At 41.9% G+C, this 144179-nt stretch overlaps 2 protein-coding genes and 1 long non-coding RNA gene across 3 annotated transcripts in view; 1 reads left to right on the top strand and 2 right to left on the bottom strand.

The window, feature by feature from the left end:
* Nucleotides 1-14109, bottom strand: part of IL12RB2 (interleukin 12 receptor subunit beta 2) — a 109271-nt gene extending 95162 nt beyond the window's left edge. The window contains exon 1 of the mRNA XM_060205098.1: nucleotides 13692-14109. The gene's annotated coding sequence lies outside the window, so the exon portion shown is untranslated. The remainder of the gene's footprint in view (nucleotides 1-13691) is intronic.
* A 31486-nt stretch (nucleotides 14110-45595) lies between these two features.
* On the bottom strand, nucleotides 45596-123543 carry IL23R (interleukin 23 receptor). The gene is made up of 10 exons (XM_007538154.2): nucleotides 123474-123543; nucleotides 121403-121699; nucleotides 108358-108481; nucleotides 87476-87636; nucleotides 83115-83260; nucleotides 78898-79054; nucleotides 57957-58046; nucleotides 53702-53804; nucleotides 48941-49031; nucleotides 45596-46371 (listed from the first exon to the last, which is right to left on the bottom strand). The coding sequence occupies exons 1-10, from the start codon at nucleotides 123541-123543 to the stop codon at nucleotides 45718-45720; spliced, it is 1893 nt and encodes a 630-aa protein (XP_007538216.1). The 3' UTR covers nucleotides 45596-45717.
* LOC132542964 (uncharacterized) lies at nucleotides 70132-137475 on the top strand. The gene is made up of 3 exons (XR_009553933.1): nucleotides 70132-70327; nucleotides 71329-71387; nucleotides 137303-137475. It is a non-coding gene; the product is annotated as an uncharacterized LOC132542964 (long non-coding RNA).
* Nucleotides 137476-144179: the final 6704 nt, after the last annotated feature.

Raw genomic sequence — 144179 nt, 5'->3', positions numbered from 1 at the left:
GTTTTCTTTTTTTTTCTTTTAAACAGGGAGATATCATTAGTTAAATATAGTCATGTTAAAATCCCAAAATCAATGAGAATCTCTGATCTAACCATTTGCTTCTGGAAGTAACAGGAGATTAACCCACCTAGAACTTTAAAAAAAAATTAATTTCTTTGGTGGTAAAGAAAGGAGATCCAGGGCCGGGGAGGCAGTACATAGGATGTGTATGAGTGGTCTGTTGGTTTGTTCCTGTGCACCTTTTGTGTGGACAGACAAAATGGAAGCCATCAACAGGGCTTCACTGCTCTGGAATGACTGTTTTAGAGAGAGGGGGAGAAGGAGAGAGAGGGGGAGAGGGAGAGAGAGGGGGAGAGGGAGAGGGAGAGGATGAAAGAGACCATCATCGCATTGAAGCTTCCTCCAGTTTGGTGAGGGCTGGGGTAGAATCTGGGTCATATACATGACAAAGCAACGTGCTATCTGAGTAAACCATTCTGCCTGCCCTGATGGCCACCTTTCATGTGTCAGGCTTTACATTAGATGCGGGAGATAAAACAGTCTTGTCCTAGCCTGTTATGTTTTAGGAAGGTACCCATTTGTCCCTTTGATAGTTCTAACCCAGTCATCACCCAAGGAAACCTCAAGTAATACTAGTATCTCTCCTCAATAGCCTATGCCAAGATGTTCTTCCCCTTTCTCAATGGACAGATGGCAATATCTTTTCTCTCTATTTCTTCTTTCTCTTGGAGTAGCTCATCTTGTTAGCTAGCTCCAGGTTTCGTTTGTATGCTAAGGATTCTCAGAGATATGTCATGAGCTCAGACATCTCTCCAAGCTTCAGTTTCATACATGTGTTTCCTTAGTGTCCTGTCTTAGACATCGAATGGACTGCTCAATGTTAATATGTTCAGTAAGAATTCGTGGTCTCTCTCTCTTATCTAAACTGGCTCTTCCTGCAGTCTTTTCTATTTCTGTGAATAGCCTTCTTACCCCCAAGTGGCTCAATAATCCAGAAGTCAGACTTGGTTTAATTCTCTTCCCGAAACCCCTCCCATTCTCTTTTCCATACTATTTCTGGTGTCCATATCACCAAGTCCTATTAGTTCTGCCTTTGAAATGTGCCACAGATCAATTTCCTTCTCTCTATTTCTACTGTCTTCACTGTAGACTGCTGTCATCTCTTTCCTAGAAGACCTAAGGCATGCCCTGGAGTGTCTCCAACTCCTAGTCTTTTTGTCAATCATTTTCACATAGCCGACAATCTTTAAAAAGCACTGAACATGGAGCCGGGGAAAGAGCATCATGGTTATGCAGAAACGCTTTCATGCTTGAGGCTCTGAGGTCCTAGGTTCAATCCCAGCACCACAATAAGCCAGTGCTATGGCCTATCATCTATCTACCTACCCATTCATCTTTCCTTCATTAAAGTAAGTAATATAAATAAATCAGTAAGACACCAATCAGATCATGTTACTTACTTCACCCCACCACTCTTTGATATTCTTGTATTGCAATAAAACCCATAGTGCTTACACAACACGAACGTTTAGCCACTGTCTGGTCCTGTTTGCTCTACTTGTTTGCTTTAAGCATTCTATTCCATCCACACTGGCCTTCAGGCAGTCCCCTTGAATGAGAATCACACCTTCCTGCCTGGAAGACTCTGCACTTTCTATTTCCTTTGCTAGACTCTCCTCTTCTTTGATTCTCACTGGCAGATTCACATCTTTGAGATCTCTTATCATGTGTCACTTCCGCAGAGAGGCCCTCCCTGGCTCCCTAGGCAAAGTGGTCTTGTTTCGCTTATTGTTATTTGTCACTTTATTTGCTGCATTTATGGCACAATCTGTACCTAGCTTGTTCGTGCACTTGCCTACTTCTGTCAACGATCTTCGTATGAGATTTTAAACTACCGTGAAGGCAGAAACACTATTAGACTAACTCAGTACTGGGTACCATCACCTAGCATTGGAAAAGAGTAATACTTAATAAGTGTTTATTGAAAGAAGGGAGAGAGGGAAGGTGGGAATGGAGTGAGAATGTAAATGCTGTATAAAACATTCCCATGGTAGACAAAATAATGGCCCACCAAAGATGCCCAGGCCCCAATTCCCAGAACCTATGAATATGTTTCCTGACATCATGGGACATTTTTTGGAGATGTGATTAATGTTAAGAATCTGGAGATGAGATTATATGGAATTACACGTTACTACAATGTAATAATGACTCCTTACAAGTCGGAGAGGGAAACAGGAGAGTAGGTCAGAGAACTGTGATGAGAGAAAGACTTGACTGTTGCCTTTGAAAATGGTGGAGGGTTTCCACCAGCCAAATATGCAGGTGCCACCAAGTTCAAGCTGCCGGTTCCCCACCTGCGGGGATGTTGCCTCACAAGCAGTGAAGCAGGTCTGCAGGTGTCTCTTTCTCTCTCCCTCTCTATCTCCTCTTCCCCTCTCAATTTCTCTCTGTCCTACCCAATGGGGGTAAAAATGGCCATAGGAGCAGTGAACTCACATTGATAACCAGTGATAACCTTGGAAGCAAAAAAAAAACCAAAAAAACTACAGATGGAGCCCAGTTGTGGTTCTTGCTCGAGAATGAGTCACAACTAAACTTTTTAATTTTATTTGTTTTGATAGGACAGAGAGAAATTGAATGGAGAGGGGATACCCAGGAAGAAACGCCTGTGACTTGTGAAGTTGGCCCCCCCTACAGGTGGGGACCAGGGGCTCGAACCTGGGTCCTTGCACACTATAATATGTGCTCTCAATCAGGTGCACCACCGCCCAGGCCCGTGACAACTAAAGGTAAGTCTCAGTGATAAAGTCCAAGGTCAGGGCATGCAGTGGTCTCTGAGTTTATTCCTATCTCTGTCACCAGTCACACCCACAACCTGTCTCAGCTGACCTCACTTCTTTTTTTTATATTTATTTATTTTTCCCTTTTGTTGCCCTTGTTTTTTTATTGTTGTTTTTGTTGTTATTATTGTTGTTATTGATGTCGTTGTTGTTGGATAGGACAGAGTGAAATGGAGAGAGGAGGGGAAGACAGAGAGGGGGAAAGAAAGACAGACACCTGCAGACCTGCTTCACCGCCTGTGAAACGACTCCCCTGCAGGTGGGGAGCCGGGGGCTCGAACCGGCATCCTTACTCAGGTCCTTGCGCTTTGCGCCACGTGTGCGTAGCCCGCTGCGCTACTGCCGGACTCCCCTGACCTCACTTCTAGTAATGCTGAACGGTGATCGCCTCTCCGCACTTCTCTGTGGATTCATGCTACTATGCCTTTGTTTGAGCTGTTCCCTTTGCCTCCTCATTCTTCTTAGACTGGCTAAGTTTTATTTATCTATCCCAACTTGGTTCAGATATCTTGCATTTAGTCACGTACTCGGTGAATATATCCTAAACAGTTGCTATGTGGGGTCAGGTGGGTAGTTTAGCACTAAAGCAGAAGCCCTGAAAATGTGAGGCTTGGATTCCTGGCACTGCATAAAAATGCAAGGTGTCATGGTCTGGGTGGTGCAGTAGATAAAGCTTTGGGGCCTTCAGGCATGAAGTCCTGAGTTCCAAGACAGAACGTCGTAAATGACAGAGCGCAGCTTTGGTTTTTAAAATTTTTTCTTCTTCTTCTTTTTTAACCTCATTAAAAATGTAAGCGGGGAGTTGGGCGGTAGTGCAGCAGGTTAAGCACACATGGCGCAAAGCGCAAGGACCAGTGTAAGGATCCTGGTTCGAGCCCCCGGCTCCCCACCTGCAGGGGAGTCGTTTCACAGGCGGTGAAGCAGGTCTGCAGGTGTCTTTCTCTCCCCCTCTCTGTCTTCCCCTCCTCTCTCCATTTCTCTCTGTCCTATCCAACAACAACGACATCAACAACAATAATAACTACAACAACAATGGAAACAAGGGCAACAAAGAGGAAATAAATAAATAAATACTTTTTAAAAAAATGTAAGCAGTTGTTACAGCGGAGAGTGAAAAAGAAGTTCAGCTCTCTTGGAAGCAACATTCTGGAGTGAGGAGACAGGAAATACAATCAGTAACAAAGAAATTCAGACGATAATTACAAAAAGAAGAACACTGAAGAGGCTATGTATGGGTAGAGGGAACAGGAGATAGAGACAAGGTCCAATGAGGCACTTCTGGGAGGTGAAGCTTGTACTGATCTCAGCTGGTGCTGGCTCCGGTGAAGACTCAGGCAGAATTGTCCTGAAAACAGTGATCACAGAGCCTGAAGGCAGAGGGACACCGTGTGTGGGTGAGGCACAGAAACAAGGTCACAGACCTGAAGAAGGTGACTGAGGGGTGGATGGCACGAGATGGCACTGGGGGGGAAAGGCAGGACTCAGGTTTAACTGTGCTCGTTTGCTGTGGGAAACCAGTGTGGGTTTTACCTTACTCTGTGGAAAACTACCAGTGTTTAAATAGAGGTTTATGTAAAATGTATTTAACTGGGTTTTGTTTGGGGGCGGGTATCACAATATATAAACTACATGAAACATATAGAAGCAAAAACAAAAACAAGAAAACTACTAGGGGTCCAAGTATGGAGGTCCAATTGTCAACAAGGAGACATGACTGTAGAGGTTCAGGTAAGAGGTGGGCCGAGGAGACAGCATAATGGTTATACAAAAGACTTTCATGCTTGACGCTCTTGAGATTGGGGTTTAATCCCCAGCACCGCTATAAACCAGAGCTGAGCAGTGCTTTGGCCTCTCTTTTATTAGAGTAAATAAAATATTAAGAAAAGAAAGAAATGATGGTGATTTGGACCAGAGTTCTCTAGTGGTAGAGAGAGAAGGAAGTCTTCCCTAAATCTACAGGTCTGACTGAAGTCTCTATACCTATCTTCCTCACACCCTGAGATTCTCCTATACCTTAACACCTGCCGTATTAAGGAAAGCAAATTCATTTTCTGACGAGATCGGACATGTTCACAGTGGTATGGCTGTAGACACAAATTCACTTTCATATCTGTCAGTCTCCATGTGCCTGTAAGCTCCTCATAAGACAGGAGCACAATCAGTGGTACCTGGTAGGCATGTGTTGGCAGAAGGACACTTAGGTGATCTTTCTTCATTCCTCCATTTTACCACGAGTTCACTTCACATGGTTAAGTTGTGGTTACCGTCACTAAGCTTTTGTTTCTTGAAACTACCTTCGCTAACTCAGTAAAATTTGAAGTATTCTGCCACATAGGAAATTATGACTTAAACTGGAAGATAATTGAATAAACAGATATTGTTGGGCTGTGCCGCGGAGGAGAGAGAGGAGATTGGAGAGAGAGGAGATCGGAGAGGAGTGGGAACACAAATCTTTATTCACGCGGACACCTCAGAGTTGGGTGAGAGCCCAGCGGTTCGGGCCACGTGGAGCTAGCAAAATGGCCGCCTCCCACTACACACAGCAACCTTTCTCTGTGTCCGGTCTCCGAGGTGAAAAGGGGCAAAGAGATTGGGCCCGCAGCAGCAGTGGGCTTTATAGGATAAAAACCAGAAGTGGAAGTCGGGACAGGATTGACAGGGAAAGGCACTCCAGGAAAGTGTTTCAACTCTCGCGGGAATTGACAATATCCTGAGGGGACAACATGGTGGAGCAAGGCACTCCCGGGAATATAATTTCAACCCTCCCGGGAATTGACAATATCCTGAGAGGACAACATGGCGGAGCAAGGCACTCCCGGGAATATAATTTCAACTCTCGCGAGAATTGACAATATCCTGAGGGGACAACATGGTGGATGTGACCGCATCTGCACAATTTCCCAACAAGATAAATGGTTATTAGACAGATCTCAGACTTCTAACTCCAGAGGTTATCCGTAGAATATTTTCCTCCTCCTCTCTCTCTCTCTCTCTCTCTACCCCTCTATCCCTTCCTTCCTTTCCTGTCAGGACCTTGTGCCTGTGTGATTTCACCACTCCTGGGCTGACTTTTTTCATTCATAGTGCAGATTACTAACTATAATATATGAGCACAGCAGATGTTTTCATTTAGATAGACACAGAGAGAGGGAGAGACATCAGAGTGCTGCAGCTCCCTCAGTGCTGGTGCTGAGGCACTTTCGTGTGGTGTCAGGCATACCGGGGCCATGCAAAGCAGTGTGTACATGCTACCTAGTGATCTAGCTGGGGAGTTTTTCAACTTGCATCGAAATAGATGAAGTTGTAACAGCCTCTAAATAGTTAATAGAAAAAGATTCAGCTGGCCATTATAGGACTTTAAGAAATGCATATATATATATATATACATATACGCATATATAGAATATTCATGTATGTGAAAACACACCTATGTTGTAGATGGCATAGAGAAAATAGAAGATAAATTTAAGTCTATATAATGTATTTCTCCAAACACAAAAATGCTGACTTTCATACAGTACCAAGTAAATCAGCTACTCCATTTATAAGAAGTTCAGAACCCCAAGGCCCTTCAAGTAAATGAGGCATCTTCCCATAAAATGAAACCTCCTATCAACTGTAAACATCCTTCCTACAGCTTCCATGAAGGGTCGATATTAAAACTACAACTCGGTGTTGAATCACAAAATCAAAGAGCATTTCTATGTCACTGACTCATCACTCAGGTTGGGACAGTTTCCAGACTGTGAAAACAAAGTCTCAGTGAGGGCTAAGTAGGGAGGTGGGATGGGACCCACTAGAAATACCTCTCCTGGCATGAGGCCAGAGACAGCAAGTAGCCTTCGGTGAGTGTCTTTCCCCACTGCTCCAGGAAGAAGACAAAGTATACAGTGACTTGAAAGCCCTGTGTTACCAGGCTAGGAAATACCCTCACCACACGTGACTACTTCACCATGGCAGGGGCACCTTCTACTTCCACATTACTTCTCTTCTATAGTATTGTATCAAGTTCAGGAGGCAGCATTGTGGAAAAGAAAAAAAAAAAAAAAAAGGCTTAGTTCTACCAGGGCCCTGTTTGCTCATTCACACAACAGGTCTTGCAATACTTACCTAGCCAGAGTGATCAGGAAAATTAATATGATCTTGTCATGGCCACATGAGAATACCTCACACAGAATAAGCACTCTACGAAGGCTAGTTTCCATTTTTTCTTTTACCAGGTCTTGTGTGTGTGTGTGTGTGTTTCTTTTCTAAATCATTTATGACTTTTGAGATATTGGTATTACATTGGTATTACTTATTAGAGTAGGCTCAAAAAAAAAAAGCAGATTTTAAGTGATCTTTATTCTTAACCCTGGCTATCAAAGAACATAAAATGTTAGAAGGTGGGAGTCGGGTGGTAGTGCAGCGGGTTAACCGCACGTGGTGCAAAGTGCAAGGACCGGTGTAAGGATCCCAGTTCGAGCCCCGGCTCCCCACCTGCAGGGGAGTCGCTTCACAGGCGGTGAAGCAGGTCTGCAGGTGTCTATCTTTCTCTCCTCCTCTCTGTCTCCCCCTCCTCTCTCCATTTCTCTGTCCTATCCAACAATGACGACGACAACAATAATAACTACAACAATAAAACAAGGGCAATGAAAGGGAATAAATAAATAAATGTAAAAAAATTGTTTAAAAAAATGTTAGAAGGTGAGGGATGGGCGGAGGGTAGATAGCATAATGGTTATGCAAACAGACTCTCATGCCTGAGGCTCCAAAGTCCCAGGTTCAATCCCCCACACCACCATAAACCACAGCTGAACAGTGCTCTGGTTAAGAAATTAAAAAATTAAAAAAAAAAAAAAAAAAAGGTGAGTGATGCAGGTGGTGGCACATTTGGGTGAGCCACTGAAATCATCCCAAGCATCCATTACCACGCTCAAGGACCTGAGTTCAATCCCACTACACACCTGCAGGGAGGGGCGGGGAAGCTTCATGAGCAGTGAAGCAGGTCTGCAGGTGTCTTTCTCTCACCCTCTCCACCCACCCCTCTCAGTTTGTCTCTGTCCTGTCAAATAAAATAGAAAAAAAGGGGGAGGGGATGGACGCAGGGAGTGGTGGATTTGTTTCATCGTGCAGTTAACGAGCACCAGAAACAATCCTGGTGGAAAAAAAAAGAGTGAGCTGCTATCTACCGCACCTCTGTGGTCGCCTTCCCTTCCAAGAGGTTGGCATCTGAGTCTGAATCCTCACAAAACATCCAAGGGGCTCTTCTCTGTGGCCCTCAGGCTTGGTTGTCTTACATATGTTTGCTGCTGACTATCTTGCTGACAAGAAAGCAAATACAACTCTTCCCTTTTGTTGGCACGTCGATATAAAGACTATACTTTGGAGGTCATCTGTTCTACCTTTGTATTTTAGGCAAGAGAAAAGAGAGTGTGTGTGTCGACAGTACAATCAAGATCAGTTCCCTAGGTCTCCTGGTTTCTGATCACGCATGATCACCTCTACTATATGACATTGCTTCTGAGCAGCTACGAGAGGAGCAGACTAAAGTATTATTGGAGTTCACGCTTCAGCTAATAGTCAAGCTACAACAATTTGTTATTCTACTACACACCCCAGACATGATGCACATTACAATTAATTAATTAACTTATTTTACCAGGGTTGCGATTTTTGGGTGGTCTCCTAGAATTGAACCTGGGCAGGCCTCTAAGCCTCAGGTATAGAAGTCTTTTTGCATAACCATTATATTCTCTCCCTTTGTGATGCCTATTACATACAACCTTTACAATGCCCATAGAATAAAGTACTTCTAAAAACCTAGTGCCTTGATTGTCACCCTTTGGCAGTATTTCTTTAAAAGAAACACTGTATACAATTAGCCAAGAGATGTACTGGCAATATATATCAAGTAAAGGATAATTAAGTAAATAAATATATTTATTAGGTAAATAAACTAGTACTATTGGACATTTTTTTTAAAAAAAAATTTTAGTATCTTTATTTATTTATTGGATAAAGACAGCCAGAAATTGAGAGAAGAAGGAAAGCTAGAGAGGAGGAGAGACAGAGAGACACCTGCAGCCCTGCTTCACCACTTGTAAAACTTCCTCTGCAGATGGGGAGGGGGGGCGGGGCTTGAACCCAGGTCCTTGTGCGTTGTAACATGTGCGCTTAACCAGGTGCGCCACCACCTGGCCCAAACTATTGGACATTTTCAGAGTCATTCATCCCAAGAAAATAGAATACACATTCTATTCAAGTCTACATGGGCCATTGTCAAGGATGGGCCACAAAGACAGTGTCAACAAATTCAAGAGCATTGAAATCATCCTAGCATTTCTCAGACCACAGTGGAATTAAATTAACATTTAACAACAAACAAACAAAAAAACTAGTACAAGTCCCAAAATATGGAAACTCAACAGTATACTACTTAACAACTGCTGGGTCAAAGAGGAAATAAGGTCGATTATTGATACCTTTATTAGAATCATCAAACAAGGAAATGCAAAAAAATAAATTAATGAATAAAACTTGAGATTATCTTAGAGCCCACTAAAATCCTAGATCTATTTCCTAACTTGAGGCCAAACTTGGTGAAATTAATACTACTGGCTTGTCACATTAATGACCTTCGCTGCTTTAACAAATGCGAGAAAGCCAAAGGGGAAGAGACTGGCTCATTTCATGATGGCTACTTTGGCCAATGCCAGGCCCATTCATTACCTGGGGTCCTAGTCAGGGTATCCTTGGATTCTCCCATAGACACAATGGTTCTAGATCACTACTAGACCCCTCTCTCCACCATCACATGTCCCCTCCATCAGGAACGTCATCATAAGTCCTCTTGTGGCCTCTCCAGGCCCTTGCCCTCACTGTAGAGCAGCAATGGCAGGGACTGTCCCACTCTCTGAAGGGAGGCTGGGTCAGCCTACTCTGCCACTCGAGGAAGACGGGTCCTGAAGTGAGTGCAGCCTACGATGTTCCCAGCTGTGACCATGGACAGTGAGCTCAGACTGACAGGGACTCAGAAGTTACACAGGCTCCTGTGCTATATATGAATAGACATGGACCCTGGGTCAGAGTGATGTGAAAAACAATTCATTGCATTTATATAATTTCTACAAGTTTGGGAGGTGCTCTCTGCCCTAATCCTGCTTCCTTGTTCTATTCTCAACTCTGACACCCCCTTCCCAGACAATATTTCTAGTCCACCTGCATATTAGTTATCAAGCTCAAGCAAAGATTACTAAAGTCATGAGATGAGTCCCTAGGAACATACCTAAAATAGACGTACTAGCTTCTTTCAACCCTCAAATACCTACTCTTCTCTTCTCTAGTCTTACTTTATGGTTCCTGTTTAGTACACATTTTGTTCTGCTTTATATCTCACTGCCTCTCATCCACCAATATGCTACTATGATTCCATCCTAACCTTCCTGGAAGATGACTTCACCAATGTGTCTTGGAACCCCACCTCTTCAGAGCTCTGCCCCACTAGGGAAAGCCAGAAACAGGCCGGGGGTGTGGAGCCACCTGCCAACACCCATGCCCAGCAGAGAACCAATATGGAAGGAGGCAGGAACTCCCACCTTCTGCACAGCAAAAAGAATTTTGGATGGTAGCAGTGCTCACCACTATACCACCAATGCACATAGCAAAAAGAATTTTTGGTTCCTAGTCCCAGAGGGATAAATTATAGGGAAAAATAACCAGAGGTCTCTGAACCATAATTCCACCAGGACTTGAGGCATTTGTTACCAGGAATCTTGTTTTTTATACCGTCACTGAAAGAGAAGCGAATCTGGAAAATGCCAGAGGAATTCAAGCTCTGTTTCTCTTATTTGAGAGAGGAGAACAAAAAAATAAAGGACAGTCAGAAGTACTAACAGGTGTAGGTATAACTTAGCAAGGAATTGAAGGCAGAACCATAGAAAAAAATGGGACAAAAATAAATAGATATAAATATAGATACAGATAATTTTAGATATAAAGCCAGCCTATACCTGTGACCTCAGGAGAATGACTGCAGTTTCCATTGGATGGGATGGGGATGCAAACCTCTGGTGGTGGGTAAAATTAGACCAACAATAAAAAATTACAGCAACAATAAAAAATCAAGGGCAACAAAAAGGGAATAAATAAATATTTTTTTAAAATTATACCCTTTTAACTTATAATTTTGTAAATCAGTATTGAACACCTAATAAAAAATAAAAAGTAAACTAAAAAAAAAAAACAAAAAAACCCTAATGTTTTAACTTTTGGAAAGTTAAATTATAATATCTGATATAGACACTCCTATACTCCTCTCCCTTCTTTCCCATTTTTCTGGACTCTACTTTCTGTAAAGAGTTTGCATTTTTTTTCCATTCCTGATATTTCACATTGGTTATAGTAAAAAGGTGCCTGAGATGCCATGTGTAAAAAAAAGAAAAGAAAAGAAAGAAAGAAAGAAAGAAAGAAAGAAAGAAAGAAAGAAAGAAAAGTACATTTAAGATACATTTGTAGGGAGCTGGGTGGTAGGGCAATGGGTTAAGCGCAGGTGGCACAAAGTGCAAGGACCAGCGTAAGAATCCCAGTTCAAGCCCCCGGCTCCACACCTGCTGGGGAGTCGCTTCACAAGCGGTGAAGCAGGTCCGCAGGTGTCTGTCTTTCTCTCCCCCTCTCTGTCTTCCCCTCCTCTCTCCATTTCTCTCTGTCCTATCTAACAACGACAACATCAATAACAATAATAACTACAACAACAGTAGAAAACACAAGGGCAACAAAAGGGAAAATTAAAAAAAAAATTTTAAGATACATTTGTGGGGGGATAAAAAAAAAAAAAAGAAAGAAAAAGAAGGCCAATAGATGGCCCATTACAGTGCACAAGGACCTGGGTTCATGCCCCTGGTCCCACCTGCAGGTAGAAAGTTTAGCGAGTGGTGAAATAGAGTTGCAGGTTTCTTTGTCTTTTTCCCTCTCTCCATGACCCTCCCCTCTCAATTTCTCTCTGTCTGTATCCAACAGTAAATACATGAATAAAATTAAAAAAAAAAATACATTAAGGAGTGTCAGAGACACAACTTTGCCATGCACACTGGTCAGGTTTGAGCTGAGCTGTGACAGGGAGGCTAGACATGATGGCAGAGGAGGACCTAGTGGGGGTTGAACTGTTATGTGGAAAACTGGGAGATGTTATGTATGTACAAACTTTAGTATTTTACTGTCGACTGTAAACCATGAATCCCCCAATAAAGAAATTAAAAAAAAAAAAAAGACAAGTTAGGCAGACCTATCCTGTAATAACACTGAATCATTTATGCAAAAAACTGCCTTATAGCTTGAACAAGCATTCCAAAAATGGAGCAATAACATGGGAAGAAAAAAAGAAAAAGAAGCAGCAGCAAGACATGGAGGGACATTTCAGGAAACAAGGCATTTCCACTCCTAGAGGTATTGTTTGCCATGATTTCCTATTTTCTTATTTTCTGCCTTGGACTCCCTCCCCCCCCCCCCCCCAGCTTACAAATTTCATGACACCTGTTGAATTAAGTCCTTAAAGATACATTTTTAAAAAATTTATCTAGAGGGGAATCGGGCGGTAGCGCAGTGGGTTAAGCGCCGGTGGCGCAAAGCTCAGGGACCAGCGTAAGGATCCAGGTTGGAGCCCCCGGCTCCCCACCTGCAGGGGAGTCACTTCACAGGCGGTGAAACAGGTCTGCAGGTGTCTATCTTTCTCTCCTCCTCTCTGTCTTCCCCTCCTCTCTCCATTTCTCTCTGTCCTATCTAACAACAACATCATCAACAACAATAATAACTACAACAATAAAAAACTACAACAAGGTCAACAAAAGGGAACGAATAAATAAATATTTTAAAAAATTATCCATAGAACACAGTTTTTCACTCCGGAAGGATAGCGGACTGGACAGAGCACGTTTGTTTGCCCTTCCCCCCCCCCCCCCGAAAGTGCGTGAAATGTTTTCACTTCGTGAGAAATTTGATCGTGAGAATTTTGATCGCCACTTTGTTGAGGTTTTGAACAAGTACACAGGGTGTCAGAAGACACCACGATCAGTGGCATAGCAGACTTTCACGCCCAAGGATCCAGAGGTCCCAGGTTCAATGCTCAGAACCCCTGTAAGCCGGAGCTAAGCAGAGTTCTGTTTTAATTTTTTTTCATAAGTTTATATTGAATAACTATGTCTACCCAAGGGTCAGGAACATAGTAAGTGCTCAATAGAAATTTTTATCGACATGGTATATATACCATTAACTCCAGACCCCATCCATCTGACCCAGGGCCCATGTCTGTTCATATTTAGCATCTCCTTGACTTCGGCATCCCTGTCAGTCTGGGCTCGCAGTCCATGGTCACAGCTGGGAACATTCTAGGCGTCACCCATTTCAGGACCAGTTTTCTGTGACTAAGTCCACACCCCTGAGTAGCAGTTTGTCTGCTACAGACTGGCTGGGCAGGGTCTCTAGGTCTGGGGTTTGAAATCACAAGAAAGTGCTGCCAGGAAAGGGTTCGCCCTCTCTCAGATCAAAGACTCAGAAGACCCCTCCCTATCTTACCCACAGAAGGTGGCGCTGGCGACCCGCACCCAGACTGGCCTCTCCCTGAGGGGCTCCTGGCCACATGCCAAGTCACCCTTGTCATTTTTTTTCCATTTCTCCCAAGGATCCCGAGGGGCTTCCTCCCCTACGTCTAAGGGAATCCCACCCCCAACAGGTACAAACCCGAGGGTTTGCAAAAAGGGGAGACTCAGCCCGACTTCCCTCCCCACCCCATCGCCCCAGGAGTAGCCATGGGGGGGGGGAGCAGGAACTCAGTCCCTCTGCCCCGGGTCCCCCAAGTCGCCGCTGGTCACTCACTGCGCTTGTCCTGCCCTCAAGCCGGTCTCCGGGGGGCTCCGGGGGGCTCCAGGAGGCTCCGAAAAGTCGCTGTGGCTCCCTCTGCTAGTCCCCGTGGCCCTTGTCCCAGCGATTCTCTCTGTCCCTTCTCAGACAGCAAAGGCGCAATGAGTCATCTGGTCCCCGGGTTTCTGCAAGCAAACTGGGGATCCCCCCGGCCCACCCCGACTGCCGGGACTGTGTCTGTGTCGCTTGCAGCAAGGTAATGAAGCCTCCAGCGCTGGGTTTCTTCTGTCTGAAACGTGGAGAGTCTAAACCCATCTCACCACATCCAGGGTGGACTCGGGGTGCGGCCACTTGAGCACCAGGGGCTGAGAGGTACCTCAAGTCCTTAACCTGGGCTTTCACAGCCACAGAGAAGCGACACTTGGGTGACACTCACTAGAGACCTTTCCGCTGCAGTTCTTCCTCCGCTGCTCTGCAGACCACCCGCTGTCCCGCCGCCTCCGCCCCCTGCTGTCCTGGTCCCCAGGGTGCTAACAAGTGTGTGTGACTATCCAGTGGGGGGATGGGGGTGGGGAAAACAAGATTCTTATGTGCATGAAAATGAAAATGAAAAATGACATTAATATTTAATGGATAATATATATATATATATATATATATATGGAGTTTACATTTATTTATTTATTTGGGGGAGTTTATATTTCAAGATGACAAAAGCAGTGTAGGAAAAGAGTTGAGCCATTCCCATCATGACCAGTGGTGATCATGACCAGTTATTACTTTATGTATTTCTTTTCCGTTTTTTTAATTTTTATTTATAAAAAGGAAACACTGACATAGGATAAGAGGGGTACAACTCCACACACTTCCCACCACCAGAATTCCATATCCCATCCCCTCCCCTCATAGCTTTCCTATTCTTTATCCCAAGGTCATTGTGGGGATGCAGAAGCTGGAAGGTCTGGCTTCTGTAATAGCTTCCCCGCTGAACATGGGCATTGGCAGGTCGATCCATACTCCCAGCCTGCCTCTCTCTTTCCCTAGTGGGGCAGGGCTCTGGGGAAGCAGGCCTCCAGGACACATTGATGGGGTTGTCTGTCCAGGGAGGTCCGGTTGGCATCATGTTAGCATCTAGAACCTGGTGGCTGAAAAAAGAGTTAACATATATAGAGTAAAACAAATTATTATTTTTTTAATTTATTTTATTTTTTTTTCTCACTGTTCAGCCCTGGCTTATGGTGGTACAAGGGATTAAACTTGGAACTTTGGAGTCAGGCATAACAATCTCTTAGCGTAACCATTATGCTGTCTACCTCTGCCCTGTTTCTTTCTACCTCTGCCCTGTTTCTTTCTTTCTTTTTTTAAGATTTATTTATTTATTTATTATCTGATAGAGACAGAGAGAAACTGAGAGGAGAGGGGGAGATAGAGAGAGAGAGAGAAACAGAGACGCCCGCAGCCCTGTTTCAGCACTCTGAAGCTTTCCCTCTGCAGGTATCAAGGGCTCAAACCTGGGTCCTTGTACAGTGTAATATGAGAGCTTATCTTTTAAGTAGGGGTTTGAGGGAAGCGGGAGAACTGCACACAGTACCGATGAGTTGATGATAGTATTTCCTTAAATCTAGGAGTTCACCAACTCTGGGGCACAGATACTGCTGTTCATGCACCAGTGAGAGATATTTTGAATATTTCTGAATATGTGAATGATCATTTTACATACTGAAAGATCTCTTGTAGATATTTTAGATAGGTTTTAACTATCTTGTGCTTTCAAAAATTAAAAGGGAAAATGTAAACCAAGTTAAGTTTTTTGTTGTTGTTAGAAATGAGGTAAAATTATCATCTACAAAATAATGCTTTTAAAAACCTGGCAGCCGGGGCTGGGTGGTGGTACAACCTTCTCTGTGTCCTATCTAATTAAAAATAAAGTTAGAAAGGAAAAAATGAAAAGAAAAAGGAAAAAGAAAGAGAGTGAGGGACTTGTAGTGCCGGCACCATTTCCAGCAATAACCTTAGTGGCAAACAAACAAACAAACAAAAATTTGGCAGCAACTTACTATTTTGTTCCAGACTTCTGCTGAGCATGTGAGTATATTTTTAATCTATTTGTTAAAAAATATGAACATTGGTAGTGCAGCGGGTTAAGGGCTCATCGTGACGTAAAGCGCAAGGACCAGTGTAAGGATCCCGGTTGGAGCCCCCGGCTCCCCACCTGCAGGGGAGTCACTTCACAAGCGATGAAGCAGGTCTGCAGGTGTCTGTCTTTCTCTCCCCCTCTCTGTCTTCCCCTCCTCTCTCTATTTCTCTCTGTCCTATCCAACAATGATGACATCAATAAAAACAATAATAAGTACAACAACAATAAAAAAGACAACAAGGACAGCAAAAGGGAAAATAAATAAAATTTAAAAAAACTTAAAAAAATATGAACATGCAGAAACTTCTTGATTAATTCAAGAGAACAACCGATAAATATTAAGGATAATACAATTAGGACTTCCGGAGGCGGAGCTATGAGCAGCCAATTATTGCAGCCAAATGTTAGTAATAACCTTGTATACTCATGGGTCAACTTATTTTCCAGTAAATTTAATGCATTTTCCTTTTTATCCTATTTTAAAATTGAGTTAATTTTGTGTATGTTCTATACTCTATACTGTAGCTATTTTTGTTACATAAGATTATATAGAAAAGCTATGCATAAATAAAAAACAACTGAACATAAATGGGGAATATATTCTTAATTTTTTTTTTCTAAAAGAGTTCACAAGTGTTAATCTTTTGGTCTTATTTTTAATTTTTCAGACAGAGACAGAAAGTTGGAAATGCAGAGGGGGAGGAGAGAGAGAAAGAGAGAGAGAGAGTGTCAAAGAGGTTACAGCACCAAAGCTGCTTCTTTCAGAGCGGTGGCAACCAGGCTTGAACCCCAGATGGTGTACATGGCAAAGCAGCACATTGTTCAAATGAGTTCTTTTGCCAGCCCCACCAGTGTAAATGACTTAGTTGTAAAGACTATTAAGTTCTGATTGCAACATCTCGCAAACTTTTCAAGCTAGACAGAAGATGATGTTCAAATGCATCTGATTTTTATTTATTTGTTTTTAACCAGACAGATGAGAGGTGTTGATGGAAAGACCTGAGTCTTAACTGTCAAGCAAGCAGAGAGTATTTTGAGAATGCAGTAAGATTCAGGCACCAGAGACAGCCCTCATTATTTTTCTTTCTCCTAGTTACAAATAAATGATCAACTTTACATAAAGATTATTAGAGAAATGATCTTCTAAGTCCCTGATTACATCATTCAACTATGGTTTAAATGTAGAGAAAATACTTATGCTAACTGTTATTGATGCAATAACAATTCTTCCTTTCATCTTCCCTGTATTTTTCCTACATTATAAACTTCACAAGTACAAAGACCACATCTGGCTTGTTCCTTCTCTGTCTCCCATACTTGGCACTGTCAGTGGCACAGAACAGATACTCGACAAATACACATGGAGTTAAACTGACAATCTAGAGAGAGCTCACACTCTGTGGACAGTAGGCAGTGTTGAATCTTAGAAACTTTCAATAGCTGAAAAAACATTTTTGTCCCCCACCTGCAGAGGAGTCGCTTCACAGGCAGTGAAGCAGGTCTGCAGTTGTCTGTCTTTCTCTCCCCCTCTCTGTCTTCCCCTCCTCTCTCCATTTCTCGCTGTCCTGTCCAACAGTGACGACATCAAAAACAACAACAATAATAACTACAACAATAAAACAACAAGGGCGACAACAGAGAATGAATAAATAAATAAATATTTTTGTCAAGTACTTTTACCTCTGCTGAGTATATATATGAATCTAATCTAGAGATCTTTTAATTTCCCTTCATTTCTCTTCTACTATGTCTCTCTCCTCTACATAACTAGGAAGTTTCCCTAGTATATCCCCAAACCAATTTATTTGACTTTGTGGGTTTGAGATGACATTCTGCATCGTTACAGTATTGTACGATTGTATTTTCAAGTCACTCGCTTAGTTAAGCGAATAACCACAGTGACAGGGACAAAGACTTTTTCTAGGAAATACCAGCTCAGTTTCCATTTCTGCTACCTTTCCTTTAAATGTCTATTCTGGGTCCTTGTTCTTATGCAAAGTGCTTAAAATATACACACTGTGCTATGAACAAGTGAACGTCATTTGTCTGAATAAATACTAAGGCACAGTTGCCAACACAGTGACTTATGAGTGATATGAGTCATAGTGATATGAGTTCAGCTTGGTCAGAGTGCCTTCCTGGAGGCTGGGTGGCAGTGCACCTTGTTACTCACATATATTTCCAGGCAGAAAGACCCAAGTTTGAGTCTCCCTCCCCACTCGCAGGGGGAACGTTTGAGCAGTGGTGAAGCAGGTCTGCAGGCGTCTCTTTCTCTTTCCCTCTCTGTCTCCCCCTTCCTCTCAATTTCTCTCTATCCTATCAAATAAAATAGAAAAAGAAAAGAGAATTTTTTCATATACATTTCATCCATTTACTTATAAAATGGGTCGAGAGTATAAGATCAATCAACCACACTGTTTTATTTGGCAGAAGTTTTATTTCTAGTTTTTCACTGTTAAAATTAGGAAATGTGCCCAAAGTGTTAACATTTCTAGGCCATGTATGTCACCTAAGTGTACTTGTAGTTCCATATTTCTGACAGCTTATACAAAATACTTTAGTGCAAGCTTAGTAGGTGATCTGCAAAGACTGCGAAGATTTTGAAAACTGTGCAACTTTTCCACACTGACATTTAGCAAGAACATCTGCTGTTTATAAATGAATAGACCACATGGAAAATGTCATGTTTGGGTTAAAAACAGTGCATCCATCTTTCTTTCCCTCTTTCTTCTTTTATTCCTTTCTCTCTCTCTCTCTCTCTTCCTCTCTCTTTCTCTTTGCTTTTTCCTCTATCCCCTCTACTCCCCTTCTTACTTTCTCCCTCCCTCCCTCCCTCCCTTCCTTCCTTCCTTACCCTCTCTCTCTCTCTCTCTGTTTCTTTCTTTCTTCATTTGTTGTTTTCAGGATGACTTTTTCAGATATAAATAGAGAGGCAGAGAAAGAGAGGGCAAAAATACCACAGCACCAAAACCTCATTCAATGTGTTGAGGGCTGGGCTCAAAATGGGGTCACACCTTAGGGCAACGTGGCACACTACAAAATAGTGCACTATTTTGCTGGCCCAAGAGCCATTCATTTACAAGATACCTTTAGGTTTCCAGAGACAATAACGGGTTTTTTAAAAAAAAAGATATAGGAGGAACAATCAAGACACTGAGATGTACAGGGTTCTGTGTACTCCACAGTACTGCTCTTGGTTTCAACAGCTCAATCGTAAAGACACGTGAGTCAAAGGATTTCTGTTTCTGTAATATACTGGCATCTTACCTGGTTGTCTGAGACAGAACTTTTGGAGACCCAAAAGGAGGTGTTTTGCAGGTATTTTTAAATAATGACTCACATAAAAAAAAAACAAATTTCTTGGGGCTCCCTGAGGTGTGTTTGGTCCAAGTTTGAGCTCTGACACCACATAGGAGAACCATGACAGGGAGAAATACTTCAGTGATTCTCTCTCTCTCCTCTCTTTCTCTCTCTCTCTCTCTCACCCCCCTCCCTCCCTCCCTCTCTTTCTGAAACAGAAAGAATGAAAAGTCAGCCTAGAAGCAGTAGAAAATCAGGGAGGTGAGGTGCTGGCATTGCAACACACAAATCAGCCCGCAGACTCCTCACAAACATTCTCACTGATACATACCCGACTCAGTATCTACTTAGGAAGTTTTCTCTCCTCCTTCTATTCTTCCTCTGCCTGTCTCTTTTCCTCTTCCTATTTCCTTTTTTGTTGTTGTTGTTGCCCTGAGCCAACATTCCTACAGTCTCTTCCCTGAGGCTGCATTCCTACACAGTTTCACAATTCCTGGTTGGCTTTTATTTATGTATTTGTTTTAATTTTTTAAAGATTATTTATTCATGAGAAAGATAGATGGAGAAAGAGAGAGAGAGAGAACTAGAACCTCACTCTGGTGCATGTGCCGCCAGAGATTGAACTCAGGACCTCATACTTGAGAGTCCAGTGCTTTATCCATGGCACCAACTCCCAGGCCACCGTATTTATTTTTTGATAGAAGGTGAGAGAAGGAGAGAGATGGGCATGATAGATCACAGCACTGCTCCACCACCCAAGAAACTTGCCCTTTGCGGGGGTGGGGGGGGGTGGGGGGGGCTGATTCGAGTCCTCGTGCCTGGTGAAGTGGGTGCTCTGTCAGGGGAGCTATCTCCTGGCCCCTATTTGTGAAGTTCTTCAGTGAGGGTTCACGAAGAATAAATACTCTGGAACGAACAAGGGGATTTGATGAGCATCAGCGTTCTTTTCTTGTATTTCAGTCTTGTAGCCCACAAGTATTCTCTATTCCTTGCTTAGCACAGGTGGACAGTATTCTGATTTACCAAGCGAGATAGCACCAACATCATGTCTTGTCCGGGACCGATTCAAGCTCTGTGGGCAGCAAACAGTTGTTGCTGTCTGATGGGATGTGTATGACTTTGACTATGAATCCCTTTTCATTTCTGATAGCTTGAGAAATAGATCTTACTAGCCTATTTCCATTTACCTGCAGGTAGCACTGTGTGATTCATGCTCGATGCGTTTCTTTCTTTTCTTTTTTTTAAAGAGATACTCTTTTATTTTTATTTTTTTGATTATCTTTATTTATTGGATAGAGACAGACAGAAATCAAGAGGGAAGGGGGTGATAGGGAGAGAAACAGAGAGACACCTGCAGCATTGCTTCACCATTTTCTTTTTTTTTTTTAATTTTTTTAAATATTTATTTTATTTATTTATTCCCTTTTTGTTGCCCTTGTTGTTTTATTGTTGTAGTTATTATTGTTGTTGTCGTTGTTGGATAGGACAGAGAGAAATGGAGAGAGGGAGGGAAGACAGAGAGGAGGAGAGAAAGACAGACACCTGCAGACCTGCTTCACCGCCTGTGAAGCGACTCCCCTGCAGGTGGGGAGCCGGGGTTCGAACAGGGATCCTTATGCTGGTCCTTGTGCTTTGCGCCACCTGCGCTTAGCCCGCTGCGCTACCGCCCGACTCCCGCTTCACCATTTTCAAAGCTTTCCCCTTGCAGGTGGGGACCGGTGCTCGAACCCTAGTCCTCGTGCATTGTAATAATGAGCTCAACCAGGTGTGCCACCACCCAGCCCCACTCGATACGTTTCTATCTTCATTTCTTTTGTGTTATTCCATTGTACATTGTACATTCATACACAGAAAAGATGGACCCGTTTAAATTTTGGATATATAGAGAGTTTGAGGAGGAAAGGAGGGGAGTGAGAAAGGGATGTAGCATGTTTCATGAACAGTAATGTGTGCACTCAACCTGGTAAGCCACAACATGGCCCCTGGAACAAACATTTTTTAAAAATACTATTATTATTTTGTAAAATGTTTAATTATATTTATGTATTTATAGGATAGAACAGCCAGAAATTTAGAGATATGGGGAGCTCGAGTGGGAGAGAGAGAGAGAGAGAGACCTCTGCAGCACTGCTTCACCACTTGTGAAGTTTTTTCCCCCTGCAAGAGGGGACCGGGGGCTTGAACCAAGGTCCTTGCACACTGTAACATGTGCACCCAACCAGGTACACTATCATCTGGCCCCCACCCACAAAACAAACATTTTATATGTATTTATGATTGCTAGCAATCCACATTTCTTTGAAAGAATTAGGTTTCCCTGGATATCATTTCACTTTCTCCTAAAGAAACTGTTAGCGTACTCTATATGCAGGACTGCCAGTGACAAATTTTCTCATCTTTTATTTGTCTATAAATACCTTAATTTTGTCTCTATTTTTGAGCAATTTTTAACATTTTTTTGCCTCTAGGGTTTTTGCTGGGGCTCAGTGCCAGCACTACGAATCCACTGCTCCTGGTGACCATTTTTTCCATTTTACCGAACAGGACAGAGAAATTAAAAGAGGAGGAAGAGAGACAGAGAGACACCTGCAGACCTGCTGTACCATTTGTGAAACTTGTGAAGCTTCCTCCCTGCAGGTGGGGAGCAGGGATTCGAACCCAGGTCCTTGATGGTCCTTGTACTTCATACTATGTGTGCTTAACCAGGTGTGTGTTCACTGCCTGAACCCCTGAATTGTTTATTTATTTACTTATTTTACTATATATAAACTGGCAGGCTTCTTCACACCTGTCGGACTCTTTGTGGGGAGGCCTCTTTCCTGGGCACAAAGTCCTGCCTTACCTGCTCTGCTGTGCACCAGATATGGGGGTCCAGAAGAATGTTCCGGGGCAGGAGGAGTAAGCCTGCAGGACTGACTCAGTGCCCAGTGCTAGTGCCGCAGCAAGAGATGACCCGGGGAAAGCTTCATCAACAGTCCATTTATTGAACAGCAAAGCAGGGTTTATAAGGGGTCTCAGGAGGAAGTGACATGTGTAGACCATATATGGTAGGGAGGCAAAGGGTCCAGGGAGGGTCAGGACTTTCCCAGTAATTGTTGAGCAAGAGGTTTAATTGGTAAAAGGAACGAGAAAGCAAGGTTATCAGTAACCAGCAGCCAGAGCGAGGTCCTGAGGGCAGAGAGAAGATAGATCAGATATGATCAGAGGAATGGAATGGGTGGGGAAGTAGGGAGGGGACTTTCAGGCAAAACAATGATTATATAGATAATAAGGGAGTAGGCTATTGTTGCTGAGCATTATGCCCTGCTCCATCATTGAGCAGGTTTACATAATCATTGTTTTGCCCGAGACCCACCCTGCCTGCAGGGTGTTGGTTAATCACACTGGTTAGAACCTTCACAACAGCTGCTATGGAAGCTTTCTACCTTCACACTCTTTTCTCCACCCCCTCTCCTAGCCATTTCCTTTTCCCACTTGCCACTTCTGGTTAAAGATAGATATCCAGGTTGGCTCCGGTCGAGTTCTCTCCAACCCAGAGAGCACGTGCCCGGGAAGAAACTCCCTCACTGCCCGGGAAGAAACTCCCTCACGCTAGCCCGGCATATTGTGAGGCAGGGAGGCTGATAGGTGGGTAGATCCTAGAGGCCATGTCCTCCTTGCTGGACCTCTTAGTAGAGACAGACTGATATGACCCATCTTTCAATGGGGGGGGGGGGTGTCTCACCAAGCTCTACCATATCCTCACAATTCCCTCCACACACCCTTATTATCTTAAAAGATGCTCCATAGTTTCTTGTCTTGCTGTGCTTCTGGTGAGACATCAATGGTGGGGCCAGGTGGTGGTGCACCTGGTTAAGTACTCACATTACAGTGCTCAGAGACTCAGGTTCAAGACCCCAGTCTCCACCTGCAGGGGAAAAGCTTCACAAATGGTGAATTAGGGCTGCTGGTATCTCTGTCTCTCTCTACCCACCTCAATTTCTCTCTGTCTCTATCCAATAACTAAACAAACAAGCAAAGCAAACAAAAAGCAGTCAGTGGAAGTTCTTTTCTTGTTCTCCAGTGTATAGTTTCTTTTTTCCTTTGAAGTTTTTAAACATCTTTTTACAAACAGATTTTCAGTTTTTTTGTTTGTATCTTTAAGATTTTATCATAGATTTTCAATAGTAATAATAATGTCATTTGGTGTGGTTTCATTGATGTTTATTATGCCTAGTGCTTTTTGAACATGTTAATGGGTTAATTTTTTTAACCAAATTTGGAAATTTTTTCACACATTATTTCTTCAAATGTTTTTTCTGCCCCCATTTCTAGATTCGACTCACACAATTTTGAGGTGTTTTATATTTTTTCACAGGCTCTGTTCTCTCTCTCTTTCTTTCTCTCTCTCTTTGCTTCAGTTTGGGAAGTTCCTGCTGCTTTGCCTTCAAGTTAATTGCCTTTTCTTCTGCACTTTCATATCTGTTAATGCATCTAAATATTTTTATTAAATGTGTTAAAATATTTTTCAGACCAAGAAGCATCTTTATCTTATAATTCTTATTTTTCTTATCATTCTTCCTCTGAATCTTTGGGCATATTTATAACCGTTGTTATAAAGTTCACATTTACCTTATCTTTGTGTCCTATCTGCTATTTCTGGATTTATAACTTCTGCCTGATTTTCTCCTCCTTCTGAGTCAAGTTAAATGTGATTCTTTGTCAGTCTAGTGATTCTTTTCTTAACCTAAATTCTAAACATTGTCAACGCTATGTAGTCTGTCTACTTTTTGCCCCAGAGAAAAAGGTAGTGAGGTGGTCCAGGAGGTGGTGCAGTGGATAAAGTGCTGGACTCTCAAGCAGGAGGTCCCAAGTTCAATCCCTGGCAGCACATGTCCTATCTTCCTCATTAATAAGTAAATAAAATCTTTAAAAAAAAAAGAAAGAAAAAGCTACTGCATCTGCCTTCATGCATAAAATTCTGTTGAGTGCACTGCTCAGTACAGGGAGTACACAGCAAGTAATATATATTTTCCATTTGTTTGCATGTTCTCTAATTTCCTTCTTTAAAAGTTTAATTAACAGGAGTTGGCAGGTTAAGTGTACATGGCATGAATCCAAGGACCAACATAAGGATCCCGGTTTGAGCCCCCGGCTCCCCACCTTCAGGGGAGTCGCTTCACAGGCGGTGAAGCAGGTCTGCAGGTGTCTGTCTTTCTCTCCCCCTCTCTGTCTTCCACTCTCTCTCCATTTCTCTCTGTCCTGTCCAACAACAATGGCATCAATAACAACAGCAATAACTACAACAATGAAAAAAAGGTAACAAAGTGTAATTAATGAATTATAAATGGGGGTCAGGGAGGAAGGAGAACCAGAACATCATTCTGGTATCTATCTTCCTGGGGATCAAACTCGGGACATTGTGCTTGTGAGTCCAAAGCTTTACGCACTGTGCCATCTGCTGAGCCATGTTGTCTCTGATTTCTTTCATCTGAGTTTTGTGATTTCCACTGTTCATCTCCTTCAGTTCCTTAATTAATTTTATTGCTAGTTTGTTCCTTTTGATACAATTGTAAAAGTATGATTTTCTAATTTCTTTGTCTGATATTTAATTATTAGTGTACAGAAACGCCACTGACTGTTATGTAATGGTTTATCTTCTACATTCAAAGTTATTGAAGTTGTTTGTCACTTCTAGAAGTTCTGTGGAGTCTTTAGGGGTTTTGTGTAGATATTCTTGGGAAATTGAAGTAATTTTACTTTTTATATGGTTGTCTTTTGTCCTCTCTCTCTCTCTCCCACCTCTCTAGTTGTTCTAGCAAAAACTTCCAATACTATGTTGAATAAAAGTGGTGAGTGGGTGTCTGTATCTGGTTCCTGATCTTAGTGGAAAGGCCTTTAGCTTTTTCATGTTGATTCTGATGTGAACTGCTGGTTTGTCATATCTAGTTTTTCACATTGAGATATATTCCCTCTACTCCCATCTTGTTGTATGTTTTCATCATGAGTGGATGTTGATTTGTTTTTCAAATGGTTTAATGCAACAATCGAGATGATTCTATGATTGTTAGTCCTTATTTTATTAATATGTTGTGTCAGATTGATCTATTTGTAGATGTTGAACCACCTTGGCATATTTGGAACATATCTTACTTTATTATGGTGCACAAAACTTTCGATGTAGACTTTTTAAAAAAAAAATTGACACAGAGAGAGAGAGGCAGCAGGAGAGAGAAAATGAAAAATATCACAGAAGGGGGCAGCTTTGAACTTGGGTAGGGCACATGGCAAAGCAGCACGTTGTCCAAGTAACCTATCTTTCCAGCACATGAGCTTTTTCAATTTTTAATTAGTGATGTACAAAATTACAAAATACAGATACAGCTTCACACTGTTCCCACCACCAGACTTCTGTGTCCCCAGTCCCTCCATTGGAGACTGCAGTGGTTCTCCCAGTCACAGGTATGGATTGACTATTTTTTTTATAAAATCATACATATTTTTGCTCATTTTTTCCCCTATGGTTCTGCCTTCTCTTCCTTTCTATGTCACACCTACACTTAGTACTACTTCCAAATGTCTTTCCTTTTCCTCTTTTCTCTCTGGGTCCTGATGGAATTAAAGTTCAGAGCCCTCTGGTCATATTCCCTTAACATTTCTCCCCCTTTGGAAGTATGGGCCAAAATTGTTATTGGGGTACAAAAAGTAGGAGTTCTAGCTTCTGTAACTGCTTCTTCAGTGGACACGGGCATTGATAGCACATGAACCTTTTAATGTATGGTTGAATTGGGTTCGTTGGTTTTTTTTTTTTTTTTTTTTGAGGATTTTTTCACCTTTGTGCACTGAAGATATTGAACTGTAATGTTTTCCTTGTAGTGTCCTTGTCTGGTCTTGAATGATACCAGGGTGATAGTGACCTTGTAAAGTAAGTTGGGAAGTATTCCCTCCTCTTCTATTTTGAAAGACAAAATTAAGACTGTTTGGCATTAATTCTTTCTTGCACATTTTGTGGAACTCATCAGCGAAGCCATCTGGTTCTGAATTTCTTTTTTTTTTTTTTTTGGTTCTGAACTTCTGTATATGCTAGGAGATTATTGATGACTCTTTACTAATAATTGGTCTCTCCAGACTCCCCACTTCATACTTCAGTCTCGATAAGTTGTATGTGTCTAATACTCAACTGTTTTTTCTAGGTTATGCAATTTTTTGTCCTTTACTTGTCCATGTCATTTATCCAAAGGATGTGCAGATACATCAAAGGGACATAGGCACCCCTGCTTATAGAACAGACAGCAAAAACATCAGAACTCTGATTTGTTCATTGCTCTGTTGTCACCTTGGCATTCTGAATAATTCTCAAACTGGCAGCTTCATATTCTCACTTTGCATTGTATCCTTCATGTAGCTGGCCCAAATAAAAAGTACACGAACAATCCTTTTTTAATTTGTTTTTTACATCTATTTATTTAGTGAATAGAGACAGCCAGAAATCGAGAGGGAAGAGGGTGATAGTGAGAGAAACAGAGAGACACCTGCAGCACTGCTTCACCACTCATAAAGCTTTCCTCCCACAGGTGGGGACCAGGGACTGGAACCCAGGTCCTTGTGCATTGTAACATATGCACTCAACTAGGTGTGCCACCACTGGGCCCCTACACTAATAGCCTTTTTTTTAAATTGTTGTGATTATTGATGTCATTGTTGTTGGATAGGACAGAGAGAAATGGAGAGAGGAGGGGAAGACAGAGAGGGGGAGAGAAAGATAGACACCTGCAGACCTGCTTCACTGTGTGTAAAGTTCAAATGTGTGTAAAGTTGTCCTCAGTGGTAGAGGTGGAGGTTTTGCTGTAATAATGCTATTTGTAGCATTACATGTACATTTTTGGCTTAGACATCCAATCTGCTTCATTCTTATGCTACAGAAATTCACTGACTGGCAAATTTTCACTTGTTTCACTTCAGGTATCAGCCCGTGATCAAAAATATTTTCTTCTTCCTCTCTTCCCTTCCCTTCCCTTCTCTCTCTCCCTCTCCCCACCCCTTTCTCTCCCTCTCTCCTTCTCTCTTTCTCAACCCTCTCTCTCTAGCCAGAGCACTAATCAGCTCTCTCATATGGTGGTTTAGGAGACTAAATACAATTATTTTCTATTTGCACCCATTTTCTGCTATTTTAATTCATACATTCAGACCAATCACAGCTATTAATGGAAGACTAGTTAATGAACTGTGTTATACCCTATTTCCATGTAGGGTATAACTTCCATAGGCGGCTTACTGGACCAATAATGGAAAGGATGAAAATCTCTTGTTTTCACATCAGGAATATGTAGCTGAGAGTATCTCTCCCAGCAAATATAGCCTTCCCGCCCCCATGAGCATTGCCTGCTTAAAGTGTAGGCTAATTTTCATTACTCAAGGAAATGACTTTTTAAACATTTTTATATTTATGTATTTATTGAATAGAAACAGCCAGAAATTGAGAGAGTAGGAGGAGACAGAAAGGGAGAGAGAGAGAGAGACAAAGAGGGACCTGCAGCCCTGCTTCACCAGTTGTGACTGGGACTGGGGACTTGAACCTGGATCCTTGTGTACTGTAACACATATGGTCAACCAGGTCCACCACTGCCTGGCCCCGAGGAAATGATTAGCCCAGTGTTTTCTTTAAATCAATGTCTAAGTCATCTTTTCCTTCAAAGCATTCCAAACCATGTTTTATTTGTCTATGGGCTAGCTCAATGCCCTGCACAAGGAATTACTTGTACTTGCCTTAGTACAAGTTGTTTGGGTCTGTTAAATTAAGTTTGCACACACTGATAAGCAGGCTAATGGTTATGAAGTTTCTAGGACGCTGGGACTTCAGACATGGAAACCTGGTATGTGACCAATGGGCTGTGACCCATTGTTTCCATATATATATATTTAAAGATTTCCTTTATTTATTTTCACACAAGACGGCTACAAGTAGTAGACCTAAGATCAAGAGCTTTTCAGCTCGGTGGCTGTAGCAAAATGTTTCGTCTCTCTGACCCCGTTTCCTCAGCAGGAACAGTGAGAAGAGGTTCCCAATTTTCTGGGAAACTATGTGACCTATGAGATGAGATACACCTCACAGGAAATTATAGACCCCGTTTGGTAAGAGATAATTTTTTCTTCTACCTGTGCACTGAGATTTAGTTTCTGAAAAGCTTGTGTGAGAGTGGTTATGTAGGACCCCTTGGTGACTATTCACACTCTGAGGCGTGAGAGGTCACACTAAAGTCATTGCTTCCCCAGCTTATGACAAGGTTACCTGGTTTCTCTGAAAACAGACAAGGTGCTTTCCCCCCCCACACACACACACCTTTTAAATATTGTAGCACATAAAACTGTGTATCGTGCAAATGATTTTTGTTTACATAGTCACAGGAGAGGAAATTCGCCTCGGTTTGCTTTTAACATTTTGGTTAGCCAAACTACTCAGGTTCTGAAATTCAGTCATGCAGTTCAGAGGGGTTTTTCTTTTCTTGGGTAACGTGTAAAACTTTTATCCAGGCAAAAATAGTTGTGATGGAAAAAGGACAAATATTTATAAAATTACAAACATTTATAAAAATAAAAGCAGTGATAAAATCTTTTTAAAAAAGAGGGCAACAAAAGGGGAAATAAATAAATAAATAAATGATATCTTTTAAAAAAGAAATAAATAAAAAGCAGTGGTCCGGGAGGTGGTACGGTAGATAAAGCATTGGACTCTCAAGCATGAGGTCCTCAGTACAATCCCCAGCATCACACGTACCAGAGTGATGTCTGGTTCTTTCTCTCTCTGTGTCATTAATAAATAAATTCTTTAAAAAAATTAGCACTTAATTTTATTCTGATCTTCCTAGGAGAATGTCCCCTGATTTGAGAATGCAGGGTTTATTCTTTACCTCAGCTGACTGCCAACTCTGTTTCCAAGAGTCTGGAACAGAGAAGTTCAGTGTAGGTGTAGGGAACCAGATTGGGTGACGAGACGTCAAGCGTTGGACAGGGTGGGCGAAGATATCCGCGTATATTGGCAGGTCCGGTCGAGCGTAGACGTGGGAAATGAACTTAGATGATGCTACATCCCGACGAATATCTGGCGGGGCGATGTTGCTAAGAACTGGCAGCCATGGAACCGGGGTGGAACGGATGGTTCCAGAAATTATCCTCATGGAGGAATATAATTTGGAATCGACCAAGTGGACATGGGGGCTGCGGAACCATACTGGGGCACAGTATTCTGCAGTGGAATAGCATAATGCCAGAGATGATGATCGCAGTGTGGAAGCGCTCGCGCCCCATGAGGAGCTGGCCAGTCTTGCAATGATGTTATTCCTCGCGCCCACCTTTGCTGCAGTTTTTATGAGATGTTCGTGAAATGACAGGGTGCGATCGAGAGTAACGCCAAGATAGACTGGCTGGGCTTCATGCCGGATTCTCGTATCGCCAAGCTGCACATTAAGCTCACGCGAGGCCGAGGCATGGTGTAGATGGAAAACAGATGATACCGTTTTTGCAGTGCTAGGAATTAGTCTCCATTTTTTACAGTAATCAGATATCAGAGACATGTCTTTCTGAGTGTTTTCCTTGTGTTTTCTTGTAAAGAACAAACACCTCATCGCAGACCCCTGCAAGCGTCAACCCGGCTTTGACCTAGCACGTTATGATTGGGCCCTCCTCAATCGCTATCGAACAGGCCATGGCCGGTGCGCCGCTATGTTCCATCGCTGGGGAGCCAGAGACGACCCGAACTGCCTCTGCGGCTACAGACAGACTATGACCCACATAGTCAACGACTGCCACCTCTCCAGATTCAAAGGAGGTCTCGGAACTTGACATCAGGCTCAACCTGACGCTGTTGACTGGCTACGGAAGAAGGGCAAATGCTAGAAGAAGAAGAATGCAGGGGCCTTCACAGCTGCTTCTAATTTTTATGGTCTTTTTCTTTAAGCTGAATTGCACTTGTTGCCAATGACTTTGGTCTGAAATTACAAAGAGGTAGATGTAGGGAAATTTTTCAAGATGATTTGAGATTTCAACCCGGTCACAACTTATTGAAAACAACGTCAAATGAATCTTTGTGAGGTAACCCCTGCTCACTTTCATGTAATTAAGTGTACAAGACATGACAAATATCACCATTATCAACCATTACTATAGGAAAATCGTATCTGTTCTGAGACGTGCCTGTATCTGTACACATCCGCATACACATATACATTCTCCTACAGGTGCACTAGTTTGGAGTCTTAGCTATAAAAGAAAAAGCTGGGAGTCAGGCGGTAGCTCAGCGGGTTAAGTGCAGGTGGCGCGAAGCTCAAGGACCAGCAGGGGGGAGTCACTTCACAGGTAGTGAAGCAGGTCTGCAGGTGTCTTTCTCTCCCTCTCTTTGTCTTCTCCTCCTCTCTCCATCTCTCTGTCCTATCCAACAACGACGACATCAACAACAACAATAATAACTACAAAAATAAAAACAACAAGGGCAACAAAAGGGAAAAGAAAGAAAAAAGAAAAAGAAGAAGAATAGTGATCATGAGTCATCAGGAACGTGATGGAACCTCACTAGCAGTTAAAACCGGAGACTCAGAAGCACTCAGATTTCTCAGTCCCTCGGTCAGCCCTCGCTAAATGTGTCTACTCTTCCTGTTTGCTGACCATACTGCTTTTATTTCCGCCCGATGAAGAAAAATGTCCCCGCCCCCACCCCCACCTTGATGAACCTTTAGGAAAAAGCATAGATGAGATGGGTAGTGGCGATCACAATTTAGGTGTGCCTTTTAAAGTTCTCCAGGTGACTCTAGTGCTTTCGCAGCTGAGACGACTAACCCAGTTTCAAATATTTAATTTGGTGCGAACTGCAAAAGAGACTTGGACTAAGAGTCAAGGAGGGGGGATTAACCTCAAGGCCTACAATTCTGCACGAATTACCTAGTCAACCATTTCTTCCAGAATATAAAGGGGCAGATCAGGGATATTGCTCAGTAATGGAGCACAGAGCTTGCATGAGGTCGCAGGTTTGATTCCCAGAATGACACACACTAGATTTTTTTTTTTTTTTTTGACCCACAGGGTTATTGCTGGGGCTCAGTGCTGGCATGGCAAATCCATTGCTCCTGGAGGCCATCTTTTTTCTTCTTCATTTTATTGGATAGGACAGAGAGAAATTGAGAAAGGAGGGCGAGACAGAGAGGGAAAGAGAAAGACAGACACATGGAAGACCAGCTTTACCGCTGCTAGTGAAGCAGCCTCCCTGCAGGTGGGGACCCAAGGGTTCAAACCTAGACCCTTGCACGGGTCCTTACACTTAGCACTCTGTGTTTAACCAGGTGTGCCACTGCCCGGTCCCTTGAAAGCACTTTTTTATTAGTGATTTAATATTGGCTTACAAAATGACAAAATAGCAGGTACAATTTCACACTATTCCCACCAGTACAGTAGAGTTAAACACTGCTCTGGTCTTTCTCATAAAGCTGAAAAAAGGGTTGGGGAGAAAGCACAGTGGTTATGCAAAAAAAAACTTTCATATGTGAGTCATCAAAGGTCCCAGGTTCATTACCTAGCACCCTTATAAGCCAGAGATGAGTAATTCACTGATAAGTAAAATAAAATAAAATAAAATAAAATAAGAAAGTAACTTTGGGGGGCCAGGCGGTAGGTAGCACAGTGGGTTAAGCGCAGAAGCGCAAGGACCAGCCTAAGGATCCCGATTCAAGTCCCCAGCTCCCCACCTACAGGGGAGCCGATTCGCAGGCAGTGAAGCAGGTCTTTCTCTCCCCACTCTGTCTTCCCCATCTCTTTCATTTCTTTCTGTCCTACCCAACAATGATGACATCAATAACAATAACTACAATAAAAAAAACAAGGACAACAAAAGGGGGAAAAACAGCCTCCAGGAACAGTGGATTAGAAACACTCTGGCAGACCCAGAATTGCTGTGTCTTTGAAGCTTTATAAAAGCCAACTAATTGCTAAAAAATAGTTGAGACTTTCCCAAGCTTCTTTATAAATATAATAAACGAATGCAACTTTACACATGCACATATACTCACAAAGGGAAATATGATCTCATGTGGCTTTGTTTTTGTTAGGGACAAATTATCTGGACAACATAATAAGCATTATAGCGGGCAGTCAGTAAACATTAATTCCCCAATAAAGAAATTTTTAAAAATCTGGTAAGAGGTTTGGGGTTTGGTACAGGCGTCACCTCAGACCACATTCGGTGGCCGCACTATGCATATTTGCCCTGAAATCTTAAACACTGGAGCAAAAGGAGCAGGAGTAAGATCGGAATTAGGGCTAGTGGTGTCTGTTATGTGGAGAGTAGCAGTCCTGACCTACCGTCATCACCTCCATTTTGACTTGTCCAATCCTGTTGATCCGTCTCCTTTCTACCTCACAGGTTCACTGACATTTCCTGTCCCTACTCTCAGTTACTTGGCATTCACATTCTTGTCACATTTACTTAGGTGTTTTTTTTCTTTCTTTTTCATTTCTTTTCTTTCTTTCTTTCCTTTTTAAATTTTTTTAAAAATTAAAAAATATATATATATTTATTTATTTTCCCTTTTGTTGCCCTTGTTGTTTAACATTGCTGTGATTATTGATGTCGTTGTTATTGGATAGAGAGAAATGGTGAGAGGAGGAGAAGACAGAGAAGGGGAGAGAAAGACGCCTGCAGACCTGCTCTACCGCCTGTGAAGAGACTCCCCTGCAGGTGGGGAGCCGGGGGTTTGAACCGGGATCCTTCCTTCTGTCCTTGTGCTTTGCGCTTGCGCTTAACCCACTGTGCCACTGCCCGACTCCCTTTTTTTTTTAATTTTTTTTTTTTTTACCAGAGCACTAATCAACTCTGGTTTATGGTGGTGTTGGGGGGGTGGTAGTGGAGGGAACTGAACCTGGGAATTTGAAGCCTCAGGCCTGAGAGTCTCTGCAGAACCGTTATGCTATCTACTCCTACCCAGTGTCTATCTTTTTCTTACAGCCAGTCTCACCAAGTTCTCATATGGGTGGAAAGATGTACACAGAATGATCTGTAGCAAGAATGGGCACGATGCTGAAGAACTGGAAACAACCAGAATACTTATTCACAGGGGGATAGAGAACTGCTTTAGAGCTGAGCTACAGTTATATATCACTTTCTGAGGGTTTTGGCCAACAACAAACTGCATATATGATAGTGAACTCAACAGGACGAGTCATACAGCCCAGGCGTGTATATCTGAGCTGAATAATTACTTTCCACGACGTCTGCACGGTGATGAGTGACATTACGTCATTACATAGGGCAACATGGAATAGTATGCAGCTGTTGAAAAGAACAGAATACAGTCATATTCATGGTACATGAAGATTTATATCTTTTTATGTGAACATAGCAAGTAACAGAAAGATATCATATTTTAACTATTTACATTTTAAAAACCGGAAAGGAAAAAAAAAACATTAATTTTTTTTTTGAGTGACACTACTTTTGATGATGGAATAGAACTTGGGAAGTCTAAGAGAAACTGTTATTTTATGCTTCTCTTATGCTGGTGTCACTTTAGTTTTTCAAATTGTTATTTCATGACTAACAACGTGGCTTAAAAATAAAAATGCTTCTTAACATTTTACTATTCTTTCTGTCTCACTTCTACTAACATTCTCAGGCAGGATATGAACAAGAAAAAAAGAGTTTCTGACTTCCGGATCTTACACTTGGGCTCTAGTGTTTATGACTTCCTTCCTGTGCTTCGACAAGTCACTAAATTTAGGCATTGCCTTTATGGTTAGAAATAGCATTTTATGCGGCTTGAATTTTTGAACCATATGTTTAGTTTAACTTGCTTAGTTTAGGTTTTTCTTAGTCTTATAAAAGTAGACCCAAGTCCTTTTGACTACCCCAAATAAAAATGGACCGTTTAAGAAAAAGTTCATTTACTGCTGGAGGCTAATTATAAAAATTAGAGGACATGATCTCTTCCTGAATAGGTGAATAAAGAAAGTGCATCTTCAGAAAATCTGGATCTGAAAGATGTAGAAATTTGGATATGAAATTAAGCTGGAAAGTAGCAAAATGTGTAAGAGTCCTAATATGGGCTATTAATAGGAATTCAGCATGCAATCTTAGCAGGGGGAAAGAGGAAATAACATTATCTCAAATCTTTGGTAAAGCTCCTTGCAAAATTGTTTACCTATAGTATCCAAGAATATCACACTTATGACTCAGAATCCAGTCATTTTATATTGGTTTCATGCTTTTACTCAAGAGAGATACATAAGTTATTTTTAATCTTCTTTTATTTTAAATCAATAATGTCGTCCAAGTGGATAAAATTTCCCATGAGAACATCACTTCCTGTAATTGGTACAGTTATTTTATAAAGAGATACACTGTAGCACAATTTGACAGTCTCTGGGTTTATAAAATCTAATTATGTTCACAACACAAGAACTTGTTCTCAGGGACCTCAAAAAGAACACACTTGAACAAAACCCAACCACTTATGACAAAGTCATTGGAAAGAAAATTAATTATTGCAAACAGCACCACACTGGAATATTGTGATTTAAAAGAAATATAGTTGGTCATTAGATAAGCAAAAGTGATATATATATATTTCACTGCTTCAGGCCAACTTTTCCAGATAGAAAGAGAGTCAGAGACAGAGAGACAAAGATACATCCTTCAGTCGTGGGAGCCTGGATCAAACTTGAATCAAGCACATAACAAAGTACGTGGCCCACTACCAAGTGGGCTTCTTCTCCGGCCTCTCTTATCATCTTTGTATTTGGTCTTCAAGCACAGTTCCTGGTTCACAGCTTCCAAAGTCTTGGAATTTACTCAGTGTGTATTTCCTTTTTAGTAACCTAGTAAGGTATCTTTTGTTGTGTTAATGAAGGTAGCTTTGGGAGGCACCAGTGGGTGCCAGCTGGTTACCTAGAATTCTAACCTTATGATTTAAAGACTGGAACTTCAATTCCCATCCCCCCAACTCACTGGTGGGGGGAGGGGAGAAAGGTGTGAGGTTCAGTTTCTCCTTGTCAACCAGTATTGATTTAATCCATCATGCCTATGTAATGAGGACTATAAATAAATAAATAAATAGCTTGGACCCCTGTTATATTTTAATCTTGTTAATCATTATTAAATCACTAATAATTTTTTTTTTTTTAAATCTAAAAAGCTTGAGTTACAGAGAGCTTCTGGGCTTATGAATACATAAAGATTTGGGAGATAGCAACTTGCCTGCAGAAGGTATGGAAGGTATGGAATCTTCCTGTCTTTTCCCCCAGAACTTGCTCTATGCATCTGTTCCCTCAGACTATTTCTGAGTACTCTTTTGTAATAAATGGTTGATGTTGTGATGAGGCTTTTTGAGTGCTGTCTCTTATTCTCACAGATTCATTGAATCTGAGGATGTGAACACAACACAAATGAATTGGCACTATGGCAACTTCAGATGTTCAGGTGACCAAAACTAGGGCACCAGGGTCCCCCGGCCCTAACGCTACCCTAACAGGCTCAAAGTTCTTTGCACATAGTAGGGATATTTAAGACTTCATTGAATTCCCTGTGAAGAAAAGATTCATAGAATACCATGTCTGTTCTTAAGATGCTATGGTGATGAAACAGTTGAAATTTTCTCTGCTTGGAAGAGCTTAGTAGACACGTTATCTGGATTTATTTATTGATTTTACCAGAGCGTTGCTCAGCTCTGGTTTATGTGATGCACGGGGTTAAACCTGAGATCTCGGAGCCTCAGACAGGAAGTCTGTTAGCATAACAACTATGCTATCTCCCAGGACAAAGGCATACAGGTTAAGCCTGAATCTCCAGTCCACTGGGATCAACCTGAACCAGTGACCAAGACAAGACAAGTAGCATCTTCTTCAGCAATTACAGAAGACAGACCTGCCACATTCTGCACCCCATAAAGAATTTTGGTCCAAATTCCCAAAGGGGTAAATGTTAAGGGAAGGTGACCAGAGGGTTCTGAACATCAATTCCATTAGGACCTGGAGAGAGAAGAATTAAAAAAAAAAAAAGAAAAGAAAAAGAATCTACCTGTGAAAGATGATAAACCAGAAAACTATTACCCTTGACATTAACAAAGGTAGATTTTACACAGGCTCCTGTGCTATATATGAATATATATGGGCCCTGGGTCAGATTGATGGGATAGATAATTAATGGTATTCATATATTTTCCTCATGTTTAGGACCTACTCTCTGCCCTAATTCAGCTTTCTAGTCCTATTCTCAACTCTGACACCATCTTCCCAGACATCATTTCCAGTCCACCTGCATATTAGCTGTCAGGCTCAGGCAAAACTTACTAAAGTCACGGGCCCTAAGAACATACCTAAAATAGACTTCCTAGTTTCTTCCCATGCAAGGACCTCCAATTTCACCTGTTCTATTCCTCCCTTTAGGCTCCTGTTTATTAAACAATTTGTCCTGCTTTCTATCTTACTGCCTTTCAGCCACCAAGTTGCAGATGCTACTATGATTCCATCCTGACTTCCCTGTACAGAGGACCTCACCGATGTGTCCTGGAACCCCACCTCCCTAGAATCCTACCCCACTAGGGAAAGATAGAAACAGGCTAGGGGTATGGATCGACCTGCTAACACCCATGTCCAGCAAAGAAGCAATTACAGAAGCCAGACCTTCCACCTTCTGTATGTACCCCAAAAAGAATTTTGGTCCATAATTTCAGAGGGATAAAGAATAGGGATGTTGGGCAGTACGCCAGCTTCCCCCTGCTTATCCCTGCGGTCTATTCACATAACCAATTACCTAGGAACTGCCCTGCCTGCAGGGCATTGGTTTAATCCTCATTGTTTTGGATGCTTTTTCCTTCTTCCCACCCCCTATCCTACATACATTCTCTTGGTACCTGACACTTCCGCCTCAGGATATATAAGGACAGGATTGTGATTAGAGATAGCTTAAACTGCGCTGTGTTCCACATGAATAAGGACTGAACTGTGTACCACTCAGTCCTGAGTCCCTGGTCGTCTCTCTCTCCCGCCCATGAAGGTAGCCCAGCATAATGGTGCCCTAACAGGGACCAGCAAATGGCGCCTGAACAGGCACTGGTATATGGTGCCCAACCAACATGGGACCTAATCCACCGATCCCCCAGATAAGTAAACTTGGCTACCCATCTGCCATGGGCTGCCTTTCTACTTATGAAGAGGTTTCCCAAAGCCTCTACTCTTTCTTCATGAGACAGTTTCTCTGTCTCTGGAACATTTTGCTCTGGGCCACACTTTGGTTCTCTAACTGGGAACTTTGGTTCCTTATGATCGTGATCTTAGAGCTTGGAAAATGCATGGAGATTTCCCCTGGGACTTTCTGGACTTCCTCTTCCATGTTTCCAGTGGAGAAGGACTACTCTAACTTGAAGAGCATTCTCCAGTACCCTGGCAGTCCCCAAGAATGGAGACATGTGGTTAGTTCTACCCTCCTGATTATATTCTTTCTTCGATGGGAGGGCGTTTTTAAAAATGGGTGCCTGCAGCAATCCAGCAGGAACTGTCAGAAGCACCCTAAATGGAATTTCGAGGAGCTTTTTGGACTAGGATGCCCGCTGGGGACTCATGATGCTACATGGTGAGATCTGGATAATCTGCTTCAAGGTGAAAGAAGCAAAAACTGCCTACCGCTTTTCTCTCAATTCCCCCCTCATTGTTCTCTCTGAATATCTTAAGTTTGCTGTCTGCTTTCAGTTTCATTTCATAAGAGAATGATTTGAATGACTTAATTTTTGTATGACATTGACTTTAAAAAAATGCTGGATGCAGCCATGATTTCTAGAGACATCCAGAAATAATCCAAAAAAATTGTTTTTTCCTCTTTTGATTTTTTTTTTTACGTCTTGGCATAAATCTGAAACGTTTAATCCTGAAAAATTTATGAGTTATGGGTGGGGTAGATAGTGCAATGATTATGCTAATGATTCTCATGCCTGAGGCTTCTAACCATGGTTCGTCTATTGAGCTTATACTGTTTAAACAACCTTGAAATCATACTAGAAAGGACTTCCAAAATTATAAAGTACTTAAACCAGTTATAATGGAGTTATCAATTATAGTAAACTTCTAATCTGCTATAAGTTTTGCTTCACAAGTAAGTGAATTACAGCTGTCAAGTCTTCACATGATGAAGCATCTGCTCATATGGAATCCCCAGAAATCCATCTTGGACCCCTGTCTTCTGACATTGCCGACAACTACAGATACCCCCCCCCCCCCCGAAACCCATGATGTGACCTGACATGATCTGGAGAATCTGATTCAAGGACTCCAAAGGACAAGACTTTCCTACCGCCTTTCTCTCACCCATCGCTGTTTGCTCTTCCTGCTTCTACTTCGCCTGTCACATTTTGGCAGTTCCAGTTCACTCTCTACAGAGAAGAAAAGTTTCAGAGGCTGTCCTCCTCCATTGAGATAGACGTGCGGCATTTCTTCCGTGGTCATCTGCTTTGGACTGACACTTGTATTGAACTTACTGGTACACCTTCTGGACACTTTACACAACTTTACAGCAGTTTTCCTTTACGCTGCTGGGTTTCTCAAAGACTGACCGCAGCGGTCCATGGACTTTGCAGCCAGCAGCCTTGGGACTCTATAGGCCATGTCCCCTCACCTGCAGGCCCTGTCCCCAGAAGTAGGAACCCCCCCTCCTTACTAGGTCCTGTCCACAGAGGCTGGAAATGCCCTTTGAGGCATGAAACGCCCCCAGAGGCAAGAGATGCCTACAGAGGCAGGAAAAGCCCTTTGAAGCATGAAACACCCCCAGAGGCAATAGATGCCCCCCAGAGGCAAGAAACGCCCTTTCACCTAATAGGCACTTCCCTTTGAGGCAGGAAGCGCCCTTTCAGACCTCCCCTTGGCATCACGCTGGTTCTTGCTGCTCTCTTACTTGTCCCTCCATGTCTTGTGCCAATTCTTTTGAAAATGCCTGTATGATATAGGTTTCTGTTCACCCCACACTCCTGATACTACGGCCATTAGTTAAAAAGAAAGGGGGAGATGTTGGGCAGTACGCCAGCTTCCCCCTGCTTATCCCTGCGGTCTATTTACATAACCAGTTACCTAGGAACTGCCCTGCCTACAGGGCATTGGTTTGATCCCCACTGGTTCATGATGTCTTTTTGCTCCGCCCCCTCTCCTAGTCACCCTGATTTCCACCAGTCTCTTTTTGCTCCACCCACTCTACATCACATCCTGTTTTCACCCTACTTGGCGAGTATATATACAGCTGCTCTTCTGTTTTAACACACTTGGAATTGCCTTCTAGCTCCGAGAGTCCCAGTCTCTCTCCTGCGAAGCTAGCCCGGCAATAAAGATTGAACTGCGTCCCACTCAGCCATGAGTCCATGGTCATCTGTCTCCTGCCCGTGAAGCTAGACCAGCATAAGGAAGCTTCCAATGGAGAGGGGATGGGAAGCGGAGCTCTGGTGGTAGTGGGAACTGTATGGAATTGTACTCCTATTAGATTACAATTTGTTGATCATCATTAAATCAATAATAAAAAAATAAAAAATAAAAGTAGAGGGTAAACAGCACAATGGTTATGCAAACAGACTATCATGACTGAGACTGCTAAATCCCAACTTCAATATCCCCCCCCCCCCCGCACACACACACCACCACCACCAGAAGTCAGAGCTGATCAGTGCTCTGGTTTAAAATTGTGAGACTAGGGAGTCAGGTGGTAGTGCAGTGGGTTAAGTGCTCATGGCGCAAAGCACAAGGACCAGCTTAAGGATCACAGTTCAAGCCCCCGGCTCCCCACCTTCAGGGGAGTCACTTCACAAGTGGTGAAGCAGGTCTGCAGGTGTCTTTCTCTCCCCCTCTCTGTCTTCCTCTCCACTCTCCATTTCTCTCTGTCCTATCCAACAATGACGACATCAATAACAACAACAACAACAACAAAAAGGTCAACAAAAGAGAAAATAAATAAATATAATAAAAAATAAAATTCCAGCGGGGACAAGAGAAGTTCTAAAGACTATGCTTGGGGCAATGGAATCATATCAGGAAGATCCAACAATGCTGCAACCCTGTAAATCTGACAGAAGCTTTTTTGATGTGCAGCAGATTACAATTATACTGAAATGGACTATGAAGATATTCTTCGCCTGTTAACAGATGTCCTTCAGGGGGGTGGTAAACATCAAAGATTTGTCTGTCTTTTGTTATGTCTGTCTCAATTTTTACCTGTCTCTGATTCCTTGGGTTCTCCCCTAGAAAAAAGAAGAAAGCAAAGGGATGTGAATATTGCAGTGGAAGATATCTAATTGTATCATTTCATTAGTAATTTAAAAGACACTCCTTTCAGAATATGGAAGAGCATGACAGATATGTGTATATCTTAGGACAAATAGAATTAAGTTTCGCAGTAGGGACATTAGTTTTCTTTTATACGATGAGTAGTGATCCAATTCAGAGCAAAATGGTTCTTAGTAAATAATATGAAATAAAATAAAGAGAATTGCTGTTGAAAAAAAAAAGAGGTAAATTGTGGTAAATTGGCTATATTTTATTTTGTTTTTTTTATTTAAGAAAGGAGACATTAACAAAACCATAGAATAAGAGGGGTAGAGTTCCACACTATTCTTACCACGCAATCTCCATATCCCACCCCCTCCCCTGATAGCTTTCCCATTCTCTATCCCTCTGGGAGTATGGACCCAGGGTTGTTGTGGGTTGCAGAAGATGGAAGGTCTGGCTTCTGTAATTGCTTCCCTGCTGAACATGGGCGTTGACTGGTCGATCCATACTCCCAGTCTGCCTCTCTCTTTCCCTAGTAGGGTGGGTCTCTGGAGAAGCGGGGCTCCAGGACACATTGGTGGGGTTGTCTGTCTAGGGAAGTCTGGCCGGCATCATGCTGGCATCTGGAACCTGGTAGCTGAAAAGAGAGTTAACATAAAAAGCTAAACAAATTATTGAACCATGGACCTAAAGACTGGAATAGTGCAGATGAAGTGTTGGGCTCTTGTGCAGGCTCTTGTGTACTTCTGCTTTCAGGTATATATTTTTCCCTAGTTTATGGGCACGTGTGAACATATGCTCTATCTCAGGGGACCTGGACTATATCTAGGTTTGGGGACTTTATTGGGGAGTGGAACACCTGGAATGGAATTAGAGAATACTATGAAAGGAAAGGTCTCACCTGAGTGATGAAGCTGAAGGGTTGTCATTCCACACCTGAAGTCTCTGGACACAGTCTGAAGTGAAGCATGCTGGGGTGGCACTCGCTGCGTTGATTAGGTTGTGATCAGCAGATGCAATATTATTTGATTTGAATTGAGAGAAGCATGCAGGAAAGTGGGCCCCACCCTAAGGTTCCAGGACTGGGGGAAATAAAGGCTCTATAGTGGAAATGTGAGGTTCCTGCTGTCTTAGGGTTCAAGAAGACAATGGATGGTTATTGTTATCATCACATTATTTGGTGATTGGGTTAACTTTGAAAAGTACATTACTTAGATCACCCCTCTTTTCCTTCCTGGCCCATGATGCCTTTTTATTTTGATAATATTTTATTACTTATTTATATATTTATTTTGGATAAATTGGCTCTTATGCTGGACTTTAAACAGTCTTCATAGAGCAATCATCTGACTTATTTTTTTATATTTATTTGTTTATTCCCTTTTGTTACCTTTGTTTTATTGTTGTAGTTATTATTGTTGTTGTCATTGTTGGATAGGACAGAGAGAAATGGAGAGAGGAGGGGAAGATGGGGGAGAGAAAGACAGACACCTGCAGACCTGCTTCACCGCTTGTGAAGCGACTCCCCTGCATGTGGGGAGCCAGGGGCTCGAACTCGGATCCTTATACCGGTCCTTGTGCTTTGCGCCATGTGTGCTTAACACACTGCGCTACCCTCTGACTCCCAATCATTTGACTTATTATCCAAACAAAATGCTTCTCAGAGTGAAAGTATATACTGGTCATAATTAGAACGAGGGCAGAGATCAGGATAAACCAAGATGTATAGTCACCCTCTTAATGGGGACTCTTAAGGAAAACTGTTTTTCAGAGGTAAAAATAATAATATGTTGATTTTCACTACAGGTGCTGGTAGGTAGGTAGCTGGCCATTTTTTTATTAGCTGCATGACTTGATATAATAAAATTAAGCTATTAAATCAAATATAAATCATTGCTGTTGGCAACTGTTAGGGAGAAAAGAGAAATTCAGTGGGTAATCTATTTATTTTACCTTTTGCCCTTGTTGATTTTATTGTCGTAGTTATTGATGTCTTCATTGTTAGACAGGATAGAGAGAAATGGAGAGAGGAGGGGAAGACAGAGGGGGAGAAAAAGATAGACACCTGCTTCACCACTTGGGAAGCGATTCCCCTGCAGGTGGGGAGTTGGGGGCTCGAACTGGGATCCCTGCAGGTAGGGAGTTGGGGCCCGAACTGGGACCCCTGCAGATGGGGAGTCGGGGGCTCTAACTGGGATCCCTGCAGGTGTGGAGTTGGGGGCTCGAATTAGGATTCCTTCAGGTGGGGAGTCAGGGGCTCGAACTGGGATCCCTGCAGGTGGGGAGTCGGGGGTTCGAACTGGGATCCTTACGTGCAGGTGGGATTATGCGCAGGTCCTTGCGCTTTGCTCCTCGTGCGCTTAACCCACTGTGCTACCGCCCGAGTCCCCTGCTCAAGAGAATTTTAAGCAATCAAATGAAAATGAAAACTTAGTTCTGTGCTGGAATATTTATGGCTTTTCTTCACTAGCCAATGCCACAGAGTGAAATAGGACCCTGGACTCTCATTGTGCAAAGGGAGAGGTTTTAATAATGGTTGTACAGGAGGTAGAGGTGTACACCACTCAAATCACCCCTCTTTTTCTTCCTGGCCCATGATGCCTTTTTATTTTGATAATATTTGATTACTTATTTATGTGTTTATTTTGGATAGAGACAGGAATTTAGAGGGGAGGGGCAGTGGAGAGGAAAAGGAAGGGAGAGGGAGAAGGAGAGGGAGAAGAAGAAGGAGAGGGAGAGGGAGAGGGAGAGGGAGAGGGAGAGGGAGAGGGAGAGGGAGAGGGAGAGGGAGAGGGAGAGGGAGAGGGAGAGGGAGAGGGAGAGGGAGAGGGAGAGGGAGAGTCCTTCAGCACTTTTTCACTGCTCATGAAACATCCCGTCTGCAGGTGGGGACCAGGGGGCTTGACTTCATATCCTTGCACAGGATAAAATGTGCACTGTCAGGTGCACCACCACTTGGTGCTGTGCAGATGTCCCCTCAGGCTAGTGCCAATTCCCACAAGAGTTGGGACATTCTCAGAGCACCTGTTCTGCCATGTTGTCCCCTCAGACTAGTGCCAGTTCCCGCAGAGAGTTAATAGGATATTCTCGAAGTGCCCTTCCCAACCAATCCTGTCCCGGCTCGTCACTGCCCTATAAATCCCTTCTTCTTCCGCCCCTCTCTCTCTTGCCCACTTTTCACTTCTGTGATTAGAGGCAGGGAAGACTGCTGCACGAGGAGGCCATTTTGGCGAGCTCCACGTGGCCTGAACCACTGCGCTCTCACCCAACTCTGAGGTGCCCCATGAATAAAGAATTGTGTTCCCTCTCCGTTCTGGATCTCTTCTCTCTCTCTCTCTCTCTCCTCTGAGTCACAGCATGACAACTTGGCCCCTCGGAGACGACTTTTTAATGGTTGCAGGCTAAGGAGGCAGGATTTGCGGTCTGGTATGTTATCTCAAATGGCATTGCACAGCACCCTCTGCTCACGCTTCTCTCCCCACCAAAGGGGCACTGGCAATCCCACATGATGGGCAGGTATCTGAACCACCTCTAATTCCTCCCTAAGGATTTCAACCCTTTATTTATTTAGTTATTTAGTTGATGGAGACAGAGAGACTGAAAGGGGAAGGGGAGAGAGGGAGAGAGAATGAGAGACACCTGCAGCACTTGCTTAAGCACTTCAAACCCTTCCCCTCTGCAGGTGGGGACTTGAACCTGGGGCCTTGCACATTGTCACATGCACTCAAACAAGTACACCACTCTCCAGCCTCCAGAATTTTAACCACTTTATACTTGGTTTCACGTCTCTCCTTCCAAATAAATAATGTTTTGGGTTTTTGTTTGGTTGGTTTTCTGTGGCAGCTGGACCACATATATGCAGGATGTCTCTGTTCCTTGAGCTGAGCTTTTTTCATTATTTTTGTTTCCATATACATACACATACACACACACACACACACACACACACACACACACACACACACACACACACACACACACATATATATATATATAGAGAGAGAGAACCTGAAGAGAAACCAGAACACCATTTCAGTACATGTGGTAGCAGGGATCAAATTGGTAGTCTCATACATGCAAGTTCTGTGCTGTACCAGTTGCTAACGTCTTGATTTAAAAATCCATTGAGGAGTTGGGTGGTAGCACAGGAGGTTAAGTGCAGATGGCACAAAGCGCAAGAACCGGCGTAAGGACCCCGGCTCCCCACCTGCAGGGGAGTCGCTTCACAGGCGATGAAGCAGGTCTGCAGGTGTCTGTCTTTCTCTCCCCCTCTCTGTCTTCCCCTCCTCTCTTGATTTCTCTCTGTCCTGTCCGACAACAATGACATCAATAATAACTACAACAGTAAAACAACAAGAACAACAAAAGGGAATAAATAATTAAATATAAATTTTTTTTAATCTGCTTAAGGGGGCCGGGTGGTGGCGCACCTGGTTGAGCGCACATGTTGCAATACACAAGGACCTGAGTTTGAGCCCCCAGTCCCCACCTGCAGGGGGAAAGCTTTGCAAGTGGTGAAGCAGGGCTACAGGTGTCTCTCTGTCTCTTTCCCTCTCCGTCTCCCCCTTCCTCTCGACTTTCTGACTGTCTCTATCCAATAAATAAATAAAGACCATAAATGTTTTTTTTTTTAAAAATTTAAATCCACTTAAGATACTTATTTCATGACCATTTACTTTGTACTATCTATTCATCATATAATAGGGAGATCCATGCCTTGTGGTGAGGGGGAATTAAAAGGGTCTAGCTGAGGCAGAGAACTGGTTCACCCAGGTAATGTGTTCACTCAGGTGGCTCCAACGTTGTGGTCTCATTCACTCTCGCTCTGTTTCTCTGTCTCTTCAAAACTTTTCTAAAGGAATATAACTGACACCCTTCTTTATACAGGAGATATATATATTTAATATTATTTATTTATTTATTCCCTTTTGTTGCCCTTATTGTTTTATTGTTGTAGTAATTATTGTTGTTGTTATTGATGTCATCATTGTTGAATAGGACAGAGAGAAATGGAGAGAGGAGGGGAAGACAAAGAGGAAGAGAGAAAGACAGACACCTGCAGACAGACCTGCTTCACCACCTGTGAAGCGACTGCCCTGCAGGTGGGGAGCTGGGGGCTCGAACCAGGATCCTTACTCTGGTCCTTGCGCTTTGCGCCACCTGTACTTAACCCACTGTGCTACTGGCCGACTCCCTACAGGAGATATTTCTAACATTGCTGCTTCTTTTATGACCATGAAGTATCTTCTGCCATTAGATTTTAATTCTGTAACTTTTTTTTTAAAAGACTAAACAAAATTTGTGTTGGGGGGGGGGGGCAGGCAGGTAGAGATTCAACTTTATAAGGCAGTTCTACTTTTCCAAGAGTAAAATCCTATTAAAGTGATTTTCCAAGACATTTTGTGGAAAATACGAATTCATAGATGGCAAATCCTCATTCAAGATCCCCAAGCAAGAGACAAAGTCATCAGGCAACAAGGTCTGCTCTGGTATCATTACAGTAGGTGAAGCATTTTCCAAAAGCAGGGCTGTTTCCCCTTCTCCTGAGTCTTGTATGCCTGAAGGATTACTCTCTGCTTGATTTGAAATAAGGTTCAAGTCTCCAAGAAATAACGTGTTGCTTTGAGAATTCATACTCGAGACAGAAAAAACAAAATGAGGATATTTTTGGAAACTGGCATTCTCTCCCAGGTCTAAGGAACTATCTGGTGGTTTAAAAGTTGGGGGAGTCATCTCTTCATGACTACCGAGGTGGCTTCCACCCATAAGAAATTCAGAAATCTGGGGTTTGTATCCAGTGTTGAGGTCAGGAATATACACAACAGTCGTGCCGGTGTGTGCAGATTTTTGCAGGCAGTCTCTTGGCTCCAAGGAATCTCTACTTGTTTCCTTTGTGTAGACTATGGGCTTGCGTTCTTCTGGGAGAAACACTTCTATCTCTGTAACCACCGGGTCAGCATATAAGACCTGTTGGCTGGAATTGCTACTCATAAACTTATTCTGTTCCTAGGAAGAAAAGACATATTAAAGGACTATAAAGGGATCATTGAATAAGGATTAGACTTCTGAGGGGCCGGGTGGTGGCTCACCTGGTTGAGTGCACATGTTATAATGCTCAAGAACCCAGGTTCAAGCCCCCCATCCCCACCTGCAGTGGGAAAGCTTTGTGAGTGGTGAAGCAGGTCTGCAGGTGTCTCTTTGTATCTCCCCCTTTTCTCTCCATTTCTGGCTGTGTCTATCTAATAAATAAATAAAGATAATAAAAATCATAAATACATATTTGCCTCCAGGGTTATCACTGTGGCTCAGTGCCTGCACTACGAATCCACTACTCCTGGAGGCCATTTTTCCCATTTTTGTTGCCCTTGTTGTTGTCATTGTTGTTTTTGGATAGGACAGACAGAAATTGAGAGAAGGGAAGACAGAGAGGGGGAGAGAAAGACAGACACCTGCAGACCTGTTTCACCACTTGTGAAGCGACCCCACTGCAGGTGGAGAGCCGGGGGCTCAAACTCGGATCCTTATGCCTCTCTCTGGTCCTTGAGCTTCCGGTCACATGTGCAAAACCTGTGTGCTACCTCCCGGACCCTATAAAAATATTTTTTTAAATAAAAATATAAAACAATTCTGCTTTCTCTCAGCATCCCTTTCTCTCTCCCTTGTCTTTTTCTTTTGAGATTTACTGACTTATTTTTATGAGAAAGAATGAGACAGCTAAGCTCTAGGCTATGAGGCAGTGAGGACCCAGCCTGGGACCTCATGCATACAACTGAGCTATCCCCAAGCCCCACTGTCCCCTCGATTTTTAAAAATGATTCTTATTTGTTATTAATAGTTGGCTACAAGATTATAAGATTGGGAGCGGGGGAGACAGCATAATGGTTATGCAAACAGATTCTCATGCCTGAGGCTCCTAAATCCCAGGTTCAATCCCCATAATCCGCACCACCATAAGCCAGAGCTGAGCAGTGCTCTGGTGTTTTTCTCTCTCTCTCTCTCTCTCTGCATCTCTCTCAAAAATAAAATTAATTAAAAAATATAAGATTGGGGACCTGGTGATAGCACAGCATGTTAAGCACACAAGGCGTGAAGCGCACGGACTGGCATAAGGATCCTGATTTCAGTCAACAAAAGGGGGGAAAAAGATGATAAGATTACAGGGTGTAGATTACAGGGCACCACACCCACCAACAAAGTTCTGTATTCCCAACCTCCCAAAGGTTTTCCATGTTCTCATGCTGATCCTAGATTCTACTAGCCACTTCTTACAGCAAACTTTCCACAAAAGAAACACACTATATGTACCTTTGCCCATCTCCTTTCTCTCTCTCTCTCTTTCTGGGTTATCTCTATCTCTGGTTCTAGGTGCCTGCACTATGAATCCACTGTTCCTGGTGGCCATTTTTTCCATTTTATTGGATAGGGCAGAGAGAAATTGAGAGAGGAGGGAGAGATAGAGAAGGAGAGAGGCATCCTCTATGGCCATAGCATCCTGAACACACTCAATCTCATTTATTCCCGGAAGCTAAGCAGCGTCAGGCCTGGTTAATACTAGGGTGGGACAAGGAGAGAGACACAGAGAGAGACACCTGCAGACCTGTTTCACGTCCCCTCTGCAGGTGGGGATCAGGGGCTCGAACCAGATCCTTGCACACATCTTTGTGCTTCAAACTATGTGTGCTCCATTGGGTGTGCTACCTCCGGACTCCCTCATCTTGTTCTCTCCACTTAGAATGTTGTCTCTTTCTCCTTAGCAGCTCCTGCCCATCTCTGAATATATCTCCTTGATACACTTCTCATGTTCTATCCCATGTCTGTTACTTCATTGCAATATTTGGATGCTATGTCTGTCCTACCCAAAGGTTTTGAGCCATTTTTGGCCAAACCAGAGAGAGGGTCCCAAAGTAAGTGGAACCCAAGCGAGAAAATTCTCTCCCGTAGTACACAGTCAGCCGCACACAGTCAGCCGCACACAGTCAGCCGCAGGTCCCTCTTAGTCAGCACAGTCCCTTCTTTTCTCAGCGCCGACCGTCTCAGTGCCCCCTTATCCTCTTTACTGATCTGGACGTCTGGCCTGTTTCTGAGGACACCACCTTCCATGGTCTGCTCATAGTTACTTGTCTGCATTGGATCTCAGGGTAAGGTGCTGCCCTCCCTGAGTTCTACCTGCTTCTTCTGTCTCCTGTGCAAACAGAACCCTCTCTGTGTCACTGGGGTTCACCCTGTTGACTTGTTCTGTCTTCCTCCTGTGCCTGAAATTATTTACTAATTGCCTGGCTAACTAGTGACTTCCACTAGCCTGGTCCAGAAAGCTTACTCTCCTCTTCTGCATAGTATTACTCAATCTTTCTTTTCTGCCCCCCAACTCTGTCTTCTTATCTTTCTTAAGCATGATTGGAAATATTAATTATATATATACATACATATATATATATTATCTTGTCCTGACATATCTGTATAATATGATAATATAGGCATACAATTCATTTATTTGAAAGGAAATCATACTCTAATTATCAGACTGTACTTTTGGTCTTAGCTGCCACTTGTTTTTTATTTGATGGCGATTAGTTACCTGTAGCATTTTCACGACTTTACTGTTTTCCATCTTTGGAATATCTTCATGAAGCCACTTTGGTATTAGCAATAAGGTTCTTCTTTTAATTCTAGAAAATTAAAAAGGACACAACATAAGGAGGAGTTTTACTTTAGGATTGGTGAAGACTATCATTTTAAAGATTAAGAAATTAACCAGAGTGGAATGCATGTGAAATATCAAAATTCATGATGTAGGAACTAAGATTTCCGTCTCTTTAAAAGTTATGGGGAAGAGGCCGCTGGTGGCATATCCGGTAGGACACACGTTTCCCTAGTTTGAGCCCCAACCTGCAGGGTCTTTAGAAGTGTTGAAGCAGTGCACCGGTGTCTCTTTCTCTCCTCCTCTTAATCCCTTTTTCCCCTTTCAGTCTCTCCCTGACTTTTTGATCAAGCACATTTTATCTTATTTTACTTTTGCTATTTTCAGGGCCTTGTACATGTGTGATTTTACTGTCCTGGGCAGACTTTTTCAGATAAAGAGTTAAACTTTACTTAGATTAACTTATTCTAAATTTTCTACTGGAACCTGTTGATAGTTCACTCCATATAATAGGTACCTTGCCATACACAGAGCCCAGGTGTGAGGCCCAGCACCATATGTGGGCACAGCACTGAGGGAAGCTCAGTGGATGGTGGAATTGTACTGTGAAGTTTATCTCTCCCTCATACTATCTATTTGAAATTTTAAAAGAATGACAACGTTGGTCCTAATTCTGCAAAAAAAAAAAAAATCTTTTGCTTGCAATTTGATCATAACTTTAAATGAAAGATTATCACATAAACAAGTGTCATCAATTCAGCAAAGCACATTTGCATGTGTCAAACCTGTGAGTAATTCTGTCTGTTGGGAGACTGTCACATGAAACAAGCAAATAGATTTCTTTTCTATTAACGGATTAGATATACTCTGTGTATGCTGGAGCAAAGGAACCCTCCTGCATAGCTGGTGGGAATGCCAATTGGTCCAACCTCTATGGAGAGCAGTGTGGAGAATTCTCAGAAGGCCAGAAGTGGACCTACCCTATGACCCTGCAACTCCTCTCCTAGGGATACATCCTAAGAAACCCAACACACCCGTATCCAAAAAGATCTGTGTACACCTATCTTCACAGCAGCATAATTTGTAATAGCCAAAACCTGGAAACAACCTAGGTGTCCAATGATAGATGAATGGCTGAGCAAGTCGTGGTATGAAGATGGCGGCTTGGAGGCAACACCTGGTGTGAGCTCTGCAAGGAAGCTGCTTTCAACCTGGGAATCTAGGGTGAGGGGAGGAATTTTAGGCCAGTGGTGGAGGAGAAGAGCAGGGTGGCACTGGAAAGACTCCTACAATCCACCCTTGGACTGGCAAACAGAGGCCAAAAAGGACAAAGGAAACAGGGATTTGACCTGAGCTTTTGGTTTGGCTGTTTCTTTCTGCACTCTTCCCACCCCAAGACCAACCCCTACACTGCTGCTCCTGGCAGGCCTCCTGTGGAACTAATTTCTCTCTCAAGATTCCTGGTTCAGCAAGAGTGTCCTTCAAAGGAGGAGGGATATCTTCCCAAGCAAAGCCTTTGTTGTTGTTTCTTTTTGAAGGGGGCTGGAGCTCTATCTGAGTGACAGAATACCTCACCAGCCAGGATCTTAGGCTTTCCTGGATTGGATTACCTGTCTTTCTTCATCTACCTCTTGAGTTGCTTCTTGTAATTGTTTGTTTTTGCTTGGTTTAGGAAGGGGACAAGGCTGTGTGGAGCCAATCTGGAGTGGTCTAATCTGCAGATTGCCTGTTAGTGATTTTTAAATTTATTTTACTTTATATCATTATTATTATTATTGTTTGCTCTTGTCTGTTTTCCCTTCTCTCCAAGTTGACCAAAATTAACTGTTGTTGCTTTTTCAATTGATAGGTGTCTGGGTGTGCTATATATTGTGGGAGGAATTTACTTTTCTTTCTCTCTTTTCTCCACTTTTCTGTTTCTTTCCTCCTAGCTGATTCAAAAAATTCTTTTTCCTCTTACTGTTTTTTTTCTTTTCTTTTCTTTCTGTATTCACTGGCACTTGTTTGTGAATTATTTTGTGGAAGAAGTCTGACTCGGAATGGGCTCGTTCTCTGTGTGTATGTGTGTGTCTCTCTCTCTTTTCTCCTTTCCTTTCTTTTCCCACTGTCTCTAGAATTTATAGTTGACAGTAGATTTGCTTGTCTATTCTTGCTTTGTCTTTTTTCTTTTCTTTTTTTCCTTTCTTTTTCTGTTTGTTTTTGGTTTTGGATTAGAGGTGCTACTTGGCTAATTGATTTTGTTTGAACTGTATCAATCTTTGCTTCAGTTGCTGTTGTTGTACTCTCTGAGGATTGTAATCTCATTTGTGAAAAGACTATCTTAGTGTGGCTTGTACTTACACAACACAACAACTGAAGAGTGACAGGACAGAGAAATACAAACCACATCAATTAAAAAAAAATGGTTAAATCGAGAGCAAATAAAACTGCTACCACAATGAATCAGGATAGAAGCCCAGAAGAAATCCCAAGTAAGTCAGAAGCAATTATAAATAAATAAAGTATCCAAGCAATTGTTGACCTATTAATCACAGAAATGAGAACAGCGATTGAGGAAAAGTCTGTCATAAATAGGGAAACAACAGATGAGACCCTCAAGGAAAATACCTTGAAGTAATTAGAGAACTGAAAGCCAAAATAGCTGAGCTAAGAGGCCAGCTAGAAGAACACGCTAGTATTGTAACTGAGCAAGGTAAAAAAAAAAAGGTGAACTGGAGAAGGAAGTTGAGGAAAGGGAAAACAGATTAACAGAAGCAGAAAACAGAATTAGCCAGAGAAGTAATCATCCTAGAGGAAATAATCTAAGAAAACTTCCCAGCCTAAGCAACAGAAAGAACACTATGATTCAAGAGGCCCAGAGAGTCCCAAACATAAAGTCGTGGTCTATATACATAATGGAATATTACTCAGCTATTAAAAATGCTGAATTAACCTTCTTTACCTCATCTTGAATGGAGCTTGAAGGAATCATGTGAAGTGAGATAAGTCATAAAGAGAAGGATAAATAGGAGATGATCCCACTTATAGACAGAAGATGAGAAATAAGAACAGAAGGGAAAACACAAAGCAGAACTTGGATTGGATTTGGTGTATTACCAAAGTAAAAGACTTGGAGTGGGGGAGTGGGGACAGTTCAGGTCTTGGAACATAATGGCAGAGGAGGACCTAGGTGGGAGGTGAGAGTGTTATGTGGAAAACTGAGAAATGTTACACATGTACCAACTACTATACTTTACTATAGACTATAAACCATTAATCCCCCCAATTAAAAAAAAAACTCATTGTAGTTAGTCAAATTTAGGAAATTGTTGTCTTGCTTTCTTTAAAGTTTCATTTTTCATGATCTAGTCATATATATTTAATAATATGATATGGGGCAGGGAATAAAGACTGTAAAAGATAATGAGCACTGGGACTGGGTGTTTAAAAACTAAGCTAATGGGCATTTTAGTGACATAGTCAAACATTACCACACTTCTCTTTACTATGATTCAACAAATTAATCTGGGTGGAATATGAGGCAGGTTGCAACTTAGCCACAGTAAGTAGTCCAGGACAGGAAAGGTAACTCAGCCTATTAGAGCACCAGTTTGCAAGCTTTGACTCCAGTAGTCTTTGTACAATCCCTGGCACTACCCTATGTGAAAGCTGAGTAGTGCTCTAGTCTGTTCTTGCCTTTCAAATAAAAACTCTTTTTAATTCAGGTGCTGTAGATAAACTTAAGGGCACAATGAGAAGTCAGTGCAGTGAAGGAGAAGCTATGTGTGGTGGTGTCAGTTGAACCTGGACTCTAGGCTTAGTACCTAGTACAGAATGAATGACCACTGCACCTCTCTAAGGCTCCTTCCCATAAGACAACTATGATTGAGGCTGTCACACTTTCTCACCAGTGGGAAGGGTAAGCCAAATGCATTTGTAGAGCATATAGTTGGGTTGGGTCTCCATCAGGCACTGGTCTTTTTTTTTCTTTCTTTCTTTCTTCCTTTCTCTTTTTTTAAATATTTTTATTTTATTTATTTATTCCCTTTTGTTGCCCTTGTTGTTTTATTGTTGTAGTTATTATTGTTGTTGTCGTTGTTGGATAGGACAGAGAGAAATGGAGAGAGGGGGGGAAGACAGAGAGGAGGAGAGAAAGATAGACACCTGCAGACCTACTTCACCGCCTGTGAAGCGACTCCCCTGCAGGTGGGGAGCCGGGGTTCGAACTGGGATCCTTACGCCGGTCCTTGTGCTTTGCACCACCTGCGCTTAACCCGCTGCGCTACAGCCCGATTCCCTCTTCCTTTCTCTTGAATAAAAGCACTGATGAATTTGTTTAAAAAAAAATTTATTTATTTATTTTCCCTTTTGTTGCCCTTTTTTTTTTATTGTTGTAGTTATTGTTGTTGTTGTTCTTGATGTCATCATTGTTGGATAGGACAGAGAGAAATGGAGAGAGGAGGGGAAGACAGAGAGGGAGAGAGAAAGATAGACACCTGCAGACCTGCTTCACCATCTGTGAAGCGACTCCCCTGCAGGTGGGGAGCCGGGGGCTAGAACCACTGGTCCTTGTACTTTGTGCCATGTGTGCTTAACCCGCTGCACTACTGACTGACTCCCAAGCATTGATGAATTTTGATAGTAAACAACTGAACTGATGACATCTTGTTGGATTATCCACCTGCTTTAAAATCAGAAAACAAATTCTACAAAACCTACCCAGTTCGGAGTGATCTATTAAATATCCCAATCAAAGAAAAAATTGACATTAGCACAGCAAAGAAGACCATTCCTGATAAAAGTCCAATGTCTTGTCTGTTGTCTGAAAAGGAAAAGAAATAATCACTTTATGTAAGCATTGATGTTCACATGGTGTCAAAGCACCACTCTCTGTTTACAGCAAAGGTCACTGAGCTCAGAGGAAAGAGGAAGAACAGAATTAACCTTTTCCCTGGGCTGTAAAGTGAATGTCCTTTCAAAGGGCACGGTTATGCCTTTTGCTTGCGAATGTTGGGCTGCTTGTTTTTGGTGTCAGTAGGTTTCTAGAAGTGCATCTATAGCAAATGTGGTCAGTATTAGACGCTTTTCTTAGCTTGTGCATGCATTTTTTTTTTTTTTTTTTATCTAAAAGGGCTTAGTGATGAACCTCATTTGGTTTGTCTGACACATATGAAAATTCCCAATTGTTTGTGAGAGTCTAAAACTTGGCACAATTACAGCTGAATTGTTTTTTTTTTCTTTTTAACCTCAGATGTGAGACAGATGCAGTTTGTAAAAAAAAAAAAAAAAAATCAATTATGTTTATTTATTTGATAGAGACAGCCAGAAATTGAGAGGAAAGAAGATATTGAGAGGGGAGAGACACCTGCACACTACTTCACCACTCATGAAGGTTTCCTTCTGTAGGTGGGGACTGGGGACTTGAACCCCAGGTCCCTGTGAGTTGTAACAAGTGTGCTCAACCAGGTGTGCCACCACCCAGCTCCATGTAAAAATAATTTTCTGCTGAGAGAAGACTTTTACTCTATTGATCAAAATACATTATGGCAAAGAAATGAAATCTGCTATATATTGTGTGTTCACATTTAGTTTTAAAACAATACTGTTTGGGGCCAGGTGATGGTGCACCTGGTTAAGCGCACACACTACAGTGTGCAGGGACCCGGGTTCAAGCCCCTGGTCCTCACCTGCAGGGGGGGGGAGCTTCACAAGTGGTAAAGCAGAGCTGCAGGTATCTCTCTGTCTCTCTCTGTCTACCCCTCCTCTCTCAATTTCTCTCCATATCTATCCAATAATAAAAATAAATTAGAAAACAATCAACGCTGTTTGTGCATTTTAAAGTTGAATTAGTCCCCTTACCTCTATAAATTCGTATAGTATATTCAGTAAGTTACTTCCCAGGCTTACCACATGTTGTCCCTAGTCTGTGAGAAATTCCATCTCCCAATAGAAACTGTAATTGATGTAACTTGGCGCAGGGTTTGTTGTGAGTTGTGTTGGATATTGACTTCCTTCTCTTAGGCAAATGTTTGTTGGCTCCTTACCACACGGCCCTGCCCTAGTTACTTCTAGTGTTCGCTTGGAAGTCTCTATCACCTTCTCTCTCCTCAAGTCAACTGGTGGGGAGGAACCTGTGTAATTTTAGTTGACCCCAAATTCCTAGATGTGGAATTGTTTTCCTAGGACTTAAAAAACGGGATAGCTCAAGTTTTCAGGAAAGGAATGGGAGGTACTTGGGCATTAACTGGCTGGAAGACAACAGAGAAACCTCAGATCAATGTGGGGGTCTAGCAAAGGGGAGTAAGAAACAGGACAGAGTGACTGGCCAACAGCAGCCCAAGATACCAGTGTTTTATCTGGACTCTCCCACTCAGCAGCTCTGTAACCTCAAGGCATCATTATAAACTTGTTGAAGCTCTGGTTTCCTCTTCTGTAAAATAGAAATAATAATACCTATCTAACAGGGCTGCTCTGAGTTCCTAGCCTTCCCAATTCCCACCCAAATAGCAAGACGCAGGTCTGTGTAGGCTTCTGTAATTAGGAGTCTGTATGGAACCTTTATATCTGGTTCAGCACTGTTTCCCACCTATAGGTTCCAAACAAAGGTCATTATCCTGCTTCCTCTTTCATCACAACACTTAAAACAATCTCCCTTTTTTCTTCTTATTTTGTTGGTTTTTCTCTCTTATCTATCTAGAATGGAAGTTCCATGATGATATAGACTTAGTTCATTTTTTAAATTCACATATTTAATTCTTCATTTCTTCCCCACATATTTAATTCTACATTTCTTCCCTTTGCTTTTTAATTTTTTTTTTTGCTATTTGTTTTTTAATTTGTATTTTATTTATTTATTTTTACCAGAGCACTGCACAGCTCTGGCTTATGGTGGTGCTGGAGGACTGAACCTGGGATCTGAGAGCCTTAGGCATGAGAGTCTGTTTGCATAACCATTATGCTGTCTCCCCCAGCTCTATTTCTCCTCCTCCTCCTCTTCTTCTTCTCTTTTTAATATTTATTTGATTTATTTTATGAGACAGTGGTTTTATTTCTGGACCTTAGACTTGCAAGAACCACATTCAACAAGAGTCATCTCCCTGGCCACTGTTGATTTTTTCACTGTTGATTTCTCAGCACCATAACATATACATACATACTAATTATTTAATAATAATTTGTCAACAAAATTCCAAAGAATCTCAACATAACCTGTAACAATTTTTCTACGACGCCTGTCAGATTTCTGTGTGGCATTTTCAATGAGGAACTCCTATTTCAGTGGAGGAGACAGCATAACTGTTATGCAAAAGACTTCCAAGCTTGATGCTCTAAAGTCTCAGCGTCCATCTGCTCTACAGTAAGGCAGAGCTTAGCAGTGCTCTGGGAAAAAAGAAAAAAAGAAAAAAAAAAGAAAAGAAAGAAAAATGTCAAGTTATTTTTACTCCTTATATAGTGTGATCTGATATCCTTTTATACCTACCACTGCTTATCAATGACAAAAGGCTGAACCACAATAACAAATAAACTAGCAGTTGCCTTGTATCAGAGCAGAAACTTCAGAATTTGAAAAACAAGACATAGGATTAAATGTTTGTCTTCCTGATTTCACTTAGCATAGTCATTTCCAGTGGCATCTATTTTGTCTAGAAAGACATTGTGGGTTTTTGTGCGTGTGTGTATTTTTTTTAATGGTAGAGTAGTATTCCATTGAGTTTATGTCTTACAACTTCATTATCTAGTCATTTATTAATGGGCATTTAGATTTAAAAAAAAAAAATTCGTGGTTCCCCTCCTGTAAAATACAAATAACTAAAACAAGTGAAACTGAAATAATGAAACTTAAGCTGACTCTTAAGTTCTGTGAAATATATGGTTATTGGAGGAAACAGACAGGGGGGAAAAAGGGTGAAGATGGTCAGAAAGAGGGTCTATTCAGTGGGGGTACACCAGGTTAAGTGTTCACATTACAGTGCTCAAGGACCCCGGTTCAAGCCCTTGGTCACCACCTGCAGGGGGAAAGCTTCAGGAGTGGTGAAGCAGGCCTGCAGGTGTCTCTCTGTCTTTTTCCATTTCTATCCCCCCTCCCCTCTCAAGAATCTCTCTGTCTCTATCCAATAATAAGTGTATATATATATAAGGGTCTCTGGTGTAATGGCACTAGAACTTTGGCAGTGAGTATAGTGAGTCACATATACATGTATATGTGTAGACAACTAAAAACCCTACAGTATTACAAAACTAGTGTTTAGTCAGTAGGCAGAGCAAGAAGATAAAGATAGAAAGGGAGAAAGAGAGGAAGAAAGAAAGAGAGAAAGGAAGAAAGAAAGAAAGAAAGAGAGAGAGAGAGAAAGGGGAGAGAGAGATAGAGAGAGACAGAGCAAAAGCATTTTAGCTTGTTTCTTAGCAAGTGTGGTTGAGGACAAGTTCCTCAGCATCGCTGAGGTCAGGCTTTCCCACCAAAATTGTTTTGATGCCTCGGGGAGAAAAATGATGTTGATAAAGCTCTACCACAAGGAAGACACTCAATACATATTTTCAAAGATTTAGAGAGGGAGAGAGAGAGAGAGGCGCTAGAACAGAACACTGATCAGATCTGGGTTATGGTGGAACTGGGAATTGAGCATGGAATCTCAGAGCCTTGGATATGAAACACTTTTGCATAACCATAATGCTGTGTGCTTTCTGTAGATCAGTAATCAGCGAAGATGTGCTTGCGGTTGAATTGAGGAGTGGTTACTGTGTATCTCATCTGCCTTCTCCATGGGCTAGATACATTCACATTTCAAGTCAGTGCTAAGCTCCAAACCTCAATTTTTCATTCTGAAGAATTACTGACTGAATCGGGCTGGGGAGACAGCACATGGCATACCATATACCCAGAAACTTACGTCTGACGCAGAATTTTTTTCAATATGAAGTGCTAAAATGAATGATGAGTAAGGATTATTCAAAATTCTTAGCATTCTTTTCTTACCGGAAATAAGGTGTTCTTTAAATGTGGAAGTTATTAAAAGCCCAGAATTCTGAGTCTCACGTTGGGATGACTTCAAGGCGGTCTGGGGAACTGAAAAAACAAAACAGCATCAGTGTTTTTTCATTTTATACTCAAGTTATTCAGTCTCTTTTCCTTGAAAGAATATTTTGTTTATTTAGAATAAGAGATAGGAGGAGAGTGAAAGAAAACTTATACCAAGAAGATTTATTTCATTTCCTGGACCCCAAAAAACACACAATAACTGTTTTCTACCATATTCCTTGCAATAGATGAGGCCATAAAGTAAAGTTCTCCTTCAGAGCCTCCAACGTGTCATTTTTGTCTTTGCACTGCTCACCTTTTTTTTTTTTTTTTTTTTAGCTCCATGTGAGAAGCCCAGTTTTGATAAGCAGACACTTTTGAGGTTGTGACACAGGGGTGGAATGCCGATAATGACTTCCTCTGCTCCTCTCTGCTGGCAAAAACCCGGAGGAACCCTGTCTAGTCATAACGGCTGTTGGGACATTGCTAATGCAAGCCTCTGACCAGGGCATGGTCCGCTGTCTTGGCAGCTAGCTGGCTTTCAGTCTAAACTCAAAAGAGACTTGGACTTGTGCCTTCCTCATGTCTTTCCACTTGATAATTATAAAGTACCAGAGGTGACATCAAGGACACCAGTCTCCCAGCTAACAGAAGACATCCTGAAAAGAGTTCTCAGCTCTGGAACCATAAGAATGCCTCAAGGTCTATTTTGTCAGCCATTCTGATTTCATTGTTTAAACTGTTCTTTTTAAAGAAATGCTTTTGGGGCCAGGGAGAAATCACAATTTGAGGAGTTCTTATCTGCCACCCAGATCATACAGGTTTGCATATGTGACGCTGGTAATTCTCTTTAAGAAAAGTATCATATAATATTCTCCCCACCCTCAATGTCCAATCACATAGTTTTAACAGAAAAGTTCCTGTAGGTTTTCAAGAAAAAAAAATTTTTTTTAATTAACTTTATTGGATAGAGAGCTAGATATTGAGAAGGAAGAGAGTGACAGAGAGGGAGAGAGACAAAGAGACACCTGCAGTACTGCTTCACCACTCGTGAAGCTTCTTTCCCTTGCAGGTGGGCACTGGGCTTGAACCTGCTTCTTTGTGCACTGTAAGATGTGCGCTCAACCAGGTGCACCACGACCTGGTCCTTAAAATATATCATTTTGATAGGACAGAGAGAAACTGGAGAGGAGGGGAAGATAGAAAGACACCTGTAGCCTTGTTTCAATGCTTACAAATCTTTCCCCCCTCCCCTGCCCTCCTCAGGTGGGGACTGGGGACTTCAACCTGGGTCCTTACGCATGATAATGTGTATGTGAGCTCAACCAGGGGCACCATGACCCAGCCCCTAGTTTTTGGAAGTTTTTGAAAAAGACTGAGAGATTTTAGAATGTGAAAACGTGGGAGTCAGGCAGTAGCGCAGTGGGTTAAGTGCGCATGGCGCAAAGCACAAGGACCAGCCTAAGGATCTCGGTTTGAGCCCCTGGCTCCCCACCTGCAGGGGAGTCACTTTACAGGCGGTGAAGCAGGTCTGCAGGTGTCTATCTTTCTCTCCCCATCTCTGTCTTTGCCTCCTCTCTCCATTTCTCTCTGTCCTATCCAACAACAACGACATCAATAACAACAACAATAATTACCGCAAGAAAACAACAAGGGCAACAAAAGGAATAAATAAATAATTCTTAAGAATGTGAAAATGTCAGAAAGACCGAACATTTCTTCTTGTGCTTTTTTGTTTGTTTGTTTGGTTGGTTGGTTTTTTAAATTCTAGTTTCCCTCCAGCAAGAGGAAAAATGCTTCAGTGTTAATTGTGACAAATCAAGATTTCTTCTGGAGTTCTCAGTGTCCTTTCTTCCGAAGTGTGAGGGTCTATCAAGCTCTAGAGGGGCAAGGTTATTTCTTCATGGACAGCGGCCAAGTTTGTTCATCTAAATTAGTGTTGTCTAGACTTATGTTCATTCTCAAGGAATAAAAAGCAGGAATATTTATCTACATTATTGTGAAACTAAGAAGAGAAATATTACATTAAAATGTAACACAATTTCAGGTTGGCAAACCATAGTTTATAAAATACGTTGCTAGATTACTTTCCCCTCTACTTTTACCAAGTTAGTGTTTTCTATAAAATTATATATGGTGCGTGTTTTTAATACACATTAATGGGATTTTGTTGTATAAACTGCATCTGGGTTTTTTGGCAGTGATGCTTCAACTAACAGTTTGCCTCACATAGAACAATTTTCATAAAACCAGTAGAGAATAAACACAGTTCTTTCTAAGAGTTTTTTTAACTACTACCGTTTAAAAGCAACCAGTTGTGCTAATTTAAATTAGGTTAAAGTCATTTAAAAGAGATGTTTAATTTTCAGAAAGCAATTTCATAAAGAATCATATATCCAAAATAAGATGATATATAGTCAGAAAAAAGAAAAAAGCCAATGACAAAGATTTTTTTTTTTTTTTTTTTACCAGAGCACTGCTCAGCTCTGGCTTATGGTGGTACAGGGGATTGAACCTGGGACTTTGGAGCCTCAGGCATGAGAGTCTCTTTACATAACCATTATGCTGTCTACCCCTGCCCAATAACAAAGATTTTTAAACATAGGGCAGAAATAAAGTCATATGACTATATTCTTCGTGGCATACTGCCACCAAGTGGCTAGGTGATTTCTTTTAAAACTATACTTAACATTCTTCATCATAAAAGCAGTAACTGTAACAGAAGAACTTTGATTATTTATTATTATTTTTTTACCAGTACAATATTCAGCTCTTTTTATTTTTATTTTTTATTTATAAAAAGGAAACACTGACAAAACCATAGGATAAGAGGGGTAACTCCACACAATCAATTCCCACCATCTGATCACCAGATCTCTGTATCCCACCCCCTCCCCTGATAGCTTTCCTATTCTTTATCCCTCTGGGAGCATGGACCCAAGGTCATTGTGGGGTGCAGAAGGTGGAAGGTCTGGCTTCTGTAATTGCTTCCCCGCTGAACATGGGCATTGACAGCTCTTATAGTGGTAACTGGGGGCGCACGGGGAGTGGGCTGCGGCTGGGAGAGATTGAACCTGGGACCTGGGACATGGGGGCCTCTGGTATGAGAGTATGTTTGCATAACCATTATGCAATTTCCCCACCCTGAACAGAACTTTAAAAGAAAAGGGTAGAGGGTAGATAGCATAATTGTTATGCAAAGAGATTTTCATGCCTGAGGCTCCAAAAGTCCTGCTCAATGACCCTCCCCCACCCCACCCCCACCATAAACCAGAGCTGAACATTGCTCAGATAAAAAAAAAAAATAAAAGAAAGAAAAAGGGCAAAGAAAAGGGTCATCATAACCTCACCCCCTAAATCCACCTGATATCAGCATTTTATAGTATTTCTAAGTGTTTTGAGATCCAAAAGTACAAACACAGGAAGATGTGTACATGCACAGAGCCTTTTTTATTTTATTTTTATTATTATTTATTTTCCCTTTTTGCCCTTGTTGTTTTGTTATTTGTAGTTATTATTGATGCCATCATTGTTGGATAGGACAGAGAGAAATGGAGAGAGGAGGGGAAGACAGAGAGGGGGAGAGAAAGATAGACACCTGCTGACCTGCTTCACCGCCTGTAAAGCAATTTCCCTGTGAAGTGACTCCCCTGCAGGTGGAGAGCCAGGGGCTCAACCCAGATCCTTACTCTGGTCCTTGTGCTTTGTGCCACATGCACTTAACCCACTGCGCTATCACCCAACTCCCACACAGAGCCTTTATAACCAGCCAACCAACCAAACAACAAAAAAAAAAACCGTACTGCTTATAAATTTTAATGATCAGTGTCTTGCTTAATGTGAAAGAAAAATCCTTTGGTGCTTTCACATTGTTTTAGGTCTGTAGTGGTATGTTCACAGCTCGGCACTTGGAACAGATGATTCGTTATGACTACTACTTTCACAGCACATGCTTAAGCATATTTAGGAATTTCAAATCATCTTTAATTTGGCAGGAATTTTTATGTAACTTCTACACACTGACTTTGGACTTCAAAGTTAGTCTTCCAGAAGACAGTGTGTTCATGAGGAATGTAGAGTGGCTTCCAACAAAAAAATGTAGCTTCTGGGGGCCAGGTGGTCGGGAGGTAGCACAGCGGGTTAAGTGCACATGGCGCAAAGTGCAAGGACCAGTGCAAGCATCCTGGTTCGAGCCCCTGGCTCCCCACCTGCAGGGGGCTCTCTTCATGGGCAGTGAAGCAGGTCTGCAGGTGTCTCACCCTCTCTGTCTTCCCCTCCTCTCTCCATTTCTCTCTGTCCTATCCAACAATGACAACAGTAATGACAATAACAATAATAAGAACAACAAGGGCGACAAGGATAACAAAAATGGGAGGAAATCTTCTCTGTCCTTTCACATAAAATAAATCAACAAAAAATGTAGCTTCTTACTCTTGGACAAAACTAGAAACACAGCTTAACTAATTCCTTGGCTCATCAGACACCACCATAATTTAATCAATGCTGCTTACGAGGACTTAGTCTTAGCAATATGTTCCCTCTGTTTCTTAGGGATGGTGTCAAGCCCATTTCCTTAGCTTTCCTCTCTACGTCCACCATGGAAAAGAAAGTATGTAATCTTTCTCAGTGGTCACTCAATACAAAATCTAGAGTTACCCTCAGTATTTGGAGGGGTTGCTTCCAGCACCTGCACAGATACTAAAGTTTATCGATGCTCGGGTCCTGCTGTGACACAGCACGGATTTGGGGACTGGCATCAGCCTATGAATGCAGTATGGGCTTATGCAAACCCATAAGGGATTGTGGGTGTGTCCTAACTAATTTAAGCACATGCCTGGCAGAAGTCAGGCTCTTTCCCCCGTGCCTTCTCTTTCAGCCTCTCTTCCTCTGTGCTCTAAGTGGCTGTTTCACACCCCAGGACCTGCCATGCAGCTTCTCCTTGGACCTGAACACGTAGAGCCGTGGAGCCGACTTCTGGTAAACTTAGCTTAAAAGACTCGTGCTTCTCCGCCCATAATGACTCGCTGATATTTGCCTCATTGCCATACAGAAAACAACCACCATGTAATACAATTTGCTTGTCTTCACCCTGTGTCAGGCTGTACCCCCAAAGTCCTCTTTTTTTTTCAATCACAATAAAGCCCCTTATGTAAAAGGGCATAGTTTTTGCCTGTAGCCTATTTACAGTCTTCCATACACTGTTAAGTCAACTCTGCATTACTGACAGGGCCTAATAAAATGTAAGTAATGGTTAAACTCTATTGTCTGGGGAACAATGACAAGAAACAAAATGCCTGCACATGCTCAGCCATCATATGTCTAACTCTGTGTGTTCAATCCAAGGTTAGTTGAATCTGAGACCGTGGGAGCTGTGGACACAAAGGACCAGTTGTACTAATTGGGTTCTGCAGACTGTATTAGACTTTACTTACATCTTCTCATCCAATCCTTGTAAGAGCCCCATCAGGTAGATATTGCAACTGCCCTCATTTAACGGATGAGAAGATAAAAGATGTGTAAGGGGTCAATGACTTATCCAAAGTTGCCCAGGTGGAGGTTGAAGAATAAAGCTTCCTATCTAATTTGGAGTCATTGTTTTGCTGCTTTCTATTAGCAAGTGTTTTCCCTTCTGTAAGAAAAGGACTCTGAGTGGGGCTGTTCAAATCAGCTCTGCAAGCTGCAGCTTTTCTGCTGAGACTTACTCTCCACTTCCCTGGCCACTGACTGAGGGCTTGAACTAGGGTCCTTACACATTGCAACATGTTCACTCTGTCGGGCATTAAGCCAGCCTCCCCCCACCCCCCCACACACACACTGCTCCATCCTGCATTGCTGATACATGGCCTATTTACATAATGGTTGTTTTGCCTGAAAGAGCCCCACCCATCCCATTGATCTGTCTTCTTTCTACCTTGAGACCCGCCCTGCCTGCAGGGTAACATTAATCCCACCAGTTAAAACCCTCGCAACAGTTGCTAAGGAAGCTTCTACTTTCCTGGAGTGTTTTTGCCTTTCTCCGCCCCCTTTTGTAGCCATTTCCGTTTCCACCTTGCCACTTCTGGTTCTATCCTATGAAAACATTGGCTCTCTGATCAATAGATCCTTTTGCATTACCACACTGCACGAGTTCCTGAGTCATCTATCTCACACATCGCTGAGTGAGTAGCAGGCCAGGCTGAGTCCAGTCGAGTCCTCTCCAACCCAGAGAGCACATGCCCGGAGAAGAGGCACCCGCAGGCTAGCCTGGCAGACAATGAAGTGTACTTGTGCTGAGCCAATTAGTACTGACTAGGAGAATTTTCCAACCTGATGGAGATGTCCAGTGATGGTGGAGAGAGGGATCTGTTAGAGGTCTAGGTCCATCATATCTATGTAGGAATCCCAGGATTCCCTGAGTTGGGCCTCAGATGATGGGGTGGCCTGGTAGTGACCAAAAGGGCCATCGTTAAAATGTGCTGGTCTCTTGCCCTCATCCAGCTTATGTAGTCCTTATTTTATCTGACAGGGTTAGACTTAGAGAGGTTGAGGGAAGTGAAACAGGAAGTAGGTGAGGAGGGTATCTAGATCTAACTAGAATAGATCTGATTTGGTACTTTATGGTGTTTTTTGTAGGTCTTTCTACTTGTTTGCTGCACTTAGTCACTGTAGACTATTGCACACTTTCAGTTTAAGGTAGATATTTCCCCCTAATTTATGGATACATGTGTCCTATCCTATGGGCCCTGGTCAATATCTAGGTTCTGTAACTTTGTTAGGAAGAGCACTACCTGAAATGGAACTAAGGAGTCCTATGAGCTAGGAAAGGTCTCCCCTGAGTGCTGGAGCTGGGGGGTTGACATCTGAGGCCTGATGTCTCTGTTCGCAGTCTGAAGTGAAACATGTCGAGGTAGCACTGGCTGCACTGATTTGGCTGAGATCCGCAGATACAGTATCAAATGGTCTGGATCAAGAGAAGCATGAAGGGAAACTAGCAAAGCCCCAGAGGTTCCAGGATTGGGAGTAATCTGTGTTTATTATAGAGACTGAGGAAGGTTCCTTGCTGTCTTACAGTTTAAGAAGGTAATAGATCATTATTATTATAATCCTGCCCTCCATGTAGAACAACAATGGTAGAAACTGCCCCACTCTCTGAAGGGAGGCTGGGTCAACATACTCTGCCATCTCCAGGAAGATGGGTCCTGGAATGAGGGCAGCCTAGAATGTTCCTAGCTGTGACCATGGAATGCCAGCTCAGACCTAAAGGGACACAGAGCTTACACAGGGTTCCTGTGTAATATGAGCCCCAGATCAAATTGGTGGATTTACAGTTAACAGCATTTATGGACTTTCCCCCACATTTGTGAGCTACTTCCTGCTCTGATCCAGCTTTCTAGTCCTGTTCTAAATTCTGATACCATCTTCCCAGACAATACCTGTAGTTCACCTGCATATTAGCTGTTGGGCTCAGGCAAAAATGAGTAAAGTTAGGCCCCATGAAATATACCTAGAATAGACTTCCTAACTTCTTCCAGCATGGAAACCCCAAACTTCATCTGCTATACTCTTATCTTTAGCTTCCTGATTATCAAACAGTTCATTTAATCTTTAACAATTTGTTTGCTTTATATCTTAATGCTTTTCTTTTTTTTTTTAAATTTTTTTAATATTTTATTTATTCCCTTTTGTTGCCCTTGTTGTTTTATTGTTGTGGTTATTGTTGTTGTTGTCGTTGTTGGATAGGACAGAGAGAAATGGAGAGAGGAGGGGAAGACAGAGAGGAGGAGAGAAAGATAGACACCTGCAGACCTGCTTCACCGCCTGTGAAGCGACTCCCCTGCAGGTGGGGAGTTGGGGTTCGAACCGGGATCCTTATGCCGGTCCTTGTGCTTTGCGCCACCTGCGCTTAACCCACTGCACTACAGCCCAACTCCCCATCTTAATGCTTTTCAGCCACCAAGTGGCAGGTGCTACCATGATGTCAGCCTGACTTCCCTGGGCTGAGGACCTCACCAATGTGTCCTGAAACCCCACCTCCCCAGAGCCCTGCCCCAGTAGGGAAAGATAAAAATGGGCTAGAGGTGTGGGTCTACCTGCCAACATCCATGTCCAGCAGAGAAGCAATTACCACCTTCTGCATCCCATAAAGATTTTTGGTGCATGCTCCCAGAGGGATAAAGAATAGGGAAGCTTTCAATGAAGGGGAAGGGATACACTCTGGTGCTGGGAACTGTATGGAATTGTACCCCTTATCCCACAATCTTGATAATCATTATTAAATCACTAATAAAAATTTTTAAAAAAATTTTCCAGCCTACAGTTTTTTCTTCTGAAAATCAATTACTTTTCAAGACTACACAAGCAAGACATGCCAAGTGCACTATACATGCACTTGAAAAGTATTGATGAAAGAGGCCAGGTGGTGGTGCACCTGGTTGAGCACACATGCTACAATGTTCAAGGACCTGGGTTCAAGCCCCCAGTCCCACTTGCAGGGGGAAAGTTTTGCAAGTGGTGGAGTAGTGTTGCAGATGTCTCCCTGTCTCTTTCCCTTTATGTCTCTCAATTTCTGGCTGTCTCTATCCAACAAATAAGGATGATAATAATTTTTTTAAGTTATCAATGAGGACAGATAAGAAAATAGAGGGAGTCAGGTGGTAGCACAGTGGGTTAAGCGCAGGTGGCGCAAAGCACAAGGACCGGCATAAGGATCCCGGTTCGAGTCCCCGGCTCCCCACCTGCAGGGGAGTCGCTTCACAGGTGGTGAGGAAGGTCTGCAGGTGTCTTTCTCCCTCTGTCTTCTTCTCCTCTCTCTGTCCTATCCAAAAACAACAACATCAATAGCTACAACAATAAAACAAGGGCAACAAAAAGGAATAAATAAATAAATATTTTAAAAAATTTTTAAAAGAAAACGGAATTTTATACTTATTTACATATTTGGAGCCATCGTTAAAACTTGAAACAATTATTATTAAAAAGATATTTGAATTCTTTGTTGTATATATCTCTACCTCAGTGGAGACTATGTTCTTTAATAGATACGGAATCTTTTTCTTGAATCACTATTATTTCATGCACATTTTCTTATTTTGTTAAAAATTTGTTCAAGGGAGCCCAGGAAGAAGCTCTCCTAGAGTACGTTTTCCCAAGCTTGTTCAATACACGGCATGACAAGAGAGCAGGCAGGAAGAAACGGGTTCCATGGGTGGACAAGCTATGCTTTGCTGCTTTTCTGCCAGACTCTCTCTCTGAAAATACAGAGTAAATTTTGATTTGGGACCTGTTCATTTGCACCGTACATGTGTGTGAGGGCCAGGGTCTCCGTCCCAGGCCCGCATAAGAAATGTTCACAATCGGGAGTCGGGCGGTAGTTAGGAGTGTTAGGCGCAGGTGGCGCAAAGCGCAAGGACCAGTATAAGGACCTGGTTCGAGCCTCCAGCTCCCCACCTGCAGGGGAGTCTCTTCACAGGCGGTGAAGCAGGTCTTCAGGTGTCTGACTTTCTCTCCCCCTCTCTGTCTTCCCCTCCTCTCCCCATTTCTCTCTGTCCTAACAAGGACAACATCAGTAACAATAGCAACAGTAGCTACAACAATAAAACAAGAGCAACAAAAAGGAAATAAATAAGAAATATTCACTACCTAAAAACTATTAAAGATAATAAATAATAATAAAATAAAATTATGTAAAAAAAAGAAATGTCCACAACCATCATCCTAATAGCAGTCAGTTGAATATTTCATCATGTCTGTATAATACTTATACAATCAGCTCTCTATTGAGAAGCTGGTGGTGGTTTCAAACAGAGGCAAATTTAAGTCTTGATTCCACCATTTGCAGTTGCATGCCCCCTGGGCAAATTGCTTCAACTCTGTGACTCAACTCTTCATTTGCAGAATTGGCTAATAGCAATACCTCCGTGCTGAGGTATGAGGAGATAGTTCATAGCCAGCACTTTGAAAGGTACCTGGCACAATTTAAAAGCTTACTAAGCTTTAACTGTTGCTGTTATTGGACGTTTAAATGATCTCCAAATTCTTACTACTGTGATTTACATCTGGATAAATATCATTACACAAAAATTTCTTTTCCCTATTTCTGCATATTCCCGAAGATTAGAGTCCTAAAAGTGGAATTTCTAGGCTGAGGGGTCTGAACATTATGATGCTTCATGGTTTACATTTATTCTTAGCCAGTCTTGCTGTCAAAACTCTACTAACTTCTTAGCCCCAGGGACTTTTGTCCACCTTTCTTTTAGAAGGCTCTCTGTAGTCAAGAATGAAAATACATATCAAAAGAGGTAAAAAGTCTGTTTTTCATGATGTTAGAGTTTTTTCTGTCTTTTGTTTGTTTGTTTGTTTGTTTGCCTCCAGGATTATCACTGGGGCTCTGTGCCTGCACTACGAATCCACTGCTCCTGGAGGCTATCTTTCTTCCATTGCTATTGTTGCTGCTATTGTTCTTGGACAGGACAGAGGGAAATTGAGAGAGCAGGGGAAAAGAGAGACACCTGCAGAAAGATAGACACCTGCAGACCTGCTTCACAGCTTGCAGAGAGACCCCCCTGAAGGTGGAGAACCAGGGACTCGAAGTGGGATCCTTGTGCTGGTCCTTGCACTTTACGCCATGTGCACTTAACCTGGTGTGCTATTGCCCTGCCTCCCTATTTTTCTTTTAAAAAGTGACACATCCTACTGTTTGGGGCTTTCCCCCCCCCACTTCTAATAACCTCAACTTTAAAAAAAAAAATTTTACATTTATTTATTTTCCGGTTTGTGGCCCCTGTTGTTTTATTGTTGTAGTTATTATTGTTGTTGTTAATCTCAGCTTTTTAATACCTTTTGAGTTCTGTCGCTTTAGATCCATACAGCTTTGTGACTGGAATAAATTCACCATTCCTGAGTCAAGGGGAAAGATTTCAAACTAATTTATTATCAGTTGGCAAAGTGAAAGACTATCTTCAGACATACCCAGTCGGTACCAGAAACTTAGTGTGTGCACTTATTCAGGTACACCACTGCCTGGTGCCTTCTTACCTTTAAATTTTTTTTTCTTTCTTTTATTTGCAAACCCAGAGAGAAATTGAGAGGGGAAGGAGACAATGAGGGCGAGAGAGAAAAACATCGACAACACTGCTTCATGGCTTGTGGCGCTTACACTCTGCAGTGGGGACCAGTGGGGTTGAACCCGGGTCCTTGCAGTGTAGTGATGGGTGTGCCAGGTGCAGCACCGCCCAGCCCCTCTTTCCTTCTTCTGTGTGGCAAGTGCTCACAGCCCAGGATTAGAAATGTGTGGATAAGCCCTTGAATATATCTCATCACACTCTGCTAATAAGTGAGGTTACTGCAGACCCTGGAATGACTCAGCTTTGGTTTGCTTTTCTTTTTTTTTTTTTTTCACCAGAGCACTGTTCAGCTCTGGCTTATGGTGGTGTGGTGGTATGGGGGATTGAACCTGGGACTTTGGAGCCTCAGGCATGAGAGTCTGTCTGCATAACCATTATGCTATCTACCCTCCACAAGGTTTGCTTGTCAAGGTATGCTGAGGAGGATTCTGACATATCACTTTCCTTAACCCACTGCTCCACCGCCCTGCTCCCCCATCATGAAGGCTCCCCCATCGTGAATTTATAGTCTATAAATCTCAGTCTGAATGACCAGAAATCTCTAACTACAAATAGTGGATTTTTTAAAAAGTACTGTCTGAGTCACCTTCTAATCTGCGTTGCATTTTATAAAACCTATACTCAGTTCAACTGATATACCTTTTTATTTTTTTTTAATCTCTTAGGCTATGAAAGTCCTGAAACATTAATGAGAATCTTTGTGCAATAATCGGTCATGCAACCACCAATAGTATTTTGTGTGACAACAAAATTGAGTATGGTTTAATATCTTGCTCATACTTGCCTTCCTCTGGGAACTGTCAAAAAAGAAAAGAAAAGAGTATTATGAATTCTCTGGGAAACTTTCATACTGCAAGTAGCAATCCAGGAAAGTTAATTACTCATTGTGAAATGTGACTTGCCCTTCCCTTGAGCTTCTGACTTGTCATTAAAGGAATTACAGAGCTTGCATATTTTCTTTATTATAAAGAGAACTGGATGATAATACAGAATTGGAAAAAACACACACACACACACACACACACAAAACCACCCCTAGTGCAGAATGGAAAAAATGCACCTGTCTAGAAATCATCTTTTCACCTTATTATTATTATTATTTTTTAAATGAGAGTGAATAAGAGAGAAAGAGAGAGGCCAGGGTACCACTTAGGTCTGACACGTGGCAGTGCCGGAGATTGAACCTGGAGAATCGGAGACACAGGCATGGAAGCCTTATGCTCTGAGGTGAAGTTATCTCCCCAGTGTGCTTTTTCTTCTCGTGTTTACATAGTAGTAATGAGAATGACTTTAGGAGATTGATTTTCCCATTTGCACTGGCTTTTTTCCTTCCCCTCTCTCTCTCTCTCTCTCTCTCTGCCTCCAGGGTTATCACTGGAGCCAGCACTAACAGTCTTTTGCTCCTAGCAGCCATTTTCATTTTTTTTCCCCCAACTTTATTTGGTAGGACAGAGAAATTGAGAGAGAAGGGGGAGGCAGAGGGAGAGAGAAAGACACCTGCAGACCTGCTTCACCATTTGTGAAGCGACACCTCTGCAGGTGGGAAGCCGGGGGCTCGAACTGGGATCCTTACACCAGTCCTTGTGCTCTGTACTATGTGCGCTTACTGCCCAACCCTTACACTGGTTTTCGATGCTGACAAAATCTCTCTCTCTCTCTCTCTCTCTCTCTCTCTCTCTCTCTTCTCTTCTCTTCCCCACCTTGGGACTCTTTCTGTACTATTTAAGGGTCCTAGGATTATTATTATTATTATTATTATTACAGTTCAGTTTGGTGAGCTAAAAGTTCACCTTCAGCAATCCTCAGTGAAACCTCACGTTAGAAGTAGGGCAGGGTCTTGACAGAGGGGAATATTGTGGATGTAAGGATTCACTAGATACCAAGGTGGGCTGAGGTGGTCGTTGACACAAGAAGTGACGGACAGGAGAAAAAGCAGCTCGCAAGTGGGCAGGCAGTCCCAGAGACACCCGGCTGAGAGCTCCCAGGCTTCTTCGCCTCCTTAGCCGCCATCACGGAGACACTGATTTGGGTGGACAGATGTCCTACCTTTCTTTTCTACTTTCTCCTTTCCTTCTCATTCCCTCTTTTCTTTCTTTCATTTTAAAAAAATTTTTTAAAATCTTTATTTATTAATTAGACACAGCCAGAAACTGAGAAAGAAGAGGGTTATAGAGAGGGAGAGAGACAGAGAGCCCTGCTTCACCACTTGCAAAACTTTCCTCCTGCAGGTGGGGACAGGGGACTCGAACCTGCATCCTTGTGCCCTGTTACATGTGCTCTCAACCAGGTGCGTCACCACCACCCCTTTTCTTTTCTTGTTTTGACAATCATTTTATTGGGGAGTTAATGGTCTACAGGACAGTTGTTGATACTTGGGGAAACTCTGTCACCTCAACATGATAGTTGTCTGCAAAACACTCTCACCCCCACGGTGGGTGCTTTCCCAGCACCTGCAGCACAGGACCCGGAACCAGTACCCAGCCTCCCCCCTGCTCTCCTTCACCAGAATCTCTTGCTTTGGTGCAATACATCAAACCCAGTCCAGTCCACTAACGAGTGAGATCGTGCCTATTCATCCTTTTTTCTTTCTTTCTTTTTACTTATCTCACTTAACATGATTTTGTTTTTAATTTTAAAAAATTTTATTTATTTTCTCTTTTGTTGCCCTTGTTGTCTTTTTATTGTTGTTGTAGTTCTTATTATTATTGTTATTGATGTCGTCATTGTTGGATAGGACAGAGAGAAATAGAGAGAGGAGGGGAAGACAGACAGAGGGAGAGAAAGATAGATACCTGCAGACCTACTTCACTGTCTGTGAAGCGACCCCCCTGCAAGTGGGGAGCCGGGGGCTCAAACCGGGATCCTTACGCCGGTCCTTGCTTTGCTCCACCTGTGCTTAACTCACTACACTATTGCCCGACTCCCAGTTGATAGTATCTTATGTTTTCCTCTTTCCTGATGTGTGTGTGTGTGCGTGTGTGTGTGTGTGTGTGTGTGTGTGTGTGTGCATTTTCTTACTAAAGAGAACCAATAAAAGTGAAGCCTGCTTGCTATACTTTATCATTAGCTAAAGTCTAGAGAATTTCGTTAGGTGTCTGACATTAAGCTGACCTGACACTCTCCAAGGTTTCTTGGGAAGGGGACAGGCTAGTTATATAATGTAAAGGTAGAAACCTCACAGGCTGAGTTATGACTCTACTATTTGTTTTTTAATCTTTTTATTTATTTATTATGGATAGAGACTAAGAGAAATTGAGAGAGGAGGGAGAGAAAGAGAGAGAAAGACACCTGCAGCCCTGCTTCACCGCTCTTGAAGCTTTCCCCTTGCAGGTGGGGACCAGGGGCTTGAACGTGGGTCCTGGTGCACTGTAATGTGTGCACTCAACCAGGTGTGCCACTGCCTGGCCCCCTGTTTGCTGGTTTTATAATACTGGGAAAATTGCTCAAGCTCTTTATTATTATTATTATTATTATTATTCTAATATTTATTATTATTCTAATAATAATTGCACTCTTTTTTCACAGGGTTTCCATGACATATATAAATATATATATATATACATATATATATTTCATCTGCAAAATGCTCAGCATTTACTGAGTACATACCAAGTTTCCAATCAATATTAACTACTATTATTCACTATCCTAAATTCATTCTGAATCCAGTCATTTAATTCGCCTCTTCATCATCTCTGGCATTATGCTATTCCACTGCAGAATACTGTGCCCCAGTATGGTTCCGCAGCCCCCATGTCCACTTGGTCGATTCCAAATTATATTCCTCCATGAGGATAATTTCTGGAACCATCCGTTCCACCCCGGTTCCATGGCTGCCAGTTCTTAGCAACATCGCCCCGCCAGATATTCGTCGGGATGCGGCATCATCTAAGTTCATTTCACACGTCTACGCTCGACCGGACCTGCCAATATACGCGGATATCTTCGCCCACCCTGTCCAACGCTTGACGTCTCGTCACCCAATCTGGTCCCCTACGCCTACACTGAACTTCTCTGTTCCAGACTCTTGGAAACAGAGCTGGCAGTCAGCTGAGGTAAAGAACAAACACCTCATCACAGACCCCTGCAAGCGTCAACCCGGCTTTGACCTAGCACGTTATGATTGGGCCCTCCTCAATCGCTATCGAACAGGCCATGGCCGGTGCGCCGCTATGTTCCATCGCTGGGGGGCCAGAGACGACCCCAACTGCCCCTGTGGCTCCAGACAGACTATGACCCACATAGTCAACGACTGCCACCTCTCCAGATTCAAAGGAGGTCTCGAAACTTTACATCAGGCTCAACCTGACGCTATTGACTGGCTGCGGAAGAAGGGCAAACGCTAGAAGAAGATTCGCCTCTTGCTCTTATACCAGGCTAGAAACATTTAAATCTCTGATCCAGAGAAACTTCTGTATGTTGGCCAAAGCCTCAGAGATTTTATTTTTTTTCTTTATCAACATAAAGCTTTGTTTTCCATTAAAGTGAATACTTTAAGGAGAGAAAAGAAAGGGACTCTAGCACACGATTTAATCTTTGCAAACGGTTTATCTAGCTTTCTTTTGGAGACTAAATTCAATACGAAGGGCAGGCACTCCCAGGGGGACGTGGTCGAGACGGATGTTGGGGTGTGCAGGTAAGCAGCCTTATTTCAGGATTCCCAAGACTGTGCCACCTACTCCTAATTTTGAAAACACAGTGTTTTGAGATAAAAATTTGAGGTGACAGATGGAAATACACAGACAGATTTTGGGGAATAACATAGGCAATTCCTGCATAAGAGGAACAACCTTACCTGGATTGAATTTCTTCTCACATAAGTAAATCTTAATCACTGAGGAAATATGGCTGGCTAAAAACCAAGTGGGCTCACTCTCCAACAATTAGTTATCAAACAAACTGATTAATGGATTACAGAAACAACACCTTTCTAGTTTTTCAATTGTGAAGTGATTCCAACTTCGGCTGTGTGGTATGGTTCTTACTGCTTTTATTTGTACCTATAATGGTATGTGATTTACTTTTAGATTATGCTTTATAATTTCATTCTTTAGACTTGAGGGATCTTTGATTCTTTGTTCACTGAGATCCTGCCAATCTGTAGCAAGTGTGTCAAGCATGCTAGACACTAATTAAATGAGTCTTACTTCATCAATGACCTTAGACACCTTAGAAAAAAATAGATATTAAAAATTCACTGAAAAATCACTTTGACATCTCACAGTATGTATACCTATTGATCTGATAAGACCTAGAGAAGTAAGTAGAATCTATGTGCAAAATATATATATGCAAAATATATATATGTGCAAAATATATATATCTATATATTCAAAAAAATGTATCAGCAATAGAAGCATGGCATCACCTTGATACTGTTTAAATGGAGGTATGTTAAACTAAGTTACAACCCATCTATAAGCTGGAATTCAGGCCAGACACTAAGTAGATCTTTAAACTTAACTAAGTGAGTTATTTGTAAACAAATAGTATATAAACCAGGGTTTACAGATAGTATATATTCCATAGTTTTAATTATTGAGAAATTACATGCATAAAAACCCATTATTAGTAAAGTGAGGATAACAGTTATTTCGATTTATTTTAATAAATTTGTGCTGCTTTCACAAGCAGACAGAAAAATAATTTTTTAAAAATTTTTCCTATTAGCATTTTCCCTAATATACCTTTCCTGAGTATCCTTTAACATGAAAGAGATTTGTACCAAAATAGTTGTTTGTGGTTCTCTTTAGTTAACATGATACATTTTGATGCATGTATTCAGGGTTATTCATTTTTAACTCTTATCTTTCCTTCTTTTTTTAACATTTATTTTTTCCCTTTTGTTGCCCTTGTTTTATTGTAGTTATTATTGTTGTTGATGTCGTTGTTGTTGGATAGGACAGAAAGAAACTGAGAGAGGAGGGGAAAACAGAGAGGGGGAGAAAAAGACACGCAGACCTGCTTTACCGCCTGTGAAGCGACTCCCCTGCAGGTGAGGACCGGGGGCTCAAACATAGATTCTTATGCCGGTCCTTGCGCTTTGCGCCACCTGCGCTTAACCCGCTGTGCTACCGCCCGACTCCCGTATCTTTGCTTAAGTGATTTTTTTTCCCCGGTCCCCACCTGCAAGGGGAAGTTTCACTAGTGGCGGAGCATGGCTGCAGGTGTCTTTCTATTCATTCCCCTCTCAATTTCTGTCTCTATCCAATAATAAATAAATAAAAATAGTCAAAGAAAGCTCAGGTGTCCACAGGAGTGAGTGTAGCAAGTCATTTTCTCATTTATAAGATAGCATCAAATTACACTAGCAAGTATGACTGACGCCGTGAATAAATCATCTCAGAGTAGTACTTCGTAAATGGTGTTAGTTACTTGAATGACCTTCCAGATGATTTTAGATTTCACCAAAAAATGTTGACTTATTAGCTTAAATATATAATAAAATATCATTTAAACCCTAAGAATTTTTACAATATTAGCTTAAGATAAAATCCTTAAAGTAAAAAAGCTTTTTTTTTTTTTTTTAAGATGCTGAGGTTCTGCAAATGATTCCCTTAATAATGTGCTTCTAAATATTAAGCACTAGGGGGCGCCAAAAGAACTTTTCAGCAAGTATGCTATTGTGGCTTAATTCAGCAGGCATCCGTATTTATAAAGTCTATTAAAGTGCTTTAAAGACATATACAAGATAAGTTCCAAGATGTTATATTGTAATTAAGATGGTGCTGTGATTAAATATAATAAAAAAAACTTAAAGCTTAAAGAAAGGTACGGAGATAGGTTCTACAGATGGTTCCGTTACTATTCAAGTAAAAAAAAAATTCAAATCTACTGTATATTCTGCCAACATATGCCAGAAACATTCAGGTTAGTGGGATAATTATGGATTTTAAAAAATTATTGGTTTAATTATGAACAACAGTGAGTTCCGCATATCCCTTTTGTTGGAAGCATTCCTATTCTTCTTTTTTTTTTTTTAACCAGAGCACTGCTCAGCTCTGGTTTATGGTGGTGCGGGGGATTCAACCTGAGACTATAGAGCCTCAGGCATGAGAGTTTGTTTGCAAAACCATTATTCAAACAGGAAATTTATGGATTTTTATGCTAACTGTAATAGATATGTTTTTGAGATCCAGAAGATAGCATGATGATTATGCAAAAAAGACTCTCATGCCTGAGGTTCCGAGGTCCTGAATTCAATCTCTTAACAGGGCAACAAGCCAGAGCCGAACAGACACAGATAAACAAACAAACAAACAAACAAATAATAGCTATGACTTATTATTGACTTAGATGTAAAGTTTACGGAAGTCGGGCAGTAGCGCAGTGGGTTAAGCACACGTGGCGCGAAGCTCAAGGTCTGGCCTTCACAAGGACTGGCGTAAGGATCCCGGTTCAAGCCCCGGCTCCCCACCTGCAGGGGAGTCGCTTTACAGGCCGTGAAGCAGGTCGGCAGGTGTCTGTCTTTCTCTCCCCGTCTCTGTCTTCCCCTCCTCTCTCCTATCCAACAATGATGACAACAACAACAGCAATAATAACTACAACAATAAAAAACAAGGGCAAGAAAAGGGAAAATAAATAAATAAATAAATATAAATAATAAGAAAGTTTACTTTATAGCTTAAGATTTCAATAAATGGAATGTGTAAATTCACAGAAAGTTAAGTAGTGTGACTTTAAGAACGAGGAAATGCCTGAAGTGAAATTTCTCATTCGGAGCATGCGCACGTTGACACACTTGAAGAACCAGGAGTGAGCACCCTGCAGGAGCACCGCCCAGGGCTTCGGGAAAGTCCTGGGAGGAGCGGGATGGTGCTGGGGTGTCTTCTCCTCTCTCTCTACCCTCCTTTGCCTCTCTCTATTGAAAACTTTTTTAAAAATCTGCTGGAAGCAGTGGAATCAGACCCCATTGTGGAAACTAAGCAAGCAAACCACAACAAAGAGCTCAGCTTTATTAAACGAATTATAATCCCAAACTTAAATTAAAAAAAAATTGATATTTATTTATTTTCTTTTGTTGCCCTTGGTTTTCTTTTTTATTGTTCTTGTAATGACTATTGTTGTTGTTATTGATGTCGTCGTTGTTGGATAGGACAGTGAGAAATGGAGAGAGGAGGGGAAGACAGAGAGGGGGAGAGAAAGACAGACACCTGCTGACCTGCTTCACTGCCTGTAAAGCGATTCCCTTGCAGGTGGGGAGCTGGGGGCTCGAACCCGGATCCTTACGCCAGTCCTTGCACTTTGTGCCACATGCGCTGAACCCGCTGCGCTACTGCCCGACTCCCCATACTTAAATGTTTAACATTTCCTGTCTGATTGCCTTATACTTTACGGACATTCATTATTAATGATACAGTTTGTCCCACATCTCTGTTAGAATGTATTTTATCAGCTCTAGTGAGTTTAAACATTAAAAACAATTTTTTTTGATTTCACATTAGATAATGTTGTGCATGCATATGACAGAGAGAAGGAGAGGGAGAGAGAGAAAGAGAGAGAAGAACCTCCGAGTCACTTAGGTGCATCCAGTGCTGGGGCTTGAACCGGGAGCCTTAGCATGTAAGTCCTACATTGTACCAGTTGAGGTAGCTATCTACCTAGCCTGAAGAACTCAGTGTAACTCTTCACAACATTTTGTCCGATGCTCAGCGAGTTGACGTAGCCAGCAAAGCATAGGACTTCTTGTAGGGGCATATGTATGACGGAGTGCAGCTCTGGTGTCTCACAAAAGCAAATGTTACAAATGACAATCTTCAGAACATGGTTTTAAATTCTGTTCTCTCACATTTGTAAGAAATGTTGCTGCTTGAGACTTCCCCTAGCTCAAAACCCCTGGACTAAGACCCTCTAGGGACAGGGCTGGCCAGTAAACACCCCAGACAAGAACCTCGACTGGTTGTGCATTGCCATATCCATACCCTGGCAATACTTGAGAACTGTTCAATCAAAAGCAGAATAGCTATTTAAATGTCACCACCTGCCCTAGAAGAGGCATATTGATTTTCCATAGAAGTTAAGGAGTGTCAGGAAATTGTGAGGATGTGGTAGAGCCTGGCAGGGTTTGACCTGAGGAGTGTGTCTATCCTGTAGGTCTCTCTCTCTACCGAGAGGTTGAGCAAGAAGGGACAGGAGTAACCCTAAAGGTGTGCCCCATCTTATCAGACTCCCTGCCTCACAAAACACCCTGCATTCCTGATACTATGGCCATTAGATAAAAAGAAAGGGGGACAGGTTGGGAAATTGTGAGGATGTGGTTGAGCTCGGCAGGGCTCACAAAGCACCCTGCATTCCTGATACTTTGGCCTGCTCCCTTATTATCTGCATAATCATTGTTTTGTCTGAAAGATCCCCACCCATTCCATTCCTTTGAACTGTCTTCTTTCTACCCTCAAGACCCACCCTGCCTGCAGGGTAATATTAATCCTACCAGTTAAAACCCTCAAAACAGTTGCTAAGGTAGTTTCCACCTTTCCAGCCCCTTTTGCCTTTCTCCGCCCCTTTCCTAGCCATTTCTGACTTCTGAGTCTGCCCTTTAAAAAGCCTTGGCTCTCTGACCAATAGAGAGTTGCATTGCCTTGCTGCCACCACAAACTTGGTTCATGAATCATCTCCCTCGAGTTGCTGAGTGAGTAGCAGCCCAGGCTGGCTCCAGTCGCATCCTCTCTAACCCAGAGAGTACGTACCCGGGAAGAGGCACCCCCACACTAGCCGGGCAAAGGAGGGAACATATACAGATACATCTAAGAGAGACACATGTCAAAAGGGAACTGAAGAGATTATGCAGATTCACTCACCACTTTCAAGAGTTTTGTGATACAAGGCTGGACTCCAGGGTTGCCAGTACCTTCTACCTGTTTCTTGACACCTCACTTGAAACACATATGTATTGTTGGATTCTAAGTGGAATTCTGACCGCTGCATGTATGTCAAATTGGTGGCAAATTCTTTAACCTAAAATGGATCAATAACCACAATGAAATGACACATTTGGCTTTAAACAAGTAACTACTACATTTGGCAGAAATATCATTGTGTCCTAGGCATTTTGACACAGACTGGAAAGGCAAAGAGGACTAAAGTACTCTAAAATAATCATGGCCATCAATGATAAAATGTATTTTGTATAACCTTAAAAGTGAAGTAAGTACGCATTGCTTTGTTTCTGACAACTATTTCCAACTTTTAAACTTCAGGAAAGGCCAGAGTGCAATATATTCTTGCTTTTAGAATAGCTTATCATAATGAGGTGTCAGATGAACAGCTAGTGCTAGATAATAATAGTTTGAATCACTCTCTTCATCCTCTCTCTCTCTCTCTCTTTGCACTTGGATCAATAATTAAATAATTGAGTGATGAAATATTACCTGATAATGATGACTTATAAGCTGAGCTGTTAACTTGGTCTCTGTTGCCTCTACCTATACTCTCTCTCTCTCTCTCTCTCTCTTTCTCTCTCTCTCTCTGCCTCCAGGGTTATCATCGGGGCTCAGTGCTAGTACTACGAATCCACTGCTCCTGGCAGCCGTTTTTTTTTTTTAATTGGATAGGAAAGAGAGAAATTGAAAGAAGTCGGGGAGATAGAGAGAGAGAGAGAGAGAAATATAGACACCTGCAGACTTACTTTTCCATTTGTGAAATGAACGCACTGCAGGTGGGGTTCAGGGGGCTCTCAAACCCAGATCCTTTTGCAGCTCCTTGTGCTCAGTACTTATGTGCTCTTAACCAGGTGAGCCACAGCCCAGCCCCCTATTGCCTATATCTATGAAAACACAATATCAAAGGCTGTTGAAGTATGAAAATCCAGTAGGAGATGAGCATGGAAAGAGCTGAATATAAACTTGCAAGTGATTTTTCTCAGGCACTACCACCTGTGTTGTAAATGTCAACAATGGGCCTGGTGACAGAAGTCATTTGTATTGTTTGCTGCTTTGCTTTGAGAGGGAACCAGGTTCTAATCAGGCTCCCACCCTATTGAAGGATGCTTCTGTACTGCTAATTCTCTCTCTCTCTCCCCCTCCTTCCCTCTCTCTCTCAGACTCTCCAGCTTCCTATCTTTATCTAAATTTTTTAAAAAGAAAAATAAATAAAAGAAAAGAAGATGAAATAAAATATAAAACAAAATCCCCAAATAAAATGGTTTAAATGGGATAGATAAACCAATGCATTTACATGAAACTTTCAGCATGTTATATAGTAAATGGATTTATTAAGAAAACTGAAGCATGATTTCACGACAAACAAACATGAAGCATGCCCAGAGATGCATCTGTGGGGGCTGGGTTGTGACACGGCAGCAGAAAGCACACATTACAGGGCTTGAGGGCCAGGTTCAAGCCTCCGCTCTCCACCTGCAGTGAGGAGGCCTCACAAGGGGTAGTCGAGCTGTTTGTGTCCTCAGCTGCTCGCTCCCATGGGTTGGCCTTCTCTGTACAACTCATTCCAGGTGCTGGTAGCACCCAGATGTGCTACACAGATGTGCTACTTGTTGCTAGTTTGGAGATGTGCCCTTTTTATTTGACTTACCTATCTCCTTCCTTCGCTGGGGCTCGGTGGCTGCAGGGAGCCGTGCTGCAGGTTATCTCTCTTTTCCTCTCCCTTTCTATCTTCCTTTCCCCTCTCAACTTTCCTCTATCCCTATACAAAAAAGGGGGGCATAAAAATGGTCACCAGGAATGGTGGATTTGACATGGAGGCAACCAGCCCCAGTGATAACCATGGTGGTAATTAAAAAAATACATTTGTGGGAGTCGGGCTGTAGCGCAGCGGGTTAAGCGCAGGTGGCGCAAAGCACAAGGACCGGCATAAGGATCCTGGTTCGAACCCCGGCTCCCCACCTGCAGGGGAGTCGCTTCACAGGCAGTGAAGCAGGTCTGCAGGTGTCTATCTTTCTCTCCTCCTCTCTGTCTTCCCCTCCTCTCTCCATTTCTCTCTGTCCTGTCCAACAACGACGACAACAACAATAATAACTACAACAATAAAACAACAAGGGCAACAAAAGGGAATAAATAAATAAATAAAATAAATATTTAAAAAAAATACATTTGTGCAGCAACTGGGAAAAGAAAAGACAGAACTCTGCATGAAAGAGAAAGTTAAAACGACCTAGATTAATTTACAGGAAAAAACTCAAAGTGTCAATCTCATTCTATGCAAACTTGATCTAAGCATAAATCTTTAAAACCTGGGGCCAGGTAGTGGCACACCTGGTTAAATGCTCACATTACAGTGCACAGGGACCCAGGTTAAAGCCCCTGGTCCCCACCTGCAGGTGGAAAGCTTCATGAGTGCTGAAGCAGGGCTGCACATGTCTCTCTGCCTCCCTATACATGTCTCCCCTCTCTTTTTCTCTCTGTCTCTATCCAATAATAAATAAATAAATGAAAATATTTTTTAAAAGTCTTTAAAACTTGCAACACAATAAAAATATAAGATTCAAGGAGGCCAGGCCATGGTACAGCTGGTTAAGTGCTCACATTACAATGTACAAGGACCCAAGTTCAAGCCCCTGGTCTCCACCTGCAGGGGAAAAGTTTCACAAGTGGTGAAGCAGGGCTGCAGGTATCTCTCTGTCTCTCCATCTCCCCCTCTCCTGTCAATTTCTCTCTGTTTCTCTCCAATAATAAATAAGTAGTAGTTTTGAAAAGGAAATGTAAGATTCATGAAAATATCTGTTTGGAAGATGTCATGTCCTCTTGAAAGATGCCATTCTATGTTCCCAAGTTGGCTACCAGCACCTTGGGATCTACTGTTATGTCTCAGTAAGTATGATTGGTACCCTTTGAGGTCTCCTACGATCCAGGAGATATATATTTTTTAATGTTTTTATTTATTTATTTTCCCTTTTGTTGCCCTTGTTGTTTTATTGTTGTAGTTATTGATGTCGTTATTGTTGGATAGGACAGAGAGAAATGGAGAGAGGAGGAGACAACAGAGAGGGGGAGAGAAAGAGAGACACCTGCAGACCTGCTTCACCACCTGTGAAGCGATTCCCCTGCAGGTGAGGAGCTGGGGGCTCACACCAGGATCCTTATGCCGGTCCTTGTGCTTTGAGCCACGTGCGCTTAACCCACTGTGCTGCTACCGGACGCCCCAGGAGATATTTTTTTTTATAATTTTATTGAGAAGCTAATGATTCACAGTACAGTTGTGATACATGAGTAGAATTTCTCATCCAGGAGAAATTTTATTGATGCCAGACACTTGCTTTTCAAAGGCAATGTGCTTCATCTTAGCTACTCCTGGAAGGGAATTGCTATTTCCCCATCGGTCTCCTGTCATTATGTTTATAAATAGATGAGGTATCTTCAAGAAAAGAGAGAGAGTTTAGAGTCTGAATTTCAAAATAGAATCTTACAGCAATGTTAACAGAGTTGTTTCTGTAAGATGCAAGTCATCTCATTGCCCAGGGCTTGGTAATCAGAAGCTATTCTCTTTATTTATTTATTAGATAGAGACAGCCAGAAATCAAGAGGGAAGCGGGTGTTTGAGAGGGAGAGAGATACCTCCAACACTGCTTCACCACTCGTGAAGCTTTCCCCTTAAAGGTGGGAACTGGGGGCTTGAACCCAGGTCCTTACGCATTGTAACACATGTGCCCAATCAGGTGTGCTGTCACCACCTGGCCCCACTCTGTGTCTCTCTTAATGGATTTCTTCTTAGTGGGATATTTGCCTAGTTAGTAAGTTACAGCAAGTAAGAGGTCATTTTCAGGAACTAGGTTTCAGTCTGGAAGCATTTGGTAAGTATTAAAACCAGAGTGGATCATTGGCGGGGGAGCACAGAACTTGCATGAGGGCTCCAGCTTGATCGTCAGTATTGCACATGCTAGAGTGATTCAGCTCTCGTTCTCTTTCTCAAAAAACAAACAAATAAGTAAATACTAGGATGGTTTGATGAGTACACAAACTACTAGATGAAAGCATGTAAGTCAGACCATTGTAAGTCCACAGTGGTCATCACCAGTTATCTATTCCTTCACCTCCTTGCTAAACAACAGTGTAAATTAGCTTACATTCCAAGTTTCATTTGCTGTATTTCTGTGTCTCACTTCGCAAGAGATGTTTTTAATTGTTGATCGACTGCTCCAATGAACTTCGGTCCTGGGCATGGTCGTATTTAAATCTTCAATCTTGGAAATGATGGTTGCAGAAGGTATCACTAGAGACAAACGAAAACCCAAATCCTATCAGTTAAAAACTCCCTTAGGGGAAAAAAATCATTATCTTTTTGTCAATCTATAAACATGTTAAAACTCAAAAAGTACCAAAACAATTTTATGATCCTACTTTACAACGAATGAGTTTTTCTTGGCTTCCAATCCATTATGTAGGAGAAAATTCATCTTATTAAAAAAAATTGTATTCAATCCATTATGCATTTCTTTTTTAAATATTTATTTACTTATTTATTCCCTTTTGTTGCCCTTGTTGTTTTAGTGTTGTAGTTACTATTCTTATTATTGATGTCATCCTTGTTGGATAGGACAGAAAAAAATGGAAAGAGGAGGGGAAGAAGACAGAGAGGGGGAGAGAAAGAGAGACACCTGTAGACCTGCTTCACCACCTGTGAAGTGATTCCCCTGCAGGTGGGGAGCCAGGGGCTCGAACCAGGATCCTTACGCCAGTCCTTGCGCTTTGCGCCTCCTGCGCTTAACCGGATGCACTACCGCCCGACTCCCCATCATGCATTTCTTGTAGTGAAATGGTCTTGTTCTTCTCTCATATATCTCTCTAGCTAATGAAATTTCAGATTCTGTACTAGTAGAGAAGTGTAAAAGACAGAGAGAGAGAGAGAGAGAGATGCCTTTTCTTACTATCTTGTATTATTAGGAGAAAATCATGTTTTGCTTCCTAATTTAGTCCAGAGAATTTGATTTGCTAAGATATTTACTAAGACCTTTTACAATCACATTATTATTATTATTATTATTATTATTATTATTATTATTATTATTATTTGTCACAGAGAAATGAATGAGTAAATACTGGTTGCCAATTTGCTTTATTCTCCAGTAAAATTAGTCTGCAATTGAAAGCTATAATTTAAAGAAAATCCATAGGGTTATGAATTTAGCAATGATTGTTGTTTTCTATGATAAGTATCTTCAAAAAGGTATTGAAGTTCTGACAGGTTATATTACTTTTTTTTTTTTTGGTTGTGCTGGGAGAAATAGTATAACTAGAATAGCTAGAATTCTCAACTGTGCGAATACTTTAACTTTGTTCTATTTTAATATAACAGTATCATTGGCACTTTTCATTTCTCTTACAAGCATGCATGATAGAACAATGAAAACCTACATTTCTGCTAGATGCTTTTCAACAAAAAAACTTAAGAGGCTTATGTGTGTTTTAATTGTGATAGCTTAGTATTCTCTATGAATTAGTTGTTTGTTTTTGCATTTTTCCAAGTTCAGAAAGTAATCACTGGAAAAACTATTGTTTTAGCATCGGTGACTGTTATCTACAATTACATGTATAGAAATATTATTAATAGAGAGTATAAGGGGGCTGGGTGGTGGAACTCCTGGTTGAGCATATGTGTTACAATATGCAAGGACAGGGGTTTGAGCCCCCAGTCCCCACCTGCAGGGGGAAAGCTTCACAAGTGGTGAAGCAGTGCTGCGTTTCTCTCTCTATCTACCTCCCCCTTCCTCTCAACTTCTAGCTATCTATCTAGTAAATAAATAATAAAAATATAATAAAAATTTTAAAAGAATATCAGAATTAGAAATATTCTCTCTCTCTCTCTTTTTCTTTAGAACAGTCCTATAAACCCTCAGGCTATCACAAGAGTAGTGGAAGTAGTAACAACAGGATTATGCTAATTAAAGAGCTTAATGTATCAGGCTTGAGACCTTATGCATGTAAGTACATTGTATCTCCTGTGAAACTTCCCATAGCAGATTTGAACTTTGATTAAACTTTTGAACTTTTATTACCTGAATCCCAGAGTAGATTTTCTTTTGCTAGTACAAACTTCTTGTAAAAAAAAAAAAAAAAAAGTCAGTATTCAGAGATTTCTAGCATCAAGGAAGTAAATGGGGTGCATTGGATTGACCTTCTCGTGGTGCATCCCGTGAGTACCCATTCATTGGGGAAACTGACGATCCTTCCTAGCCGACTGAATCCACATGGATCCCAGTCACTTTCAAAGCCATTTAACTGACTATGGAAGAAGGGCAAACGCTAGAAGAAGAAGGAAGTAGATCTCCATGGGTTTGGGATCACTTAAACTTGACCCTGAAGGCTGTAAATCACCCCCTCCCTTATCACCTGCCTCTCAAGTTCGCCCTGCTGTTGATAACCTAGCACAAACAAGCATCTGAGATCTTTTTACAAAGAAACTAGAACAATTAAAATTAAGTATATACATATATATGAGAAAGAAACAAGCCTGTGGAATCTTATGAGAAAGGCAGAAAGCACAGATGTCAGACTGAACAAGAAGTGTTACAGAGCAGTGCCCCCAGCGTTCTAAAGTTTGAAATGAACTCGTGCTTGTTTTTTCCCACATCAACATTCCATAAAATATGTACTTAAATATGTAATTTATGGCATAACATGAATATTTATAGGCTCATTCATAGGTTTTCAAGCATTCCCATCAGATCTTATATATTTAAAATGTGTGAAATCCATCATAAATTCTAAACTCTCCACTCGCATTGAAATAAAGACCCAGATTCCAGTTGTTTGGTATCTTTCCAAGAACATGTACTTGTCCATGATTATTCAGTGAGGAGAATTAGTGTTGAAAATGGCTGCTACATTTTCTGTGTTGGAATATATCTTTCTACAAGAGAAGTCCAGATATTTCTCTCACACACTATTCTGGTACTGCGTTATTGTATTATTAGCCTGCCTTTCAGCGGCCTTCCTAATTTAATTAAAGCCCAATCCTGCAGCTGTTAGATGGAGATTGCTCTCTAGAGAGTCTTCCATCCTCAGCTTCATGAACCAGTTCATTTATCTACCTTACATCGTCTCATTATATATATATTCCCTTTTGTTGACCTTGTTTTTTACTGTTGTTGTAGTTATTATTGGTGTTGTGATTGATGTCATCATTGTTAGGACAGAGAGAAATGGAGAGAGGAGGGGAAGACAGGGGGAGAGAAAGATAGACACCTGCAGACATGCTTCACCACTTGTGAAGCAACTCCCCTGCAGGTGGGGAGCCAGGGGCTCGAACCAGGATCCTTATGCTGGTCTTTGCATTTGGCACCACGTGTGCTTAACTCACTGCGCTACTGACCAACTCCCTAAACTTTGCTTTTCAACCTGAGTTTCTAAGTGTCCATTTTGGGGATAATGAGAAGAGAGCAAGGAGAGAGAGAGAAACAACAAGCTAAAAAAATAAATTCCATTACTTACATTGTGAAAAGTCATATTTGCATTTCTCTGATAATCAGTGACTTTGAGCATTTTTTTTATGTGTCTATTGGCCCCTTGGATCTCTTGTTTGATGAAGATTCTGTCTGTGTCCTCCCAATTTTTAATTTTTTTCTTTTGTCTTGTTTTGTTTTGATAGGGAAAGAGGCAGCAAGGCAGAGAGAGAGGAGAGGAGAGGAGAGGAGAGGAGAGGAGAGGAGAGGAGAGGAGAGGAGAGGAGAGGAGAGGAAGGGAGGGGAGGGGAGGGGAGGGGAGGGGAGGGGAGGGGAGGGGAGGGGAGGGGAGGGGAGGGACACAATAACACTGAGCACATATTAAAGCAACATGCCACCCAAGTGGTCTATTTCACTGGCTCAGATGATGATGATGATGATGATGATGATGATGATGATTTTAATGCTGAGTTTGTTGAGTTCTTTAGGTAGTTTGATCATTAGCTCTTCGGCTAGCACATGACATATAAAGACCGTCTCCTATGCTGTAGGGAGGTTCTTTATTTTGATGATTGTTCTCTTGCTCAGCATTTTTTCAGTCTGATAGAGTCCCATTGGCTTATTTTTGCTTTTGCTTCCCTTGCTGTCAGACTTGAGTCATTGAGGATGTTTCTAAAGCTTACATTGAAAAGAGTTCTGCCAATATTTTGCTTGAAATATTGGGTGGTTTCTGGTCTAATATCCAAATATTTGATTCATTTGGGGTTGAATTGTGTGTGTGGTGATAGGCAGTGGTCCAAATCCACTCTTAGGTGTTTCAACCAAATTTTCTCAATAACATTTGTTGAAGAGACTCTCCTCTCTCCACTTAATATTTTGGCTCTCTTTGTGAAAAATTGGATGACTGTAGATGTGGGGGTTTATCAGAGCAATGCAAATAAAGGCAACAATGAGATACCACTTTATTTAAGTGAGAATTAGAAAAGGCTTCTGTAGCAAAGTATTGGTGTGGATGTGGGAGAGTCATCATTATAGCATCTCCTTACCTATGTCATCCAGGTCGACTTGCAGTGGCTTTGACATCTCTGTCCCCAGTACATTTGCAGCCTGCACCCACACCAAATACTTCTTGCCTCCTTGTAAGGAATCAGTGGAGATGTTAATATAACTTGAGGTGAGATACTGCTGCTCTTCTCCAGTCTCCAAACTGAAAAACAAAAAAGAAGGTTATGATCACCAGTTGTACTTAGTCTGAGCTAAGTGCTCTTCAAATTTGGATGTTATTTTTTTTATCTTGCTTTCCCCCAAATGAAAATGCTTATAAATTATTAATCAAAATCAACATTACTTTGAATATCAAAAAGAAAACCTGTCTATCCAAAGCTGTAAGATGACTTTCATGGACTGAGGTGTCTTGCTTTCATAATTACCTCCTTCCGTTCAGAAAGAAATGTGTGTGAGTCTCTGTGTTTTCATTTATACATACGCGTTTAGATTACATTTTACAAATCTTGATATCAAAGCAAACAATACTACATACTAAAGCATTTTTCTTTGACTTAGTGGTTCATTTTTCCCTTTTGATTTTTTTTTTGTTAAATTGATTTTTTATTATCTTTATTTATTAGCTAGAGACAGCCAGAAATTGAGAGGAAAGGGGAGAGGTTGAGAGAGGGAGGGAGACAAAGAGACACCCGCAGAACTGCTTCACCATTCATGAAGTTTTCCCCATGCAGATGGGGACAGGGGACTTGAACCTGGGTCCTTGCACATTGTAACATTCACGCTCAGCCAGGTGTGCCACCATCTGGCCCCTCCTTCTGATTTTAAATGAAATTAAACACTTTCCTGGGCTCCTAAAAGTACTGAGGGCCTGGGCACTGAGACTATTGTGCCTGTTGTAATCTCTAGCTCTGGAAATAGGTTTTTTTTCTTTTTTTTTAAATTTGTGATTAACAGTAGGTTACAAGATAGTACGATTACAGTGTCTAGCTCCACACTACACCCACCATCGAAGTTCTGTGCCCCATGCTCCCACCTCCCAAACATAACCACTACAGTTTTCACAAGTCTTACAGTATGCTTATGTTTTTTGTTTCAAGTTCACATGTATCAGTTCTATAGATTCTACATATGAGTGAAACCATCTGGTAGTAGTCTTTCATCTTTTTATTTATTTCACTAAGCACAAATCACCTCCAGTTCCATCCATTTTGTCCCAAATGACACAATATCATGTTTTCAATCAGAGAGCAGTATTCTATGGAATACACATCCCATAACTTCTTCAGCCAGGGAGCCGGGGTAGCGCAGCAGGTTAAGCACACGTGGTGTAAAACGCAAGGACCCACGTAAGGATCCTGGTTCGAGCCCCCAGCTCCCCACCTGCAGGGGAGTCACTTCACAGGTGGTGAAGTGGGCCTGCAGGTGTCTCTCTTTCTCTCCCCCTCTCTGTGTGCCCTCCTGTCTCCATTTCTCTCGGTCCTGTCTAACAACTATGGCATCAATAACAACTACAACAAGAATAAAAAAAAAAAAAATTAAATTAAAAAAAAACTTCAGCCAGTCATCTGTTGATGGGCATTTAGGCTGCTTCCACTCTGGCTATTGTGAATAATGCAGCTATGAACACAGGTGTGCATATGTCCCTCCTAATTAATATTTCAATGTCCTTTGGATCAAGGTGGTAGTGTTGGATCCTAAGGAAATTCCAACTTTATTTGTTTAAAGACTCTCTGGAAATAGTTTGAAATAAATGAACACCCTCTGGTAAAGAAGAAGTACTGCAGTGGTCCGGGAGGCAGCACAATAGACGGAGTGCTGGATTCTCGAGCATGAGGTCCCAAGTTCAATCCCCGGCAGCACATGTGCCAGAGTGATATCTGGTTCTTTCTCTCCTCATATCTTTCTCATAAATAAATAAATAAATAAAATCTTTTTGAAAAGAAGAAGCAGGAATTGGGAAGTAGTGCAGAGGGTTAAACTCAAGTGGCGCAAAGCGCAAGGACCGGTGTAAGGATCCCAGTTCGAGCCCCGGCTCCCCACCTGCAGGGGAGTCGCTTCACAGGCGGTGAAGCAAGTCTGCAGTTGTCTTTCTCTCCCCCTCTCTATCTTCCCCTCCTCTCTCGGTTTCTCTCTGTCCTATCCAACAACAATGACAACAATAATAACTACAACAATAAAACAACACGGTCAACAAAAGGGAATAAATAAACATTTAAAAAATAAATAAATAAAAAGAAGAAGAAGCATTGTGTTGTGTTTATTCACAGCAAGGGCTTCAGTCGGATGCTTCTGCCAAATATATAGAGAGGGGTTACAAGAATAGGTTGATAGGTTGAAGGTCAGGAGAAAGTGAGGGACTGGGATGGAGTATGGAGAGACCAATCTTCCAAGTAGAAACAACAACAAAAACCACCCAGCATGTTCTAAAGTAAATACATAAAAAGACACAAGGCACACCAGATTTGGAAAGCTCAGCTTGTTCAGTAGTCTGGAGAATGAGAGTGCAAGAAGTAGTGTGGTTATGAGATTCACCCAAGTCAAAAAGACTTTCTGTGGGACTCGCACCTGGTGGCTGACCGCAAGGGAGAAAGAAGTCAGTGTTGGAAAGGAGAAAGAGAGAGAGAGAGAGAGAGCTAGAGCTCATGTGGGTTAGCTATCAGCCAGGAAGGTAAACGACTGGTTCTCCCTTGCTCGTTCAAGAGACAAAGAACAGTTTCCAAATATGTCAGAATTACAGGTTTCTTAAAGCTTGCCCCTATGGTAGGGGGCTGGTATGACAGGAATTGATGAGATACATAAAGGTCAAGACAATTATTCTCCATGATGCAAGCAACTTAATTATCCAAAGGTATTTGAGAGAAACATAGGGGTTAAACCAGTAGGGTAAGACAGAGAGAAGATAAAGCTTGATGGATATCAAAGGCCATAGAGTTTGAAATTTCTCTTGTCTGGGGTTTGAAGTATATGATGGAGTATGTGATAAGGTGTGTTCTCCTCTGTGATCAGAAGGTGAAGTGAACTTTGAGTAAATGAACCTTAAAGCAGGAAGCCATGTGGCCTACAGTTAGTGGGGAAAGGCAGTGAGATCTCTGTGGGCTTGAGAGTCTGAAAAGGGAGAACTGAGTTGAGAGACTGTTTTTCCCCTTCGATCATCTCGGTGAGAGAGGCTAACAAGGGGGTGTCTTTCCCAGACCTCACCAAGGATGGGGGAGTTATCCCTAAGCTCTATCAAGCTTACACATAGTCTCACGAGAGAGAGAAGAGAGAGAGAGAGAGAGAGAGAGGGAGAGGGAGAGGGAGAGGGAGAGGGAGAGGGAGAGGGAGAGGGAGAGGGAGAGGGAGAGGGAGAGGGAGAGGGAGAGGGAGAGGGAGAGGGAGAGGGAGAGGGAGAGGGAGAGAGAGACGGAGCAGCCCCAGACTGGAAGGGGAGACATACAGCTTGGTTAAACATCTCAGATGCCATCCACTTAGCTATCTTTAAGTGACTGTGAGCCTCTACCCAGCTGACCAAACTGGGTAAAATGTTGAATGTTATTTGTATTGTAAGTTTTATTACTTTATCTCATGAGGCAAAGGCAGAAAAAAGAGGGAGAGAGGCCAGAGCAGCACCGTGACTTGTGGTTCTGGAGTCAAACTCAGAAAGTCATACTCGCTAAGCCAAAGCTTTCTCACTTTGTCAATTCCCAGACCATTCCAGATATTATTTGTTGTGGTTGAAATGTCATTTTTTAATATTTTATTTTAATGAGGGGGAGCAGGAGAGAGAGATATAGTGGGAAAGATACAGAGAGGGAGAGGACAGAGCTTGGCTCAGCTCTGCCTTACAGTGGTGCTGGGGACTGAACCTGGGACGATGGACCCTCAAGCATGACAGGCTGTTTGCGTAACCATTCTGCCAGACCTCTCAGTTGTCATTAATTAGCATGGAAATTGGACAGAAAGCTTGAGCGTCTCATAAATGGGAGTCTTCTTGAATGAGAATGCCCCGCAATATTATTATACTGTAGAGATTGGAGGTAGAAATGAGGGGTGAGAGGAGTTTGGCGGCGGCACAGTGGGTTAAGCGCATGTGGCACAAAGTGAGAGAGAGAGAGGGAAGGAGAGAGAGAGGGAGAGACAGAGAGAGGGAGAGAGATCAGCGGAAGGATCCCAGTTCGAACCCCCAGCTCCCCACCTGCAGGGGGTCACTTCACAGGCGGTGAAGCAGGTCTGCAGGTGTCTGTCTTTCTCCTTCTCTGTCTTCCCCTCCTCTCTCCATTTCTCTCTGTCCTATCCAACAACAACGACATCAATAACCACAACAATGTTAACAAGGGTAACACAAAAGAAAAATAAATAAATAAATATTTTAAAAAATTAAAAAAAAAAGAAATGAGGGGCAAGACAGGTGCAGAAGAATGTTCCTTTCTTGGTGATTGTGAGGCAAAAATATCCTTAAACTTGCCTTCCCCCCACCCCAAACCACAAACACAAACCATGCCTCTATCAGTTAGTAATATAATATTTTATAGTCATATTTTAAGATAAATATTTTAAATCTAAATATTTTTATTTACATCTAATAACTCTAGTCATTTGGCTCCTAGCTCTTGAGGGAAATTTGAGATACATTTTTTTATTATTATTATCTTTGGATAGAGACAGTCAGAAATCAAGAAGGAAGGGGATGACAGAGAGACCCCTGCAACACTGCTTCACCACTCGCAAAGCTTTTCCCCCTACAGGTGGGGACTGGGGGCTTGAACCTGGGTCCTTGTGCATTGTAACATGTGCGCTCAACCAGGTGTGCCACCAACCAGCCCCCAGGGATAAATCTTGGAGGAGGAGAAATGAGAGGAAGAGGGAGATATCATAATAAGGAAGCTTCCTCCTGCACCATAGCCCCTCCCATATGGTGTTGGGACTCACCACTGAGGTGTGCACATGGCAAGACAGACTTCCTATGTTAGTAACATGTGTAAGCCTGACAGAGCTTAGGGAGAACTACCCCCATCTTTGGATGGAGGTCTGAGAAGATAACCTCTTGGTAAGTCTCTCTCAACCGAGGTGAGCATAAGGGGGGAAACTCAGACTCGGTTCTTTCCTTCTTGACTCTCAGGCCCACAGATACCCCAGTACTTCCCTCCATTAACTGCAGGCCACACGGCCACAGATTCACTTATTCAAAGTCACCTTCTGATCACAGAAGAACACACCTTATCACATACTTCATCACACACCTCAGACCCCAGACAAGAGAAATTCCAAACTATTTGGCCTTTTGATATCCATCTTCTTTCTGTCTCACCCTACAGTTTTAACCCCTATGCTTCTCTCAAATACCTTTGGATAATTAAGTTGCTTGTGTTATGGAGAGTAACTGTCTTGTATCTCATCAATTCCTGTCATACCAGCCCCCTACCATAGGGGCATGCTGACTGTTAAGAAACCTGAAATTTCTGTCACATTTCAACAATAATTAACTTCATTGCTTTTCTATTTAACTCATGTCCACTTTGCTAATAAACGGACTCTAGGATTCTGGGATTCGAAGGACTCAGATTCTAGATTCACGCTAAGAATCCCCTGGTGTCTTTTACTTCGTGTCACCCCTGTTGTGAGCGAGAAAGAATCAACCCGTTACCTTTCCCCTGGAGGCCACCCTGCCGGAGAAGGAGAGAGACACCCCAAAATTCCTACCAAGTGGGATATGTCCATGACCTTAAAATATCTTCAGATTGTATCTTCCTTCCCTGTTACGATAGTTACTGTGGTGGCATGGACTCTATCTCTGTATTATCTGTTTATCATATGACTATGGGATAGCTTCCACAGTTAAGTGCATTGTGAAACCTAACTGAATACAGAGATACTCATTTAAAAGAGAAATAGACTATGTATTTGAGCAATGGTGAAAAGACAGGTTTTGAGCTGGCAAGATAGTTCACTTGCCATGTGTGTGACACACGTTCAAGTTACACTAAAGGAAACCAGTGCTGTGGTCTCCTTCATTCTCTCTCTACCAATCTGTCTCTACAAAAGAAGGTGGAGAAGGAGGAGGGGGAGGGGGAGAGAGAGGGGGAAGGGGAGGAGGAAGAGGAAGAGGAGGAGGAGAAGGCAAGTCCCCTGACATATTTAGGTGTTTGCTAAGGTCATGCCTGCTCATTTGCACTCTTCCAATATGGTATTTGTGTACTTGAGGCAAACCTCAGCCCACTTTCATCATCTGATACTGTCAACTTCTGTGTCCTCGGGAGTAACTAGGTAACAGAAGGGGAAAAGTTTCAAAATTACCAGTGTTTTATTCCTAGTAATTTCATCATCTGATACTGTCAACTTCTGTGTCCTCGGGAGTAACTAGGTAACAGAAGGGGAAAAGTTTCAAAATTACCAGTGTTTTATTCCTAGTAATTTCATGTCCTGTTACTACTTTGTGTCTATTTTTTTAAAAATATATATATATATTTTAATTTTTATTTATTTTCCCTTTTGTTGTCCTTGTTTTTTATTGTTGTTGTCGTTGTTGGATAGGACAGAGAGAAATAGAGAGAGGAGGGGAAGACAGAGACGGGGAGAGAAAGACAGACACCTGCAGACCTGCTTCACCGCCTGTGAAGCGACTCCCCTACAGGTGGGGAGCCGGGGGCTCGAACCGGGATCCTTAGACTGGTCCTTGTGCTTTGCGCCACGTGCGCTTAACCCGCTGCGCTACCGCCCAACTCCCTAAAAAAATATTTTTATTTATTATTGTATAGCAACAGAATTTGAGAGAGGAGAGGGGGAAGAGAGAGAGAGAGAGAGACTACCTTCACCATTCGTGAAACTTTCTCCCTACGAATGGGGACCAGGAGCTTGAACCTGGGTCCTTGTGCATTGTAATGTGTGTGTTTTATTAGGTGTGCTGCCGCCTAGGCCCTCAACTTGTTTAATAAACAGGAATCCAAAAGTAAGAGTAGAGCAGACGGAATTAGGTGTCTTCATGTAGGAAGAAGCTAGGAAGTGTACTTCAGGCATGTTCCAAGAGGCACGTGATTTGAGTAACTCTTGCCTGAGCCCGATGGCTCACATGCAGGTGGGCTAAAAGGACTGTATGTCTAGCAAACACCACTGGAAGTGTTTCCAGCCTTACCATATCCCCCACCAGGATTACAATTTGCCAGACACTCAGACCTGCTGGAATCCATAGTGACATGCTTATTGAAATACAGAACTCCAGGGAGAAAAAGAGGAACCCGTTTTGCACTAACGACCAATAAATCAATCAATGCACTTACGAATCTATTGGCACGATAGAGGGCAGGGTCAGAGGATCTGGAGGGTTCACAGGGTGGGGGGGGGGGGGGAACGCCCAGTTGGGGGTGATGGCATTACACAGACTGAAGGCAGCGGCTTCTATTCTGGGCCAGCTCAGATTTTCTAACTCTTTTTATGTTCTCCTGGGCTATTCTTGTCCTCTTACCAGCTCACAGAGCCACATGAGAGGGCAGGAAAGACATATGCCACTGAAATGCACTAGGCTTTGCAGTCTCAAAGGGGGTCCTGGGTTCAAATACCAGCTCTGCTCCTTGATCAGTTGGGGGAACTTAGAGCCAAGTCCTTAAACTTTATGTTCTTCCAATTACTCATCTGTCAAACAGAAGAAGCATCGTTGTTATCCTCATGAATAAATGACATGAGAGAGCACTGCTAGGTGAGTTCACATATCATAAAAACTTCCTTGAACAAATAATTATTTTAACTAAAAGGAATTTGTGACAGTAACTTCTATACAAGTTGTAAAGAATACAAGTGAAAACGTGGTTCAATTGTCATATTTCTTTTTTTTTTGTCAGGCATAAACTTTTCCTTTTTTTAATTTCATTTTTATTGGTAATTTAATATTGGCTTACAAAATTACAAGATAACAGGGGTACAATTCCACCGTTCCTACCACCAGAGTTCTGTGTCCCTATTCCCTCCATTGAAAACTGCGGTGGTTCTCCCAAGGTCACAGATATGGGTTGACTATTATTTCTATAACTATCTGTCTATCTATCTATCTATCTATCTATAAAATTGTTATATTTCAACAAATGGAATTTGATTGATATGATGTACATCTAAAGTCAAATGACACCATTAAATTCAAGTTTTCCATAGCTGCTCCCATATTCTTTCTGTAGGGAGGCAAGGCAGAAGTGAATGCAAAACTTGTTGCAAGTTACACTATCCGCATGCTAAATAAAACTTCAAGTGTGAAGTTCAAAAAAAAAAAAAACTATACCTAAGTCCTAAGTAGAGCATCTTTGAATATTTCCAGTTAGAGAAAACCACATGCGTGTTCTTGATTGCTTTGTGGCTAATCGTTCTACCACATGGACTGAGACCGCAAGTCAAAATGGAAATGTATTCTCAAACTGACATTAGCCACTGTTCCCAGGTGATTGAACTCTGCTTTTAAGGACTTCCCTCAAGGCAGCACCTAGCCCATAACATATTATCTTAAATAAACCGAATACTAACGATTGACTTGAGTTTCAGATTTATTCTTTTACATGGAATTGTGTCTTACAGCATTTTGAAACTTCTTACTTCTGTTTCTCTCTTTCTGTGTGTGCTAATTAATACACCGCAGACTGCTGAAAGGAGTCAGCCACACCGAAGGCTTGAGTTTTCCCCCACATAACATATCTGAGCTGCAGTTAACAGACATTAGATAAACTCTGTGGATGTGGTGAGAGTGGTGAACAGCCTCTCTGTTCATCAAATCATTCAACAGATGTTTGTTTGACATCTAGTCAGAACCAAATACTATTCCACTCACGGAGGCTAGAACAGAGGACAAACGACCAGACTTCGTGGAGTGCACATTCTGGTGAAACAAATATAGGACAGGGCCAGGCAACGGCCCACTCCACAGAGTGTGCACACGATCACGAGGAAGGACCCGCTTCAAACTCCAGATCTCCACCTGCAGGGGGAAGCTTCACAAGTGTTGAAGCAGGGCTACAAGGCTACAGGTGTTTCTCTTTTTCTCTACCTCTCAATCCCCACCTTCCTTCTCGATTTCCCTCTGTATCTATAAGGAAAGAAAAAAAGAAAAAAAAAAAAAAAGGAAAGAAGAAAGAACAGAAAATGGCCTCAGGGGGAAGTGGATGAGCAATGCAGGCACTGAGCCACAGCAATAATTCTGGCAGTAATAATAATACTGTGAATAAGGAAATGAAGGAGGAGGAGGAAGAGGAGGGGGAAGAGGAGGGGGGGAAGAAGGACGAGGAGAAGGAGAAGAAAATAAACAGGTAATATGCTCTACGGTTAAAAATATTCAGGAGAGAAAGCAAAAAAATATTTGAGCAAGTGCTAAAAGAATATGGTAGGATTTTAAAATATATATTTGATAATTATCTTTATTTATTGAATGCAGACAGGCAGAAATTAAGAGGGAAGGGGGTGATAGAGAGGAAGAGAGACAGAGAGACACCTGCAGCCCTGCTTCACCACTTGTGAAACTCTCCCTCTGCAGGTGCTTATCGGAGGCTTGAACCCGGGTCCTTGCACACTGTAACAGGTGCACTTAACCCCTTGTGCCACCACCCAGCCTCTATGGTAGTTGTTTTTTTTTTTTTTTTTTTTGAACAAGCAAGATAAGAAAAGCCTATCTGAGAAGGTGGCAGTAGAATAGGAACACATTAAAGCATAAGGATCCCGGTTCGAGCCCCCGGCTCCCCCACCTGCAGGGGAGTCACTTCACAAGCAGTGAAGCAGATCTGCAGGTGTCTGTCTTTCTCGCTCTCCCTCTCTGTCTTCCCTTCCTCTCTCCATTTCTCTCTGTCCTATCCAACAATAACGACATCATTCATAACTACAACAATAAAACAACAAGGGCAACAAAGGGAATAAATAATAAATACAAAAATATAAAAAAAAGAGAGAAAGAATAGGAACACATCCAGTCTCTGCAGGATAAGCACTCTGAGCAATGACAAGATCAAGGTAGGGTGTGCGTGATGTGCTTAGTGAACTGTGGGGAGGTCAATATACTTGAGGAAGGTCATTCTATAGGATGAAGAAGACAGAAAGGGATCAGAAATGAGAGCAGAGATGTCTGCAGGGGGGAGAGATGTCGATGACATTGTAAGCACACAGAAATATGAAAGGCTCTGGCTTTCATCTCTGAGTGAAACGAAGCAATCAGCAGATGAATGATATGATTTGAGGCATGTGTGAAAAGGCTTATTCTGGTTCCCTGTAAACAATGAATCGTGGTAGGGTAAGCCCGGAGGCTAGGTCAGCAGTTAGGTAAAATCGTAACCCGGATGAAACATGCTGTGGCTTTTGCCAGGATTTCAGTGTAGATAGTGAAAGAGGTCAGATTTTTAAAGGGAGATCCAGTAGTTTTACTGATGAATTGATGCGAGGAATGAGAGAGAAGAATTTAGGAAGATTTTGAAGACTTTAGCTGCCATTTTCTTTCTCTTTTTTCTTTATTTGTCCCCAGGGTTATCGCTGGGGCTCTGTGCCTGCACTACGAATCCACTGCTCCTGGAGGCTATTTTTTTCCCTGTTGTTGCCCTTGTTGTTTATCATTGCTGTTGTTATTATTGTTGTTGCTATCATCATCATCATTATTATTTTTTTTAATATTTATTTATTCCCTTTTTGTTGCCCTTGCTGTTTTTTATTGCTGTAGTTATTATTGTCGTTGTTGTTGATGTCGTCGTTGTTGGATAGAGCAGAGAGAAATGGAGAGAGGAGGGGAAGACAGAGAGGGGGGAGAGAAAGACAGACACCTGCAGACCTGCTTCACCGCCTATGAAGTGACTCCCCTGCAGGTGGGGAGCTGGGAGCTCGAATTGGGATCCTTAAGCAGGTCTTTGCCGCTTTGTGCCAAGTGCACTTAACCCACTGTGTTACCACCCGACTCCCTGTTGCTATCATTATTGCTGGATAGGTCAGAAAGAAGTGGAGAGAGGAGGGGAAGACAGAGAGGGGGAGAGAAAGACAGACATCTGCAGACCTGCTTCACCACCTGTGAAGTGACCTCCCTGCTGGTGGGGAGCTGGGGGCTCGAACTGGGATCCTTACGCCAGTCCTTGTGCTTTGTGCCATGTGCACTTAACCCACTGTGCTACTGTCCAACCCCTGCAGCTGCCATTTTCTAAGATGAAGGAAAGAAACTGGGTGTTTGGCTTTGAAGACTGTTTTTTAAAAAGAAACACTACCTAAAATAACGCCTTTCACTTCTTGGCCCTGCCAAGAGAGTGTATGTGGGGGGGGGGGGGGTGCGTGGGTGTGTGAAGACCACCTTCTGATTCCCCTAAGGGAAGGTGGTTTTTCCTGAAATTATCTTCTTTCTTTTGATAATAATCTTATCTCAACCTCTTTCTGACTATAAAAACAAAACAAAACAACTGTTCATTTTGTATAAGCCCTTGCTGAATTTTTACTTTGTACTAGCTAGATTGGATGCTGACAAACTCATGAATCATTTAATAAAGCCAATTAGATCTCTGAACGTTCTTAGATGAATTTTGTGTTTTGACATGTTGGTCTAGGAGACCATTATAGTTATGCAAATAACTTTCACACCTGAGCCTTCTAGGTCCCAGATTCAACCCCAACACCAACATGAGGAAGAGCTGAGCAGTCTGACACCATCTGCCCAGACAAGACCTTTTGCCCACCTGAATGTTAGCTGTCAGGCTCAGGCAAAAACTAGCAGTCATGGGCCCCTTGGAATATATCTAAAATAGAACCACTAGCTTTTTCCAAAATGGAGACCCCATGTCATCTGCTCTGTTTTTCTTACTTTTAGGTTCCTGAGTATTAAACAACTTGAGGTGCTTTCTATCGTAGTGTTTTTCAGTCACTAATTTGCAGATGCTACCATGATACCAATCTGACTTCTCTGGGAAGATGACCTCACCAGTGTGTCCTGGAACCTCACCTCTTCAGAGCCCTGCCCCACTAAGGAAAGATAGAAACAGGCTGGAGGTATTAGATCCATCTGCCAATGTCCATGTCCAGAAGAGAAGCAATTACAGAGGCCAGACCTCCCACCTTCTGCACCTCATAGTGATCCTAGGTTCATGCTCCCAGAGGATAAAAAGTAGGGAAGCTTCTAATGGAGGGGATGGGATATGGAACTCTGACAGTGGGAATTGTGTGGATTGTACCCCTCTTATCCTATGGTCTTGTTGATCATTATTAAATCAATTTTTTTAAAAAAAGAAACAAGACAAAACATAAGTCGTTAACTTTGTGATGCCTTTGGATGTCTAACAAGAAATGTACAGTAAGATGGTAGCTTAAATTCAAGAGAGATGTCTGGAATATATATGGAGAGAGAGAGTGTGTTTCATACGATTGATTTAGAGAAGACTTTTTTTTTGGTAATGAAATTTTCTTGAATTTTAATGCCCCCCAATATAAGTCTTCTGTTTTGAAGGATAAAATGCAAATCTTAGTAATGAAAAATTTATAAATTTATTTATAAAAAGGGAAGACTGACAAAACCATAAGATAAGAGGGGTATAACTCCACACAATTCCCACCACCAGAACTCCATATCTCTTCCCCTCCCCTAATAGCTTTCCTATTCTTTAACCCTCTGGGAGTATGGACCCAGGGTCATTATGGGGTGCAGAAGGTAGAAGGTCTGGCTTCTGTAATTACTTCCCCACTGAACATGGGCATTGGCAGGTCGATCCATACTCCCAGCCTGTCTCTCTCTTTCCCTAGTGGGGAAGGGCTCTGGGGAAGTGGGCCTCCAGGACACATTTGGTGGGGTTGTCTGTCCAGGGAAGTTTGGTTGGCATCATGGTAGCATCTGGAACCTGGTGGCTGAAAAAAAGAGTTAAGATATAAAGCCAAACAAATGTTGACTAATCATGAACCTAAAGGCTGGAATAGTGCAGATGAAGATTTGGGGTCTCTGTTTTGAAGAAAGCTAGTAGGTCTATTTTAGTTATATTCCAAAGGGCCCATGCCTATACTAGTTTTTTTTCCCCTGAGCCTGACATATGATATGCAGGTGGACCCAAGTTATTGTCTGGGGAGATGATGTCATGGCTGGAAAATAGAGAAGACATTTTTAATAACTATAGCTGCAGATAGATATGAGATTCTAAAGTAATGTTCTATACTCTGGTTTCTCTTCAGATCACATGAATCTTTCACCTTTTACTAAAGTCGTGTTCTGTAGCACTATTACTGTACTGGAAATTAAGAAAAATTAGCAAACTAGACTAAGGAATAAGTATCCAGAAAGATTCTAAGAGAACCAAAACAAGAATAAGCACAGGAAGGCAAAAAAAAAAAAAAAAAAAAAGAAAGTTAAATGCTCTTTTTTTCTGTATTTATTTATTCCCTTTTGTTGTTCTTGTTGTTTTATTGTTGTAGTTATTATTGTTGTTGTTGTCGTCATTGTTGTTGGATAGGACAGAGAGAAATGGAGAGAGGAGGGGAAGACAGAGAGGGGGAGAGAAAGATAGACCTGCAGACCTGCTTCACCGCCTGTGAAGCGACTCCTCTGCAGGTGGGGAGCCAGGGGCTCAAACCAGTATTCTTATGCCGGTCTTTGCGCTTTGCGCCACATGCCCTTAACCTGCTGCGCTACCGCCCAACTCCCAGTTAAATGCTCTTGACAGTAAATGTTTCTGTTCAAGAAGACATGGACTAAGAATTTGAACAGTTGAAGTTGACAACAAGCAAATTATTAGCGATGGTGACAAGACCTGCTTCACTGAAGGACAAAAACAAAACTAGATCAAAGAGAGAGAGAGACAGAAAGCACAGACAACTCTTTGGAGGAGCTTAGTAATAAAGAAGAGCAGAGAGAAAGGGTTGTGGAGGGAAAGACCTGAAGGAGGCTTGTACTTTTTCAAGAGGGCAGATGTTAAAAGGTATGATTCCGTCAAGATAGAAAATGTCCTACTATAGGAAGGACCCGTCAGATCTAGCGCCAGAGCTCTGCAGTTGACCCCAGGGCAACGCTTCTTCCCCCACAGTGGCACCCACTGTGTGAGTAGAGATGTGAATCTGCTGGCTGTGGTGTTGGCAGTGTTGCTCTTATGTTCTCACAAAAAGTAGGAAGTAGGTCATCGGTAGAGAATGAGATGGAACCTGTGAGAATGGGCTCAGTCAGTAAGGGTTGGAGAGCATGTGAGGAAGAGAAACCCTACTGCCCTGCTGGCAGGAATGTAAACTAGTACAACCACTATGGAAAATAGTATATCCTTAAATACAAATGGAAATATCATACGACTCAGCAATTCCACTACTAGGCATTTACCCCAAAGATACAATAACACTGATTCTTTTTTTTTCTTTTCTTTTTTCATATTTACTTACTTCCCCTTTTGTTGCCCTGTTGTTGTTTTTTTATTGTTGTTTTAGTTAATATTGTTGTTATTGAAGTTGTCGTTGTTGGATAGGACAGAGAGAAATGGAGAGAGGAGGGGAAGACAGAGAGGGAGAGAGATAGATAGACACCTGCAGACCTGCTTCATCACCTGTGAAGCAACCTTCCTAAAGTGGGGAGCCTGGGGCTGTTATTATTATTTTGACTAATTTGAGAGTATCCAGTTACTTCATGCTATTATTATTATTATCATTTACCAGAGCTGCCCCTGCGGCTACAGACAGACTATGACCCACATAGTCAACAACTGCCACCTCTCCAGATTCAAAGGAGGTCTCGAAACTTTACATCAGGCTCAACCTGACGCTGTTAACTGGCTACAGAAGAAGGGCAAACGCTAGAAGAAGAAGAAGAAGCTCAGCTCTGGCTTATGGAGGAGATTGAACCTGAGCCTTCAGAGCCTCAGGCATGAGAGTCTATTTGCATAACCATTATGCTATCTACCCCCACCCCCACCCCACCCCCTCAGTCACTTTTTCTATGCAAATAGACTTTTTATCTTCTCCTTTTTATCTTCTAGGATTCCAACAGTCTCCTTTTATCTCCTTTTTATCTTCTAGGATTCCAACAGTATGAATGCTATTTTTTTTTTTTTTTGTAAATGACCTACATATCTTGATTTTGTTGATTGATGTAAGTTCATTTTATCTCTGTTATTCCAGTTGGGTATACTTTTGATGTACCCACTACTTCAAAAATTACATTCTTGTCAGGCTACAAAATTAACATTCAAAAGTCAGTGGCATTCCTCTATGCAAACACTAAGTTAGAAGAAATTGAAATCCAGAAATCAATTCCTTTTACTATAGCAACAAAAACAATAAAATATCTAGGAGTAAATCTAACCAAGGAAGTGAAGGACTTGTATACTGAAAATTATGAGTCACTACTCAAAGAAATTGAAAAAGACACAAAGAAGTGGAAAGATATTCCATGTTCATGGGTTGGAAGAATTAGCATCATCAAAATGAATATATTACCCAGATCCATCTACAAATTTAATGCTATCCCCATCAATATCCCAAGCACATTTTTTAGGAGAATAGAACAAATGCTACAAATGTTTATCTGGAGCCAGAAAAGACCTAGAATTGCCAAAACAATCTTGAGAAAAAAGAACAGAAATGGAGGCATCACACTCCCAGATCTCAAACTGTATTATAGGGCCATTGTCATCAAAACTGCTTGATACTGGAACATGAATAGACACACTGACCAGTGGAATAGAATAGAGAGCCCAGAAATGAGGCCCCACACCTAATGGACATCTAATCTTTGACAAAGGGGCCCAGACTATTACATGTCTCTTCAACAAATGGTGTTGGAAACAATGGGTTGAAACATGCAGAAGAATGAAACTGAACCACTGTATTTCACCAAATACAAAAGTAAATTCCAAGTGGATCAAGGACTTGGATGTTAGACCACAAACTGTCAAATACTTAGAGGAAAATATTGGCATAACTCTTTTCCACATAAATTTTAAAGACACTTTTAATGAAATGAATCCAATTACAAAGAAGATTAAGGCAAGTATAAACCTATGGGACTACATCAAATTAAAAAGCTTCTTCACAGCAAAAGAAACCACTACCCAAACCGAAAGACCCTTCACAGAATGGGACATCTTTACATGCCATACATCAGACAAGAGTTTAATAACCAACATATATAAAGAGCTTGCTAGACTCAACAACAAGACAACAAATAACCCCATTCAAAAATGGGGGGAGGACATGGACAGAATATTCACCACAGAAGAGATCCAAAAGGCCGAGAAACACATGAAAAAATGCTCCAAGTCTCTGATTGTCAGAGAAATGCAAATCAAGACAACAATGAGATATCACTTCACTCCTGTGAGAATGTCATACATCAGAAAAGGTAACAGCAGCAAATGCTGGAGAGGGTGTGGGGTCAAAGGAACCCTTCTGCACTGCTGGTGGGAATGTCAATTGGTCTAACCTCTGTGGAGAACAGTCTGGAGAACTCTCAGAAGGCTAGAAATGGACCTACCCTATGACCCTGCAATTCCTCTCCTGGGGATATATCTATATCCTAAGGAACTCAACACATCCATCCAAAAAGATCTGTGTACACATATGTTCTTGGCAGCACAATTTGTAATAGCCAAAACCTGGAAGCAACCCAGGTGTCCAACAACAGATGAGTGGCTGAGCAAGTTGTGGTATATATACACAATGGAATACTACTCAGCTGTAAAAAATGGTGACTTCACCGTTTTCAGCCAATCTTGGATAGACCTTGAAAAAATCATGTTGAGTGAAATAAGTCAGAAACAGAAGGATGAGTATGGGATGATCTCACTCTCAGGCAGAAGTTAAAAAACAAGATCAGAAAAGAAAACACAAGTAGTACCTGAAATGGAATTGGCATATGGCACCAAAGTAAAAGACTCTGGGGTGGGTGGGTGGGGAGAATACAGGTCCAAGAAGGATGACAGAGGACCTAGTGGGGGTTGTATTGTTATATGGGAATCTGGGGAATGTTATGCATGTACAAACTATTGTATTTACTGTTGAATGTAAAACATTAATTCCACAATAAAGAAATAAATTTTTTAAAAAAATTACACTCTTTGCTATTTCCAATCTACTACTGAATTCATCAGCAAAAATAATAATAACAGGGTTTTTTTATTTAAAAAAAACTAGTCATCTCATCTAAAAGTTGTTTTATCATCTTTCATGGTGTCTGGAAGTTCCATCATTCATTGTTATTCTAAAAATTGGTAATTTTGTCATGCACAGAGATGGTATCTATTTTTAGAGTTGAACCTGATGCCAAGGAGACACAACATACTAAATAGGGGGCTGGGCAGAGACACACCAGGTTAAGCGCACTTAGTACGAAGAGCAAAGATCCCAGTTCAAGACCCCAGCTCCCTGCCAGCATTGGGGGGAATGGTCATTTCATAAACAGTGAAGCAGGTCTGCAGGTGTCTTTCTCTCTACCTTTCTTCCTCTCTCCTCCCCTCTCAGCTTCTCTCTGTCCTGTCTAATAAAGTGTGTGTGTGGGGGGGGGGGGAATGGCTACCAGGAGCAGTGGATTCATAGTGCTGGCACCAAGCCCCAGTAATAACCCTGGAGGCAAAAAAATATAAAAGTTTTTTTAAGAAATACTAAATTTTACGTTTTTTAAAATGGAATAGAATGAACAGCCATTATATACTCATTTTCATTCAACAAGTGTCGGGCTGAGCTTCACTGACGGGAGACAGACAACCAGGGACTCATGGTCGAGCTGTACGCAGTATCTCTTTATTCATGCAGGACGCAGCACAATCTATACCAAGCTAGACTAAACTAACAACTAACTAAAATGAACAATGTTGTCTATATATATACTTCCCAAGTAGGGTGTGAACAGGATGTGATGCAGAGAGGATGGAGAGAAAAGTGACTGGTGAAAATCAGGGTGTGACAAGGAGAGGGGGTGGAGCAGGTGAGAATTCTACCACTAAACCACCAATGCCCTGGAGGGAAGGTGGTGCTTTATGTAAATGTAAAAGTGATTTATTTAAATAGATGGCAGTGGTTATGTAAATAGAATACAGTGGTTATGTAAATAGAATGCAGTGTTAAGCAGGGGGGATTTAAACCAAATGAAACAGAAGGGGTTTTTAAAAGCAGAATTAGAAGATACCAACAATTCCCCCTTTCTTTTTAACTAATGGCCATAGTATCGGGATTGCGGGGCACTTTGGACCAGATGCCGGGATAGCCTGAGGGTGCTTCTTCCCGAGCTAGTGCTCTCTGGGTTGGAGAGAACTCAACTGGAGCTGATCTAGGCTGCTGTGTGGGAGAGGGATCAGGAACTCGTGCCGCACTAACTTTGCAGGAGATACACTCTAGAACTCTCAGAGCCGGAAAGCAATTTCTAAGTGTCTTTAATCGAAGAGCAGCTGTTTTTATACTCTCCAAGTAGGGTGGAAACAGGATGTGACATAGAGAGGGTGGAGCGAAAAGTGACTGGTGGAAGATCAGGGTGTGACAAGGAGAGGATCAGGGTGTGACAAGGAGAGGGGATGGAGCAGGTGAGAATTCTACCACTAAACCACCAATGCCCTGGAGGGAGTGTGGTGCTTTATGTAAATGTAAAAGTAATTTATGTAAATAGACCAAAGCTTTGAACATATCAAATCCGATATAGGCATATGGTTAAGCAGAAGCCAGGGGGAGCTGGCATACTACCCAACAAACAAGCATCTATTGTTGTCGAAGGCTCTATGCCAGGTATAAAAGATTTCAAGATAAAAGGAAGAACAGGTTTACATGAAGCATCTGAGGGGAGTGGAACGACATTCTGTAGCTGCCCATAGTGGGAGATTGATTCCCTTCTTTTCTCTCACCAGCTATGATACACAGCAAAGTTCAGAAAGGTAGAGGAGTGTATGTGAATGCAGTTCTGTTGGCAGGAAGAAAGGTGTCAGGAAGGGAGTCGGGAGGTAGCACAGCGGGTTAAGCGCACGTGGTGCAAAGCTTAAGGACCGGCATAAGGATCCCGGTTTGAGCCCCCAGCTCCCCACCTGCCTGGGAGTCCCTTCACAGGCGGTGAAGCAGGTCTGCAGGTGTCTGTCTTTCTCTCCCTCTCTCTGTCTTCCCCTCCTCTCTCCATTTCTCTCTGTCCTATCCAACAACAATGACATCAATAATAACTACAACAATAAAACAAGGGCAACAAAAAGGTAATAAATAAATATTAAAAAAAAAAGAAAGGTGTCGAGAAGGATAGAAGTCTTCATTTATTCAGTCAGCACTGGAGTTTCGCCATTTCAGCCTGACTTTTTCAGAGAAAAAGAGAAAGAGGCAGAGAGAGAGAGAGAGAAAGAGACAGAGAGAGAGAGAGAGAAAGAGAGAGAGAGAGAAAGACACCATAGTCCAGAAGTGGTGAGAGCAGGATTCACCATTGAGTCATGTGCTTGATAAAGCAAGTGTCCTGTCAGGTAAGCTATCTTGCCAGCCTGACAAAGAAAGTCTGGAAGAACACCGATGCAATTGTACTTTAGAGTTTCAGCCAAGCACCAGGAGAGGACTTGGCCTTTCTGCCGCTGTGGAGAGAACATCTTTCTAGGGCTGATGAAATCAGTGGGTGGGCTGAGGTTCACTGTTTTCTGTTCATGTGATTTTACTGGAAAACAGAACCACATGAATTGGAAGTGAAAACTCACAAATGCTGTTCTCTACCTACCAACTGAAGTGGAAACTGCCCTGGTAGGCCAGGATCTAAAGGAGTGTTGAAATGTGGAACCCACTGTCTCAGCCACGAGACTCATTTTACGTCAACATTTTCCAGGGAGGAGAAGACCGTTTTAATAATCAGAAAAATCAACTTGTCTTTCCTAACAGATAATGTTTTAACTCATTAGATAATGTTTTGAGTCATTATTCCATACTAATTATTAATATTATTGATAATCACAATAATGTTATCAATTAATCATTTAATATTAATTATGTCATTGCTTCATATTATTTAATATTAATTTTAATTCATTATTTCATATGTAATTCATTGTTTCATATCTGATTTGTGCTTGCAGGAGCTTGTTGCATGGCTATACGGGAGGAGGACATCTGTGTTTACGCAGATTCAGTGCATCATTTATGTCCTTGTTACAAGTACAATTCCCCCGTCAATTTTAGAATTTGGATTAGGTTTCCTGAGTTTAACTCTAATTTACCGTTAAGAGTTCAACAAAAATAATGAAAAATAAATGTAAATGGCTTTATTATTATTTAATGAAAACATGAAGGGAGGACTCAGAAAATGCCTATTTCTATTTATCAGAATAACCAATTAGAAAGTATTTATTGAATATTTAGTATGGGCAGAGTTCCATTCCAAGTTCAAGTGACACAGCAATGGACAAAACAAAATTCTGGGGCCAGGTGGTGGTGCACCTGGTTGAACGCACATGTTACAGTGTACAAGGACTCAGTTCAAGTCCCCAGTCCTCACCTGTAGGGGGAAAGCTTTGCAAGTGGTAAAGAGGGTTGCAGGTATCTCTCTGTTTCTCTCCCTCTCTACCTCCCCCTTCCCTTTCAATTTCTGGCTGTCTCTATCCAATAAATAAATAAAGATAAAGAAATTCTTACTCACAATGGGTTTACACTCCAGCTTGAATGAACAAATTCTGCTATGGGGGTTGGGAGCACAGAACTCTGGTGGCAGAAACGGAGTAAAATGACGCCCCTATCATTTTATAATTTTGTAAATCAATATTAAATTAAAAAATTAAATTGTGTGGTGCTGATATTACCATGAAACCCCTACCACCTGTTACTTATCAATGAGGGGGGGAAAGGCAGAGAATATAGATCTCATTGTTCTATAGAGAAAAAAATATTAAGTACCCATAAAAGCTTTTGGTAGCTTCACTGATCCTAAATAGAGAATAGGAAGTTATCAAAGTCTATTTAATAGTTTAAGTAAATTTTTTGAGTTATTTCTGGCAACAGGACACTGGCCGAACTGAAGTGGGTGTGGGTTGGGTGTATTCATGGTAAGGCAGGAGCCTACCTTTCCACGTGGACCAGGTATCTTGTATCTAAGTAGGTGGGTTTCCCAGTATTCCAGGTACAAGTCATGTGGCTCGAATATTCATGAATGACGCAGGTTATCTCGTCAGGAACATCTGGTGGGTCTGTAACAAGATGTATTTCTTAGCAGGCGGCATAGAAACATCGAGTTCTATCATGTGAAGTGACATGTCAGGAACAGAAGGATGCATATGGGATGATCTCACAGATAGAAGTTGAAAAAACAAGATCAGAAGGGAAAACACTAAGCAGAACTCAGACTAGAGTTGGTGCACTGCACCCAAGTAAAAGACTCTGGGGCAGGTGGGGGGGAGGGATCAGGTCCTGGAACATGATGGCAGAGGAGGACCTAGTGGGGGCTGCATTGTTATGTGGAAATGTTATGCATGTACAAACTGTTGTATTTTGCTGTTGACTGTAAACCACGAATCCCCCAATAAAGATATTAAAGGAAAAGAAAAAGAAACATCAAATTCTGGGTTTGGGCAGTGGTGCACCTGGTTGAGAGCACACAGTACCATACAGAGGGACTCAGGTCCCCAGCTGTAGGCAGGAAGCTTCACGAGCGGTGAAGCAAGTCCGTCGGTGTCTCTCTTTCTCCCTTTCTACCTTATTCTCCCATCTCAGTTGCACTGTGTCCTATCAAATACAAAGAAAAGATAATTCATCGAGTAGGCACCGAGCCTAGTGATAACCCTGGTGGCTATTAAAAAGAAAAAAAGAAAGGAATAAAGGAAGGAAGGAAGGAAGGAAGGAAGGGAGGAAGGGAGGAAAGGAGGAAGGGAGGAAGGGAGGAAGGGAAGAAGGGAGGAAGGGAGGAAGGGAGGAAGGGAGGAAGGGAGGAAGGGAGGAAGGGAGGAAGGGAGGAAGCTTTTTACAGCAAATCAATTAACTTTTTTTTTTTTTTTTGCCTCCAGGGTTCTCGCTGGGGCTCGGTGCCTGCACTAAGAATCCACTGCTCCTGGAGGCCGTCTTTTTCCATTTTGTTGCCTTTGTTGTTGTTATTGTTGCTATTGAATAGGACAGAGAACTCGAGAGAGGAGGGGAAGACAGAGAGAGAGAGAGAGAGAAAGACAGACACCAGCAGACCTGCTTCACCGCTTGTGAAGTGACCCCCCCTGCAGGCGGAGAGCTGAGGGCTTGAACCGGGATCCTCCCGTGGGTCCTTGCACTTGGTACTACGTGCGCTTAATCCTGTGAGTCACCGCCCGGCCCCCACAGGTAAACCTTTTAAAGACCTCCATTTGTTTCTTTGTTTGTGTGTGTGTGTTTGTTCCTACCCCACCCCCATTTACTTTTAAACCTCAAGACAAGGCTCACTACCACAACTTCACCTAAAACCATCTTGCATAGTTATTATTATTTTTCTATACCAGACCTTGTGCTCAAGGTCACTGCTCTGGGCTGCTTTTCTCCTTCAGACAGAGAGAAGCAGAGAGACAGCACACCAAGACAGCTGCCTCTGGTACCATGGCACCTCCCATGTGGGGCTCAGGCCTGAGCCCTATGCACTGACGATCTTAGCTCCCTAGGCCGCTGCTCACAGCAAAAATCAAGGATACCTAGAAGAGAATAAATGCTGCCGGGGGGGGGGGGGGGGGGGGGGGAGGCGATGGCACACCTGGTTAAGTGACCACACTACAGTGCGCTCGGACCCGGGTTCAAGCCCCTGGTTCCTGCCTGCAGGGGGGAAAGCTTCACAAGTGGTGAAGCAGGTCTGTCTCTCTGGTCATGTGGGGAATGCAAGCAGATGACAATGTATTGCGGAGTTTCTGTCTGTTGGCATCTTTCCTTTTTTAGGGGGGGAATTGACAGCTTCCGCCTCTGTCATCTCATTCTACTTGAACATGCCTCCCAGGGCTGGGTTCCACATGGACATGCGGCCTTCACCTAGGCGGAGTAACTGGAATACGTTCTTTAGGAATATAAATATGACTCAAAATGAATGTCACAATTTTCCAAGGGACTTTCTTTTTCTCTTGAAACCATAGTAAATGAGGTGCTCTCTCCCTCCCCCCACCCCACCCCTCGAAATTACTATCTGAGTAACAGATGAGCTACTAATGTCCAATTTGTTGTCATAGTGAAACCGGCTACTTAGTAATGAAGCCAAATGCAAGGGAAAGAAAGACCTGAGGAATAGGAAAAGATGAGCATCTCAAAAATGTTATTTGATCTCTTGAAGTCTCTGAAACTTTTGAAACCCCAGAAAGTTTAGAAATACAACTGGAATCTTCACTTACATCATTCAACAACAAATCAAGTTTTAAAAAAACCTAGAAATATGGAAATATTGAGTTACTCACATATCCATTTTTCAGGTCTGACTCTGCTGTGTGTACACCTTCAGTACTGACTAGGAAATGAAACTGTTCAGAGACTAACCAGAGAAATGGAAGGACGAGAGCTCACAAGGAATAAAAATACAGACATCTGTGTACCTGAGTTATACCTAATGATTTCTCTTAAATACTATTTCACTCCTGCTCTTCAAATGGAAAACACCTGCCAAGAATATTACTTGCAATAAAAGAAATATTGAAACAACAATATTTTTTATTTAGACCTGTCAGAATGAAATGAATATCTTTTAAAAATGGTAATTCAGGGAGTTGGGAGGTAGCACAGCAGGTTAAGTGCAGGTGGCGCAAAGCACAAGGACTGGCATAAGGATCCCGGTTCGAACCCTGGCTCCCCACCTGCAGGGGAGTCGCTTCACAAGCGGTGAAGCAGGTCTGCAGGTGTCTATCTTTCTCTCCCCTTCTCTGTCTTCCTCTCCTCTCTCCATATCTCTCTGTTCTATCCAACAACAATGACATCAATAACAATAATAATAACTACAACATTAAAACAAGAAGGGCAACAGAAGGGGATAAATAAATAAATATTTTTAAAAATTATAATTCACTGTGCTGGAATGACCCTATAGTTCACATTGGTACAATGACTGTGAAGAGTTCTGTATATACCATGATCTTTAAAATGCAAGCAGGTTGATCATACAAAAGAACTTTCATACCTGGAGTAATAAATGGTCCAGGTCTGGTTCTCAGCACCACCATAAGCCAGAGCTCAGCAGTGTTCTGGCAGAGCGGGTGTGTGTGTGTGTGTGTGGATATCTTGCAATCCAGAAGTTTTGTATCTAGGAATATATCTGGTGTTTTTTTTTTTTTACAGATTCATTTATTTATGAGAAAATTGAGAAAGAGAAAACCAGAACATCATTCTGGCATTTCTGATGCCAGGGATTGATTTTGAGGCTTCATGCTAGAGAATTCAACACTTTATCCACTGCATCGCATCCTGTGTTGCCGAATATATTGCTAATGAAATAGAAATGCATAAATATCTAGCTACGCATATGTGCCTCTTAGGAAATAACGAAAAGCTTGGGAACAATTTTCATACCCTAAAATAATGTTAAATAAGCAGTAATCCATACTCCTAATATACACACAAAGTTGTAGAAGAAAATGTATATGGCCTTTGGAAATAGATGCTTTACTTGTTTATTTTTTTTAATATTTATTAATTTATTTATTCCCTTTTGTTGCCCTTGTTTTATTGTTGTGGTTATTATTGTTGTTATTGATGTCATCGTTGTTAGATAGGACAGAGAGAAATGGAGAGAGGAGGGGAAGACAGAATGGGGGAGAGAAAGATACACACCTGCAGACCTGTTTCACCACTTGTGAAGTGACTCCCCTGCAGGTGGGGGCCCGGGGCTCAAACCGGGATCCTTACTTCAGCCCTTGTGCTCCACACCATGTGCGCTGAACCTGCCGTGCTACCGCCAGAACCCTAACACCAACTCTTAGACTTGGTTCAAACTAAGGTGGCTATCAGAGCAAATGGGGAATTGCGGTAGAGGTCTGTTTCTGTTTGGTTTTTGTTGATGGCACTACAAATTTGGTGGTAGGCATGAGAAGTGTTGTACACATGTGTGTGTAATTCTATAGTATTTTAAAGTGATATTAAATCAGTGATTAAAATGATTACATACGTTTTTAAAAACATAAGTTGGTAAGTGTAAAGAAGAGAGCATAAATGAGTATGTAGGAGATAAAATGTGTTTGGGAAGCCATGTGGGAGTGCACCCAGTTGAGCACAAGGATCTGCGTTCGAGGCCTTGCTTTTGACCTACAGGAGAAAACTTCAAGAGCAGTGAAGCAGGTCTGCAGCTCGCTCGCTCTCTCTCTCCCTTCCTCTCTCTCTCTCTCTCTCCCCCTCTCTCTCCTTCTCTCTTCCTCTCTCTCTCTCCCTCTCTCCCTTTCTCTCCCTCTCTCTCCCTCTCTCCTTTCCTCTCTCTCTCCCTCTCTCCCTTTCTCTCCCTCTCTCTCCCTCTCTCCCTCTCTCTCCCTCTCTCCTTTCCTCTCTCTCTCTCCCTCTCTCCCTTTTTCTCCCTCTCTCTCCCTCTCTCTCTCCCTCTCTCCCTTTCTCTCCCTCTCTCTCCCTCTCTCCCTTTCTCTCCCTCTCTCCTTTCCTCTCTCTCTCTCTCTCACCCTTCCTCTCTCTCTTCCTCTCCTTCTCTATCTCCCCTTGCCCTCTCAATTTCTGTCCTTCCTAGCAAATAAAATAGAAAGAAGAAAAATATTTTTCCACATGCACACTTTAAAATGCTTAGACGAAAAAATAAGTAAAACATACATACCTTAGAATTTCAATTAGTGTTTATATGAAAGCACGACTAGTCCATGTAAACTTTAATTTAGTTTCAATTGGCTTAACAATAGTTGGCAGTGTTTTAGCCTACCATTAGTATAATTGGACAGAAAAAGCAAACTTTCAAATGAGAAAACATGCATTTTTTTCCAAACAGTAGTGTGAAAAATGCTAAAGACTGTGGCTTAATCTAGAAATCATGTCATGGTTTATATTTTACTAACTGCACGTTAAAGTATAGAAACTTTAAAATGTATTTGGATATCTTTTCAGGTAAAGCGATAGCTAGTTTCTGTTATTTTCTGATTTGTCTTTGGTATAAAAATTTATAGTGACTGTATTTAAAACTCTGATGATACAGTAAAGCTCACAGGATAAGTATCCTGTGATCAAAACAATCCAGTGAAAGCAATCTGATCTCAAGAGGACCACAAAACTCTCAATGCTTTTGTTAGACCTACTTGAAGAAGAAGCTTCATTTTCTAAAAATGCAGAGCCCAAGAACACTCTCAGTTTGAATCCAGGGGTCTGAGTAAATTCCTTCCAGGGAGTGACAACATCATACTCTTTACCAGAGGGTTATGTAAGAATTATAACTCACAGAGAACATGAATGGACAGTCACACTCTGTCTAAGCATCCACCAGTAGTAGATTTGTAATTCTACTATGTCGTCCTGGAAGGGGAGCAAGAATGGGAGATAGCTTACCCTCCAGAGTCCTTCCTTTCTTCCTCTCCTCCCTCCCTTCCATTCTTTCCTTCCTTCCTTCCTTCCTTCCTTCCTTCCTTCCTTCCTTCCTTCCTTCCTTCTTTCCTTTTTGCCTCCAGTGTTATTGCTGGGGCTCTGTTCCCGCACTACAAATCCACTACTCCTGGCAGCCATTTTTTCCATTTTATTGGAAAGTCAGAGAGAAATGGTGGGGGGGGAATGATAGATAGACAGACAGACAGACACAGACAGACAGACAGACAGAGATAAACAGACAGACAGACACAGACAGACAGATAGATAGACAGACACAGACAGACAGATAGATAGATAGACAGACAGACACAGATAGATAGATAAACAGACATAGATAGACAGACAGACACAGACAGATAGACAGACAGACAGACACAGACAGACAGATAGATAGATAGACACAGATAGATAGATAGATAGATAAACAGACATAGATAGACAGACAGACAGAGAGATAGATAGACAGATAGACAGACAGATAGATAAACAGACATAGATAGACAGACAGATAGATAGATAAACAGACATAGATAGACAGATAGATAGACAGACAAAGATAGACAGACAGACAGAGATAGATAGATAAACAGACATAGATAGACAGACAGACACAGACAGACAGATAGATAGTCAGACAGACACATAGATAGATAGATAGACAGATAGATAAACAGACATAGACAGACAGACAGACAGACACAGACAGATAAATAGACAGACAGACACAGACAGACATAGATAGATAGACAGACACAGATAGATAGATAGACAGATAAACAGACATAGATAGACAGACAGACAGACAAACACAGACAGATAGACAGACAGACAGATAGACAGACACAGATAGATAGATAAACAGACATAGATAGACAGACAGACAGACACAGACAGATAGACAGTCAGACACAGATAGATAGATAGATAGATAAACAGACATAGGTAGACAGATAGATAGATAGACAGACACAGATAGATAGATAAACAGACATAGACAGACAGACACAGACAGATAGATAGATAGACAGACAGACACAGATAGATAGATAAACAGACACAGATAGATAGATAGATAGATAGGTAGATAGATAGATAGATAGAGACAGACAGACACCTGCAGACCTGCTTCACCGCTTGTGACGCGTCTCCCCTTCAGGTGGGGGGCCAGGACTTGAACCAGTATTCTTAAATGGCTTCTTGTGCTAACCCCGGTGTGCCAGTCCCTGGTCCCCTTTTTTATTCTTCCTATTTAACCAGACCACTATTCAGCTTTGGCTTAAGGTTGTGCTACAGAGTGATCCTGGGACCTAGGAACCTTAGGCATGAAAGTCTTTTTTATTTTATTTTATTTTATTTTATTTTATTTTATTTTGTTTTGTTTTATTTTTTGAATAACCACTATGCTATCTTCCCAGCCTTCTCCCTCCTTGTTTCTCTCTGTGATTGACATGAAAATTGTCACCCTACCAGGTGGGGAGCCAGGGCTTGAACCGGGATCCTTGAATGGGTCCTTGCGTTTTGAACTATGTGCACTTAACCCGGTGCACCACTGACCCACAACCTTGTGGGTCCTTTCTGCACCCCAGCCTCCTCCTTGAAGAACAAACAGTAAAGTATTCATGCAAAAGTTTGGGGTTTGTTTTTGTTGTTGTTATTGTTTGTCTCCTGAGGATGTGGACAAGCTAAAGAATCTTTTTTAAAGATTTTATTTATTTATTTATTTATTTTTAAATATTTATTTATTCCATTTTGTTGCCCTTGTTGTTCTATTGTTATAGTTTTTATTGTTGTTATTGATGTCGTCATTGTTGGATAGGACAGAGAGAAATGGAGAGAGGAGGGGAAGACAGAGAGGGGGAGAGAAAGACAGACACCTGCAGACCTGCTTCACCGCCTGTGAAGTGACTCCCTTGCAGATGGGGAGCCAGGGCTTGAACCAGGATCCTTACGCCAGTTCTTGGGCTTCGCGCCACGTGTGCTCAATCCACTGTGCTACCGCCCGACTCCTGATTTTATTTATTAATGAGAAATATAAGAGAGAGAAAGAACCATACATAACTCTGGTACATGCGTTTCTAGGGATCGAACTCAGGACCTCATGCTTGAGAGTCCAGTGCTGTATCCACTGCACCATCTCCCAGACCAAAGAGTCTTTTTATGCCAGATAAGATATCTGCTTGTGAGTTCAGTTCCTACAGGTTATAATAAGTGTACACATGACATAGTTTTTCCTTAATTCAAAGCATAGATTTGCCAACTTTACTCGTCCAAAACTTAACGCTTCAGTTCACCTCTGCCTCCCGCCACGGCCCTGCTCCTTGCATGGGTCGTGCAAGCTTAGCTGTTCAGCGTTATGTAGGACGATGACCTTGTTTTAGAAGGAAGCTTCCTGTTTTGCAGGGATCCATTCTAACCACCAGGTGGTAGAGACAATGTGGTCTGGTTCTTAACTTAGTTCTGAAAATAAGGAAGAAGTCCAAACTCCGATTTGGTTCTTAAGAATCTGTTTCTCAGTCTCTCTCTCTCTCTCTCTCTCTCTCTGCCACCAGGCTTATCCCTGGGGTTTGGTACTGCCATATGAGTCCACTTTACCCATCAATCACCTTTTTTTCTTTATTTACCTTATTTATTTGTTTGTATTTTTTGTTTTTTATAGAGACAGAGAGGATTTAAGAGGGAAGGGAGAGATAGAGAAGGAGAAAGAGGCACCTGCTTGTGAGGCTTCCCCCCCACACAGGTGGGAACCAAGGACTTGTTCATGGCAATGTGTGTGTTATACTGTGATACAATGTGTGTGTGATACTGTGATACAATGTGTGTGTGATACTGTGATACAATGTGTGTGTTATACTGTGATACGATGTGTGCGTTATAACACCATACAGTGTGTGTGTTATACTGTTATACAATGTGTGTGTGATACTGTGATACAATGTGTGTGTTATACTGTGATACAATGTGTGTGTTATACTGTGATACAATGTGTGTGTTATACTGTGATACAATGTGTGCGTTATAACACCATACAGTGTGTGTGTTAAACTGTTATACAATGTGTGTGTGATACTGTGATACAATGTGTGTGTGATACTGTGATACAATGTATGTGTTATACTGTGATACAATGTGTGTGTTATACTGTGATACAATGTGTGTGTTATAACACCATACAGTGTGTGTGTTATACTGTTATACAATGTGTGTGTGATACTGTGATACAATGTGTGTGTTATACTGTGATACAATGTGTGTGTTATACTGTGATACAATGTGTGTGTTATAACACCATACAGTGTGTGTGTGTCTGAAAAAAAGCAGTCCAGTGTGGGTAAGCCCCAGAAATACCTCTCTGTCTCTCAGTGTCTCTCTCTCTCATATGCACGCACACACACATGCAGGAGGATAGCTAGGACCCAAGACCCTCTATCTGTAATTGAAAATTCAGGTGCTGATGGAATGAATCTGTATTAATATAATGCTGAACAGACATATGAAAAATGCTCCAACTTATTGATTGTCATAGACATGCAAGTAAAGGCAACAGTGAAATACTACTTCACCCCTATGAGAATGTCACACGTCTGAAAAGGTAGCAGCAATAAATACTGGAGAGGTTGTGCGGGCAAAGGAACCCTCCTACACTGCTGGTGGGATTGAAAATGGTCCAACCCGGGAGTCGGGCTGTAGCACAGCGGGTTAAGCGCAGGTGGCGCAAAGCACAAGGACCGGCATAAGGATCCCGGTTTGAACCCCGGCTCCCCACCTGCAGGGGAGTCGCTTCACAGGCGGTGAAGCAGGTCTGCAGGTGTCTATCTTTCTCTCCTCCTCTCTGTCTTCCCCTCCTCTCTCCATTTCTCTCTGTCCTATCCAACAACGACAACAACAATAATAACTACAACAATAAAACAACAAGGGCAACAAAAGGGAATAAATAAAAGAAAGAAAGAAAGAAAGAAAGAAAGAAAGAAAGAAAGAAAGAAAAGAAAATGGTCCAACCCCTGCAGAGAGCAAGTCTGGAGGCTCACAGAAGGCTAGAAATGGACCTATCCTATGATCCTGCAATTCCTAAGGAATAGATCCTAAGGAAAACCAACACACCCATCCAAAAAGATTTGTGTATAGACCTATGTTCATAGCAGCACAATCTGTAATAGCCAAAACCTGGAAGCAACCCCAGGTGTCCAGCAACAGATGAGTGGCTGAGCAAGTTGTGGTCTATATACACAATGGAATACTCCTCAAGCTATTAAAAATGGTGACTTCACCATCTTCACCTCATCTTGGATGGAGCTTGAAAGAATCATGTTAAGTCATTAAGTAAGAGAAGAATGAATATGGAATGATCTCACTCATGGATGGAGAGAGAAATTGAGAAAGAAGAACAGAAAGGGGAAAGACAAAGCAGAACTCGGACTGGGTTTTGTGTTCTGCACCAAAGGGAGGGATCCCAAAGTGGAGTGTGGAGAGGAGGTGGTCGTGGCTTTCAGGTCCTGGTGCCTGAGGATGCAGGAGGACCTAGGCTGGGGGTGGGGGTCAGAATGTCTTGCAGAAAATTGAGAAATACTACCCATGTTTCAACAACTGTATTTACAGTAAACCATTAACCCTTCCGAGAGAAGCAAAAAAAGGCATGCTGAAATTATTCAACCCAGAACTAAATACGTACAAGTCAACACAGGTCAAGCCATAATACTATAACCAGTTCAATGTTTCCTGAATACTGTGAGAACAGCTGGAAACAGTGCTGTGCATATGCCGTCCCAGCTAGTGAGGAGGGTGAGGCTGGAAAAGTGCTTGAGCCCAGGAGTCCCGGGCTGTATGTGGTGCACTTTGTTGATGAAAAGCTAAATTCAGCACGGATACAGTGACCAACCGGGAGCCACTGGGCTGCTTAAGGAGGGGTTGGACTGGCCTGTGTCAGAATACTATGAGGAAACAACTAGGGTAGCATGTATTCTTAAGGCTGGCTTGATAGCAATTTTTCTTGATATTACAGAGATAGTTGCGACAGGAGAACCAGGAACCGGGAATCTTGTAAGAAACTCTTCATTTTCCCTCAGAAGGATGTCCTCTAAGGGACCGGGCACATTGCTGTTGTCCTTTAACATGGGTAATATGCTTTCTCGCTGACAGTTGAAGATTTGGTGCTTGCCATGACTGGGGACAGCAGTCTCCTTTTGGAGACTTTGGTGTAGCCAGAGGGCTTGCCCAAGGTCACGTACGGTTGGTATTAGGAAGAGCATCAAGCTAGTTTTGCAATTGCATTTTTTCTCCCTAAATCTTAGCCTCAAATGCTCTTAGTGGGATCTGCCTCGAGTTTGATATCATTGAATCGGAAAGAGATAAAAAAAAAAAAAGATGAAAAAAGCAACAACCAAAATCTGAGGATATGACAGGGTCTAGGTAGTAGTGCACCCAGCTGAACACACACCTTACCATGCACAAGGACACATGTTCAAATCCCTGTCTCCATCTGCAGGGGAAAGCTTCACCAGTGATGAAACAGGGCTGTAGGTCTCTCTCTCTCTCTCTCTCTATTTATCTCCCCTCTAAATTTGTCTCTGCACTATCAAATGAAAGAAAGGCACCAGGTGGTGGTGTACCTGGTTAAGCACACACATTACAGTGCGCAAGGACCAGGGTTCAAGCCCCTGGTCCCTCACTGGCAGGGGGAAAGCTTCAGGAGTGGTGACGCAGGGCTGCGGGTGTCTATAAGATACAGCTATATAGAAACAACATCAAGGGACATAAATTATGATAAGGTCTTGTATGATACAGCAAATCCTAACAATGGGGTTTTCAAAGTTAACCCAATTGCCAAATACGTTGGTTATAGCAATAACTACCTATTGCCTTCTTAAACCCTAAGACAGCAGGAACCTGCCCCTTTGTCTATAAAGCCCGTATATCTTCCAATCCTGGAACCTCGAGGGTGAGGCTCAACTTTCCAGCAAGCTTCTCTCAAGTCATACCAACTGATCCTGCATCTGCCGATCCCAACCTAAGCAATGCAACCAGTACCACCTCAGCATGCCTCACTTTGGACTGTGTCTAGAGATGTCAGGCGTGGAATGTCAACCCTCCAGCTTCATTACTCTGGTGAGACCTTTCCTAGCTCATAGGACTCCTTAATTCCATTTCGGGTGGCACACTTCTTAACAAAACCTCAGAACCTAGATATAGACCAGGGCCTATGACACAGGGCACATGTGCACATGTATCCGTAAGTTAGGGGAAAATGTACACCTTAAAGCAAAAGTGAACAATAGTCTCCCATGAGTCAATAAATGAAGCAAGCAAGTAAAAAGACCTAAAAAGACACCTTGGGGGCTGGGTGGTGGTGCACCTGGTTGAGTGCATGTATTACAATGCTCAAGGACCCGGGTTCAAGTCCCCTCCCCACCTGCAGGAGGAAGGCTTCAAAGAGTGGTGAAGCAGGGCTGCAGGTGTCTTTCTGTGCCTCTCCCTCTCTATCAACCCCTTCCCTCTTGATTTTTGACTGTCTCTATCCAATAAATAAGGATAATAATTTTTTAAAAAACACTCTAAAGAGATACCTTAAAGTACCTAATGAAATAGATACTCTACTTAAACTTAGATATCCTCTTCACCTACCTCCTATTACACATCCCTCAATCACTCCAAAGCTATCCTTGTCAAAGTAAGGACTATAAAAGCTGAATAAGGGCAAGAGACCAGCATACTTTAATGATGACTCTTTAGTCACTACCAGGCCACCCCGTCACCTGGGGCCTTAGCCAGGGAGTTTGTTTGTTCTTTTAAAGAATCAAAAGCTCTAGGAGTAAGAGGCCCTTAGATATGCTGGCTGGAACCGTGCAGTGACTGCTGTGAGTAGACCACCTGTGTGCTGCCTTCTCGGTCACAGATGCCACCAAACATTTTCCCCAAAGGTTATTGCTGGGGTTCTGTGCTTGCACAGTTCACCACACTTGGTGTTTTTTTTTTTTCTTTTTCTTTTCTTTTCCTTTTTTTCAGACAGAAGGTGAAGGGGAGAGGGAGAGGGAGAAAGAGGCATAGACAGACATTTTGTAGTCCTGTGTCTCTGTTTCTGAAGCCTGCCCTCCTACCTCCCAAAACACTTTGCAGGCACCCCCATATGGTAGGCAGGGCCCAAACCTGGGTCCTTGCACAGTGCAGCATGTGTGTTCTACCAGGTGAGCCCCTCTGACAAGCTCTTCCATCACTTTTTTTTCTTCTGGATACATGGATTCAATTTCTCATCTCCTGACCACCCTAGCCTCTGGAAACATTTGGATTTACAAGCTACTTCTTTTCTTTTTGTTTTAAAGATGTCTTCATTTTTAAAACATATTCTTATTTATTTATTTATTGGATAGAGACAGAGAGAGAAGTTGAGAAGGGAGGGGGAGATAGAGACGAAGCGAGATAGAGAGACACCCGCAGCCCTGCTTCACTATTCGTGAACTTGCCCCCTGCAGGTAGGGACCAGGGGCTTGAACCCAGGTCCTTGTGCACTTAACCAGGTGTGCCACTGCCTGGCCCTTCAATCTACTTCTTTTCAACACAGTTTGTAATTACCACCAGTTCGTTATTAGCATAGTTTTCATCGAGATTTTTGAGTGCATCTCAATACTTACACCCAGCAGAAATATCTTTTCCGCATATCAGTGTCTCTTGAAAATATCCAGGACATTCACCAGTGCAGAACAAGGAGGCATGTGGTTCCAGAAAGTTTGGATACCAAAACCAAGCGGTTGTCTTATTAATTCTTGTCATCTGAAAACTTTCCTTGTTGTCATTTGTGTAAAAATGAAGTGTACTTGGTTGGCAGTTCTTAAGTGCTACGTAGCAGTAGACGGAGACATTCATACCCATCCTAAAGACTGTGGCTGGCTCCACCCACAGACGGCCCGAGCACTTTATATTTGTAATCCCTGGAAATAAACAAATACAACCCCATGTAAGGATGAAAACTGAAGATTCAGGACAATACACAGCTGCACTTAGCAGTCATCCACTTTTTTTTTAATCAATGAATTTATTTCCATTGGGAGAATGTTTTAAGACTGTATTGATAGTAATATCCCAGTGTGCTTTCTCCTTTTTAAAAAAATATTTATTTATTTATTCCCTTTTGTTGCCCTTGTTACTTTATTGTTGTAGTTATTATTGTTGTTATTGATGTTGTTAGATAGGACAGAGAGAAATGGAGAGAGGAAGGGAAGACAGAGAGGGGGAGAGAAAGACAGACACCTGCAGACCTGCTTCACTGCCTGTGAAGTGACTCCCCTGCAGGTGGGAAGCGAGGGGCTCGAACCGGGATCCTTATGCCAGTCCTTGCACTTTGCGCCAACTGCGCTTAACCCACTGCGCTACTACCTGACTCCCTGCTTTCTCCTTCTATTGATGTCCTGCATCATGGTGCGAGAGACAAGAAGTCTTACAGCTTCTCTGCCTACAGAGCAAATACAATTAACATTCCTGCTTAGGAGCAGAGAACATTGTGAGGCTGCAACAGTTTTCAAAAGCACAAGTAGAAATAGCACTTAGGATGACAGAACTCAAGCCCTACTCTCTACTCTTTTGCTCTTTTGCAGATGAAGGCATCTTCATCAGAAGATTATGAGCTTAATAAATAAAACCATGCTACTAAAGGTAATTCTGAAAATGTTTCTATTTCTTATCAGCATAACTCTAGCATAATAATGTCCCAACCTATTTAAAAAAAATGACTTTGGTTAAGCTCAGGTGGCGCAAGGTGCAAGGACCAGTGGAAGGATCCGGGTTAGAGTCCCTGGCTCCCCACCTGCAGGGAAGTCGCTTCACAGGCGGTGAAGCAGGTCTGCAGGTGTCTATCTTTCTCTCCCCCCTCTGTCTTCCCCTCCTCTCTCCATTTCTCTCTGTCCTATCCAACAATAACGACATCAATAACTACAACAATAAAACAACAAGGGCAACAAAAGGGAATAAATAAATATTTAAAAAAATAAAGAAAAATGACTTTGTCGGAGTCACTATTTTGAGTAACTTGTATCAGCTTCAAACTTTCTTCTGTATTCTAGAACCTCCCCTTGGTGTTGCTTGATTCCCAGACAACGGGCTTCTTTTCACCTGTTCAGGACACTGGTGTCTCCAACAAAAATGCTTACATGCCACCTGCTGCCTTGCCTGAACTTCTGGTGGTCCCCTCTCCCCCCTCCTGAAGTCCTTAAAACTGTTTATGCTTGTCACTATCATAGTGCAAGCTGTTTGTGTGGAGCATGCCCTGGGAATAACAATATGCACTTTACAAATTATTGTGAGGAATAAAAAACTCCTCAAGGTGTCCAACATGTAGCAACCATCAACAAATAGTTTTTTTTTTAATTAAATTACTTTTAAATATTTGACATTAAGCACATTAAATGTGTTAAACATCATGTAACAGTTACATTGATTCAGAGATGACACACGCCGATTCAAAGCAATGAGCTCTTTCTTGAAAATCTTCATGTATCTGTTAGAATCTTTGAGAAGAAGACAAGTCTGCATTAGGAGAGAGGTTGGACTTTAAAATTTCATTCCATCTAAGTTTATGTGTATATAATTTTTCCTCAGACTGAGCATTTTTAGTTCTTCAGACATTCTAGAATACACCTTGAAAATAAAAAGCTCTCTATATTTTCTTTGTTAAATAGAAACTGGGGATAAGTACTGAAAATACTGTACCTCCATGGCACCAGCTGAAGAACATGTAAAGAGTTATTAGCACATCCCATTGACTCACGACCTGATTCATTTCTGAAAACAGGGAAAAGTGTTTGTTCCTCTCTAGAAAAAAAAATGCAAAAAAAATTAAATTGGAATAAGCTGATAAAATAGCAACAAGGCATGAACTATACTTTTCCTAACAGTGATTATTGTCTTTGATTTGTAGAGTGATTTTTTTTTTTTAAACCAGAGCTTATGGTAGTGTGGGAGATTGAACCTGGGACTTTTGAGCCTCAGGTATGAGAGTTTCTTTGCATAACCCTTATGCTGTTTTCCCCCTCCCCCTATTGTTTTTCATTTGGAAAGCAAGGAGAAAGAAGGGAGGATGTGGGGAGAAGGAGCCATGGCAAACAAAAGTCACTGCCTTGTGGACAGATAGAATCCAGGTAAGAAGTAAAGTAGAATGCAGTTTTATACCCTTCAAAATCTCCATTAATTATTTAGTAGAACATTTTGATTCTTAATAAAAATGTTTTAAATCTGTCTCCTCTTTCCACCCTCCATCAAAAAAATATTTATTTTGTTTATTGAGTTTGTGTGTGTGTCATATGAAAGACAGGGAAACAGAGAGAAGCTTAGGGCACATACATAGGTGTATGTGACACTAAGAATTAAACCAGGAGCCTTAGGCACTTGAGTCCTGACAACGAATTATTCTCCAGATCAGACGTACATACCTATCAAGACCTAGAAATGCCAGTCACTGATGAGTAAAACTTGGGGAAACTTAGAAAATTTCATAACTTTTAGATAAAGAGGACCCAAAAATGAATAAAAATGAAGTAAGAAAAAGACTGGTGTTAAAACTGACTGTGCTTACAGGAAATCCTTTCCTCGGCAGAGAACTCAAAAGGAACACACGTAGAAATGCTTAACAGCACTGCTCTTAGATTCCCCCCTGAGGTTGTACTATTCAGTTACTGACTTGACTGAATAATTCATTTAGTCAATAATCAATATTCCTCAGCTATTCTTATCTTTAAGAAATGTAACTCCTTCGGGTAAGACAACAAAACTCTTGAACCATTATAAAGCATTTTTATAACATTTTTTAAAAATGGGGCACTCAGGATGCTGAATATACAAATCATTTTTATAAATTCAAAACGATAGTTTTCTTTGAAACACTGCAAAATAAGCCCTGTAATGTTCTTAGTTAAAAGTTAACTTCCCCTCTCATAAAACAGTTGCAGTTATTATTTAAAGTGCTTTGATTTCAGATAATATTACAGGTTCAACTTTTATCAGTGACCTATACATGAAACATCACAAGAACTGAAAGGAGAAAAGGTTCACCCAGGTATTTCCAAACAAGAATGAGCTATGTTTAAGTCTTTGGATAATCACTGTATCTTTACCTTCCAGCCTGTTTGAAGTACATCATTCTGCCTCAGAGTCAGCCTGCATGTCTTCTTCCTCACTGTCTGCCTGTCAATGCTTACTTCAGATTTTCAGCTCTGAGGAAGATGAAAATGTCAGCACATCCCTGACCTACATTTCAGATTCTTGAAGAGAAACTCAAACTGTCCAGTTCAGAATGACTGGCTTTCATGTCATAATTTGGGAAAAACCCAGATTACTGAAAGTGAACTGCTCTGTCAGATTTTTTTTTTCTCAGTTCAATCGAAAATGGTCTCTGTGAAGAAACAGAACACACACACATACTTTATCGAAAATTTTGATGGCAGGAATTTTATAGTAGCTTGTAAGTTGCCACTAGCTCTGATACTAATTGTAAGTCTATTAAGAAATGACTTTTTTTTTCTTTTATTGGGGGATTAATGTTTACATTTGACAGTGAGTACAATAGTTTGTACATGCATAATATTTCTCAGTTTTCCATATAACAATACAACCCCCACTAGGTCCTCTGTCATCCTTCTTGGACCTGCACTCTCCCCTCCACCCACCCCAGAGTCTTTTACTTCAGTGCAATACACCAACTCCAGTTCAGGTTCTACTTGTGTTTTCTCTTCTGATCTTGTTTTTCAACTTCTGCCTGAGAGTGAGATCATCCCATACTCATCCTTCCGTTTCTGACTTATTTCCCTTAACATGAAATTTTCAAGCTCCATCCAAGATGGGCTGAAAATGGTGAAGTCACCGTTTTTAATAGCTGAGTAGTAAACTTGGACGGTGCTGTGGTTTCTTTTACTCTCTCACTCTCTGCTTTTCTCTCTATCACAAAAGAAAAATGATTCAGGCAGGTCCAGCAAGATAATTTACCGAGATAGGGACTTGCTTTGCCATGGATGCAATCCAGGTGAGCCCGGCCCCCTATCACACGGAGGGACGCTTCAGTGCTATGGTTTTCTTTCTCTTTGTTTGTTTATCTCTGTCTGCAACTTTCTGTCGGAAAAAGTCAACCTGGAGCAATGACACCCCAATAATGACCCCAAAAAAGAAATATCATTTTGATTAATGACAGAGAAACTTCTCTATTGAGTTGTTGAATAGTTCACAGTGATTAAATTACATATAAGTTACTTTGTTCACAGATTAGTAGATTCTCTGAGCAGATGGAAAACTAATAACTTTTTCTTTTTTTTTTTTACTGGAGTGCTGTTCAGCTCTGGTTTATGGTGATGTGGGGGACTGAACCTGAAACTCTAGAGCCTCAGGCGTTGAGAGTCTGTTTTCATACCCATTGTGCTATATTGCTCACCCTTGACTGGGTTTTAGTAGGCATCATTGGGGCCTTTTTTAGCATGTCTTTTTCTCCCTACCTCCAGTGTTTATTCTAATGTATACCTGTTCATTCTATGTACCTTCCTTGTGTGAATGACCATCAATTTAGTTCATTCTTTATGCAATGAGCTTTGTTGACATTTGTAAATGACCTTTTGTTAAAAAAACACTTCAATTTAGCTGCCGGGTGGTGGCACACCTGGTTGAGAACATGTAGTACAATGCGCAAGAGCCCGGGGTTCGAGCCCCCAGTCCCCACCTGCAGGGGAAAGCTTTACGAGTGGTGAAGCAGTGCTGCAAGTGTCTCTCTGTCTCTCTCCCTCTCTATTGCCCTCCTCCCTCTTGATTTCTGGCTGTCTCTATACGATAAATAAAGATAATTTTTTTAAAAAGCTCTTCAATTTCATGTAAGAAATTGCATAGTATGTGTGTGCGTGCGCGTGTGCATGTGTCTTCTCTCTTACCAGAACACTGTTCAGCTTTGGTTTATGGTAGTGCTGGAGACTGAACCTAGGGCTTTGGAGCCTTGAGCATGGAAGCTTTTTTTTTTTTTTTTGCATAGCCATTATGCTAATTCTCCTGGTCTTAACTTATGTTTTTTCAACATACATTGTATGGAAATTTATGTAAGAAGACAACTTTGTACATTAAATTAATGCTTCCTCTTTCTCAGAAGCAGCATCTCAGTATCTGGTGGCAATATCATTAAGCTGTTGAAAACAGTTTACTACATGTACTTGTTTTTTGGAAGTGATCTCATTTAACAGTAAAATTTTATGTAGATAGCTATTTTGTTGATACCCTCCTTCAACTTTTTGACTTAACTCACTTTTTGAGAGTTTTAGGTCCTTGTTTTTTGCAATATATATTTTTTTTACCAGAAATTCACACCGATACTCAGAAGACAGTTGGCTACAAGTCTCAAAAGTTCACTGAAATTTGGAAACAAGTTGAGACCTAAATCTTGCCCAGTTCTAGCATGATCATCTCCAGGGAAACTCAGCAAACAGGCTGTTGCAAGTCCTCAGAGATAAGCTTCTCTTGGAAAAAGACTCAAGCTAGTGAGTGGTGAGAGCAGTGTTCAGACACCTACCACGTAGAGATAGTAAATTATCCTACTTGTGTGACCATAAATTCTGGTGATAGTAAATTATCCTACTTGTGTGACCATAAATTCTGGTGAGTCTTGATTTCCCTAATAAAATGGTAAAGTTTTAAAAAGGGAAAGTAAGGATTCAATCTCTTTTCTCCCCATGAGGCTCAGACAAGAGTTGCATCAGCAAAACTGACAAACGACTATGAATTAATCCAGTAGTCTCTACTGTAATAAAAAGCTTCAGATGACAGAGAAAAGATACTGACCAGATGAATGAATATCAGATAAGGAAGTATGATGGGGCTCAACCATTTGGGCCTGTTTGTGGTGGACTAACAACCCCACCCTGCACATTACAGAGAACATCTTCAGGTTAGAAGTCTCATGCCATCTTTTCGATTTGTATATCTTTAGTACATGGCATATTGGAGTTTTCTGGTGAGGACACTTAAAGTATTCTTATGCTTACATTCATTCTAGAAAACACAATCAGAATTTCTGCATGAAGTCTGAGCATCAGACTTCCCAGGTGATTGTAATGTGCAGCCAGGATTGAGAAACATTGGAATATATGAACGAATGTCTTTGAAGAACTCTCAGAAGAAATGTCTATCAGTTAAGGCTTAATTGTTAGTGATAATTATCCAAGTCTTATAAGAGAGGTGTATGAAACATTTCACATGGAGAAAATAGAATATATAGGTGCTGGGCTGGTGTCAGGGTGCCTCTTCTCGGGCGCATACTCTCTGGGTTGGAGAGAATGCAACTGGTGCCAGCCTAGGCTGCTACTCACTCAACGACGTGAGAGAGAGAAAGAGAGAGAGACTGTTAAGAGATCCCAAATATTATTAAACACAGACTAGAATTTAGGGAGATCACAATTCTAATTATTAGGTGCAAAACTGAAGATGAGGAGGTATATGAGGAAGCAACGGAAAATCAAAAGCTGATGAGAGCTTAGAGAAAACTTGAGCAGGAAGAACTGAAAGGAGGAGAGAGAATTGAGAACCATGTGGAAGCAGGCTGGACAGGTTACTAAGAGTAACAAAGAATGGTGAACTCTGGCTTTTCTGGGAGGTAATGGATCTAGGACCACAAAGAATGAACTTGGTGGCTGTTTTTACTGACTCAGAAGCTAATGACATAGAAAACATGGAGCAATGGTAGGGAACTAGAGAATCATTTTTTTGTTGTTTAAAAGTTATTCTTTTTTCTTTTTCTTTTTTCAATTTTTATTTACAAAAATAAACACTGGCAAAACCATAGGATAAGAGGGGTACAACTTGACACCACTCCCACCAGCAGAACTCCATGTCCCATCCCCTCTCCTGATAGCTTTCCTAGTCTTTATCCCTATGGACCCATTATGAGGTACATTATGGGATGCAGAAGGTGGAAGGTCTGGCTTCTGTAGTTGCTTCCCCGCTGAATTTGTGTGTTGGCAGGTCGATCCATATTCCTAGCCTCTCTCTCTCTTTCCCCAGTGGAGCAGGGGTCTGAGGAAGCAGGGCTCCGAGGAAGCAGGGCTCCAGGACACATTGGTGGAGTCATCTGCCCAGGGAAGTCCAGTTGGCACCATGGTGGAACCTGGTGGCTGAAAAAAAAAAGTTAGTATATAAAGCCAAACAAATTGTTTACTAATCATGAACCTAAAGGCTGGAATAGTGCAGATGAAGATTTGGGGTAACTAGACAATTATATCCTGGGCATGTTGATTTGAAGAGACACCCGACATGAACTGACTAACTGGCTAATATAAGCACTGATAAACACAGGGGCAGAAATTTAAGCTGGAAATTGGGACCAGGTGGTGGTGCACCTGTTTGAGCGCACATGTTCCAGAGTGCAAGGACTTGGGTGTGAAGCCCTGATTCCCACCTGCAGAGGGAAAACTTTGCAAATGGTGAAGCAGGATTGCAGGTGTCTCTCTCTCTTTCTCTCTCTCTCTCACCCTCTTCCCTCTTGATTTCTGGCTGTTGCTATCCAATAAATAAATAAAGATAACGATAAAAAAGATATTTAGGGGGCAGAGCCAAGATGGCAGCTTGGAGACAACATGTGGTGTGAGCTCTACAAGGAAACGGCTTTCAACCTGGGAATCATGGGAGAGACCACCAGGTTCCAGATGCTACCATGATGGCAACCTGACTCCCTGGGCAGACAACGCCACCATATGTCTTGGAGCCCCACCTCATCAGATCCCCACCCCACTAGGGAAAGAGAGAGAGAGGCAGACTGGGAGTATAGATCCACCTGCCAACGCCCATGTTCAGGAGGGAAGCAATGACAGAAGCCAGACCTTCCACCTTCTGCATCCCACAATGACCCTGGGTCCATGCTCCCAGAGGGATAAAGACTAGGAAAGCTATCAGGGGAGGGGATGGGATATGGAGCTCTGGGCATGGGCAATATGTGGAAATTTACTGCTTTTATCCTATGGTTTTGTCAATGTTTCTGTTTTATAAATAAATAAATAAGAAATTTAAGCTACAAAATTTGAACCTGTAAGATTTCATCTTGTCATTAGTGTTAAAACTAAGCCTAGACTAAAAGCACCTCCAGAACAGTGTAGGAAGTGCATGGACAGACCAGAAAAATGTTCTTGACCAAGGGTAAGAAGAGGTACCGGGCGTGTGTGGCGCAGATCTACAAAATGAAGACAAAGTGCTGGGAGTTCACAAAGATATGTTAGCTGCTCCATAAATTCTCCAATACACAGTTCTAGTGCAATGAGGGTCAGCTACAAAGATATGTTAGCTGCTCCGTAAATTCGCCAATACACAGTTCTAGTGCAATGAGGGTCAGCTACAAAGATATGTTAGCTGCTCCGTAAATTCGCCAATACACAGTTCTAGTGTGATATGGGGCAGCTACAAAGATATGTTAGCTGCTCCGTAAATTCGCCAATACACAGTTCTAGCGTGATGAGGAGCAGCTACAGAAAACATCCTATGTAGATGAGAGACAACCCCCAGATGCTTTCCTCCATTTGTGCAATACAGAAAGGTGAATCACATGAACTTGAGAAGAAGAAAGAAGTAGCCAACCTGTTTCTAAGATGTTGAAAGAAATATATAGATTATTTTGGGGGTTTAGAGGCACAGAACTCTGGCTATGGTTGTGGTATGGAATATACCCCTGTTATCTTATAATCTTGTGCTGTGCAGATGTCCCCTTAAGCTAGTGCCAGTTCCCAAGAGAGTTGGGACATTCTCAGAGCACCTGTTCCGCCATGTTGTCCCCTCAAGCTAGTGCCAGTTCCCGCAAGAGTTAATACGATATTCTTGAAGTGCCCTTCCCAACCAATCCTGTCCCGGCTCGTCACTCCCGGTTTTTGCCCTATAAAGCCCTTATTCTTCCACCCCTCTCTCTCTTGCCCACTCTCTTGCCCACTCACTCTTGCCCTCTTTTCACTTCAGTGATTAGATGCAGGGATGGTTGCTGTGCCAGGCAGCCATTTTGGCTAGCTCCATGTGGCCCAAACCACTGCGCTCTCACCAAACTCTGATGTGCCCATGCGAATAAAGAATTGCGTTACCTCTCCACTCTGGATCTCCTCTCTCTCTCTCTTTCCTATGCATCGCAGCCGACACCAGGCGCCCAAACAGGCGCCGGTGCACCAACATGGGACCTAACCAGCCCATCCTGCAGATAAGTAAAGCCGTTTGGCTACCTATCCACTATGGGTTGTCTTTCTACTTGTGAAGAGGTTTCCCAAAGCCTCTACTCTTTCTTCATGAGACAGTTTCTCTGTCTCTGGAACATTTTGCTCTGGGCCACACCCTGCTTTCTCTTGACTGTGATCATAGCACTTGGGAGATGTGTGGGGTCCCCTCCCATGTCTCCTGCAAGAAGCATTGACTCTAACCTGAAAAACAGCCCTAATCTAACCAAGCATGAGGCTGTCACCCAGAGGCTCCTATTTCGGCAGACACGTCTTTGGCTGCCACCACAGCTTCTGTGGCCCCTCCCCCTGCCACTTTTCCCAGAGGCAGGACGTCCTCCAGGACTCATAATACAAAATGGCAAAATCTAAAAACATTATTTCACAGAGCCCAAAAACAAAACCTCCCTACCATTTCTCTCTTCCCCCCTCACTCTCTCTAAATATCTTAAGCCTGCTTGCTGTCTAACACCTCTGCTTTCAGTAGTGTTTTTTAAGACAATGATTTGAATGACAGAATTTTTGTACAACCTTGCCCTGAGTATTCTGAAACTTAATTGACTTTATTTAAAAAAAAAAAAAAAAAAAGCTAGACGCAGCCATGGTTTCTAGAGGCATCCAAAAAAACAGTACAAAAATCGTTTTTCTCCTCTTCTGATATTTTTTTAAGTCTTAGAATAAATATAAAACGTTTTAGTCTTAAACCATGTGAGTAGAAATGTTCAACTAGGACAGTACAGATCTAAATTTGTGTTTAAAATGACATGTCTTTGTAACAAAAGTTTTTCTCCTCTTGTGTATTAAAGACCATGTTTATGTGTGTGTTTAAAGTTTGATAAACATTAACTTTAAGGTTAAAAAATGTAACTTTAAGGCTACATTCTTACCAGGCAAAGTTAAATAAAAGAGTTTTCAACATAATGCTCATAAAGGTAAAATTAATTTGCTTTTAAAGTCTGAGGTAAAAATTAGTTAAAAATCAATATATTTCAACTAAAATTGTTCTGAAAATCCTGCGCACACCTAGGGTGTGTCTCCATCTTAAATAGGTGTAACAAAAGATAGAAAGATGTTATTGATATGTAAAGCTCTCAAATACCTTCTCAATTAGAGGTAGAACCAGCCCAGGCAAATGATAGATCACACAATGGTTATGCTAATGATTCTCATGCCTGAGGCTCTAGAAATGGTTCTTTGCCTTACCAAATTTTATTGCGCTTAAATTGGTTAAACAGCCTTAAAATTATACGAGAAAGACCTTCCAAAATTACAAAGATACTTAAATCAATTATAATCATCAAGTTATCAATTATAGTAAACTTCTAACTTGTTACAAGTTTTATTTTTTTTTCACAAGTAAGTGATTACAGCTGTCAAGCCTTCACATGAAGAAGCATCTGTTCATATGGTAAGGTATTAAACTATAAGAAGTTCCTCCATATACAACTTATGTAAATTAACTACATTCACATATTTTTCTACACTTAACTGGTGTATCTCGTCCTGCCACTATAGGCCTGCCTTTGTCAGCCAACAATTTAAAGATGTTTCCCTTTATAACATCATACATGCCACAGACATCCCTTACTACCCCCAAAGACAAATGGTTGTTGTGGAGGCCCACCAAACGCCCAGGCGCAATTAAGTAAAAAAAGAAATAAGGGGAGATACATCCCCCCAATATTCAGTTGGCTAAGGCACCAAACCTCTTTTTCTATAAAAAAATTCAAATCAGATGCCCTGCTAACCACAGGAAACAGATTGCTTGTTTTCTTTCACAGGAATACAGGGAAAAACCATCTGGACCCCTGCATACTCTGACATCGCCCACTAGACAGCACGACTACAGTGGCACACTCCCCAAAACCCAAGATGTCACCTGACACGATCTGAAGAACCTGATTCACAGACTCCAAGAACTTTCTTATTGCCTGTCTGCCCTTCCTGCTTCTGCTTTGCCTGTCATGCTTTTGTGGTTCCAGCCCACTCTCTACAGTAAAGCAGAATTCCGGTGGCTGACCTTCCCCATGGAGATAGACATGCAGCGTTTCATCCCCTGGCATTTCTCCTGGTCATCTGCATTGGGCTGAGACTTCTATCGGACTTGTTGGTACACCCACTGGACACTTTACACAATTTTACAGCAGCTTCCTTCCCTTCACGCTGCTGGGTTTTCAAAGACTGACCCGCACTAGTTCATGGACCTTGCAGCCAGTTGCCTTGGGGACTGTACAATGCCAAACCGCCCCTTTGCTTGGCGAACACACCCTCCTGCCTGCAGGCCCTGCCCTTTGAGGCAGAAAATGCCTCCTCATTACTAGGCCTTGCCCCCAGAGGCAAGAGATGCTCCCAGAGGCAGAACCCCCCCCCCATTACTAAGCCCTGCCTCCAGAGGCAGGGGACACCCCCAGAGGCAGGAAATGCCCCTTTGCGTACCAAGCCTTCCCCTGGCATCACACTGGCTCTTACTGCTCCCCTACTTGTTCCTTCCTGTTTTGTTATAACATTCAGGTTTATGCCCAAAAGGTTTCTGCTCACCCCTACACTACTATTCCTCTGTCACAGAGGAATAGTCTTTTACAGACATTGAACCATCTTTTAAACTATCAATAGGCTTCTTGGCTTAATCACTGACTCCTGACCAAGAGATAAAGCAGGGTGTGGCAGAGATAATCCAGTGGTTATGCAAAGAGACTTTCACAGCCCCTCAGCTATGCCACCGAGGTATAGGTCTTCTCCTGAGTTTCCCGGTTAGATCTCTGTACCCTGGTGTCCCTCCCTGTTGCTGCTCCAGATTCTGAGGGTAGTAGCAATGGAGACTCAGAGTTGCACTTGGTGAGTCTCTGGGGAGTCCTCTCCTCCCTTCAGCTGTCCCCTTGTTGTGGAGCAGACTGGAGGTGGTGTCTCCACTGATAAACTGCTGAACTGTTAGCAGCCACTTAATCTCTCCTTAGGCCCCTCTCTCCTCTCTGTCACCAGCCACGTGTGTTTGTACTCACGGGTGATTTACTGGGTTTCTGTGGTCATTCTAGTCCTGTCTTGTTTCGGTCCGGGTGGTCTCCTTTGGTATTCCTAGTTGATCCGGGAGAGGAGAGGAGAGGAGAGAAAGCGATCTGCTGCTCGTAGCTCCGCCTCCGGAAGTAGAATCCCCTCCAGACATTGAACCATCTTAATGAGATGACTAGATAGAAAGATAAGGAAAGATGTAGAAATATTTTGAGGAGATGGTGGAGCCTGGCAGAGCTGAACCTATGAGATGAGTCCCTCCAGGTAAGTCTCTCTCTCTACAGAGGGGTTGAGCACAGGGGGACACATGAATCTCACAAGGTTGGCAGCCATGTAAGTCTTCCCTCCCCCACAAAAACATCCTACATCTTCCCACCTGAACGTGGCATTCCTTAAAAAACATTAAGCATTCTAGGCTAACTCTCTCTCTCTTTCTCTCTCTCTCTCTCAACAAAACATTTTTAAAAATGTAAAAACTACATATCCTTTGAAAGAGATTTAACTTCCTTTGCTAGTCAAAAGCCATCCAGATCCAGCAGCTTGGCCTTGTTACATGAGGTGGGGTTGGCATGTTGCTATCCAGCGCAGCCCAATTTAAACTTGCCCTAAAGCATTCAAGACATAATGGGCCGGCAATATAAACCACTCAGGAGGACGACCGCTTTGCTTTGGTCATGACCCAAGTTTCGACCTGGTGCCCATGGACTGGGAGAATCTTGATACTCCGTTCTTTCCATCTCTCTTTTGCTGTTTGAAGAAGTTGACCTAGAGCAGAGCAGACCCATTGAAAAACTACAGCAAAAAAAAAAAAATGTATATATAAATCATAATGCAAAAGATTAAAATGCTAGTGAAAAAGTACAAAAACTGTGCCCAAAGGAATATTCCAGAAGTTTCAGACTCGTTCTTGCAAGTTTCAGCCCTGAGTGCCAACTCCTGGAGGACAGAGTTCACTAGGTCTGGGGAAGTCACTCAAACTCATCTCCTGACTATTTTTCTTTAGTCTGGCAGTTGTGACTTTGACAGACATTTATCAGCACCTCTCTTTCAAATGACGCTGCTGTCATGCCATCCTATTGCTGCGGGTGTGTATCCTGCCATATTCAGCCATATTCAGCCATGCACTCCTTTTGCTTTTGGGGTAGAGAGGCTGAGAAGTGGAGAGGGAAGGGGACAGAGAGGGAAAGTAGAGGTAAAGAGGCATGTGTAGCATAGCTTTCCCCAAAGGTGGAAACTAGGGTCTTGAACTCGGGGCCCTTGCTCATGGGGACGTGTGTGCTCTGTTGGGTGTACCAGCACCCAGCACCTGCCACATTCACTCTGCTTCATCAGTAGAGCCTGATTCAAGACCTGAATCTGACCTAGATAGCTTTCAACACTCACAACTCTGAAACATTTCCAGCACTGCAATCTCATTTCCAAAGTCATTACATAAGAAGATGTGAGAAAATAGTATTCATTTCATAATCATTTTGATAAAAAATAGTGAACTTCTTTTTATGGCTTTGTGTTCTTGAAGTTATAAGCTTTAATTATCTAGAGGATGAATGAGGTGTCATCTTACTAATTTTTCTCAACCACTGAATTAGCAGTTTACTATTCACAATGAATTATGTAGACTGAAGAGAAATAAATGCCATAAATCATGTCATCTCTTCCAGGGGCTGGTGCCTGCAGCAGCTGCTTGGTTCTTGTCAGCATCGAGCACCTGATAGCTCCTTCAGGTCTGCAGGAGGAAAGAGTGACATAGGCTGAATCGTAGCCATTTCCTGTGAGGTGTGCAGTAAAGGTGACTTGATCTTGTTTCCTGTGTGCTTGTTAGCAGTTTAGGAAAGCCTAGAAATAGAGGTGGAATAAAGCCCTTCCACATGCTGCTGTGGCTCTTGGAAACTGCATGCATGCTTTAAAGGAAGTAACTTTCCAAGTTCTCTGTTTTTTTCACTTTTTCTCTTTCTCCCTTCCTTCCTTCCATCTTTCCTTTTTTCTTTCTTTCTTTCTTTCTTTCTTTCTTTCTTTCTTTCTCTTTCTCTCTCTCTCTCTTTTGCCTCCAAGGCTCAGTGCCTACACTACTAATGCACTGCTCCTGTGGCCTTTTTTTTTTTTGATAGGACAGAGAGAAGTTGAAACAAGAGGGAAAGATAGAGGGAGAGAGAGAAAGACAGACATCTGCAGACCTTCTTCACTGCTTGTGAAGCGTTCCTCCACCCCCTACAGGTGGGAGCTGGGGCTTGAACCAGGATCTTTGCATGGGTCCTTGCGCTTCATACTATGTGCGCTTAACCCAGTGCGCCACCGCCTGGTCTTGGCTTCACAATTTTCAGATATGATCTTTCCTAAATGTGACTTTTCTGAGAAAGGGTTTGGTTCACAGTAGTCATTATCTTATTTCAATAATAATAATAATAATAAAATAAACCTGTTTCTCCTCATCCCAAATCTTAGTGTGCTTTATTCTGGGTAGAAAGGGCTGTGAATTACCAAATAAAAGTGGAACTACTGGCTTTGGATCAGCAGCCTGGGACAATGAAAGTACCTTTGCTCAGCTACTTTGAATTTCAGTCAGTCAGGAAATATCTGTACCCATTTTATAAACATCTTATTCTCTGTCTGGGATTTGTGGTTTATAAAGGAAAGTGAACCGGTGGGAGGGCAGTGGTGCACCTGGTCAAGCACGCACAGTACTTGCCACAAGGATCCACTCAGAGATCTGGGTTCGAGCCCCTGCTCCCCATCTGCAACAGGAACATTTCACAAGCTGTGAAGCAGGTCTGCAGGTGTCTATCTTTCTCTCTCCCTCTCTATCTCCCCATCTCTCTCAATTTCTCTCTGTCCTATCCAATAAAATGGGAAAAAAATGACCATCAGGAGCACTGGCCTCAGAGTGTCGGCACCGAGTGAAATGATGCTTTTTCTAGTTGTCAGTCATAGCAGCCAAAGTTCTTGTGGTCTCAGACTTTGCCCTTGGAGAGGAGGAGCAGAGGGGATGGGGATCACTGAGGATCATTATCTCCCATGCAGTTACACCCTCATGCTTTCATTTGAATGTAGGTATCAAACGCCATGTCTTCAGCCTCCCAAACGTTTCACCAGCGGACCTGCAAATTATGACATCTTATTGATATTCTGGCTATTTATTATGATGCAGTCTTCCTTTTAGCGCTGTGTCTGATCACCAAGTGAGTGAATGGCATGCTGAGCAGTGATGAGCGTGTACCTGGGCCATTCTGCACTAGATGAACGACTCTCTCGATATGTTCACTTTCATGAGCAGCTTCACAGACACTCTCTCATTGACTGACTGTAAGTCGATAATGAAACAATTTTGTCTTCCAGCCTGGGAGTATGGATCGACCTGCCAATGCCCAGGCCCAGCAGAGAAGCCATTACAGAAGCCAGACCTCCCATCTTCTGCACCCCATAATGACCCTGGGTCCATAAGCCCAGTGTGATAAAGAATAGGAAAGCTTTCAAAGGAGGGAGTGGGATGAAGAACTCTGGTGGTGGGAATTGTGTGGAATTGTACCATTCTTATCCTATGGTCTTGTCTATCATTATTAAATCAATAAAAAAAAATGTTGTCTTCTATAACTTTGTCTTAGTTATACAAATGATTCTGTTTTTCATTAATATCATATTCTAAAGTAGTAAACTTGTAGAAACAGGTAGTGATCTTCAAGGGCAAGAAGGAAGTGCAAGGGAGTCTGGCAGTAGTGCAGCAGGCTAAGCACACGTGGTACAAAGCATAAAGGATCCCGGTTTGAGCCCCTGGCTCCCCATCTGCAGGGGAGTCGCTTTATAGGCAGTGAAGCATGTCTACAGGTGTCTGTCTTTCTCTCCCTCTCTCTGTCTTCCCCCCTCCTCTCTCCATTTCTCTCTTTCCTATCCAACAACAATGACATCAATAACCACAACAATGTTAAACAACAAGGGCAACAAAAGGGAAAATAAAAAATAATTAATTAAAAAAAAGAGAAGGAAGTGCAAACAAAAGGTTAGAATTCAATGAATCTAGCATATCAGGTTAGCAAGATGAAAAAGTTCTATAGTTATGTTCCACAACAAGCTGTATATAGTTTTTTTTGTAAATAGCCATCAGGGTTGTTGCTGGGACTCGGTTGTTTAGGGATACACTTGTGGGATCAGGAGTTTGAAGCCTGGATCCTTGCACACGGTGAAGTGCTCTGGCATCTGGTGGCTGGGCACCTTAGGCCTGAGGCTTTTGTGCAACCATGACACTAGTCCATGTATGTAATTTATACTGCTGCGTTGCACAGATATATATGCTTAAAATGACAGATAGTGTGCATGTGTTTTATTAAAACATTTTTATTATCTTTATTTATTTATTGGACAGAGACAACTAGAAATTGGGAGAGGAGGTGATAGAGAAGGAAAGAGACAGAGAGATACCTGCAGCACTGCTTCACCACTCACAAAGTTTTTCCCCTGCAGGTGGGGACCAGGGGCTTGAACCTGGGTCCTTACGCATTATAACATATGTGCTCAACCAGATGCTCCACCACCTGGCCCTGTATATGTTTTTTACCACATTTTTTTAAGTGGCCAATTTTTTTTTAATTTTGTATTTATTTATTTATTCCCTTTTGTTGCCTTTGTTGTTTTATTGTTGTAGTTGTTATTGCTGTTGTTACTGATGTCATTGTTGTTGGATAGGACAGAGAGAAATGGAGAGAGGAGGGGAAGACAGAGAAGGGGAGAAAAAGATAGACACCTGCAGACTTACTTCACTGTCTGTGAAGCGACTCCCCTGCAGGTGGGGAGCTGGGGGCTCGAACCAGGATCCTTCCGACTGTCCTTGTGCTTTACGCCACAGGCGCTTAACCCACTGCATTACCGCCCAACTCCCAAAGTGGCCAATTTTAAGGAACAAAACTCAGCCAATATTGCCTAGCCAAACAGAGGGAGTTTATTATTTCAGAGAACTTAAGAACTAAGCCTCACAGATAAACTTGGTGATAAAAAAAAAAATGGCAGAAGTTGAGAAATAAAAATAGAAAAGGGAGGGCCTGGGCCGTAGCGCAGTGGGTTAAGCACACATGGCACAAAATGCAAGGACTGGTTTAAGGATCCTGGTTCCAGCCCCCGGCTCCCCACCTGCAGGGGAGTCGCTTCACAGGCAGTGAAGCAGGTCTGCAGGTGTCTGTCTTTCTCTCCCCCCTCTCTGTCTTCCCCTCCTCTCTCCATTTCTCTCTGACCTATTCAACAACAGCTATAATAACAATAACAACCACAACAAGGGCAACAAAAGGGGGAAAATGGCCTCCAGGAGGAGTAGATTCATAGTGCTGGCACCAAACCCCAGCGATAACCCTGGAGGCAATAAAATAAAATAAAATAAAATAAAATAAAATAAAATGACTAGAAAGGTGAAACACAAAGTAAAACTTGAACTGGGGTGTATTACACCAAAATAAAGGGCTCTGAAAGGGCTGGGGGCCCTCTACCGCCTGAGTATAAGTCACTGAAAATTCACTTTATCCTGATAGGGGCCAGCATGATTAATGATAAAAGCCCATATTCTCTCTCTCTCTCTCTCTCTGATAGAAAACATTTTATTGGGGGGATTAATCTTTCTTTCAAGTTCAAAATATTAAAAGAATTCTAACTAGCCCAGTCAGCCTCTGAATCAACCAACGATAATGTCATGCAAGAAGATCTTACAGAGAGATAAATCTGGCAAGACCTGTGGGAATCCTATGATTGGGGGGTGAGGTACAGTGGGAGACATAACTGTTAGCTATTATAACTTTTTCTTCTTTTTTGCCATTATAGCTTTAAGGGTATACAACAAAGCACACAAAACTAGTGGCTTAGTATGATTCTTAATTTAGTTCCACAGATGTATGTGCAGATTGTCTGGGCAGTTCTGCTTCAGTTTATAGTTCATCTAGAATAGCTATATTCTGGGGTTCGGGCGGTAGCATGGCGAGTTAAGCATACTTGGCGCAAAGCGCAAGGACCAGGATCAGCATAAGGATCCCAGTTCGAGCCCCCGGCTCCCCACCTACAGGGGAGTCGCTTCACAGGTGGTGAAGCAGGTCTGCAAGTGTCTTTCTTTCTCTCCCCCTCTCTGCCTTCCCCTCCTCTCTCCATTTCTCTCTGTCCTATACAACAACAACGACATCAATAAGAACAACAATAAAACAAGGGCAACAAAAAGGAAAATAAATGAATGAATAAATATTTTTAAAATAATAAAAATGGTGATTTCACCATCATTTTCAGCCCATCTTGGATGGAGCTTAAAGAAATCATGTTAAGGGGGCCAGGCAGTGGCATGTCTGGTTAAGCGCACACATTACAGTGCACAAGGTCCCAGGTTCAAGCCCCTGATCCCTGCCTATAGGGGGAGAGCTTCACAAGTGGTGCAGCATGCGGGTATCTCTCTGTCTTTCTCTCCCTCTCTATCTCCTCCACTCCTCTCAATTTCTTTCTGTCTCTATCCAATAATAAATAAATAAATATTTTAAAGATATTTAAAAATTAAAAATAAAAAAAGAAATCATGTTAAGCGAAATAAGTCAGAAACAGAAGGATGAATATGGGATGATCTCATTCACAGGCAGACAATTTCTAAGTTGTAATTTTACCATTCAAATTGAACCATTTTTAAAAATACATATTATATTTATTTTTACTTTAATGAGAGAAAGAAAGAGAGAGAGGGACACATATACAAAGAGAGGAAGAGAGTAACAGAGAACAGAGCACTCTTGGCTCTGTCTTATGGTGGTGCAGGGGATTGAACCTGGGACCTCGGAGCATTAGGCATAGGAGCATTTTGCATAACCATTATGTCATCTTCCCAGCTCCTTAAGAGCCATTTTAAAGGTGTTTATTATTGCAAATCTTTTCCTGTGAACAAAAGCATATACTTTTATTTAGTTTAAAACAACATTCTATGTGTAAAGTCTTCTAATCACTCTATTTTTGCCACCAGAATGATTGCTGAGGCTCAGTACCTACATAATAACTCCACCATTGCCATTGGCAATACTTCCCCCCTTTTGATAGATGATGAGAGAGATAGGAGAGATATCTGCAGCACTGCTCCACTTCTCATGAAGCTTCCCCCAGTTAAGTAGAGATGGGGAAGGCTTGGACTGGGACCGTTGTGCAGGGTAAGGTGTGCACTCTGCCGGCTACACCACTGTATAGTCAGATTTTTTAAGTTAACACACCATATTATAAATAATTTCCTATATCGTTATTCATTCCTTTATATGTCCTCCTCCTCTTTCTCGTTTTTTGTTTGGTTTGTTTTGTTCCCTTTGTTCCCAGAGCACTGCTCAGCTTTGGCTTAGGTTGGTGCAGGGATTGAACCTGGGACTTTGGAGTCTCAAGCATGAAAGTCTTTTTGCATAACTATTATATTATGTCCCCTCTTTTGTATCATTAAAAAAAAAAAGCTGCAGTATGTATAAAATCCTATAGGTAGAGTAATACATAAATAGATAGGCAGGCAGACAGACAGAGAGTGGAAATAAATGTAATTGTAATTGTAATTGAAAATTGTAATTGTAAATTGTAGTTGTAATTGTAAATTGTAATTGTAGTTGTAATTGTAAATTGTAATTGTAATTGAAAATAAATGTAATTGTTTAATTCTGAATCGATGACTTCTACTTTTATGGTCTTGAATAGAATGATTGATGTCTTTGATTCCAGGTTCTTAATCTATAAAATGAAGAGTAAATGAGGTAGTAGAAGTGGAAAACACAGTACCTGACGTTTAATAAGTAGGAATTCAATAAACAAATGATAGCTTAAATTATCTGGTTCTAAATTTTACATTCATAAGAAGAATACTTAGTCTATTGACAGTAATGCTTCTGATTATTTGTGCATTTTTATGACAACTTACTTTTTTTTCATCTTTCTCTCTCTCTTTTAACCAGAACTCTGTTCATTTCTGGTTTATAGTGGTGCTGAGGATTGAATCTGGCATCTCTGACACTTCTGTCATACAAATCTCCCTACATAGTCATTATGTTATGTTATCTCCCCATCCTGACAAATTTCTAATTAAAAGTTCTTGGAGGTGAAATTACTGGACTAAAAGTTGCATGTATCTTTTAAGGTTTTGTATAAATTGTAAATAGTCATCCTAATAATTTATATTTTCGCTAGTAAAATACAGGTATGGTTGGTCCTCTGTGTTTTCCCTCACTTGTAAAGATTATAATAAAAAACCATAGTTTTATTGGTTTAATGTACATGCCTTTGAATATTTTGTTGGCACTAAATTATAATTAATGGACATGGAAGGTGTTCTTTTGTTAATGAATGGCTCATGTTTAACACATTTTTCCCACTGTGATGTTTATCTATCTTTTTCCTAATGACATGTATGTAGTATCATGTGTATTTTAATATGCTTTTTGTTTACACATATTGGACAGTTTTCCAAAATTAACAGGTTTGATAACTTTGTAGTGATGTTTTTGACATTCAAGGATTTTAAGTATTTGTGAGGTCAGATCTAACAATCATTTGCTTTAAATCTTGTGCTTTTGCATGTTGCAGCCAGAAAAATATTTAGGATGCTAGACAAAAACTATTTTTAATTTAACTAATTTTGTGTAGAGACAGAAAGAAATTGAGAGGGAAAGGAAGACAGAGAGAGAGACACCTGCCACACTGTTTCACTGCTCTTGAAGCTTCCCCTTGTAGGTGGGACCCAAGCGCTTGAGCCCATATCCTAGTGCACTGTAATGTGTGCCCAACCAGACGCAACACCAGCTGGCTCCTTCCCAGAGACTAATTTACTTATTCATTTAGGAGACACGGGGAGGAGGGAAGAGAGAGACCCAGAGAGAGCATCACTCTGGCACACGTGGTACCTGGAATCAAACTTGAGACCTCATGCTTGAGAGTTCAACATGCTGTCCACTATACCACCAATTGGGGTAAAGTTTGGTCTTTAAAAGGAGGGGGGAAATTGTAAGAAGTCTAGAGATGAGTAATTCAAGTATTTGACAATGAGTGTTTTCTTGATACTACACAATCACGTTTAGGGAACAATTTTGAATTGTGCTGTCTGAAGCTTGTGAGGCTATGGAGAAGGCTTGGAGTACAGAAGGATCATCGACATTCTGGATATTTGCTTTCTGCTAGACGCTTGTGCTTGGTTTTTCAGACTAGGGAGTCTTGCATCGTCCAACCAGCCCATGAGTTGGCAAGACTACTTGTTCACAGTTTCCATTAATTTGATCAATTTCTCTTGAACCTATTATCAGCTTTTGGACTTTTTTTTTTTTTAACAGAAAGCAAATAATAATGGTCCAAACTGGGTTGTGTACTAAGAAAGTTTATTGGGGCATGAGGTAAATAAATAGCATAATGGGGGAGTTGGGTTGTAGTACAGCGGGCTAAGCGCAGGTGGCGCAAAGCACAAAGACCGGCATAAGGATCCCGGTTCAAACCCAGGCTCCCCACCTGCAGGGGAGTCGCTTCACAGGCGGTGAAGCAGGTCTGCAGGTGTCTATCTTTCTCTCCTCCTCTCTGTCTTCCCCTCCCTCTCTCCATTTCTCTCTGTCCTATCCAACAACAACAACAACAATAATAACTACAACAATAAAACAACAAGGGCAACAAAAGGGAAAAAATAAATAAAATGAATATAAAAAAATAAAAATAAAAATAATAAATAGCATAATGGTTATGCAAAGAGACTCTCATGCCTGAGGTTCCGAAGTCCCAGGTTCAGTGACCTGCACCAGCAGAAGTCAGAGTTGAAAAGAAAGAAAGAAGGAAAGAAAGAGAGAAAGAAAGGAAGGAAGGAAGGAAGAGAGGGAGAAAGAAAGAAAGAAAGAAAGAGAGAAAGAAAGAAGAGAGAAAAAAAGAAAGAAGAAGAAAAAGTTTATGCTGAAATATTTAGTAATAACTATAACTTGAACCTTGGTTCCTATGATGCTATGAATATCCACCTCTCAGTTTGTTTCTCTGCACTGGTTCCATTTCCAGGCTCTTCACGGTGGGCAGATAAGAGGAAGGAAGCATGTAGTCCCTGCAACACTCAAGTCTGAGAGCTGAATTTCCTGGGCCCTCGTCTTACTTGACTGAGCCGATCACTGTGGTCAGGGCATTGTGGTCAGTAGTTGGGCAGGTTTTTCTGAAGTGCCTTTACTGAACAAAGACAGAAGTTTAAAAAAAAAAAAACCTGAAACATTTTAAATATTTAAAAAAC

Source organism: Erinaceus europaeus, chromosome 13 (genome assembly GCF_950295315.1).
Source record: "Erinaceus europaeus chromosome 13, mEriEur2.1, whole genome shotgun sequence".
Classification (NCBI taxonomy): Eukaryota; Metazoa; Chordata; class Mammalia; order Eulipotyphla; family Erinaceidae; genus Erinaceus; species Erinaceus europaeus.
This window is presented reverse-complemented; position numbering and strand designations above follow the sequence as displayed.

Coding starts and splice junctions, on each gene's coding strand:
- IL23R (XM_007538154.2), bottom strand. CDS start 123,543: ATGAATCAGGTCGTGAGTCAATGGGATGTGCTAATAACTCTTTACATG. Junction 108,482..121,402: donor AAAAGATATTTCTGCTGGGT/GTAAGTATTGAG, acceptor ATCTTGTTACAG/ACCCACCAGATGTTCCTGAC. Junction 46,372..48,940: donor AAGTCGTGAAAATGCTACAG/GTAACTAATCGC, acceptor TTTTCTTCCTAG/GAACAGAATAAGTTTATGAG.